Source organism: Dendrobates tinctorius, unplaced genomic scaffold, assembly GCF_039654945.1.
Source record: "Dendrobates tinctorius isolate UK_male_01 unplaced genomic scaffold, ASM3965494v1 ptg000134l, whole genome shotgun sequence".
Classification (NCBI taxonomy): Eukaryota; Metazoa; Chordata; class Amphibia; order Anura; family Dendrobatidae; genus Dendrobates; species Dendrobates tinctorius.
The window spans coordinates 15,679,628-15,823,806 of record NW_027361802.1 but is presented as its reverse complement, the minus strand read 5'-3'; the positions used below and the strand labels follow the sequence as shown (position 1 = coordinate 15,823,806).

The 144,179-nt window shown below is 44.9% G+C and overlaps 1 protein-coding gene across 2 annotated transcripts; it reads left to right on the top strand.

Annotated features, from left to right (window-relative positions):
• Window positions 1-76,385: 76,385 nt before the first annotated feature.
• On the top strand, window positions 76,386-124,425 carry LOC141048293 (uncharacterized). Of its 2 annotated transcripts, XM_073543745.1 has the most exons (8): window positions 76,391-76,617; window positions 82,219-82,332; window positions 89,636-89,751; window positions 100,318-100,398; window positions 103,202-103,324; window positions 115,297-115,389; window positions 118,116-118,161; window positions 123,804-124,425. In XM_073543745.1, the coding sequence occupies exons 1-8, from the start codon at window positions 76,524-76,526 to the stop codon at window positions 123,893-123,895; spliced, it is 759 nt and encodes a 252-aa protein (XP_073399846.1). In that variant the 5' UTR covers window positions 76,391-76,523; the 3' UTR covers window positions 123,896-124,425. The 2 variants fall into 2 exon arrangements, with proteins under 2 accessions (XP_073399847.1, XP_073399846.1); XM_073543746.1 differs by lacking the exon at window positions 103,202-103,324 and having other exon boundaries at window positions 76,386-76,617.
• The last annotated feature ends 19,754 nt before the right edge of the window (window positions 124,426-144,179 follow it).

Here is a 144,179-nt window from a genome sequence, read left to right as displayed (position 1 = left end):
GTATATATACAGGACAGGAGAAGTGGTACTGTGCAGTGTATATATACAGGACAGGAGGAGTGGTTCTGTGCAGTGCATATATACAGGAGGAGTGGTTCTGTGCAGTGCATATATACAGGAGGAGTGGTACTGTGCAGTGTATATATACAGGACAGGAGGAGTGGTACTGTGCAGTGTATATATAGAGGTCAGAAGAAGTGGTACTCTGCAGTGTATATACACAGGACAGAAGAAGTGGTACTGTGCAGTGTATATATACAGGACAGGAGGAGTGGTACTGTACAGTGTATATATACAGGACAGGAGGAGTGGTACTGTACAGTGTATATATACAGGACAGGAGGAGTGGTACTGTGCAGTGTATATATACAGGACAGGAGAAGTGGTACTGTGCAGTGTATATATACAGGACAAGAGAAGTGGTACTGTGCAGTGTGTATATACAGGACAGGAGGAGTGGTACTGTGCAGTGTATATATACAGGACAGGAGGAGTGGTACTGTGCAGTGTATATATACAGGACAGGAGGAGTGGTACTGTGCAGTGTATATATACAGGACAGGAGGAGTGGTACTGTGCAGTGTATATATAAAGGAGGAGTGGAACTGTGCAGTGTATATATACAGGACAGGAGGAGTGGTACTGTACAGTGTATATATACAGGACAGGAGGAGTGGTACTGTGCAGTGTATATATATACAGGAGGAGTGGTACTGTGCAGTGTATATATACAGGACAGGAGAAGTTGTACTGTGCAGTGTATATATACAGGACAGGAGAAGTGGTACTGTGCAGTGTATATATACAGGACAGGAGGAGTGGTTCTGTGCAGTGTATATATACAGGACAGGAGGAGTGGTACTGTGCAGTGTATATATACAGGAGGAGTGGTACTGTGCAGTGTATATATACAGGACAGGAGAAGTGGTACTGTGCAGTATATATATACAGGACAGGAGGAGTGGTACTGTGCAGTGTATATATACAGGACAGGAGGAGTGGTACTGTGCAGTGTATATATACAGGACAGGAGAAGTGGTACTGTGCAGTGTATATATACAGGACAGGAGGAGTGGTACTGTGCAGTGTATATATACAGGACAGGAGGAGTGGTACTGTGCAGTGTATATATACAGGAGGAGTGGTACTGTGCAGTGTATATATACAGGACAGGAGAAGTGGTACTGTGCAGTGTATATATACAGGACAGGAGAAGTGGTACTGTGCAGTGTATATATACAGGACAGGAGGAGTGGTACTGTGCAGTGTATATATATACAGGAGGAGTGGTACTGTGCAGTGTATATATACAGGACAGGAGGAGTGGTACTGTGCAGTGTATATATACAGGAGGAGTGGTTCTGTGCAGTGTATATATACAGGAGGAGTGGTACTGTGCAGTGTATATATACAGGACAGGAGGAGTGGTACTGTGCAATGTATATATACAGGACAGGAGGAGTGGTACTGTGCAGTGTATATATACAGGAGGAGTGGTACTGTGCAGTGTATATATACAGGACAGGAGAAGTGGTACTGTGCAGTGTATATATACAGGACAGGAGAAGTTGTACTGTGCAGTGTATATATACAGGACAGGAGAATTGGTACTGTGCAGTGTATATATACAGGACAGGAGGAGTGGTACTGTGCAGTGTATATATACAGGACAGGAGGAGTGGTACTGTGCAGTGTATATATACAGGAGGAGTGGTACTGTGCAGTGTATATATACATGACAGGAGAAGTGGTACTGTGCAGTGTATATATACATGACAGGAGAAGTGGTACTGTGCAGTGTATATATACAGGACAGGAGGAGTGGTACTGTGCAGTGTATATATACAGGACAGGAGGAGTGGTACTGTGCAGTGTATATATACAGGAGGAGTGGTACTGTGCAGTGTATATATACAGGACAGGAGAAGTGGTACTGTGCAGTGTATATATACAGGACAGGAGGAGTGGTTCTGTGCAGTGCATATATACAGGAGGAGTGGTTCTGTGCAGTGCATATATACAGGAGGAGTGGTACTGTGCAGTGTATATATACAGGACAGGAGGAGTGGTACTGTGCAGTGTATATGTACAGGACAGGAGGAGTGGTACTGTGCAGTGTATATGTACAGGACAGGAGGAGTGGTACTGTGCAGTGTATATGTACAGGACAGGAGGAGTGGTACTGTGCAGTGTATATATACAGGACAGGAGGAGTGGTACTGTGCAGTGTATATATACAGGACAGGAGGAGTGGTACTGTGCAGTGTATATATACAGGACAGGCGGAGTGGTACTGTGCAGTGTATATATACAGGACAGGAGGAGTGTAACTGTGCAGTGTATATATACAGGACAGGAGGAGTGGTACTGTGCAGTGTATATATACAGGAGGCGTGGTACTGTGCAGTGTATATATACAGGACAGGACGAGTGGTACTGTGCAGTGTATATATACAGGACAGGAGGAGTGGTACTGTGCAATGTATATATACAGGACAGGAGGAGTGGTACTGTGCAGTGTATATATACAGGACAGGAGGAGTGGTACTGTGCAGTGTATATATACAGGAGGCGTGGTACTGTGCAGTGTATATATACAGGACAGGAGGAGTGGTACTGTGCAGTGTATATATACAGGAGGAGTGGTACTGTGCAGTGTATATATACAGGACAGGAGAAGTGGTACTGTGCAGTGTATATATACAAGACAGGAGAAGTGGTACTGTGCAGTGTATATATACAGGACAGGAGGAGTGGTACTGTGCAGTGTATATATACAGGACAGGAGGAGTGGTACTGTGCAGTGTATATATACAGGACAGGAGGAGTGGTACTGTGCAGTGTGTATATATATACAGGAGGAGTGGTACTGTGCAGTGTATATATACAGGACAGGAGGAGTGTTACTGTGCAGTGTATATATACAGGACAGGAGGAGTGGTACTGTGCAGTGTATATATACAGGACAGGAGGAGTGGTACTGTACAGTGTATATATACAGGACAGGAGAAGTGGTACTGTGCAGTGTATATATACAGGACAGGAGGAGTGGTACTGTGCAGTGTATATATACAGGACAGGAGGAGTGGCACTGTGCAGTGTATATATACAGGACAGGAGGAGTGGCACTGTGCAGTGTATATATACAGGACAGGAGGAGTGGCACTGTGCAGTGTATATATACAGGAGGAGTGGTACTGTGCAGTGTATATATAGAGGACAGGAGGAGTGGTACTGTGCAGTGTATATATACAGGACAGGAGGAGTGGTACTGTGCAGTGTATATATACAGGACAGGAGGAGTGGTACTGTGCAATGTATATATACAGGACAGGAGGAGTGGTACTGTGCAGTGTATATATACAGGACAGGAGGAGTGGTACTGTGCAGTGTATATATACAGGAGGAGTGGTACTTTGCAGTGTATATATACAGGAGGAGTGGTACTGTGCAGTGTATATATACAGGACAGGAGAAGTGGTACTGTGCAGTGTATATATACAAGACAGGAGAAGTGGTACTGTGCAGTGTATATATACAGGACAGGAGGAGTGGTACTGTGCAGTGTATATTTACAGGACAGGAGGAGTGGTACTGTGCAGTGTGTATATATATATACAGGAGGAGTGGTACTGTGCAGTGTATATACACAGTACAGGAGAAGTGGTACTGTGCAGTGTATATATACAGGACAGGAGGAGTGTTACTGTGCAGTGTATATATACAGGACAGGAGGAGTGGTACTGTGCAGTGTATATATACAGGACAGGAGGAGTGGTACTGTACAGTGTATATAGACAGGACAGGAGAAGTGGTACTGTGCAGTGTATATATACAGGACAGGAGGAGTGGCACTGTGCAGTGTATATATACAGGACAGGAGGAGTGGTACTGTGCAGTGTATATATACAGGACAGGAGGAGTGGCACTGTGCAGTGTATATATACAGGACAGGAGGAGTGGCACTGTGCAGTGTATATATACAGGACAGGAGGAGTGGCACTGTGCAGTGTATATATACAGGAGGAGTGGTACTGTGCAGTGTATATATAGAGGACAGGAGGAGTGGTACTGTGCAGTGTATATATACAGGACAGGAGGAGTGGTACTGTGCAGTGTATATATACAGGACAGGAGGAGTGGTACTGTGCAGTGTATATATACAGGACAGGAGGAGTGGCACTGTGCAGTGTATATATACAGGAGGAGTGGTACTGTACAGTGTATATACACAGTACAGGAGAAGTGGTACTGTGCAGTGTATATATACAGGACATGAGGAGTGGTACTGTGCAGTGTATATATACAGGAGGAGTGGTACTGTGCAGTGTATATATACAGGACAGGAGAAGTGGTACTGTGCAGTGTATTTATACAGGACAGGAGAAGTGGTACTGTGCAGTGTATATATACAGGACAGGAGGAGTGGTACTGTGCAGTGTATATATACAGGAGGAGTGGTACTGTGCAGTGTATATATATACAGGAGGAGTGGTACTGTGCAGTGTATATATACAGGAGGATTGGTATTATGCAGTGTATATTTACAGGACATGAAAAGTGGTACTGTGCAGTGTATATATACAGGAGGAGTGGTACTATGCAGTGTATATATACAGGACAGGGGAAGTGGTACTGTGCAGTGTATATATACAGGACAGGAGAAGTGGTACTGTGCAGTGTATATACACAGTACAGGAGAAGTGGTACTGTGCAGTGTATATATACAGGACAGGAGGAATGGTACTGTGCAGTGTATATATACAGTACAGGAGGAGTGGTACTGTGCAGTGTATATATACAGGAGGAGTGGTACTGTGCAGTGTATATATACAGGACAGGAGGAGTGGTACTGTGCAGTGTATATGTACAGGACAGGAGGAGTGGTACTGTGCAGTGTATATATACAGGACAGGAGGAGTGGTACTGTGCAGTGTATATATACAGGACAGGAGGAGTGGTACTGTACAGTGTATATAGACAGGACAGGAGAAGTGGTACTGTGCAGTGTATATATACAGGACAGGAGGAGTGGTACTGTGCAGTGTATATATACAGGACAGGAGGAGTGGCACTGTGCAGTGTATATATACAGGACAGGAGGAGTGGTACTGTGCAGTGTATATATACAGGACAGGAGGAGTGGCACTGTGCAGTGTATATATACAGGACAGGAGGAGTGGCACTGTGCAGTGTATATATACAGGACAGGAGGAGTGGCACTGTGCAGTGTATATATACAGGAGGAGTGGTACTGTGCAGTGTATATATAGAGGACAGGAGGAGTGGTACTGTGCAGTGTATATATACAGGACAGGAGGAGTGGTACTGTGCAGTGTATATATACAGGACAGGAGGAGTGGTACTGTGCAGTGTATATATACAGTACAGGAGGAGTGGCACTGTGCAGTGTATATATACAGGAGGAGTGGTACTGTACAGTGTATATACACAGTACAGGAGAAGTGGTACTGTGCAGTGTATATATACAGGACATGAGGAGTGGTACTGTGCAGTGTATATATACAGGACAGGAGAAGTGGTACTGTGCAGTGTATATATACAGGACAGGAGGAGTGGTACTGTGCAGTGTATATATATACAGGAGGAGTGGTACTGTGCAGTGTATATATACAGGACAGGAGGAGTGGTACTGTGCAGTGTATATATACAGGAGGAGTGGTTCTGTGCAGTGTATATATACAGGAGGAGTGGTACTGTGCAGTGTATATATACAGGACAGGAGGAGTGGTACTGTGCAATGTATATATACAGGACAGGAGGAGTGGTACTGTGCAGTGTATATATACAGGAGGAGTGGTACTGTGCAGTGTATATATACAGGACAGGAGAAGTGGTACTGTGCAGTGTATATATACAGGACAGGAGAAGTTGTACTGTGCAGTGTATATATACAGGACAGGAGGAGTGGTACTGTGCAGTATATATACAGGACAGGAGGAGTGGTACTGTGCAGTGTATATATACAGGAGGAGTGGTACTGTGCAGTGTATATATACAGGACAGGAGAATTGGTACTGTGCAGTGTATATATACAGGACAGGAGGAGTGGTACTGTGCAGTGTATATATACAGGACAGGAGGAGTGGTACTGTGCAGTGTATATATACAGGAGGAGTGGTACTGTGCAGTGTATATATACATGACAGGAGAAGTGGTACTGTGCAGTGTATATATACATGACAGGAGAAGTGGTACTGTGCAGTGTATATATACAGGACAGGAGGAGTGGTACTGTGCAGTGTATATATACAGGACAGGAGGAGTGGTACTGTGCAGTGTATATATACAGGAGGAGTGGTACTGTGCAGTGTATATATACAGGACAGGAGAAGTGGTACTGTGCAGTGTATATATACAGGACAGGAGGAGTGGTTCTGTGCAGTGCATATATACAGGAGGAGTGGTTCTGTGCAGTGCATATATACAGGAGGAGTGGTACTGTGCAGTGTATATATACAGGACAGGAGGAGTGGTACTGTGCAGTGTATATGTACAGGACAGGAGGAGTGGTACTGTGCAGTGTATATGTACAGGACAGGAGGAGTGGTACTGTGCAGTGTATATGTACAGGACAGGAGGAGTGGTACTGTGCAGTGTATATATACAGGACAGGAGGAGTGGTACTGTGCAGTGTATATATACAGGACAGGAGGAGTGGTACTGTGCAGTGTATATATACAGGACAGGCGGAGTGGTACTGTGCAGTGTATATATACAGGACAGGAGGAGTGTAACTGTGCAGTGTATATATACAGGACAGGAGGAGTGGTACTGTGCAGTGTATATATACAGGAGGCGTGGTACTGTGCAGTGTATATATACAGGACAGGACGAGTGGTACTGTGCAGTGTATATATACAGGACAGGAGGAGTGGTACTGTGCAATGTATATATACAGGACAGGAGGAGTGGTACTGTGCAGTGTATATATACAGGACAGGAGGAGTGGTACTGTGCAGTGTATATATACAGGAGGCGTGGTACTGTGCAGTGTATATATACAGGACAGGAGGAGTGGTACTGTGCAGTGTATATATACAGGAGGAGTGGTACTGTGCAGTGTATATATACAGGACAGGAGAAGTGGTACTGTGCAGTGTATATATACAAGACAGGAGAAGTGGTACTGTGCAGTGTATATATACAGGACAGGAGGAGTGGTACTGTGCAGTGTATATATACAGGACAGGAGGAGTGGTACTGTGCAGTGTGTATATATATACAGGAGGAGTGGTACTGTGCAGTGTATATACACAGTACAGGAGAAGTGGTACTGTGCAGTGTATATATACAGGACAGGAGGAGTGTTACTGTGCAGTGTATATATACAGGACAGGAGGAGTGTTACTGTGCAGTGTATATATACAGGACAGGAGGAGTGGTACTGTACAGTGTATATATACAGGACAGGAGAAGTGGTACTGTGCAGTGTATATATACAGGACAGGAGGAGTGGTACTGTGCAGTGTATATATACAGGACAGGAGGAGTGGCACTGTGCAGTGTATATATACAGGACAGGAGGAGTGGCACTGTGCAGTGTATATATACAGGACAGGAGGAGTGGCACTGTGCAGTGTATATATACAGGAGGAGTGGTACTGTGCAGTGTATATATAGAGGACAGGAGGAGTGGTACTGTGCAGTGTATATATATACAGGACAGGAGGAGTGGTACTGTGCAGTGTATATATACAGGACAGGAGGAGTGGTACTGTGCAATGTATATATACAGGACAGGAGGAGTGGTACTGTGCAGTGTATATATACAGGACAGGAGGAGTGGTACTGTGCAGTGTATATATACAGGAGGCGTGGTACTGTGCAGTGTATATATACAGGACAGGAGGAGTGGTACTTTGCAGTGTATATATACAGGAGGAGTGGTACTGTGCAGTGTATATATACAGGACAGGAGAAGTGGTACTGTGCAGTGTATATATACAAGACAGGAGAAGTGGTACTGTGCAGTGTATATATACAGGACAGGAGGAGTGGTACTGTGCAGTGTATATTTACAGGACAGGAGGAGTGGTACTGTGCAGTGTGTATATATATATACAGGAGGAGTGGTACTGTGCAGTGTATATACACAGTACAGGAGAAGTGGTACTGTGCAGTGTATATATACAGGACAGGAGGAGTGTTACTGTGCAGTGTATATATACAGGACAGGAGGAGTGGTACTGTGCAGTGTATATATACAGGACAGGAGGAGTGGTACTGTACAGTGTATATAGACAGGACAGGAGAAGTGGTACTGTGCAGTGTATATATACAGGACAGGAGGAGTGGTACTGTGCAGTGTATATATACAGGACAGGAGGAGTGGCACTGTGCAGTGTATATATACAGGACAGGAGGAGTGGTACTGTGCAGTGTATATATACAGGACAGGAGGAGTGGCACTGTGCAGTGTATATATACAGGACAGGAGGAGTGGCACTGTGCAGTGTATATATACAGGACAGGAGGAGTGGCACTGTGCAGTGTATATATACAGGAGGAGTGGTACTGTGCAGTGTATATATAGAGGACAGGAGGAGTGGTACTGTGCAGTGTATATATACAGGACAGGAGGAGTGGTACTGTGCAGTGTATATATACAGGACAGGAGGAGTGGTACTGTGCAGTGTATATATACAGGACAGGAGGAGTGGCACTGTGCAGTGTATATATACAGGAGGAGTGGTACTGTACAGTGTATATACACAGTACAGGAGAAGTGGTACTGTGCAGTGTATATATACAGGACATGAGGAGTGGTACTGTGCAGTGTATATATACAGGAGGAGTGGTACTGTGCAGTGTATATATACAGGACAGGAGAAGTGGTACTGTGCAGTGTATTTATACAGGACAGGAGAAGTGGTACTGTGCAGTGTATATATACAGGACAGGAGGAGTGGTACTGTGCAGTGTATATATACAGGAGGAGTGGTACTGTGCAGTGTATATATATACAGGAGGAGTGGTACTGTGCAGTGTATATATACAGGAGGATTGGTATTATGCAGTGTATATTTACAGGACATGAAAAGTGGTACTGTGCAGTGTATATATACAGGAGGAGTGGTACTATGCAGTGTATATATACAGGACAGGGGAAGTGGTACTGTGCAGTGTATATATACAGGACAGGAGAAGTGGTACTGTGCAGTGTATATACACAGTACAGGAGAAGTGGTACTGTGCAGTGTATATATACAGGACAGGAGGAATGGTACTGTGCAGTGTATATATACAGTACAGGAGGAGTGGTACTGTGCAGTGTATATATACAGGAGGAGTGGTACTGTGCAGTGTATATATACAGGACAGGAGGAGTGGTACTGTGCAGTGTATATGTACAGGACAGGAGGAGTGGTACTGTGCAGTGTATATATACAGGACAGGAGGAGTGGTACTGTGCAGTGTATATATACAGGACAGGAGGAGTGGTACTGTACAGTGTATATAGACAGGACAGGAGAAGTGGTACTGTGCAGTGTATATATACAGGACAGGAGGAGTGGTACTGTGCAGTGTATATATACAGGACAGGAGGAGTGGCACTGTGCAGTGTATATATACAGGACAGGAGGAGTGGTACTGTGCAGTGTATATATACAGGACAGGAGGAGTGGCACTGTGCAGTGTATATATACAGGACAGGAGGAGTGGCACTGTGCAGTGTATATATACAGGACAGGAGGAGTGGCACTGTGCAGTGTATATATACAGGAGGAGTGGTACTGTGCAGTGTATATATAGAGGACAGGAGGAGTGGTACTGTGCAGTGTATATATACAGGACAGGAGGAGTGGTACTGTGCAGTGTATATATACAGGACAGGAGGAGTGGTACTGTGCAGTGTATATATACAGTACAGGAGGAGTGGCACTGTGCAGTGTATATATACAGGAGGAGTGGTACTGTACAGTGTATATACACAGTACAGGAGAAGTGGTACTGTGCAGTGTATATATACAGGACATGAGGAGTGGTACTGTGCAGTGTATATATACAGGAGGAGTGGTACTGTGCAGTGTATATATACAGGACAGGAGAAGTGGTACTGTGCAGTGTATTTATACAGGACAGGAGAAGTGGTACTGTGCAGTGTATATATACAGGACAGGAGGAGTGGTACTGTGCAGTGTATATATACAGGAGGAGTGGTACTGTGCAGTGTATATATATACAGGAGGAGTGGTACTGTGCAGTGTATATATACAGGAGGATTGGTATTATGCAGTGTATATTTACAGGACATGAAAAGTGGTACTGTGCAGTGTATATATACAGGAGGAGTGGTACTATGCAGTGTATATATACAGGACAGGGGAAGTGGTACTGTGCAGTGTATATATACAGGACAGGAGAAGTGGTACTGTGCAGTGTATATACACAGTACAGGAGAAGTGGTACTGTGCAGTGTATATATACAGGACAGGAGGAATGGTACTGTGCAGTGTATATATACAGTACAGGAGGAGTGGTACTGTGCAGTGTATATATACAGGAGGAGTGGTACTGTGCAGTGTATATATACAGGACAGGAGGAGTGGTACTGTGCAGTGTATATGTACAGGACAGGAGGAGTGGTACTGTGCAGTGTATATATACAGGACAGGAGGAGTGGTACTGTGCAGTGTATATAAACAGGACAGGAGGAGTGGTACTGTGCAGTGTATATATACAGGACAGGAGGAGTGGTACTGTGCAGTGTATATATACAGGACAGGAGGAGTGGCATTGTGCAGTGTATATATACAGGAGGAGTGGTACTGTGCAGTGTATATATACAGGACAGGAGAAGTGGTACTGTGCAGTGTATATACACAGTACAGGAGAAGTGGTACTGTGCAGTGTATATATACAGGACAGGAGGAATGGTACTGTGCAGTGTATATATACATGACAGGAGAAGTGGTACTGTGCAGTGTATATACACAGTACAGGAGGAGTGGTACTGTGCAGTGTATATATACAGGACAGGAGGAGTGGTACTGTGCAGTGTATATATACAGGACTGGAGGAGTGGTACTGTGCAGTGTATATATACAGGACAGGAGGAGTGGTACTGTCCAGTGTATATATACAGGACAGGAGGAGTGGTACTGTGCAGTGTATATATACAGGACAGGAGGAGTGGTACTGTGCAGTGTATATATACAGGACAGGAGGAGTGGCATTGTGCAGTGTATATATACAGGAGGAGTGGTACTGTGCAGTGTATATATACAGGACAGGAGAAGTGGTACTGTGCAGTGTATATACACAGTACAGGAGAAGTGGTACTGTGCAGTGTATATATACAGGACAGGAGGAATGGTACTGTGCAGTGTATATATACATGACAGGAGAAGTGGTACTGTGCAGTGTATATACACAGTACAGGAGAAGTGGTACTGTGCAGTGTATATATACAGGACAGGAGGAGTGGTACTGTGCAGTGTATATATACAGGACAGGAGGAGTGGTACTGTGCAGTGTATATATACAGGACAGGAGGAGTGGTACTGTGCAGTGTATATATACAGGACAGGAGGAGTGGTACTGTGCAGTGTATATATACAGGACAGGAGGAGTGGTACTGTGCAGTGTATATATACAGGACAGGAGGAGTGGTACTGTGCAGTGTATATATACAGGAGGAGTGGTACTGTGCAGTGTATATATACAGGACAGGAGGAGTGGTACTGTGCAGTGTATATATACAGGACAGGAGGAGTGGTACTGTGCAGTGTATATATACAGGACAGGAGGAGTGGTACTGTGCAGTGTATATATACAGGAGGAGTGGTACTGTGCAGTGTATATATACAGGACAGGAGGAGTGGTACTGTGCAGTGTATATATACAGGACAGGAGGAGTGGTACTGTTCAGTATATATATACAGGACAGGAGGAGTGGTACTGTGCAGTGTATATATACAGGAGGAGTGGTACTGTGCAGTGTATATATACAGGACAGGAGAAGTGGTACTGTGCAGTGTATATACACAGTACAGGAGAAGTGGTACTGTGCAGTGTATATATACAGGACAGGATAAGTGGTACTGTGCAGTGTATATATACAGGACAGGAGGAGTGGCACTGTGCAGTGTATATATACAGGAGGAGTGGTACTGTGCAGTGTATATATACAGGACAGGAGGAGTGGTACTGTGCAGTGTATATATACAGGACAGGATAAGTGGTACTGTGCAGTGTATATATACAGGACAGGAGGAGTGGCACTGTGCAGTGTATATATACAGGAGGAGTGGTACTGTGCAGTGTATATATACAGGACAGGAGGAGTGGTACTGTGCAGTGTATATATACAGGACAGGATAAGTGGTACTGTGCAGTGTATATATACAGGACAGGAGGAGTGGCACTGTGCAGTGTATATATACAGGAGGAGTGGCACTGTGCAGTGTATATATACAGGACAGGAGGAGTGGCACTGTGCAGTGTATATATACAGGACAGGAGGAGTGGCACTGTGAAGTGTATATATACAGGAGGAGTGGTACTGTGCAGTGTATATATACAGGACAGGAGGAGTGGTACTGTGCAGTGTATATATACAGGACAGGAGGAGTGGTACTGTGCAGTGTATATACAGGACAGGAGGAGTGGCACTGTGCAGTGTATATATACAGGACAGGAGGAGTGGCACTGTGCAGTGTATATATATACAGGACAGGAGGAGTGGTACTGTGCAGTGTATATATACAGGACAGGAGGAGTGGTACTGTGCAGTGTATATATACAGGAGGAGTGGTACTGTGCAGTGTATATATACAGGACAGGAGGAGTGGTACTGTGCAGTGTATATATACAGGACAGGAGGAGTGGTACTGTGCAGTGTATATATACAGGAGGAGTGGTACTGTGCAGTGTATATATATATACAGGACAGGAGGAGTGGTACTGTGCAGTGTATATATACAGGACAGGAGGAGTGGTACTGTGCAGTGTATATATACAGGAGGAGTGGTACTGTGCAGTGTATATACAGGAGGAGTGGTACTGTGCAGTGTATATATACAGGAGGAGTGGTACTGTGCAGTGTATATATACAGGACAGGAGGAGTGGTACTGTGCAGTGTATATATACAGGACAGGAGGAGTGGTACTGTGCAGTGTATATATACAGGAGGAGTGGTACTGTGCAGTGTATATATACTGGACAGGAGAAGTGGTACTGTGCAGTGTATATATACAGGACAGGAGAAGTGGTACTGTGCAGTGTATATATACAGGACAGGAAGAGTGGTACTGTGCAGTGTATATATACAGGAGGATTGGTATTATGCAGTGTATGTATACAGGACATGAAAAGTGGTACTGTGCAGTGTATATATACAGGAGGAGTGGTACTATGCAGTGTATATATACAGGACAGGGGAAGTGGTACTGTGCAGTGTATATACACAGGACAGGAGAATTGGTACTGTGCAGTGTATATTCAGGACATGAGAAGTGGTACTGTGCAGTGTATATATACAGGACAGGAGGAGTGGTACTGTGCAGTGTATATATACAGGACAGGAGGAGTGGTACTGTGCAGTGTATATATACAGGAGGAGTGGTACTGTGCAGTGTATATATACAGGAGGAGTGGTACTGTGCAGTGTATATATACAGGAGGAGTGGTACTGTGCAGTTTATATATATACAGGACAGGAGGAGTGGTACTGTGCAGTGTATATATACAGGAGGAGTGGTACTGTTCAGTGTATATATACAGGAGGAGTGGTACTGTGCAGTGTATATATACAGGACAGGAGAAGTGGTACTCTGCAGTGTATATATACAGGACAGGAGGAGTGGTACTGTGCAGTGTATATATACAGGACATGAGGAGTGGTACTGTGCAGTGTATATATACAGGAGGAGTGGTACTGTGCAGTGTATATATACAGGAGGATTGGTATTATGCAGTGTATATATACAGGACATGAAAAGTTGTACTGTGCAGTGTATATATACAGGAGGAGTGGTACTATGCAGTGTATATATACAGGACAGTGGAAGTGGTACTGTGCAGTGTATATATACAGGAGGAGTGGTACTGTGCAGTGTATATATACAGGACAGGAGGAGTGGTACTGTGCAGTGTATATATACAGGACAGGAGGAGTGGTACTGTGCAGTGTGTATATACAGGACAGGAGGAGTGGTACTGTGCAGTGTATATATACAGGAGGAGTGTTACTGTGCAGTGTATATATACATGACAGGAGAAGTGGTACTGTGCAGTGTATGTACACAGTACAGGAGAAGTGGTACTGTGCAGTGTATATATACAGGACAGGAGAAGTGGTACTGTGCAGTGTATATATAGAGGACAGAAGAAGTGGTACTGTGCAGTGTATATATACAGGAGGATTGGTATTGTGCAGTGTATATATACAGGACATGAAAAGTGGTACTGTGCAGTGTATATACACAGGACAGGAGAAGTGGTACTGTGCAGTGTATATACAGGACAGTGGAAGTGGTACTGTGCAGTGTATATATACAGGAGGAGTGGTACTGTGCAGTGTATATATACAGGACAGGAGGAGTGGTACTGTGCAGTGTATTTATACAGGACAGGAGGAGTGGTACTGTGCAGTGTATATATACAGGACAGGAGGAGTGGTACTGTGCAGTGTATATATACAGGACAGGAGAATTGGTACTGTGCAGTGTATATACACAGAACAGGAGAAGTGGTACTGTGCAGTGTATATATACAGGACATGAGAAGTGGTACAGTGCATTGAATATATAGAGGACATAAGAAGTGGTACTGTGCAGTGTATATATAGAGGTCAGAAGAAGTGGTACTCTGCAGTGTATATACACAGGACAGAAGAAGTGGTACTGTGCAGTGTATATACACAGGACAGGAGAAGTGGTACTGTGCATTGTATATACACAGGACAGGAGAAGTGGCACTGTGCAGTGTATATACACAGGACAGGAGAAGTGGTACTGTGCAGTGTATATATACAGGAGGATTGGTATTATGCAGTGTATATATACAGGACATGAAAAGTGGTACTGTGCAGTGTATATATACAGGAGGAGTGGTACTGTGCAGTGTATATATACAGGACAGGAGAAGTGGTACTGTGCAGTGTATATGCACAGTACAGGAGAAGTGGTACAGTGCAGTGTATATATACAGGACAGGAGGAGTGGTACTGTGCAGTGTATATATACAGGACAGGAGGAGTGGTACTGTGCAGTGTATATATACAGGAGGAGTGGTACTGTGCAGTGTATATACACAGGACAGGAGGAGTGGTACTGTGCAGTGTATATATATATACAGGACAGGAGGAGTGGTACTGTGCAGTGTATATATACAGAACAGGAGGAGTTGTACTGTGCAGTGTATATATACAGGACAGGAGTGGTACTGTGCAGTGTATATATACAGGACAGGAGGAGTGGTACTGTGCAGTGTATATATACAGGACAGGAGGAGTGGCATTGTGCAGTGTATATATACAGAACAGGAGAAGTGGTACTGTGCAGTGTATATACACAGTACAGGAGAAGTGGTACTGTGCAGTGTATATATACAGGACAGGAGGAGTGGTACTGTGCAGTGTATATATACAGGACAGGAGAAGTGGTACTGTGCAGTGTATATACACAGTATAGGAGAAGTGGTACTGTGCAGTGTATATATACAGGACAGGAGGAGTGGTACTGTGCAGTGTATATACACAGTACAGGAGAAGTGGTACTGTGCAGTGTATATATACAGGACAGGATAAGTGGTACTCTGCAGTGTATATACACAGTACAGGAGAAGTGGTACTGTGCAGTGTATATATACAGGACAGGATAAGTGGTACTCTGCAGTGTATATACACAGGACAGAAGAAGTGGTACTGTGCAGTGTATATATACAGGAGGATTGGTATTGTGCAGTGTATATATACAGGACATGATAAGTGGTACTGTGCAGTGTATATACACATGAGAGGAGAAGTGGTACTGTGCAGTGTATATTCAGGACATGAGAAGTGGTACTGTGCAGTGTATATACACAGGACAGGAGGAGTGGTACTGTGCAGTGTATATATACAGGAGGAGTGGTACTGTGCAGTGTATATATACAGGACAGGAGGAGTGGTACTGTGCAGTGTATATATACAGGACAGGAGGAGTGGTACTGTGCAGTGTATATATACAGGACAGGAGGAGTGGTACTGTGCAGTGTATATATACAGGACAGGAGGAGTGGTACTGTGCAGTGTATAGATACAGGAGAAGTGGTACTGTGCAGTGTATGTATAGAGGACAGAAGAAGTGGTACTGTGCAGTGTATATATAGAGGTCAGAAGAAGTGGTACTCTGCAGTGTATATACACAGGACAGAAGAAGTGGTACTGTGCAGTGTATATACACAGGACAGGAGAAGTGGTACTGTGCAGTGTATATGCACAGGACAGGAGAAGTGGTACTGTGCAGTGTATATACACAGGACAGGAGAAGTGGTACTGTGCAGTGTATATATACAGGAGGATTGGTATTGTGCAGTGTATACATACAGGACAGGAGAAGTGGTACTGTGCAGTGTATATACACAGTACTGGAGAAGTGGTACTGTGCAGTGTATATATACAGGACTGGAGGAGTGGTACTGTGCAGTGTATATATACAGGACAGGAGGAGTGGTACTGTGCAGTGTATATATACAGGACAGGAGGAGTGGCACTGTGCAGTGTATATATACAGGAGGAGTGGTACTGTGCAGTGTATATATACAGGACATGAGAAGTGGTACTGTGTAGTGTATATACACAGTACAGGAGAAGTGGTACTGTGCAGTGTATATATACAGGACAGGAGGAGTGGTACTGTGCAGTGTATATATACAGGACAGGAGGAGTGGTACTGTGCAGTGTATATATACAGGACAGGAGGAGTGATACTGTGCAGTGTATATATACAGGACAGGAGGAGTGGTACTGTGCAGTGTATATATACAGGACAGGAGGAGTGGTACTGTGCAGTGTATATATACAGGACAGAAGTGGTACTGTGCAGTGTATATACACAGTACAGGAGAAGTGGTACTGTGCAGTGTATATATACAGGACAGGAGGAGTGGTACTGTGCAGTGTATATATACACGACAGGAGGAGTGGTACTGTGCAGTGTATATATACAGGACAGGAGGAGTGGTACTGTGCAGTGTATATATACAGGACAGGAGGAGTGGTACTGTGCAGTGTATATATACAGGAGGAGTGGTACTGTGCAGTGTATATATACAGGACAGGAGAAGTGGTACTGTGCAGTGTATATACACAGTACAGAAGAAGTGGTACTGTGCAGTGTATATATACAGGACAGGAGGAGTGGTACTGTGCAGTGTATATATACAGGACAGGAGGAGTGGTACTGTGCAGTGTATATATACAGGAGGAGTGGTACTGTGCAGTGTATATATACAGGACAGGAGGAGAGGTACTGTGCAGTGTATATATACAGGACAGGAGGACTGGTACTGTGCAGTGTATATATACAGGACAGGAGGAGTGGTACTGTGCAGTGTATATATACAGGACAGGAGGAGTGGTACTTGTGACGAACAGCCCACCGCCGTTCGTCTACTTACGGGCGACACTAACGGGAGTCCCGCTGCCACCAAAACGCGACGGACAGCGGACCCTGTGTCACCACTATGTCACAGTCCCACCACTGACACGGGTGTATCAGCGGACGGAGGGGCGTGACACAATGCCGGCACACGGCTATCACAGGCGCAGTGGGGCTTATCTTAGTTATCCCAACACTGGCACCATGTGACAAAAATATCCAGCAAGCTAATCTCGCTCTACAATTTGCCGCAGGGGGAGTTTAATTTGGATGCCCCACCACTGCTATCAATCTTCCAAGTACTGCGGGGATTTATGTATATCCCACTTTCTCAGTTCCACCTTGGAACTCGCAGCTCTCCGGCGCCCCCCTTACCCTCAGGTCAGTCAGGGAACTGCACCTAGGATAATTGGTCGCCGGACGGGCTGCCTGTTGTGAACCGGCAATTAGGCTTCTGCAGTAAGGGAATTATCAATGCTGTGGCCGCAGACCCTTATTCAGCAATATAAGACCCTTCTGTACTGCCAGCAAGCCGTAATAGCCGTACACAACGCGCTGCCACCAGTCACGGTTACTTAATTCACAGTGTTAAATTAAGAGGGTCCGTGGCAAACCCCTTGAATTAGTAGCGATTATCTATCAAGGGCGTATAGTTCGATTCTTAGAGCATGGAGACAGATCTAAATAATTTCATTTATTTTCCGAAAGAGGACAGTGATTACAGATAAAAGTTGCTATAAAATTGAGACATAAAATATGTACAGTACAGGTATAAAATAAAAGTGGAGAAAACAAAGAGATTGCACTCACAGTTCCATATTGTTCCTTAGGCGGACCATGCGGCTAAGGTGGGTGGAGGCGGAGCTGCACTTCTCCGCTCATCTGAGTTCTTGTCAGCACGGACTCTGCAGCTGTTCTGAGCTGGTTCTGCCAGGGAATGCCTTATAGACTTTCCTATGTGACATCACAGAGAGGTGCATTCTGGGTTGATCCCACCCCTCTTATCCAAGTTATGTTTTGGCTACAAAACTTAGATTAGCTATAACTTTATGGGAGAATCTGGTATGGACTCATCAGTGGTATCATGTTTCCCAGCGTAATGAGCCTATCAAGAAAACATCAAACATCTATGCGATATGACCATCCATTTGGGCGCAAATCCTATCTCCTGTTCTGGACAGGGTAGAACTTCGAAACATACGCGGTCTCGAAGCTGGGACCGCTCAGGTTACAAAAATATGATTTTCATATCTCTACTTGGTACGGTTTTCGCAGGGCAGGCTCTTAAAGTTTTATTTCAAACAAAGACCTTTTTCCCGCATTTTCTCTTTCAGCTGAGAGAAGCCAAATGGTGTGAGGAAGATGGTCTAGCTAATTAACATTCCTGCTCTTCCAGAGGAAGTGGCAGGGTTGATAAAACCTGGGGGGAAGGAATTCCTACTACTGACAGTTTACAATGTCCTAGGATGGAGGATTTGTTAGCACATTGCAACAGAAAACATATCTTCGGGCATTGTACATCACACCTCCCCCCTTAAGAGGACGCTAAGGAGGCATTACCTCTCGGTAATCTGCCATGCGCACCTCAGCGGGTTCGCCCCGGCGGGACAACCCATCGGCATTGCCGTTTTCACTGCCCTTCCTGTGTTTTACAGTAAAATCGTACTGTTGAAGGGCAAGGCTCCAGCGGAGCAATCTTCCATTGGTTCCGGACACTGTGTGCAACCAGCTCAGAGGGTTGTGGTCAGTTACCACCGTGAAGGCGCGCCCGTACAGGTAGGGCTGCAAACGCTGCAGTGCCCACACCATGGCCAGACACTCCTTCTCGATGGTCGAGTATGCCACTTCCCTCGGCAAAAGTTTCCGGCTCAGGTACAACACGGGGTGCTCTTGGTCCCCCGAGTCGACCTGGCTAAGCACAGCACCGAGGCCAAACTCGCTGGCGTCGGTCTGTACCAGAAACGGGCGACTGCTGTCGACTGCTCTCAACACTGGAGAGTTGCACAGGGCTGCTTTCAAAGCTTGGAAAGCCGCCTCACAGTCATCTGTCCAGTTGACTGTTTGGGGTAGCCTCTGCTTGGTGAGGTCAGTCAAGGGTTTGGCAAGGGCGCTATAGTCCTGTACGAACCGCCTATAGTACCCTGCAGTGCCCAAGAAGGACTTCACCTGTTTCTTGGTCCTGGGGGTAGGCCAGGACACGATTGCGTCCACTTTTCCTGGCACCGGACTCATGGAACCCCCGCCTACCCGGTGCCCCAGGTAGTGGACCTTGTGCATGCCTATCTGGCACTTCCCCGGCTTGATGGTCAGGCCTGCCTGGTGAAGACGCTTGAGCACCTCCTGGAGGTGCTGAAGGTGTTCCTCCCAGGTGGAACTGAAGACGGCAATATCGTCTAAGTACGCCACCGCGTACTCCTCCAGTCCCCGAAGCAGGTGGTTGACCATCCGCTGGAAAGTGGCAGGGGCATTCTTCATGCCGAAGGGCATGACCGTGGACTCGTACAGTCCAAAGGGGGTGATAAAGGCGGATTTCTCCTGCGCCTCAGGGCTCAGGGGAATCTGCCAGTATCCCCGACTCAAATCCATGATGGATATGTAGTTGGCGTTTGTCAACCGCTCGAGCAGATCCTCGATGCGCGGCATCGGGTGGGCATCAGAGGTTGTGATGGCGTTGAGCCCCCTGTAGTCCACGCAGAACCTGGTGGTTCGATCCTTTTTAGGCACGAGGACTACAGGTGAAGCCCACGCGCTTTTTGACCGTCGAATCACCCCCAGCCTTAACATCTCATCGATCTCTTGGCGCATGACTTGTTGCACCGTTTCAGAGATCCGATAAGGTGTTCGCCGTAATGGGGCGTGATTCCCGGTGTCCACCTCATGAACCGCTAACTCCGTCCTCCCAGGACGGTTGGTGAACACGGGCCGGAAGAGTTCCAGGGTGGCCATCAACTGCAACCGCTGGGACACGGTGAGCGAACCACTTATCTCCATGTCCTCAATGGACCCATCGGCCTTGGCCTGGGCCAGCATGTCCAGGAGGGGATCTTCCTCCCCATCCTCTGGCAGATTGCAGACCGGTAGGACGCAAGCTTCACGTTCATAGTGCGCCTTCAGCATGTTGACGTGAAAGGCCTTGCGCCTACCCCGAGCATGGTCAAGCGTGACCACGTAGGTGACCGGGTTGAGCTGTTGGTGGACGACGTACGGGCCTTCCCAGGCTGCCTGAAGCTTATCCGTTGGTACAGGGACCAACACCCATACCTTTTGACCCACCTGATAGGTCCGCTCCCGGGCGTTCTGGTCGTACCAGTGCTTCTGGTCAGCCTGAGCCTGCGTCATGTTGTCATGCACCAACTGCGTCAAGGTCTGCATCTTGTCACGGAAGCGCATGACATAATCCACGATGGACACTTCTGTGGGGTTTGGCTCATCTTCCCAGGATTCTCTTATCAACCCAAGGGGTCCCCGGACTCGCCTGCCATACAGGAGCTCGAAGGGGGAGAACCTGGTCGAGGCCTGCGGAACTTCTCTGTAAGCGAACAGCAGGTGTGGGAGGTACCGCTCCCAGTCGCGCCCTTGGGTCTCAACCAGTATGCGGAGCATCTGTTTGAGGGTACCGTTGAAACGTTCACACAAACCGTTAGTCTGTGGGTGATACGGACTCGATACCAGCTGCGTCACCTGCATTTTCTCACAGAGAGCCTCCATTAGGCGAGACATGAATTGGGGCCCTTGATCGGTAAGCATCTCCCTGGGAAATCCTACTCTTGAAAAGATGGTCACCAGTGCGTCAGCCACCTTATCTGCCCTGGTTGAAGACAGAGCTACTGCCTCCGGGTACCGGGTAGCGTAGTCTACCACGGTGAGAATGTATCGCTTTCCGGAGCTGCTGGGGACGGACAGCGGTCCTACAATGTCCACCGCGATTCTCTGGAAAGGCTCCTCTATCACCGGCAAAGGAATAAGGGGAACCTTAAGAGCAGGCCCCGCCTTACCCACTTTTTGACAGGTGGCGCAGGAGCGGCAGTAGTGTGTTACATCTGTCCCCATCTTGGGCCAATAGAAGTGTTGAGACAGCCGTGCCTTTGTTTTGCTGATCCCCAAGTGTCCAGCGAGTGGAATCTCATGGGCAATCTGCAACAACTCAGTTCTGAACTGATAGGGGACGACCAGCTGTCTTTCCCTCAACCACTCCTTTTTAGGATCTCCGGGTACTGTCTCCCGGTACAACCTTCCTCGTTCCCAGAACACCCTCTCCTTATCAGACTTGGAGGTGGGCGTCTCGGCGAGACCTCTCAATTTCTCCAGGCTGGCATCTGAGTGCAGAGCAGCCTGGAACTCCATGCTGGAGGCTGCCAGAAGTGACGTCAGGGTACCTCCTTTACTGGGACCCTCTGGAAACGGCTCTGGGTTCACCTCTGGTTCAGTCTCTCCTGTAGCAGCAGAGGGTCCAGAAGACAGTGCGTTACCTGCGATCTGGGCACTCTGACTGCGTGTGACAGCTGCTATGTATGCTGTCTCCCTGGGGATTTCTACAGACCCACCAGCCGGTGCTGCCCTGGGCTCTACCTCCCCATCCACCCCCAACACTTTAGGAGCAGTGCTACTTATGGGCCAGTTACCTTCCTCGGTGGCACTGGTCAGCTGCATGGCATTACCTTCCTCATGGTCCCCATGCACCTCCCCATTCTCTTGAGCACCGTTGCTTGCTCCTGCCAGGGGTTCCTCAGCCGTCTCACTCCGCAGAGTGACGGGGCTGAGCACCTCGGTACCTGTGGACACATCTACCGTTTCAAAGAAAGGGTTAACGGGTTCAGTCGGCACAGATACATCAACATCATCATTCCTAGGAAAAGAATGGTTATCAGTTTGCTTTGGTACATTCACATCAGCATCAGCATCATACCTTGGGAAAGAATGGTTGTTAGTTGCATCATTACTCATCAAGGCATTAGCAGGTAACACATTCAGTTTCCCATCATCAACATCATCAGGGTTAACGTTACCCTTATTATCAGTTTGGGGAAGGGTGTCAGGGACATAGTATGCAACCATCCTCCCCAAGTCAGTCCCCAATAAAACATCAGTGGGCAAATTTTCAGACACTCCCACCTCCCTCAACCCGCTCCCGGCACCCCAATCAAGAAAAACTCGTGCCACTGGCAAGGGACAACGGGTGCCTCCAATCCCGGTGACAGTCAGGGTTTTCCCCTCAACAAACTCTTCAGGGGCCGCCAGTCCAGGACGGATGAGGGTTCGTTCAGCCCCGGTGTCCTTGAGGCCTGTAGCAAGACGGGCCCCCACCTGAACAGGTTGAACGTTGTCGTCAGCCCTCCCAACCACACCTCCCACCAAAAGAACAGAGGCGTTGGGCCCGGGGGCCTTGGCTGGGGGGTTCTTCGGCCTATTCGGACAGGTGTAAAAGAAGTGACCAGGCCGCTGGCAGTGGTGACACAGGCGACTGTCAGTAGCCGGCCTGTTGTTGGCAACAGGGACAGGGCCTCCGGAGGGACGGCTAGCTGGGGCATTGGGGTTGGTTGCTGGCTTACCCCCTTTCCAGCTGGTGGCGACTGGCCTCCGCGTCTCGGGCTTCCGGTTGGCCTCGTGGTTGTCGGCGATCTGCGCCGCTTTGTCCGCGTTCGTTGGTTCGCGGTCCAGGATGAACTGTCGGACCTCAGCTGGGCAGAGATGCAGGAACTGGTCTTTGATCATCAGGTCCCGTAGCTGCTCAAAGGTTTCAACGAACAGTCCATGGATCCACTGGTCAAAGTGGGTCCTGAGTCCTTGCACCACATCACTGTAGCTATCATGTGGGCCACGTTGGAGGTGCCGGAACTTCTTTCGGTATACCTCAGGTGTCAGCCGGTATTTGGCGATCAGCGCCTGCTTTATGGCGTCATAGTCGTCATCGGCTTCTGGCGGAAGAGAAGCAAATGCCTCCAGGGCTTTGCCTTTTAGCCCTGGGGTCAAGTACCTTGCCCATTGGTCTCTAGGCAGCTGGTACTGTCTGCAGGCTTTCTCAAAGGCTCGCAAAAATGTGTCCAAGTCCCCATCCTTTTCCATCACGGGAAAATGCTCTGGCCGGGGTTTAGGAGTCTGGACGCTGCTGGGCTCACTGCTTCGGGCTGTGGGGGCATTCCCACCCCGCTGGAGTACCTCCAGTTCATGGGCCCTCTGCGCCTGGCGCTCGGCTCTCTCAGCCTCAGCTTGGCGCTCACGTTCGGCTTGGGCCTCCTGCCGATATTGCTGGATCAGCCTCACCCGCCCATCCCTGTCTTCGGCGGGGAGTTCGTCCAAGGCCATTTGCAGATAGGGGTCCACCCCGTTCTGGTTGAATGTGGGGCCAGCGCTCAGGAGTGGAGCCTCTGCTGCAGCCCCATGGCAACTTGGGCCAACTTCTGCGCTCGCTGGATTCTGGTCGTTGTCCAGCTGCACTAGAGCCGCGATCATTTGATCTTTGGTTCCGCCTGCGGCGTCTATGCCTCGGTACGTGCATAACCCAGCAAGGGTGTCCTTTTTCTGCTTCTGATACCACTCCACTGTCATCGCCGCCATGGTTGCCAAATAAAAGATAGAAAAAGAAAAACGAAGAAACGGGAGGGGGATACTTGCAAGTACACACTAATGTCTCAGGACTAGTAACCACTGAGTCTGTTCTCCAAAACCTATGATGCAGGATTCCCGCAGGAACCGTGCAGGTCTTTAGTGAGAGGAATGATTGCTCAAACCAAATCACTAATGCTCTAGGATTATCCCACTGCTCTGCCACCAATATGTGACGAACAGCCCACCGCCGTTCGTCTACTTACGGGCGACACTAACGGGAGTCCCGCTGCCACCAAAATGCGACGGACAGCGGACCCTGTGTCACCACTATGTCACAGTCCCACCACTGACACGGGTGTATCAGCGGACGGAGGGGCGTGACACAATGCCGGCACACGGCTATCACAGGCGCAGTGGGGCTTATCTTAGTTATCCCAACACTGGCACCATGTGACAAAAATATCCAGCAAGCTAATCTCGCTCTACAATTTGCCGCAGGGGGAGTTTAATTTGGATGCCCCACCACTGCTATCAATCTTCCAAGTACTGCGGGGATTTATGTATATCCCACTTTCTCAGTTCCACCTTGGAACTCGCAGCTCTCCGGCGCCCCCCTTACCCTCAGGTCAGTCAGGGAACTGCACCTAGGATAATTGGTCGCCGGACGGGCTGCCTGTTGTGAACCGGCAATTAGGCTTCTGCAGTAAGGGAATTATCAATGCTGTGGCCGCAGACCCTTATTCAGCAATATAAGACCCTTCTGTACTGCCAGCAAGCCGTAATAGCCGTACACAACGCGCTGCCACCAGTCACGGTTACTTAATTCACAGTGTTAAATTAAGAGGGTCCGTGGCAAACCCCTTGAATTAGTAGCGATTATCTATCAAGGGCGTATAGTTCGATTCTTAGAGCATGGAGACAGATCTAAATAATTTCATTTATTTTCCGAAAGAGGACAGTGATTACAGATAAAAGTTGCTATAAAATTGAGACATAAAATATGTACAGTACAGGTATAAAATAAAAGTGGAGAAAACAAAGAGATTGCACTCACAGTTCCATATTGTTCCTTAGGCGGACCATGCGGCTAAGGTGGGTGGAGGCGGAGCTGCACTTCTCCGCTCATCTGAGTTCTTGTCAGCACGGACTCTGCAGCTGTTCTGAGCTGGTTCTGCCAGGGAATGCCTTATAGACTTTCCTATGTGACATCACAGAGAGGTGCATTCTGGGTTGATCCCACCCCTCTTATCCAAGTTATGTTTTGGCTACAAAACTTAGATTAGCTATAACTTTATGGGAGAATCTGGTATGGACTCATCAGTGGTATCATGTTTCCCAGCGTAATGAGCCTATCAAGAAAACATCAAACATCTATGCGATATGACCATCCATTTGGGCGCAAATCCTATCTCCTGTTCTGGACAGGGTAGAACTTCGAAACATACGCGGTCTCGAAGCTGGGACCGCTCAGGTTACAAAAATATGATTTTCATATCTCTACTTGGTACGGTTTTCGCAGGGCAGGCTCTTAAAGTTTTATTTCAAACAAAGACCTTCTTCCCGCATTTTCTCTTTCAGCTGAGAGAAGCCAAATGGTGTGAGGAAGATGGTCTAGCTAATTAACATTCCTGCTCTTCCAGAGGAAGTGGCAGGGTTGATAAAACCTGGGGGGAAGGAATTCCTACTACTGACAGTTTACAATGTCCTAGGATGGAGGATTTGTTAGCACATTGCAACAGAAAACATATCTTCGGGCATTGTACATCACAGTACTGTGCAGTGTATATATACAGGACAGGAGGAGTGGCACTGTGCAGTGTATATATACAGTACAGAAGAAGTGGTATTGTGCAGTGTATATATACAGGACAGGAGGAGTGGTACTGTGCAGTGTATATATAGAGGACAGAAGAAGTGGTACTCTGCAGTGTATATACACAGGACAGGAGAAGTGGTACTGTGCAGTGTATATACACAGGACAGGAGAAGTGGTACTGTGCAGTGTATATATACAGGACAGGAGGAGTGGTACTGTGCAGTGTATATATACAGGAGGAGTGGCACTGTGCAGTGTATATATACAGGACAGGAGGAGTGGTACTGTGCAGTGTATATATACAGGACAGGAGGAGTGGTACTGTGCAGTGTATATATACAGGAGGAGTGGTACTGTGCAGTGTATATATACAGGACAGGAGGAGTGGTACTGTGCAGTGTATATATACAGGACAGGAGGAGTGGTACTGTGCAGTGTATATATACAGGACAGGAGGAGTGGTACTGTGCAGTGTATATATACAGGACAGGAGGAGTGGTACTGTGCAGTGTATATATACAGGACAGGAGAAGTGGTACTGTGCAGTGTATATACACAGTACAGAAGAAGTGGTATTGTGCAGTGTATATATACAGGACAGGAGGAGTGGTACTGTGCAGTGTATATATAGAGGACAGAAGAAGTGGTACTCTGCAGTGTATATACACAGGACAGGAGAAGTGGTACTGTGCAGTGTATATACACAGGACAGGAGAAGTGGTACTGTGCAGTGTATATACACAGGACAGGAGAAGTTGTACTGTGCAGTGTATATATACAGGAGGATTGGTATTGTGCATTGTATATATACAGGACATGAAAAGTGGTACTGTGCAGTGTATATATACAGGAGGAGTGGTACTGTGCAGTGTATATATACAGGAGGAGTGGTACTGTGCAGTGTATATACAGTACAGGAGGAGTGGTACTGTGCAGTGTATATATACAGGACAGGAGGAGTGGTACTGTGCAGTGTATATATACAGGACAGGATAAGTGGTACTGTGCAGTGTATATATAGAGGACAGGAGAAGTGGTACTGTGCAGTGTATATATAGAGGACAGGAGAAGTGGTACTGTGCAGTGTATATATACAGGACAGGAGGAGTGGTACTGTGCAGTGTATATATACAGGACAGGAGGAGTGGTACTGTGCAGTGTATATATACAGGACAGGAGGAGTGGTACTGTGCAGTGTATATATACAGGACAGGAGGAGTGGTACTGTGCAGTGTATATTCAGGACATGAGAAGTGGTACTGTGCAGTGTATATATACAGGACAGGAATGATACTGTGCAATGTATATATACAGGGGAAGTGGTACTGTGCAGTGTCTATATACAGGACAGAAGAAGTGGTACTGTGTAGTGTATATATACAGGAGTAGTGGTACTATGCAGTGTATATATACAGGACAGAAGGAGTGGTACTGTGCAGTGTATATGCACTGGACAGGAGAAGTGGAACTGTGCAGTGTATATATAGGACAAGAGGAGTGGTACTGTGCAGTGTATATATACAGGACAGGAGTGATACTGTGCAATGTATATATACAGGAGAAGTGGTACTGTGCAGTGTCTATATACAGGACAGGAGTGGCACTGTGTAGTGTATATATACAGGAGTAGTGGTACTATGCAGTGTATATATACAGGACAGAAGAAGTGGTACTGTGCAGTGTATATGCACAGGACAGGAGAAGTGGAACTGTGCAGTGTATATATAGGACAAGAGGAGTGGTACTGTGCAGTGTATATGTAGGGAAGGTGACCTGATGGACGGACGGACTAGTCAGAGTGAGGAAGGGAAGGTTTGCACAGTATAGGTAGGTGTCAGTTATTACAGTGGGAAAACAGCTAGGAAAGTGTAGTGGACGTGCAGTACCTTGGGTTGACCATTAGATGGCAGGGAGGAGTGTGAGCAAAGGACTTGACAACAGCTTAGGGCTTTAGAAACCGTTGGTCATGGGGGGCGTGGTGACAGTGACAGTTTCAAGGAACCGGGAGAGCTATAAATACTGAGGGAGGGTTCCAGAAGGTTCTAGTCCCCAGGGGGAGCTCCAGTGACAGGAGGACTGCGACAGTCTGTGCGCTGTGAGGAGAATCTAAGCCAGGGGGACTGAGGAGAGAGAACGTCAGGGGGGTGGTCCTGACAGGAAGGACCGCAGAAGGGACGAGGCACTGGGTGTGAGACACCGTATTTGACACGACGACTGATCAGTGGAAGCGCTGTTGGTTTACGGGCCTAAGGCGGCCACAGTGACGGACCTGTCAGGAGCGTCGACGAGTGAAGAGGGGACGGTGTGTGCAGACACGTCCCTAGTATAAAGTACGGTGTGAGAAGTGGCTCTGGAAACGGAGGGCCGACAAGGGAAGGTGAATAAAGTGTATTGCTTTGAAGTGTGTTATACTGTAGAGGCTGTCAAGTGGACGGCCAGAGAGTAAAGCTTGGACCTGTTGCACCCAGAATCTGCCTCCATCGTGTCTCTGTTTTTATCTCTGCGCGGTAAGAAGAGGGACCACCCCCCCAGCACGGCCCACCCACCCCTACATTTGGCGTAGTCGGCAGGATAGCCGTCGCTAATACATCATCTTCTACGGCAGGCCTGCCTTAAAGGATGCAGAAGGACTTGGACTGTGCTGCTTTGATAATAAATACCTGTGGATTACAATTGGCTTACCTGTGGATTACAAATTGGGAGCGCTGTGGTGACTCCGTGGTGCTGACAGAAGATCCGGGGCAGTATCAGAAGCTGCGCAAGATGGCGGCATTACTACAGCGCAGGGGAGAGGTCCGGGTGTTTGCAGTTGTTCAGAATGGACTGGGACCCCCTCCAACGTACCCCCGTGGACAGCAGTATGTGCCCGGAGGCCGGCGCTCCCATGTACTGGACCCTAGCAGATGGGTGGAAAGGCCTGCTGACGCCCCACCCAGCAGGAGGAGTGGCACAGAAGAAAAGCTTGGCTGTAGCTGTCTGGCGCCATTCGATTGCTGCCCAACGGACGGTATGAGACGCTGCGGGTGCCGGGGTATCGGCAGCCTGGAGTGGCAATGGAGGCAAGAGATGGAGCAGAAGTTGCCCTCAGAGCCACGGGTGAACCGCGGAATACTGAGCTGGGGAGCGGAGCCTGAGCGGAGTCATCAAGAGCGGCCGCCACCAATACCAGCAGAGGACTTCACAGCAGAGCCCCCGAGTCCGGAGGAACGGCCCGCCGGACAGTGGAGCAAGGAACGGAGGCTGTGGGGGCCACCGCGTGATGATGGGACGGAGGCTGCAGCGCCGTGGAAGGTGAGAGAACCCCCGGCCCTATCAGCGCCTCCGCAGGCGGCCCCCACCATTCTGCTGCAGCACGCGACCCCCTGCGCACCGGAAGGCCTAGTCACCACGGGCCCCGTGGTGTATGCGGAACTGAGCGAGACCCCCGCTCAGGTCCCTGAGATACCCTGCCCGGAGCTACCAGTGCGGCGTTCAGCCGAAGCAGACGCTGCTGCGCTCCCCTTGCCAAGAGCTGTGGATGCGGCCTATCCTGCGGCCGCGGTATTGCCAGCGTTAGAACCGGCTGCGGCCTGTTTGACAGGCCCTGTTACTCCAGCCCTCAAGGACCTGGCTGTCCTCACCCGCCACCCGGCCCCATCAGCTGCAGGGCCGCAGATTTCATCGGCCGCCTCTGCCCCACGCGCTTTTACAGCGAAGTCCCGCCCACCGGACTCTGGGACTGGCACGGCACCCTCCGTTTGGGTCGCAGAGGTGATCAAACAAAAGAAAGTTCGGGAGCAGAAGGTATGGAGCCTGCTCCACTCAAAGGGGGAGGCTGGCATGGCGGTGGAAAGATCCCGGGGACGGCTGGTATACACCAACATTGATAGAGGATACGGTTTTATCCGGGATGAGACTGGACAAAAGGTTTATATTAATGTGGCATCTATTCGTCACGGCCGGGCTCTACATGAAGGGGACTGGGTGTCATACTACAAGGAGTACTGCCCCCGTGGCTACTACGCAGTAGCTGTGGTTGCTGAGCCAGAGGACTGTGAACCCCCATAGTAAGGACTCCTAGGACACTCCCTATACCCCAGGTGCTCCACGGCTGCGGGGCCTCTCGCTGCCAGCCATCTGGGAGTGGTTTGAACTCTCGAAATTTCGTTGCACCGTTGTGACAGTTGATGTACAGTATATGATAATTATAAGAGGTTAAGTTGTTGGTTGCATAAAACCTGGCAGAGTGGGGTGTCAAGAAGCGAGGGAGTGCATATGTCCAAGGAAGGGGGAGGAGAAAGAAGACTTGCAAAGTTTTTTTCTGTTATATGTTGGTTTTAGGAGCAAAAGAAAACGAAAAAAAATATATAAAAATGGGTACTTGTGCTATTATAAAGTTGTTTTATGTATAATATGCCAAAGTAAAATGCAACAGGTCCGGGTAAGGGAAGGTTTGCGGGACCAAAGGAAAGTGTGAGATCCGGTAGGGATCTAAGAGTTGAGGCGGTCTGGGAGACCGGGACGCCGACCATGACATGTTATTGAAAGAAAGGAAAATGAGTTGGAAGATGTGAGAGAGACAGCCGTCCTAGGTCAGGTCCCCAACACCACGGACACACCTGAAGGAGGAAGGCGGGCACTGGTAATGATCTGGAAGGTATGAGACCTCGATCATGGCGTACCGAATAGTGGAAGGTGACAGTAGGGGAGAGTAGGGGAAGGTACATGCCATAGAGAGAATATGGGTGTACCTAGCCCAATTTGAAAGACGTTGTCATGTGGCGTGCGCGCTGGTGAGTAGCAGTAGGCTGCTCAGAGCATAGTGCTCCCAGTATGGTTCGGCCCCCGCAGATAGTGGGGTTGGCTCAACAGCTGGTCCGACAACAGAATGTAGGTGTAGCTTCAGAACGACGAAGGCAGGGATGACGATTGTCGAGGACGACAATGGACAAAGGAAGGAGGAGTGTAGGGAAGGTGACCTGATGGACGGACGGACTAGTCAGAGTGAGGAAGGAAAGGTTTGCACAGTATAGGTAGGTGTCAGTTATTACAGTGGGAAAACAGCTAGGAAAGTGTAGTGGACGTGCAGTAGCTTGGGTTGACCATTAGATGGCAGGGAGGAGTGTGAGCAAAGGACTTGACAACAGCTTAGGGCTTTAGAAACCGTTGGTCATGGGGGGCGTGGTGACAGTGACAGTTTCAAGGAACCGGGAGAGCTATAAATACTGAGGGAGGGTTCCAGAAGGTTCCAGTCCCCAGGGGGAGCTCCAGTGACAGGAGGACTGTGACAGTCTGTGCGCTGTGAGGAGAATCTAAACCAGGGGGACTGAGGAGAGAGAACGTCAGGGGGGTGGTCCTGACAGGAAGGACCGCAGAAGGGACGAGGCACTGGGTGTGAGACACCGTATTTGACACGACGACTGATCAGTGGAAGCGCTGTTGGTTTACGGGCCTAAGGCAGCCACAGTGACGGACCTGTCAGGAGCGTCGACGAGTGAAGAGGGGACGGTGTGTGCAGACACGTCCCTAGTATAAAGTACGGTGTGAGAAGTGGCTCTGGAAACGGAGGGCCGACAAGGGAAGCTGAGTAAAGTGTATTGCTTTGAAGTGCGTTATACTGTAGAGGCTGTCAAGTGGATGGCCAGAGAGTAAAGCTTGGACCTGTTGCACCCAGAATCTGCCTCCATCGTGTCTCTGTTTTTATCTCTGCGCGGTAAGAAGAGGGACCACCCCCCCAGCACGGCCCACCCACCCCTACATATATATACAGGACAGGAGTGATACTGTGCAATGTATATATACAGGAGAAGTGGTACTGTGCAGTGTCTATATACACTGAGAAACACTGGTGACAGAAATGCGAATGACCACATAGTTACTGAGATAAGCAAACTGAAATGTGAATACAGGTCATCCCTACAGCAAATACGAGCCGCAATGTGTGAACTGCAGGAAGAAAATGCCATGCTGAGACAGGAGATAGAAAAGCTGAAAGCACCAACACCTGGACATCTGAGCCAGGAGGGGGCCATGGAAACGAGGAGTGGAGAGGACATGACCTCCACTGGCCAGGAGGCTGAGAGGCCAAATAACCCCAATATGGAGGAACCGGAGTCTAATCAAAGTGAGCCAGAAACAAGACCCATAGAGGAGAGAAGAGAACCTGCTACCAGCATAATCTCCAGCAAAGACCCCCATCAGCAGCCACATCCCCCACCAACAACATCACAAAGTCCTGACACCGTCCCCATAATGGACTCAAATGGGAAATACCTGAATACAAGGCGGCTATTCCCAAGAAAAAGGGTCAAAAAAATCCGCTGTGCAACTATTGAGCAGGTGACAGCGGTCATCAATAATCCACGGTTTTCCAACCCAAACCATATCATTATACACACCGGCACAAACAATCTGCCAGACCAGCACCAGCAGATCTCAGGAGAACTGGCCCAACTAGCAAAGACGGCACAACTAAGATTCCCAGACAGCAAAATCATCCTGTCATCTCTGCTCCCAAGAAAGGACATATCCAACCACACCATCCAGAACATCAATATGGACCTAACAGAAAGAATGAAATCTGTGCCAGGAGTGATTCTGGCCCAACACCCCTCCATAAATCACCATTACCTCTATGACAGTAAGCACCTGAACAAATCAGGGGTCAGCCTTCTGGCCAAAGAGCTGAAGGACATTGTACTAAACAGAGACCACCCTAGGCCTGGAGCCAACACCAACCAGAATCCCATGAAAAGACCCCCGACAATAAGAAGGAAAGAAACAACAATTATATCAAAGGAAGCTGAAAACATACACCCTCACCCAAAATTGGACCATCAGAGGAGGAGACCACCATGGAGGAGTTCACCGACCTCACACAGACATGCGAAACAGAGGCATACAGAGCAGAGATATACAGAGCAGAGATATGGAGGAGATAAAGACTCTACTCAACACAGTGTGCAGGAAACTAATGTGACTGGACGGAAACAACACCATTAATAAACCAGTCAGAGATCCGGTGTGTCCTACACAGCCATACTCATTACAAGGTATATACACCCAAGATATATAGAAAAAAAAAAATGACCTCACTTACAATCAGCAGCTGGAATATTCAGGGTCTCAACACCTCGGCCTTTGGATGTAAAACAAATGACCCTGACTTTATACAAAGACTGAGAAATATAGACATTCAGATCCTCCTGGAAACATGGACCAGAGCCGAAGACGAATCTCTGGTGCCCATCGGATACAGGGAAATCTCTGTCCCTGCCCTGAAAAATAAAAACATCAAACAGGGTCGGAGCTCAGGAGGAATACTGATCTGGCATAAAGAGGAGCTCCACCAGTACATCAAACCGGTGAAGAGAGGAGGCAGCCACATATGGATCAGGATCAGCAGCTCCATCCTCACCTCTCAGTCTGATGTCTATCTCTGCGCCACCTATATACCACCGCCAGAGTCACCCTACTTCAATCCAGACTGCTTTGAGATCTTACAAAGAGAAGCCGCCCACTATCAGGGCCTGGGCAAAGTTCTCATCTTTGGAGACCTCAATGCAAGAACAGGGAGAGAAAACGACTTCCTGACCACGGATGGGAACATCTACATATTTGGAGCAGAGAAAAACGGCCAAGAATCAGTAGTCACAGAGAGAAACAGCTATGACAGTACAGTCAACAAAAGTGGTAAAAAGCTCCTGAACGTATGCAGAAGTTTAGGACTTCATATTCTTAACGGACGAACCAAAGGAGACTCCTTAGGGAGGTGCACACTAAACTCCCATGTAGGGAGGAGTGTAGTAGATTATGCCATTACAGATATGAACCTGGCAAATATCAGCGCCTTCATAGTCTCCCCACAAACGCACCTGTCAGACCACAACCAACTTCTTCTGTACCTGAAATCTACAGAGAAACCATCCACTCAAAAGCCACAGCAGAGCGGCCTCTTCACCCGGCCTCCATCCTATAAATGGCACAAAACGTCGGCATTAAAGTATAAAGAGGTTCCCAGCAGACCTGAAATACAGCGGAGGCTCCACCACTTCTACAACTACGAGTACCAGCCTAACCCAAAGGGAGTGAGTCAAGCTGCAAAAGACCTCAACAATATATTCTATGCAATGGCCAGACTGTCCGACCTTAAAAAAGTCAACTACAAGAGACCAAAAGAAAAACAGATCAATGGATGGTTTGACAGAGAATGTAAAGCCGTACGGAAGACCCTGAGAACAGCCTCAAACAAGAAACACAGAGACCCCAACCACCCGGGTCTGAGGGAAGCCTATGAAACCATACAAAGGCAGTACAAAACCATCCTCAGGAGGAAGAAGCAGAGTTACATCTCCACCAAACTTAACCAACTCCAAGGCGCCCTCCAAGACAACTCCTTCTGGGAACTATGAAACCACATGGGCACAAAAGACAAGAAAAACAACATCCATATCCAAAATGGCAACATCTGGCTCCAGTACTTCAGAGACCTCTATAAAGACATTCCAAAGGAAGAACTAAGCCAAGAACAGGAAAACATAATGGCAAAACTAAAAGCAATGGAGGAAAAAGTAAAAAATTTCCAAAACCCTGTGGATGCACCTATTACATTACAGGAAGTAGCAGAGAGAATCTCTTCCATAAGATGTAGAAAAGACGGTGGCCTGGATGGAATCCTACCAGAAATGCTGAAGTACAGCCCACCAGAAATACAGGCCGCAATGGTTAAACTCTTCAATATTGTGCTAAGTGCCGGCTACTTCCCTCCTACCTGGAATCAAGGCCTCATCACACCCATCCACAAGAATGGGGACAGGTATGACCCAGCCAACTACAGAGGAATATGTGTCAGCAGCAACCTGGGAAAACTGTTCAACAGCATCCTGAATAGGGGATCCTCAGTTTCCTCACCGAGCACAACGTCCTCAGCAAGAGCCAAGCAGGGTTCATGCCAAACTACCGCACTACTGACCACATCTACACCCTGCACAGCCTCATTCAGAGCCACGTCCACAATACAAAGAACGGGAAGATATACGCCTGTTTCGTGGACTTTAAAAAGGCCTTTGATTCGGTGTGGCACCCAGGCTTATTCCTGAAACTGCTGGAGAGCGGAATAGGAGGAAAGACCTATGATGTTATCAAAAGCTCCTACACCGAGAACCTCTGCAGTGTGAGTGTGAACGGCAGAAGAACGGCTTATTTCCAGCAGAGCCGGGGAGTCAGACAAGGCTGCAGCCTAAGCCCAACGCTCTTCAACATTTACATCAATGAGCTGGCTACCGCTCTGGAATCTTCCACAGCACCAGGTCTCACCCTCCACGACGTGCAGGTGAAATTCCTGCTGTATGTAGATGACTTGCTGCTTCTGTCACCAACCGAGAAAGGCCTCCAAGACAACCTGAAAATCTTAGAGAAATTCAGCTCCACCTGGGCTCTACCGGTCAACCTAAAGAAAACCAACATCATGGTGTTCCAGAAGAGAAAGAGAAAATCAGACCAGCACCCTTCATTTATCCTCAACAACTGCACCCTTACAGGAACGGACAAATATACCTATCTGGGCCTAGAGATTCACCGATCAGGGAGCTTCAAACAAGCCATAGAGACCCTGAAAGACAAGGCATGCAAAACCTTCTATGCCATCCGAAGGAAACTCTACCATCTAAAGCCACCAGTGAGGGTCTGGTTAAAAATCTTCGATTCTATCATCGCCCCAATCCTCCTGTATGGCAGCGAAGTCTGGGGTCCTCACACCTACCCAGACTGGTCAAGGTGGGATTCAAGCCCAACAGAAATATTCCACCTGGAATTCTGCAAGCACCTTCTCCAAGTCCATCGGAGCACCTCCAACAGTGCTTGCCGGGCCGAGCTGGGCAGATTCCCTCTACACCTGACGGTTCTAAAGAGGGCACTGTCATTCCGGGCTCACCTACGTAGGAGCAATCCAAGCTCCCATCACCATAAAGCCCTGACACATGTAGGGGAAACAGAAAAACCAGGACCCTCGGAACAGCTCACCCAAACCCAACCTGACCAGAAAACCAATCACAACAACCTGACAAAAGCCGGAATCAGGAAGATGGTAGACGAAGGCCAGGAGAGGTACGTAAGTGACTGGAAGAACGACATCATCAGCTCACAGAAACTGACCATGTACCAGAGTCTACAGAGAGACTACAGACTGGCTCCATACCTGGAGAAACTCCAGGACCCCAAAGACCGCAAGATCCTGAGCCGGTATAGACTCAGTGCCCACAGTCTGGCCATCGAATCCGGCCGACACAGGCAGAGCTACAAGCCCAGGGAGGAAAGACTGTGCCAACACTGTGACCAGGAGGCCCTGGAGGATGAGACCCACTTCCTGCTACACTGCTCCAAGTACTCAGCAGTGAGGGACACTCACTTCAGGAGACTCTCACATCTCTTCCTGGATTTCACCACCATGAAGGAGGAAGAGAAAACATACATCCTGCTGGGGGAAGAAGAGAGAGCAGTGGAGATAGCAGCGCAATATGTGAACGAATGCCATAGACTGCGAGAAAGAGAACTCTGATATGCCATGGACTTCTATGGCACCCACCCTGGATATGCCCCAATCCCCCATCCACCTTCCCTATGCCATGGACTTCTATAGCCTCATCCTGGATCTGCCCCCATGCCGCCATCCACCTTCCCTATGCCATGGACTTCTATAGCCCCAACCTGGATCTGCCCCATCCACCTTTCCTACAGCCCCTTCCCAACATCCCTACAGTCCCTATCCCTATTCCCTTCTGTACACCTGCTTTGGCAAAACTAATGTGTATTTAGTCCTGCCAATAAAGCTTCTTTGAATCTTGAATCTTGAATCTACAGGACAGGAGTGGTACTGTGTAGTGTATATATACAGGAGTAGTGGTACTATGCAGTGTATATATACAGGACAGGAGGAGTGGTACTGTGCAGTGTATATACACAGGACAGGAGGAGTGGTACTGTGCAGTGTATATACACAGGACAGGAGAAGTGGTACTGTGCAGTGTATATACACAGGACAGGAGGTGGTACTGTACAGTGTATATACACAGGACAGGAGGAGTGGTACTGTGCAGTGTATATACACAGGACAGGAGGAGTGGTACTATGCAGTGTATATATACAGGACAGAAGAAGTGGTACCGTGCAGTGTATATACACAGGACAGGAGAAGTGGTACTGTGCAGTGTATATACACAGGACAGGAGAAGTGGTACTGTGCACTGTATATTCAGGACATGAGAAGTGGTACTGTGCAGTGTATATACACAGGACAGGAGGAGTGGTACTGTGCTGCAGTGTATATATATACAGGAGGAGTGGTACTGTGCAGTGTATATACACAGGACAGGAGAAGTGGTACTGTGCAGTGTATATACACAGGACAGGAGGAGTGGTACTGTGCAGTGTATATACAGGACAGGAGGAGTGGTACTGTGCAGTGTATATACACAGGACAGGAGGAGTGGTACTATGCAGTGTATATATACAGGACAGAAGAAGTGGTACCGTGCAGTGTATATATAGAGGACAGAAGAAGTGGTACTGTGCAGTGTATATATAGATGTCAGAAGAAGTGGTACTCTGCAGTGTATATACACAGGACAGGAGGAGTGGTACTGTGCAGTGTGTATATACAGGACAGAAGAAGTGGTACTGTGCAGTGTATATATAGATGTAAAATAATGCATATCCTGTAAAATACTCAGGACTAGTTACCAGATAAAAATATAGTGGTTTATTTGCTTACTTCCATCAAAGAAAGGTTATTACAGAAAAACAGGTGAATAAAAATAGGTGAAAGAGAAATTGTCCATTAGATCATGTTCTGAGATCCCACATGGCAAAAGCAACATGTATTCTTCTTCTCTCCGAGATCCTGAATAGCAAATGGCTGCTGTGTCTCAGTTCGGCTTCTCACATCGCCGTCCAGCTGTTATGTCATGTCATCTTGCGTCTGTCTCTCATGATGGTGAGGGAAGAAGACAGCCCCCTCTACAGTTAGCCATGAATTATATACGTCTCCTAAAGCACGTGGTCTCTACATATATGGAGTTGTCTTTCTACCATGAGCCAAGCTTAAAAATAGCCTATGTCATGTAAGCTAAAGCATTCTACAGAACTGGGTCTATAAGAAATTAACGGATTATTAATATTTAACAATTCCCCCTTTTGAGGGAGACAGACATTAATTGGAACCCTCAAATATAACGATCTTTTTTCTTCTTTTCTTCTTCTTTGACAAAATAATTTAATATCAATAATAATAATAATAATAATAATAATATTAGATTACCGTTATAAGTACTCAATGACATAATTGATGTGAATTCATGTTATGGTAAGCCGTGAACAATATTCATATAAAATATGTATAATTATACTTCCCTAAGTCTAAATTGAAGCATCTCAGGTCCAGTCATCATCATCTGGTGTCATCTGGTCTTCATTTTGATGTCTTCTGTCTTCTTCTTGGTTCTTTTAAAAATACAGTTTTCTTATAGCATATAGATGTGTTGTGTATCAAATCAAAGTCCATAATTTCAAATGTTAATACGAAAACAAAGTCTATGCAGCTTTAATATCTGTGCAGTGTTATCTTTAAAAACCTGGGCTTATATTGGCTCGCCTTGGATATTCTGGAATCCTCCATCGGTACTGGTCTTTGAACAGGTGTGACGTCTTTGGTCAGCAAAGCAAGGGTTAAAATGACTCTTCCTTGCTAAACATAGCACCATAACCAGTCCTTGTCCTAATGCACAGGACATATGTCAGGGTTGTAGCTTCCTGACAATTACCTTCATTGTTCACCAGCTTTCATCGAAGCTTTTCAGGTGATTGAAAACCTCTGGAACTTGATAAGAACGTGATAACACCGTTCATCTCAGCATCATAGGATCATCGTCCTCTGGTTGTCAGGTTAGACACTTTAATTGTGACTGTCGGTGGTGGATACTGCACTTGTGACTGTCAGTGGTGGATACTGCACTTGTGACTGTCAGTGGTGGATACTGCATTTGTAATTAACACAGTCTATTACTCAGTAATCACAGCTTTGTTACCTTCTGGGATTTCTGGATCGCGGCATTCTTCTTCTTGCAACTGATAAAAATCAATGAAGTTTAGAAATGTGAAAAGTCTTTATTAACATAATTTCAGTATCTTGCTTGAAGTCTTCATTCCCTATTCTATACCAAATCTGGTAATTTCCCTATCCCATAATATCACAGCGTACCATAGCAATCAGTAATATCCATATAATTATTATCAGAATTTGTACTGTATATGGATTTCAATATTTGAAATAATAAACCAATAATAAGTGATAATACATTATTATCCATTTTTTTCATGTGATAGAACATTTTTATGTCATAGGTGTAATTACCTTTTTCAACCCATAGGTGTCACTGTGTTTTATGTAACCAGTGTTTTCATCTTTATTAATAAGGAATATATTTATTATACTAATAATATGTAGGAATGTATAGCCATGAACCAAAATAAGAATATATGAGTGAGCGAATGAATGAATAAAAGAATTGTTGCATATAACTCAGAAGTGAAACATTTTCTTAGTAATAGAACCATATAATTGCTATATTTAATGAAGCAATATTCTCAGTAGATATTACTTTACTAAATATTGGTGAAAGAATTAAAAATAATGAAAAATAAGAATAAAAATAAAAATAAGAATAAGGCCTTTATGTTGATGCAGAGTAGTTATGTCTTCAGTAACATATACCCTTAATATTTCCATGATCTGGATTATTTCATAATTGTCATAAACTTGTGTTATCAAAATATTCAAATCATGCAACTTTGCATGTAATTCCTCTTAGTGTAAAGAAATGACTCTTTATAATACTTATTATTATACCCAATACTTATACCATTGTACCTTATTAATATTTTTTTTTCCTATTAAAATGTGTGAAGAAGAGGTATTAATCAAATGTGATTATGTAGTCAGGATAAAAAACATATTTCCCCCTTAATACCAAAAAATATTGTTTCATGAAATAATTCATTTATCAAAACCAAAATTAAAAATAATTAATGTATAAATTATGTGAATTTATACTTGCTTATACCATTATTTGTCTGAAGATGTGTAACCATCAAAATTAATTTGAATATCATAAAATTATCCTTTGGAAAAATTAATTCAAATGTAGTTTAAGATTAACACACTTGGACAGAGAAGGAAGGTCCACTATTCCCAGATGCAGCTGGTGAATACCAGGCTCTGTGCTGGTGCCTGTTTAAAAGAGCTAAAGCTGATAAGGAAAGAATAGATTTTCTTCCTAAACTATTTTCTATTTTGTTGTGCGATTGCACTTATCCACAATTAACTAAATCAAGAAATAATAATTACTATAGAAATATAGAAATATATGTTTGTATAGATAATATTTCATTATGTATCTTAATATTCTAATAATTTCCTAAAGATAAAAGCTTTGGGGGTTTTTTTTTTTCTTCTCTCATGCATTCAGGATCCTGAGGTCTCACAAACGTATCACATTACTCGCTCAGCAGCTGCTCATACACTCAGTCACTGTCACTCAGACTGTGTCACATATTAACTTTAATACACGTATTTTAACCCAAATTATCCTAATTATCAATGCATTGTAAACTATTTCAATTTAATCTCTTAATATTTCTTTGAATATTCCCCAAATACACATGACATAAATATATGTATAGCTATACTTGACATTTAGGCCTGGAAAAAAAATTCCATTGCTTTGCAAAAGTTGAGACCCCCTTTAAAATTCTTTTCCTAAGGAACAGGGACATAGTATACTGGTATACTTGTATTATTAGAACAAGGTTCAAATTCCCCTGCTGTGGTTGTCATTCAAACCATGCAGTAAAAAAACACACACCCAGAACATTTTAAAAAGCAATTGGTTATTTCCTTTTAAGGGTTAGATATATAAAATCATGCAATTATTGCAACTTCCTGTGTAAATAAAGGCATAAATCCTTGGAAGAGAATTTTTCTCGATTAAGTCCTGCTTTGAAATGAAAATTCTAAGGAAACATAAAAAATAAGGTTAATATCATATTCATATTCTAAATATTATTACTGATGTAGATTTTAATTTTCATTAAAAAACACAGTTCTACTATTTCTACTTCTACAAACACTCTATATATATATACTGTATGACTATGTATATATCCACAAACCATAAAACTACAGGATTATACTCTATAAAATAATTACATATAACTCACTAATTGTATAACACTGTTACACAATATATATATATATAATTACTTTTTCTAGCCAATTCCTACACCCATACTTATTTCTCTGCAAAAAATATCCTGAAAAGTTCTTGCCATTTTAAAGCTGATAGATTCTTGGAGCAGAGTATTCAGTTTACAGGCCATGATGTCACTCACCACCTGTTTCTGTCTGTTAAATTCGGCCATCTTTGTTACAGAAAGAAAATCAGAACTCATCATTTTTCTTAATTCAATTTGTGTCTTTTCGGTGTTCTTTTGCATCATTCCATATGGTTTATAACAAACATGTGATTTTCTTTTTCTTTCTTCGTAGATTTGATTTTGGGGAAAACTCATTTTAGAAGGCTTTGCTAATACAGGCTTCTGATAAGATTTTACTCTGCCTGTCTTCCCAAAATTAGCACAATTTACTTTCCTCTCACGATTCTCGTGTTTCCTGGCAAAATCAAGAAATTGCGCACATTCAAACAAAGAATCTTTTTGTGACGCAATAACACGAGATGCAGGATTTAGAAACCAAAATTTGCTTACAAAACTCCTTATGAGGGACGGTGTTTTGACATTCTCACTCAGCATTTTGTACAAACGTTCATATATGGACATGAACGTAAAAATACATTCCTTCCGACCAATCCTTAATTTTTGAAGAATATCAATATCTGGATGATTTTCATTTGATGAACAAAAAATGAGAATTTTTAATCTGTCCTTATCAGTTAAATTCTCATGTGTTTCACCAGATAACTTTAAAGACAATCTCCTTGCAAAATTTACAGGGATCCACATTTTGAACAACTGATTCTTCTCCTCGTTAGATAAATCAAAGTTATCAGAACAACTTTCAAAGATCTCAGAGTTTCTATAAACATCTATTTTGTTGTCATAAGCAGGAATTATTTGGCATATTTTTATCAAATTCTTCCTCACGCTACTTCGGGTTTGGGCCTGTGAGTCTTCTATTTTTAGTGGTACGTCTTTCCCTTGTACGTCCTCTACGTCAGTTCTGAAGTCTCCTCCTACTTCTCCATCTTGTTCCACGTCTGCAAGGTCACCTTCAATGACTGCTACTTGTAACTGTTTCTCCACATTACAGTGAATCTCGGGAATATCACTATCCTCTACACAATCATTTTTAGATTTCTCTGACACAGATCTATGAAATATATCTACCATCTGTAGAATATTTTTTAATCTCTCTCTTTCTCTATTGAAAAACTTAGAATCTAACCTCTGATTCTCGAGTTCACACTCGGCATATAAACTTAACCATAAAACTTCTGAATTAGAATTGTCTACAGACTTAAATTTCAATTTACTCTGCTTAGCAAGACAATTAATGACATCCATTTTATCTTACCTTGAAATGTCTCAGCTCCTTTGATGGACAACGCTGGGTTCCTGTCTTCACACGTCTGGCTTACGTCTGGTACTTTTGGCACTTGTAGTACTTCTCAATCTATCTGGTACTTCTTACTTCTAGGTTCTATGTGATTCTTGTAAGTAGTGGAATTCCCGATAACTTGCACATATGATTTGACGTTAGCAAAGTCCAATCCCCCGTGTGTGCAAGTTGAGGGAAATCCGCAAAAAAGTACAAAAATTCAGATCTGGCTGGCTCTCCAATGTAAAATAATGCATATCCTGTAAAATACTCAGGACTAGTTACCAGATAAAAATATAGTGGTTTATTTGCTTACTTCCATCAAAGAAAGGTTATTACAGAAAAACAGGTGAATAAAAATAGGTGAAAGAGAAATTGTCCATTAGATCATGTTCTGAGATCCCACATGGCAAAAGCAACATGTATTCTTCTTCTCTCCGAGATCCTGAATAGCAAATGGCTGCTGTGTCTCAGTTCGGCTTCTCACATCGCCGTCCAGCTGTTATGTCATGTCATCTTGCGTCTGTCTCTCATGATGGTGAGGGAAGAAGACAGCCCCCTCTACAGTTAGCCATGAATTATATACGTCTCCTAAAGCACGTGGTCTCTACATATATGGAGTTGTCTTTCTACCATGAGCCAAGCTTAAAAATAGCCTATGTCATGTAAGCTAAAGCATTCTACAGAACTGGGTCTATAAGAAATTAACGGATTATTAATATTTAACAATAGATGACAGAAGTGGTACTGTGCTGTGTATATATATATAGGTCAGAATAAGTGGTACTATGCAGTGTATATACACAGGACAGGAGAAGTGGTACTGCGCAGTGTATATACACAGGACAGGAGGAGTGGTACTGTGCAGTGTGTATATACAGGACAGAAGAAGTGGTACTGTGCAGTGTATATATACAGGACAGAAGAAGTGGTATTGTGCAGTGTATATATAGAGGTCAGAAGAAGTGGTACTCTGCAGTGTATATACACAGGACAGGAGAAGTGGTACTGTGCAGTGTATATGCAGGACAGAGGTGGTACTGTGCAGTGCATATATAGAGCACAGGAGAAGTGGTACTATGCAGTGTATATATACAGGACAGATGGAGTGGTACTCTGCAGTGTATATATACAGGACAGGAGGAGTGGTACTCTGCAGTGTATATGTACAGGACAGGAGAAGTGGTACTGTGCAGTGTATATATATACAGGACAGAAAGAGTGGTACTGTGCAGTGTACATATAGAGGACAGAAGAAGTGGTATTGTGCAGTGTATATACACAGGACAGGAGAAGTGGTACTGTGCAGTGTATATAAACAGGACAGGAGAAGTGGTATTGTGCAATGCATATATAGGACAGGAGGACTGGTACTGTACAGTGTATATATACAGGACAGGAGAAGTGGTGCTGTGCAGTGTTTATATACAGGACAGGAGAAGTGGTATTGTGCAGTGCAGTGGCGTAACTACAAAGTTATGGGCCCAGGTGCAAACTTGCAAATAGCCCCCCCCATGCCAAAATATCGCACATCTCTGCTCCGTACACCTCATACATGCGCGGCTCCACTCCGCACACCTCGCACACGCGTGGTTCCGCACACCTTGTACACACATGGATCCGCTCCGTACACCTCGTACACTCTCCTCTCCATACACTTCGTGCACGCTACGCTCCATACACCTCAAACACGTGCAGCTCCGCTCCGTAGACCTTGTTCACGCTCCGCTCCCTACCCCTCGTACACGCGCGGCTCCGCTCCATACACCTCGTACATGCTCCGCTCCATACACCTCGTTCACTCGCAGCTCCGCTCTGTACACACTGCTCCTCTCTGTCCACCTCGTGCACATGCGGCTCCGCGCCGTACACTTCGTACGCATGCGGCTCCGCTCTGTACACTTCGTACACATGCAGCTTCTCTCCGTACACATGTGGCTCCGCTTCGTACACATGTAGGGAAGGTGACCTGACGGACGGACGGACTAGTCAGAGTGAAGAAAGATAGGTTTGCACAGTGTAGGTAGGAGTCAGTGATTACAGTGGGGAAACAACTAGGAAAGTGTAGTGGACGTGCAGTACCTTGGGATGACCATTAGATGGCAGGGTGGAGTGTGAGCAAAGGACTTTACAGCAGCTTAGGGCTTTAGAAACCGTTGGTCATGGGGGGCGTGGTGACAGAGTGACAGTTTCAAGGAACCGGGGGAGTTATAAATACTGAGGGAGGGTTCCAGAAAGTTCCAGTCCCCAGGGGGAGCTCCAGTGACAAGAGGACTACGACAGTCTGTGCACTCTGAGGAGACTCCAGACCAGGGGGACTGAGGAGAGAGGACGTCAGGGGGGTGGTCCTGACAGGAAAGGACCGCAGTTGAGACGAGGTACTGGGTGTAAGACACCGTATGTGACACGACGACTGAGCAGTAGAAGCGCTGTTGATTAATGGGCCTAAGGCGGCCACAGTGACGGAACTGTCAGGAGCGTCGACAGTAAAGGAGGGGACGGTGTGTGCAGACACGTCTCCAGTGTACGGTGTGAGAAGCGGCTCTGGAAATGGAGGGCCGCGAGGTGTGCCGTCAGTCGGACGGCAAGTGAAGAAATAAACTTGGACCTGTTGCACCCAGAATCTGCCTCCATCGTGTCTCTGTTGTCATCTCTGCGCGGTACAAAAGTAGGACCACCCCCCCCCAGCTCGGCACCCCACCACCGACTCTACATTTGGCGTAGTCGGCAGGATCGCCGCCGCTAATACGCTATCTTCTGCGGCAGGCCTGCAACTGAAGGACTGAGGAAAACTTGGACTGCTCTATTTCGGATTATAAACACCTGTGGACTAAAAATTACTGACCTGTGGATTACAAATTGGGACGCTGTGTCGGATCTGTGTTGCTTGCAGAGGATCCAAGGCAGTAGCTGATTCTGCCCAAGATGGCGGTATTACTTCAGCGCAGAGGAGAGGTCCGGGTGTTTGCAGTTGTTCAGAATGGACTGGGACCCCCTCCAACGTACCCCAAAAGGAAGCAATATATGCCCGGAGACCGACGTTTCCATATATTGGACCCTGGCAGATGGATGGAAAGGTCTGCCAACGCCCCACCCAGCAGGAGGAGTGGCACAGAAGAAAAACTTGGCTGCGGCTGTCTGACGCCATTCGAGTGCTGCCCAACGGACGGTATGAGATGCTGCGGGTGTCGGGGCATCGGCCGCCTAGAGTGGCAATGGCGGCGAGAGATGGAGCTGCATCAGAAGTCATCTTCAGATTTACGGGCAGGCAGCGGGATGCTGAGCCGGGGAGCGGAGCCTGAGCGGAGTCAGCGAAAACGGCCGCCACCAATACCAGCAGAGGACTTCTCAGCGGAGCCCCCGAGTTTAGGGGAAAAACCCGCGGGACAGTGGAGCGAGGGACGGAGGCTGCGGGTGAAGCCACGTATTGATGTGATGGAGGCCGCAGCGCCGGGGAAGGTGAGAGTACCCCCGGCACCACCAGTGCCTCCGCCAGCGGCCCTCATCATTCCGCCGCAGCACGCTGCCCCCTGCGCACCGGAAGGCCTGGGTACATCGGGCCCAGTGGTGTATGCAGAGTTGTGCGAGGCCCCTGCTCAAGTCCCTGAGGTACCCCGCCTGGAGCCGCCAGTGTGGAAGTCATCCAAAGAAGACGCTGCTGCGTTCCCCCTGCTGATAGCAGCTGCGTCGTTGGAACCGGCCGTTACTCCGGCTCCATTGGAAGTAGTGGATGCTGCCTGTCCTGAGGCTGCGGTTATGCCGCTGCTGAAGTCGACTGCGGCCGACTTAGTGGGCCTTGTGATTCCAGCCTCCAAGGACCCGGTTGTCCCCATTTGCCACCTGGCCCCAGCGGCTGTTGAGCCGCAGGAATCATCGGCCGCCTCTGATCCACGTCCTTCCTCGGTTAAGTCCCGCCCACCGGACTCCAGGGCTCATGCCGGACCCTCTGTTTGGGTCGCAGGAGTTATAGAGAAGAAGAGGGCCAGGGGGCAGGAAGTCTGGAACCTGCTCCATGAGAGGGGAGAGGCTGGCATGGCGGCTGCACGACCCCCGGGACGGCTCGTTTATACTATCTTGCAGAAAGGGACACTTCTTGCATCCTGGGAGCTCCACGGTTGTGGGGTCCCATACTACTGACCACCGAAAGGAGGATTGAACTGTCAGGAGTTCGTTGCACCGTTGTGCAGGTCAAAAGGACAGTTCGCGGTCAGCTTTTAAAAAAAAAAAAAGAAATGTTTATCTGTGATTTTTATGTCTGTTTTTCTATGTTCCTCTTACAGGATAGTTTGTGTTTACTTGTTAGACTGACAGAGCGGGGATACTTAGAAGAGAGGGAGTGTCCATGTCCAAGGAAGGGGGGAGAAAGAAGACATGCAATGTTATGTTGTTATATGTTGGTTTTAAAATGAGCAAAAGAAAACGGAAAAAAAAAAATTTATAAAACATGGGGTACTTGTGCTATTATAAAGTTGTATGATGTATAATATGCAAAGTAAAATGCAACAGGTCCGGGTTAAGGGAAGGTCTGCGGGACCAAAGGAAAGTGTGAGATCCGGTAGGGATCTAAGAGTTGAGGTCTGGGAGACCGGGACGCCGACCATGACATGTAATTGAAAGAAGGAAAATGAGTGGGAAGACGTGAGAAAGACAGCCATCCTAGGTCAGGTCCCCAACACCACGGACACCCCTGAAGAAGGAAAGGCGGGCGCCGGCAATGATCTGGTAGGTGAGTGGCCTCGATCATGGCGTACCGGATAGTGAAAGGTAACAGTAGGGGAGAGTAGGGGAAAGATACACGCCGTAGAGAGAATACGGGTGTACCTTGCCCAATTTGAAAGACGTTGTCATGTGGCGTGCGCGCTGGTGAGTAGCAGTAGGCTGCTCAGAGCATAGTGCTCCCAGTATGGTTCGGCCCCCGCAGATAGTGGGTTTGGCTCAACTGCTGGTCCGACAACAGAATGTAGGTGTAGATTCAGAATGACGAAGGCAGGGATGACGATTGTCGAGGACGACAATGGACAAAGGAAGGGGGAGTGTAGGGAAGGTGACCTGACGGACGGACGGACTAGTCAGAGTGAAGAAAGATAGGTTTGCACAGTGTAGGTAGGAGTCAGTGATTACAGTGGGGAAACAACTAGGAAAGTGTAGTGGACGTGCAGTACCTTGGGATGACCATTAGATGGCAGGGTGGAGTGTGAGCAAAGGACTTTACAGCAGCTTAGGGCTTTAGAAACCGTTGGTCATGGGGGGCGTGGTGACAGTTAGAGTGACAGTTTCAAGGAACCGGGGGAGTTATAAATACTGAGGGAGGGTTCCAGAAAGTTCCAGTCCCCAGGGGGAGCTCCAGTGACAAGAGGACTACGACAGTCTGTGCACTCTGAGGAGACTCCAGACCAGGGGGACTGAGGAGAGAGGATGTCAGGGGGGTGGTCCTGACAGGAAAGGACCGCAGTTGAGACGAGGTACTGGGTGTAAGACACCGTATGTGACACGACGACTGAGCAGTAGAAGCGCTGTTGGTTAATGGGCCTAAGGCGGCCACAGTGACGGAACTGTCAGGAGCGTCGACAGTAAAGGAGGGGACGGTGTGTGCAGACACGTCTCCAGTGTACGGTGTGAGAAGCGGCTCTGGAAATGGAGGGCCGCGAGGTGTGCCGTCAGTCGGACGGCAAGTGAAGAAATAAACTTGGACCTGTTGCACCCAGAATCTGCCTCCATCGTGTCTCTGTTGTCATCTCTGCGCGGTATAAAAGTAGGACCACCCCCCCAGCTCGGCACCCCACCACCGACACTACACACACACGGCTCCACTCACCTCATACACACACGGCAACGCTCCATACACTTCGTACACATGGCTCTGCTCCGTACACCTCATACACACGGCTCTGCTCCGTACACCTCATACACACACGGCTTCACTCCATACACCTCATACACATGGCACTGCTCCGTACACCTCGTACACAAACATCTCCTCTCCGTACACCTTGTACACACACGGCTCTGCTCCGTACACCTCTGAGGCTAGTTTCACACTAGCGTTTATTCGACGCAGCGCACGGCGCCGCTAAGCCCCGCCCCCTGCCAGCTCCCTGCCCGCCTCATCTGGTCTTCGCCGCCTACTATTGCACATGGATGCTTGCGATCTGAGCACCCTATCTTTAGCATAGGGTGCGCAGATCGTGTGCTGGCCGTGCGCTAGTAGGATTTTGGCGTGTGCTGCGCATTTTTGAAGGTGCACCGAGCGCGCCGAAATGCAACATGCTGCGTTCAAAAGTGCGCAGCGCACGCCAAAATCCTACTAGCGCACAGCCAGCGCACGATCTGCGCACCCTATGCTAAAGATAGGGTGCGCAGATCGCAAGCGTCCATATGCGATAGTAGGCGGCGATGACCGGATGGGGCGGGCAGGGAGCCGCAGGGGGCGGGGCTTAGCGGCGCCATGCGCTGTGTCGAATAAACGCTAGTGTGAAACTAGCCTTACACTCACAGCTCTGCTCCATACATACACCTTGTACACATATGGCTCTTCTACATCCACCCTGTAAACCCCTCCTGACTCCACACATAAACCTACCCTCATCCGCACCATGACAACCAACACGGCAGAGTCCTGCATACATTGAGGCCCCTGATCATGTGACCCCTGATTCCTCCCCTCCTGTGACCTTATCACAGGTCCTGTTTGCACAGAGCAACCATCCTGTCAGGCCAATTGAGCCTGGCAGCCAATCAAAGAATGGAGCTGCACAGCCAATGAGCGGCTGCAGCTCCGTGATTGGGCCCCTAAGGACTCCGGGCACACATTTGTCATAGTGGTATCTCCATGTCAGCTCATATCTGTGTGTGCTCAAAGTTTTGCAAGTTTATGGCGGTTTTTCTTTTTTTGGGCTGGGTGAAACTGTGCTTATATACAGCACTAATTAGCACAAAAATTTAAAAAAATTAATACAGTCTGTTATCTCAGGCTGAGGCCTGGTGTGTCTGTGGTGGAAAAATTTTTGCTCGCAGGCATAAGTTGGATAGTTCTGTCTGCTAGCCTTGTTCTACTCATTATTTTGTGTTTTCAAAAGTTAGCACAAAACCTAAATTAAAAATAACACAGTCTGTTATTTCAGGCTGAGGCTTGGTGCATCTGTGGTGGAAAAATTTTTGCTTCGCAGGCATAAGTTGCATCGTTCTGTCTGCTAGCTTTGTTCTATTCATAATTTTGTGTTTTCAAAAGTGAACAGAACAAAAAACCTCCAAAAAAATTAATAGTCTTTTATCTCGGGCTGAGGCCTGGTGTTCTGTGGTGAAAAATCTTCGCTTTGCAGGCATACTGATCACATATAATTTTTCTCCTAATAAATCCATTTGTATTGAGCTTTTAAAATATTTCAGTAGTCCATTTAAAATGGGCAAGGCAAGGGGCAAGGGATGGGGAAGTGGACGTTATGCTGATGGTGCATGCAGAGGACGGGGCCATGACCAAGCTGAAAGTGGGTCACAGCAAAGACCCACATCTTCGCGCTCGACCTTACTGTCCCAGTTTCTAGGGGACCGCAGCACACCACTATTGAAGCCAGAGCAGTGTGAAACGGTTGTTGGTTGGATAGCGGATAATGCTTCCAGTCACTTAGCCATCACCACCATGTCTTCCACACGGTCAAGTCTGAGTAGCCGGAAGTGTGGACCGGATATAACTCAGCCTGATCCTCCTTCCTCCCACCATGCCGAGTGCCCTGAGACAACTGATCCCACACTCGGACACTCCGAAGAGCTGGTCAGTTTTCCATTTGGAGATTCGTGCCTCTCGCCCGCTCCACTTGAAGCAGGGCAAGATGATATTCCATGTAGCGATGCACAAATCTTTGAGCAGCTACGGTCACAAGAGGTGGAAGATGATAAGACACAATTGCTAGAAAGTCAGGAGGAGGAGCAGGGTGTGAATGTGGAAGACGAGGTGGTGGATGACATAGTGACTGACCCAACTTGGCAGGAGGACATGCAGAGCGAGGACAGCAGCACACATGGGGAAGGAGGCATATCACCCAAACAGGCAGGAAGAAGCAGTGTGGTGGCCACAGACAGAAGGCGTGCATCTGTTCCCCGTAACACCAACAGGACGGAAGTCGCCATTCCAACTGTTAGATCTTGTCGAGTCTGGTTATTTTTTAAAGACTGTGCCGATAACTCCAGACAGGCCATTTGCAGCACTTGCCATGCAAGGGGTAGTAAAACTACCAGTCTGACCACCACCAGCATGTTTAGGCACATGGCAGCAAAGCACCCGACTTTGTGGGCCGAACCCCAGGCTCCAGGAACACTGTCTGCAGGTGACAACACTGCTTCTTCCACTATTTTGCGTACAAGCCAACCCCCAGTTCACCGTGCCTGTGAAGATGCTTCGGGCCCTGCACCTGTTGTTGTCCACAGTCAACTAGCACCATCATCAAGCCCGTTCACATCCTTGTCCCAGCCCAGCCTTCAGTTGTCTATACCCCAGTCATTGGAACACAAGCAGAACTACGCAGCCAATGCCCCACAGGCCACAGTACTTAATTCGCACATTTCTCGTCTGCTTGCGCTCGAAATGTTGCCTTTTAGGCTCATTGAGATAGAAGCTTTCTGCAACCTGATGGCGGCGGCTGTCCCAAGGTACTCGGTCCCCAGTCGCCACTATTTCTTCCGTTGTGCCGTATCGGCATTACACCAGCATGTGTCCCACAACATTATCTGTGCCCTCAACAATGCTGTTACTGGGAAAGTCCACCTAACCACGGACATGTGGACAAGTACTTGTGGGCAGGGATGGTACATCTCACTGACGGCACACTGGATTAACATAGTGGAAGCCGGGACCCAGTCGGACCTTGGCATGGAACACCTTCTCCCCACGCCGAGGATTGCTGGCGCTGCATCAATCAGGGTTGCACCCACAGTCTACAGCTCCTGCACCTCATCTTCCTCCTATTCAGCCTCCATCTCTGAAATGAACACATCAGTCAGAAGCTGGAAGCACTGCAGCACTGCCTCAGCCAAGTGGCAACAGGCTGTGCTGATGATAATCTGCACAGATGACAAATCGCATAATGCAGAAGAGTTGTGGACAGCGCTGAAAGAGCAGTCAGATATTTGGATGACACTGCTGAACCTACAGCCAGGCATGGTTGTGTGTGACAATGGCCGGAACCTGGTGGTGGCTCTGAGGCAAGGTGAGCTCACACAAGTACCTTGCCTGGCCATGTGCTTAACCTTGTGGTTCAACACTTTCTCAAAAGTTACCCTTATGTCGTCTTATTCTCCACCATTCTGAACCAGGGTTAATGGGTTCTGGGCTGCTACAGCCAGTCCAATTTTTGTAAGGGTGTCTAGGATGCCCAAAAAATATTTTTAACAATTTTACTCTCCCAGGGGGAAATGTTTGTCAGCCCATGCACTTAGTGTATGGGCATTCCAAGTCTAGGAGACCCACATCATTAAATTGGGCATAGTTTTTAATCAGGCCTTCCTCCTCGTCTCATCATCCACCGCCACTAGATCACCAACGTTAGCATGTTCCATGCTCCTACAGCCATTGTCAAAATTCTAACAAGGGTGGGTGATTTTGCTGGGCGTTAATTACTTGTAATGGAAAAGGTTGAGGTCTACCCCACAGGGGAACATGTTTGCCAGTCAACACACTTAGTATATGGGCATTACAAGTCTAGGAGACCCGCTCCTTTTTAATGGGACATTTTTTGTTAGGAGGCCTCCTCCATGTTTCTTCCAAGGGGGGACTGGGGTTATTGGGGTGCATGTGACTTAGTAGCAGGGCAGGCCTTGCAGTCAATGCATAAGAGAACAGAATGGAAGTAAAAAATCAATAATGTGAAGTGGATTTTCCTGTGCCCATCCACTATGAGGGTTCAAAGGCTTATTGGGGTGCATATGATTTGGCAGCAGGGCAGGCCTTGCAGTCAATCCATAAGAAAACAGAATGGGAGTTAAAAAATGAATTATGTGAAGTGCATTTTCCTGTGCCCATCCACTATGTGGGTTCAATGGCTTATTAGGGTGCATATGACTTGGTAGCAGGGCAAGCCTTGCATTCAATGCAACATTTTTTACGGAAGCCATACTGGATATCTCGTGAAAGGGGTATTGGGGTGCGTCGTAATTCTTGGCAGCCCATACACTCACTGCATAGGCTATAACAGCTTAGGAGACCCACTGTTTAATGATGGCTGTTATGAAAGGGTCACCGAGGAGGATGGCAGGCCCAGGCTAAGCCACAGAAGACCAGAGAGGTTGGTAACTAAGTGGATTGCAGACCCCTGATCCTATCCACACAACTAGCAGTACCTACCATGATCCTAGATGCCTCGGCACAGCCGGAGAGCTAACAGCCTAAAGCAAGAAAGGGGAAATCTAAACTGCCCCAGAGCGAACCCCAAAGGAATAGATAGCCCCCAAACATATATTGTCAGTGAGACAAGATGAAAACACAAATGCAGGCAGGAAAATAGACTGAACAAATAATGGGGCCCACACTGACTAGACAGAACAGGAAAGGAAAGACACTGTCTGCAATCACGCAAAAAGCCCAGTAAAAAGTCCAACTCGTCTGATGCACAAAAACACTGAAGTCGCACGACTTCGCCCCAACTATATCAGTACTCTGATATATTCTGAAAGCAAAGCAAAAAGAGACCAATATTACAGGGGACAAAATAAACTGGCATAAGCAGTAACATATGGGCGGTGATTCAGCACAGCCCCAGCTGGAGCTGGCTGACCCGCACAAAGTAGATATAGACAAAACCAGATCAAATGCAAACAGAATAGCAAATGAACCACTTAGCTGAACCATGCAGGGACAGAGCAGGAGACATCAGACCTCAGAAGGCACAGGAAGAAAATCACCAGCAGGGATAGAGTGAGTCAGCTGTCTTAAATCCCAATCTGAAACCCTAGATCTCCAATCGTCATCCTCATTATCAGGTGGCCAGCCTCTGTCAATCAGATCAGCTCCACTACCTCCAGTAACCACCAGAGGGATCCCAGAAAGAGAACTCACAACCCCTCTGTCAATCTGACCAGCTCCACTACCTTCAGTAATAACCAGAGGGAGTCCAGAAAGAGAAATCACAACAGTTCCCCCCTTGAGGAGGGGTCACCGAACCCTCATCCACCCCACCAGGCCGGTCAGAATGGGCCTGGTGAAACCAATCTTTCGGCATGAATGTCAGAAGCAGAGACCCAAGAATTATCCTCCTGGCCATAACACTTCCATTTGATTAAGTTCTGGAGTCTCCATCTAGCCAAGCGAGAATCCAATATTTTCTCTACCTCATACTGTACTCCAAATTACCTTTAACCAATAAAAGGTTAGGAGGCGCCACCATGGGAACTACTGGCTCCACAAACCTCTTCAACATAGATATATGAAACACGTTATGAATCTTAAACATAACTGGAAGAGCCAAACAGAAAGGAACGGGATTAAGGATTTCCAAAATTTTATAAGGTCCAATGAATCTTGGCTTGAATTTTGGAGATGCAACCTTCATAGGAATATTCTGTGAAGACAACTAAACCATATCACCCACTTTAAACCGGGGACCAATGGACCTATGCCGGTTGGAAAACCGTTGGACTTTTTCCTGAGATTGGGACAACTTATCCACCACTTGTTCCCAAATCTGCTGCATTCTCTCTACCACAGAATCAACACTTGGGCAGGCCAAAGATTCCACCTGCCCTGAAGAAAAGCGAGGATGAAACCCAAAGTTACAGAAAAAGGGCTACATCAAAGTGGCAGAACTAGCCCTATTGTTTAGCGCGAATTCGGCCAAGGGCAAAAATGAGACCCAGTCATCCTGATCAGCAGATTTAAAACATCTCAAATAGGACTCCAAAGTCTGGTTTGTTCTCTCAGTCTGCCCATTGGTCTGAGGATGAAAAGCAGAAGAGAAAGATAACTGAATTCCCAGTTTGGAACAAAAAGCTCTCCAAAATCTGGAAACAAACTGGACTCCTCTGTCCGACACAATGTTCTCAGGAATCCCATGCAACCGAACCACCTGTTATAAAAACAAGGGCACCAACTCAGAAGAAGATGGCATATTTGGGAGTGGTACAAGATGGACCATCTTCGAAAATCTATCACAGATCACCCAGATAACAGTCATTCTCTGAGAGACAAGAAGATCAGAAATAAAATCCATTGAAATATGGGTCCATGGCCTCCTGGGCACCGGCAGGGGCATCAACAACCCACTAGAATGAGAACAGGGCTTGGACAGAGACCAAATCCCACAGGACTGCACAAAATTCCTGACATCACATGATAAGGCAGGCCATCAAAAAGGCTGACTCACCAAATCTCTGGTACCAAAAATACCTGGATGACCAGCCAACGCAGAGCAATGAATTTCAGACGTTACTCTTTTCCTCCACTGGTCAGGTACATACAATTTTCCCATAGGGCAACGTTCAGGTTTGTCCTCCTGAAATTCCTCCAGGGCACGTCTCAAATCGGGTGAGATGGCAGAAAGAACTACACCCTCACCTAGAATGGTAGTAGGCTCGGTCACATCAAGAGAATCCGCAAAGAAACTCCTAGAAAGGGCGTCCACCTTAACATTCTTAGTGTCCGGAAGAAAAGAGACCACAAAATTAAAACACGTGAAAAACAAGGCCCACCTAGCTTGTCTAGGATTCAAGCATTTGGCTTATTCAAGATAAATCAAATTCTTGTGGTCAGTGAGGACCACAACTTGATGTCTAGCTCCCTCCAACCAATGTCTCCACTCTTCAAATGCCCATTTCATGGCCAACAATTCCCGATTCTCCATGTCATAGTTACGTTCAGATGGGGAGAATTTTCGAGAAAAGAAGGCACAGGGATTCATCTTAGAAGTCACCGGATCTCTTTGGGACAAAACGGCTCCTGCACTAATCTCAGAAGCATCTACCTCCACCTGAAATAGGAGTGAGACATCAGGCTGCCGTAGAACTGGAGCATAAGTGAATCTCCGCTTAAGTTCCTTAAATGCAGAAACTGCCTCTGGAGACCAATTCACCACATCAGCGCCCTTTTTGGTCAAATCAGTAAGTGGTTTAACAATACCAGAAAAATTACTTAGAAATTTAAGAAATTTACGGTAGAAATTAGCAAAACCCAAAAACTTCTGGAGAGCCTTCAAAGAAGTGGGCTGAACCCTATCACAAGTGGCCTGTATCTTGGCCGGATCCATTTCAATAGCAGACGGGGACAAAATGAATCCCAAAAATGAAATCCTCTGTACACCAAAAAGGCACTTCGATCCCTTAACATACAGAGAATTTTCCCTCAAAATCCGGAACACAGTCCATACATGTTCCACATGAGAATCCCAATCACTGGAAAAAATCAAAATAGCATCCAGATAAATGATCAAAAACTTATCCACAAAGTCTCGGAAAATATCCTTCATAAAAGATTGGAAGACAGAAGGGTATTTAGTGAGCCCAAAAGGCATCATCAGGTACTCAAAATGTCCCTCTGGAGTATAAACGCCGTCTTCCATTCATCCCCATGCTTGATGCGAATAAGATTATACGCCCCCCTGAGGTCAAGCTTGGTAAACCAACAGGCACTTTTAACTCTGGAAAATAAATCAGAAATCAGGGGTAACGGGTACTTATATTTAACAGTGATTTTGTTGATGGAATGATAGTCAATATATGGCCTGAACCATCTTTCTTGGCCACAAAAAAAAAGCACCTAAAGGTGAAGAAGATGGTCTAATATGACCCTTCTCCAATGACTCCTTGATATAAGATCCATAGCATCATGTTCAGGTACAGATAAGTTGAAAAGCCGACCCTTGGGAAATTTACACCCGGGTATTAACTCAATTTCACAGTCATAACTCCTATGAGGAGGCAAAGACGCAGAATTACTCTCACTAAATACATCAGAAAAATCAGCCAAATAGTCAGGAATATAATGAGACTGGGGAGAGGTGGAGAAAACAGGAGTGTCACTAAGAACACATTGACAACCCCAACTCACCACAGACACAGATTTCCAATACAAAACAGGATTATGAGTTTGCAACCAAGGAATACCCAGAATAATAGTATCATGCAAATTGTGCAACACCAAAAATTTACAATTTTCTTGGTGGTCCGGGGCGACCCGCATTATCTCCTGGGTCCAAAACTGGGGTTTATTCTCCTCCAAAGGAGTAGCATCAATACCCCTCAACTGGATAGGAGTCCGCAGGGGGTATCATGGGAAAACCACAATGTTTAGCAAAGTCCAAATCCATCAGATTCAAAGCTGCTCCTGAATCAACAAAAGCCTTAGCGGAAAATTTAGACAAGGAGCAGATAAGGGTAATCGCCAAAAGGAACTTAGGCTGTACACTGCCCACCGCAAATGTGTGAGCAAAACGCTTTTCTCATTTAGGGCAGACAGAAATAGTATGAGAGGCGTCCCCACAGAAAAAACACAACTTATTACGCCTTCTAAACTCCTGACGCTGCGCCCTAGACAAAACCCTATCGCATTGCATGGTTTTAGAAGTTTGTTTGAAAGGCGGCAACGCCTTTCATGTATTTTTATGTTCACGTAAATGCCGATCAATTTGAATGGCCAATGAGATAGGGTCATCAAGACCAGAGGGAACAGGAAATCCCATCATAACATCTTTTACGGTTTCTGCCAAATCCTTCCGAAAGAGAGCTGCTAGGGCATCGTCATTCCATTTAGTAAGGACCACCCACTTTTGGAATTTTTGACAGTATAACTCTGCAGAATCCTGACCCTCGTTCAATGCTAATAAGGGTTTCTCAGCTTGATCAATAGTATTAGGTTCATCATACAACAACCCCAAGGCTTGAAAAAACACATCCACATTAGCCAGAATAGAAAAGGCCCAATCCTGGGGATCGCAGCGCCGCAGGGAGATGACAATTTTAACCTGCTGCACAGAGCTCTCCGATGAGTTAGGTTTCAAAGCAAGAAATAGTTTACAATTATTCTTAAAATTCAAAAATTTAGACCGATCCCCAGAAAACACATCAGGAGTAGGGATTTTTGGTTCAACAGCAGGTGATTGAGCGAGATAGGCAGAAATTCCCCGCACTTCAGCAGCGAGCTGCTCAACATGATCAGACAATTGCTTAGTCTCCATTTAGACAAAAAATATCCTCCTACAGCCCCAGAGAAAAAAAAGAGGAAAAAATATATATATAAAAAAAAATTCTGACACTTTTTTTTTCTTTTTTAAAATTCCTTCCTTTTTTAGAATACCCTAGAGTCTACAGTAAGGCTGGTGATTCTATTATGAAAGGGTCACCGAAGAGGATAGTAGGCCCAGGCTAATCCACAGAAAACCAGAGAGGTTGGTAATTAAGTGGATTGCAGACCCCTGATCTTATCCACACAACTAGCAGTAGCCGTGGAGCGTACCTACGATGATCCTAGTTGCCTCGGCACAGCCGGAGAGCTAACCAAACCTAAAACAAGAAAGGGGAAATCTAAACTGCCCCGGAGCAGACCTCAAAGGAATAGATAGCCCCCAAACATATATTGTCAATGAGACAAGATGAAAACACAAACGCAGGCAGGAAAATAGACTGAGCAAATGATGGGGCCCACACTGACTAGACAGGACAGGAAAAGAAAGACACTGCAATCACGCAAAAAACCCTGCAAAAAGTCCAACACCTCTGATGCACAAAAAACACTGAAGTCGCACGACTTCGTCCCCACTATATCAGCACTCTAGTATATTCTGAAAGCAAAGCAAAAAGAGACCAATATAACAGGGGACAAAACACACTGGCACAAGCAGTAACATATGGGCGGTGTTTCAACACAGCCCCAGCCGAAGCTGGCTGATCTGCACAAAGCAGAGAAAGACAAAACCAGATCAAATGCAAACAGAATAGCAAATGAACCACTTAGCTGAACTGTGCAGGGACAGAGCAGGAGACATCAGACCTCAGAAGACACAGGAAGAAAACCACCAGCAGGGATAGAGTGAGTCAGCTGTCTTAAATCCCAATCTGAAACCCCAGATCTCCAATCGTCATCCTCATTATCAGGTGGCCAGCCTCTGTCAATCAGATCAGCTCCACTACCTCCAGTAACCACCAGAGGGAGCCCAGAAAGAGAACTCCCAACCCCTCTGTCAATCTGACCAGCTCCACTACCTTCAGTAATAACCAGAGGGAGGCCATAAAGAGAATTCACAACAGATGGCCCTTTAAACAGATTAATGCTGCCTGATGCTCCTGTAAAAATAGGCTCTGTGACTTTAAGAGTCCCTCCTTCATAAATGAAACAAGACATGTCTGCTTATGTGTCACACACCACATGGCCAGCTAGGGTTGGTAAATATTACAATGACTTTTCCCAGTGAATGCATTTGTTTTGGTTGAAAGCATTGATAAAGTTGAAAAACGCTTAAAAAATGCTGCGTCTGAACATAGACCAAGTGGTGGAGCAATATTTTGGTCTGGGGTTAATTACTTTGCCTTATATACAAGTCATTAACCTGAAAAGGATGTACCTTAACATATTTCCCAGCAAAATCCGCTTTGGTTTTGTTTTGGTATGTTTTTTGGTGCACCGGTAAAAATGGCAAGAAACTCTGACCACATTGGTTAAAGCTGTGAACTAGGAGTCAGGAATGCTTCCAGGGGCGATCCCCATGATGTTCCTCTGTCATTTGAGCAGTGTTTCCATCATTTTCAGACGTTTTTAGACCTTAAAACGACCCCCGGGGGGGATCGCGGTAAAAATGCTCGGGTCTCCTATAGACTTTCATTGAGCTTGTTGTTCTGTCCCAGTACCCGAGTATTCCAATTTGCTCGACCCGAACAACGAGCACCCGAGCATTTTAGTGCCCACCCATCACTAATCTGCAGCAGATAAAACGCAGATTTTATCCAAACTGCAAAAAGAAGCTCAGAAAGAGATGAACCTCATATGGGGGTAATAAAAACTTGGGGACAGATTGTATTTAAATCTGTGTATTCTTAAAATATTAATTGTAAAATAACAACTGTGTAAATTAGTATATATATATTTGAACATTTCTGTCCATCTTTTATAGAAACATGGGGAAAGGATGCAATACCATCTACTTCACAGACATCTGGAATATCATTCAGAAGTGACAGTGAACCCTGTTTATCCACAGTAATGTTACATTCTGATCTGCCTGGGAGTGCCACCAATTTATTTAATGATCTGAAAGCTCACCCATCGTGTATAATCAAGAGTATTACTATAGATAATGATTCAGTTGAAAGTAAGTGTCTTGTATAAAGCTTTTATCTGTTTCTGTTTTATGATAGATTTTTGCATTCTCTTTCCTGCACATAATGTGGGCAGCTGTCTGGCCTGAGCTTTTATTTTGCTGAGTTCAGATATGGTTTAAAGAAGCCACATGGACCACAGATAATGAGATGACTGCTAAGAAGTTGCTTAATATGTTTTTCATGTACTGTATTATCTACTATATAATCATCTAATTCTATCTGTCTGTCTGTCTATAATGGAAATCCCACGTCGCTGATTGGTCGCTGATTTGTTTCATGAAACCCGATCCGACCAAAGTCGCTCAACTCTACTCCCGACAGTTGCCTCGGGTCATCTCCTACCGCATGGAGGTCAGCGATGACGCAGCAGGGAGATGACCAGCGCAGCGCTCAATGTGCGGATGGTACCCAGGGTCTGGATGAGAGGAGACTCCTCCAGGCCCTGGGTACTATAAACCTGTAAAAAATAGAATTAAAATAAAAAATACTGATGTACTCACCTTCCGACGGCCCCCGGACCCTTTCCCTCCTCTCACCACGCGCCCGGCATCTTCCAGTTCCAGCAATGTTTTGCGCGAAAGACCACTGATGGCGTCTCGCTCTCGCGAGAGTGACATCATCTCCGGTCGTTCGCGCTAAGCATTACTGGGACCGGATGATGCCAGGAGCGTGGAGAGGAGATAGGGGGCCGTCGGAAGGTGAGAGTAACCTTTTTTGAAAAAATTTTTATGTTTCACATGCTATCTTTTACTATTGATGCGCATAGGCAGCATCAGTAGTAAAAAGTTGATCACAATTGTCAAACACTATGCTTGACAAATGTGACCAACCTGTCAATCACATTCCAAGCGATGCTTCAAATAACTTGGAATGCGCTTGAATTCCAAATGTTAAAATCGCGTGAAAAACGCATGTTTTCCACGGTAAAACGCATGCGAATTCGCATGCATTTTACCCGAGACGGGAGTTGCGGAAATGCTGCAGAAATTTCCGCAGCATTACTGCAATGGGGTACTTAGCCCCAGTGTGACACGCAGCAGCGACCAGGCCCCCGCTGTGAGACCGCCGATTGTGGTGGATTGTCCTGGACCATCTTTTGAACGTCGGTCTCCAGCTAGCCATATTCTAGAATACCCGATGCGTTAGAATCGGGCCTCCATCTAGTTTTATGATATGTACCAGTCTGGGCTGTGTTCTGTGACATCCACAAATCTGTCACACCACTTCTCTGAAGTAAACAATGCTCAGAGTTGTGAACAGACCCATAGACTATTTTGGTGATTTTTTTTTTCAACTCATTTTATTGTAAGTGAAAACCAGGTATGGAAAATTCAGAGGAAAAGTATAAGGGCTCGCTCACACTGGCATGTAATACAGAGGAGTGCAGTGCGAGAAAACATCACATTACACTCTGACCAATGCTAGTAAATGAGTCAGTGCTCATCTGTGGGTGTTTTCTCAGCTCTAGTTGGAATGAGGAAAAAATTGCAGCATGCTGCGATTGGATGTGAGATTAGATCGCATCGGATCACACTCACCTATGCAAGTCAATGGGTGCGAAAAAAATTGCACAGCACACGGACCGTGTGTATTCAGCCCAATTTTTACTCACACATCTCAAAAAAACCCGACATTTTATCAGTCAAGCCCAGTAAATTCATTGCCCGAACCATCAGCATAGAATAAATATATAGAATAGATTGATAGAATACAGATATAGAATAGATAGAATAGATAGATGTTCTGTAGATATTTAATGTCACAAGTAGAGTTGAGCAAATATCTTCAGTTGCCCGCTTATTCAGCAAGCTATAGCGGCTTCCTGGATCGCGCCGACTGATCAGCTGATCGCTGCCACAGCTGCATGTGTCGCGGCTGTGACACAGTCACAGCACATGCATGGAGAGCCTAAAAAACAGGCTCTCCATGCATGTGCTGTGACAGTGACATAGCAGTGACACATGCAGCTGCGTCGGCGACCAGCTGTTTTGCTCGCGCATTCCAGGAAGTCGGTTTCCTGCTGTAGCTTATTCGGCAAACGCTATAGCTTGCTGAATAAGCGGGCAGCTGAAGATATTCGCTTAACTCTAGTCACAAGCAACCTACATATAATAAACTAGCACCCTATAGTGCCTTTCATGTGGCATTAACGGTGTTTAACCTTATTTAGCCTATTAAATAAATTTTTTTAAAAATGACGTGGGGTCCCCCCTATTATGGATATAGATATGTAAAGCAGACAGCTGCAGGCTTATATTAACTGCTGAGATGGTCCCTGATTATTGCCCCTTCCCAGCCTAAAAATATAAGCCCGCAGCTGCCCCAGAATTGGGGTATCACATTAGATGCACCAATACTGGCACTTCACCCTGTCTCTTCCCAACTGGTCTGGTGTGGTGGTAATAGGGGAATTGATTTATGGGGTTGATGTACGCTTTGCAATGTTACCTGGCATCAAGCCCTGGTGTAAGTAATGCAGAAGCGTCTACCATTTACCCCCATTACTAACCCAGTAAGTAAAAAGAAAAAAACCCACACACAAATATTTTATTTCAAAAAACACCCCCCGACTCTGGCCCTGTTTCCCCAATTTATTAAAAATAAAAAAATCCCTATCCAGTCCAGGGATTCTGATGTAGTCCACTGAATCCGAAGTAGTCCACAAATGGGAACTTGAAAGACATAAAAAGAGAGAGGTAAAGAAACAAAAGCAAGAAACAGTCCCTCATTCACCAATTTATTATTAGAAAATAATCTCAGCAGCTCTGACGTAATCCATGATATTTCTACGACGTCCAACAATTCTGTACAGGAACCTAAGGAGTGTCGTTCTTAGAATGACACTTCATAGACCACTCACAGTCATGTCTCAAGAGCAATGACATCAGAAATTCAGTAACGTCATCACTCGTGAGACATGACCGGGAGAGACCTATGAAGCGCTCCATAGGTTGCAGTACAGAATCAAAGTTGCCGACTCCCGCGAGACGGGGCGCCTCTGAACAGAGGTGATGTCAGTAACTACACCACTCATCAGAGTCGCCAAAGCATGCTACAGATGTCACAGCTGTTTAGTGCCGCCGAGTCTCATGGTAACTGGCAACTTTGATTCTATATTTGTTGAGTATTTTACCTTAGTGTTTGTAAGCCATAACCAGGAGTGGGTGATAAATCCAGAAGTGGTGACGTTTTTCTATTATACTTTCTTCTCATAGTTCCACTACTGGTTTTGGCTTACAAATATTGAGGTAAAAAACTCACCAAATTCTCAACGTGTGCACACGGCCTAAGACTTGGATCAAAAACAAAGGTCATCTTGATTTTTTGTAGTGCACAAAAAACATGGGAAAGGGAACAGCATCATAGTCTATAATGAGTATGTTTTCTGTTTGTCAAAAACACAGAAAAAACACATTTGTGACTTACAGATGTCTGTGTAAGGCTAGGTTAACATTAGCATTTGAGTCCGCAGCGTATCATCTGCATGCACAAACGCATGCAAAATGCATGTTTACGCAGCGTTTTTATACGCATCATCTTACGCATGATGGCAAAAAAAGCTGCGTGTGCATGCATTTGTATGCTTTTTTGCAAGCGTTTGTGTTGTTTCTGCACATACGTTCGATATTTACAATGCTTTTCCAGTAGAGTTTCCTTGACACCGGACAACCAATGGGCGTGTTTCATGGGATTTCTATGTATAGACACACTGCACAGATGAAATCCTCGTCTTTTGCTGCTGTATCCAGCTGCAAGATGGATCTTAGCATGGAGAGCTTCCTTATTAATCTTGATTTGCAATTGAAATTGGCTGTTACCTTTGCTGTGGCTTGTGAAGAAGAAAGAAGAAGAGAAAGATGGAGAAGACATCGTCGTCGCTATTGGAAACACCGATTGGAAACTTAGTCCGAGAGAGCCGTGGAGCCTACCACTCGTTGTACACAGAGCTGCGTGAAAACCCTGAGAAGTTTTTTAAGTACACAAGAATGTCGAAACAGAGCTTCAATGACTTGCTGCAACGTGTCTGAGGATCTGTCATCAGGCAGGACACACAACTGCATCGAGCAATTCCTGCGGAGGAACGTCTGTTGGTGACCCTGAGATACGTAATTTTGAAAAACAAACACGTCGTTAGTATTATTATTTGAAAAGCCATGTACTTATTTTTTTCCCATTTTCTGTTCAGCAGATTCACCGGAGAGACTTTATCATCTCTGCATTTTCAATTTCAGATTAGAGTGTCCACCCTTTCTGTGATTATTGGAGACACCTGCTATGCTTTATGTGACATTCTGCATGAAGAATTCCTCCCCCAACCCACAACTGAACTCTGGCTGGAAAATGCTGCAAATTCCAGGACATTTGTAATTTTCCAAACTGTTTGGGGGCTGTGGATGGCAAACACATTCTGATTAGGAAACCTGCTGGAAGTGGATCCAAGTATTTCCATTACAAAAATTATTTTTCTATTGTTCTCATGGCGATTGCAGATACTGACTGTCGATTTCTCGCCATGGAGTTTGGCTCATTTGGATGAGGAAATGACTCACAGACTATCAAAAACTCCGACATGGGCCAACATTTGTATCAGAATAATTTCAGTTTTCCACAGCCATGACCTCTTCCGAACACTGAAGGACCACCAATGCCATTTGTTGTGGTTGGGGATGAGGCGTTTCAAATGTGTGCCAACCTCATAAAACCGTACTCAAGTTGGGACTTGAATCACACCAAAAGGATTTACAACTACCGACTGACAAGGGCACGAAGAACTGTGGAGTGTGCCTTTGTATTGCTGGTATCTAAATGGCGCATTTTGGGAACAGCTATCAATCTAAAAACTGAGACAATTGATGAGGTTGTGAAAGCGTGTGTTGTTCTGCACAATTACATCCTAGTGAAAGAGCGACAACAATTAGAACTTGAAGAACCTATTCACACCACATTGCAAGATTACCAAGATCACTCTCTGAGGACTACAGTGGAAGTTGCTTAAATGAGGGATAAATTTGCTGCCTACTTTGTTTAGGATATTGGATGTGTAGCATGTCAAGATGAAATGGTTTAAGCTGCTAAGTTAAATGGACCTGTATTGATATGGACCTGTAATATTATGTACCGGTAATGTTATGTACCGGTAATGTTATGTACCGGTAATGTTATGTACCGGTAATGTTTACTGACTTTAATACTAACACCTTGACTGTAACTTTAATAATAAACAGCTTTACTGTAACACCCGTTAATACTTCTCTCAACAATACACACATGTTTAAATAAAGAGATAAAGAAACAGGTATTGTGAACCAAAATAATTTTAATTAACAAATATAAAAACAAATTTGACAAATAAATAACAAAAATTAGATAAAACGGCTTTACTTTTGAGATCTGGGGGTGTTGGGCTGTGATGGTAGGCTAGTAGTGGTTGGGGAAGTTGTTACAGGGGAAGTGGCAGTCAATTGAAGGGTTGCTCAGTCTGAAATATGCATGCATATAACCAAATTGCAAATAGATATGAAGAATATTTTCAATATCTATATGATTCGCAACTGAATCATACTGTAGAAGAAATTGACGAATACTTAGACCATAAAGTATTCCCCACACTGTCGGAGGAGGATCGAATGTTTTTGGATAGAGATATCACGCTGTAGGAGATTCAGGAAGCCACTATGTCTCTCTCTAATGGGAAAACCCCAGGCCCTGATGGAATGCCCATAGAACTCTATAAAAGATATATTGATCAGATGGGTCAGGTTTTATTGCAGACCTTTTCCGAGGCATTGGCTGGACACTCGCTCCCCCCAATCTTTTTATGATGCCACTATAGTGGTAATACCAAAGCCATATAAACCTGCTGAGGAGTGTGATTCTTATCGTCCCATATCTCTACTCAATACAGATTATAAAATACTCACCAAACTTATCGCCAATTATCTTAAAGCAGTAATTCTTAACATAATACATGAATATCAATCCGGCTTTATGCCAGGAAGATCCACATCCTCTAATATCAAAAGGGTACAGGTTTTAACGCAAATAGGACATAAATATAAGAAACCTTGGGCGATAGTCTCTTTAGACACTGCAAAGGCTTTTGATTCAATGGAGTGGGTTTTCCTGCAGCGGGTGCTTCGGAGATTTGGTTTTTCGGATAAATTTCGTAAGTGGATCAAATTACTCTATCATAGGCCCAGAGCTAATATCCTTGTTAATGTCTTATTATCGGATTATTTTGATCTAGGCAGGGGAACTAGACTGGGCTGCCCTCTATCCCCAATGCTCTTTGCTCTTGCGATTGAGCCGATTGCACTGAGGATTAGACAAGATACTGTGGTGGAGGGAATCAATATAGATGCCAGGATGGATCAGGTGGGATTATATGCTGATGATCTGGCACTTTTTCTGGATAAAATAGATCGATCTTTGCCAAGGGCAATTGACCTCATTAATCGATTTGGGGAATTATCCAGTCTTAAAATAAACTGGTTCAAATCTGTGATCATGCCACTAGTGGATAACATAACTGTGCCTATGATATGTGGCTTACAAGTAGTACAAAAATTTAAATACTTAGGTATCATAATAAATCAAAACCCGATTGATGACCTTAAAGATAATATATACCCCCTAGGAGATATGATGTGGAAAACATTTGAGATATGGTCCTGGCTTCCCCTATCTGTTGCGGGCAGAATTGGATTAATAAAAATGATAACCCTTCCCAAATGTTTATATATACTGGAGCACATATCAATAAGGGTCCCTAAGGGTTTCTTTAAAAAAAATATATAGCATGATAGCAACGTTTGTATGGGGATCATCCAGATCTAGATTGAGTATTGGATCCCTGCAGAGGCCCAAAAAGCAGGGTGGCTATGCTCTCCCTGACTTGTATTTATATTATTTAGCTGGTGAGTTGCGTCATTTAAAACACTGGTTAATTGGAGTTAGGCCCAATAATGCAGAGGCACATCTCATGCACTTTTTGGATGGACATACTGTACACGGTGGGCAATATTGGAAGGTTCATATAGACCACCCCATGGATTGTTATTTGCACATAAATTAGCGATACAAATTTGGCAAGAAAGTAAACGTATTATAAAATTCACTGATCAGATTGGAGATGTTCAGATATGGGATAATCCTGAGTACCCACACCTTCAGAATTTACAAGATCCAAGTTTTTGGAAACAGAATGGAATAATAACAGTCAGATTTTTGAAAATGAAATTTTATTATCCTTTGAACAAACTCATGTAAGATTTGGAGTTTCTTATAGAGAATTTTATAGATACCTGCAGCTGAGGCATGCCATAATGTATCAATTCCCGTTTCCTAGAATGAGAATATCTAAATACCCATTGATAGGAATATTATCAACCCAGGGACCTACAGGGGTGATTTCCTCTCTTTATACCTTTTTATTGAATTCTAAAATTGCATCCACTCAGCTCGTTGTAGAAAGTAAGTGGTGCCACTTGATACCTTCTATCTGTTACACCGCTCCGCCATACTCACCCGGCCTCCGCTCCCACGCCGCAGTCTCTCTCCACCCGACGGCCGCGGCGGTCACCTGAGACAGACCCGCGACCGATGCCTTCCCTGCATGCTATGCGCATGCGCCATAGGCCGCGGCCGCGCCTCCTTCCTGCTTCTTATGCTCCGGCTGTGCCCTGACCCGGAAGCACATTTGGACCAATGGCTGACCAGACGGGGCCATATCAGGCCGCTTCCCCCTGAGGGAGGCGCCTGATCGTTGTGTTTCCTGACACTCTGGCCTCGCTCCATCGTGCACACTCTGCTCCTGCAGTTCCTGTCTCGGCTGCTCCTCACAGCAGCTTCTCAGTCCTGCTACCCGTGTTCCTGTCGTCCTACTCCAGTCCTGCCTTGTGTTCCTGCCGTCCTACTCCAGTCCTGCCTTGTGTTCCTGTCATCCTACTCCAGTCCTGCCTTGTGTTCCTGCCGTCCTACTCCAGTCCTGCCTTCACTGTTCCTGCCGTCCTACTCCAGTCCTGCCTTGTGTTCCTGCCGTCCTACTCCAGTCCTTCCTTCACTGTTCCTGCCGTCCTACTCCAGTCCTGCCTTGTGTTCCTGCCGTCCTACTCCAGTCCTGTCTTCAGTGCTCCTGCCGTCCTACTCCAGTCTCAGTCTTACTCCGGTCCATCCTGAGCCGCCCCTCTCGGTACCGGCTACCGTGGTACTCGAACCCCTGGGCCTGCTCCTAACGGTGCCTGTATAGGGGTCGGTTCCACCTGGCAGCTCGCCCGGGGTCCCTCGGTGCCACGGTCCAGAGGGTCCACTCTCGGAGCTCCCGCTCCTGACCACCCACGCTAACAGTACGATCAGGCCATGGACTCCGCCGGTACTACGGCTGCTACCCAGAAAGAGTTGCTATTCCTACGGGAGAATCAGGGGCGCATTATGTCAATCATGAAGTCGATGGACACCCGTTTGTCTGCCTTACAGGTGGCCGATCCTGGAAATGCCACTCAGCTGGCCAGTCTCCAACAGGAGCTGGGCCAGCAGCAAGATACTCAAACCCACATTTTGTCCTACATGGCCTCCTTTGATAGTCGCTTGTCGGCCCTCCAGGCTGCCGCTGCAGTGCCGACTCCTCCCCCTGCGTCTGCTGCTCATCCGACGCCCCGCCTCGCCAAGCCGCCTCGTTTCACCGGGGATCCCAAGCTCTGTAGGGGGTTCTTAAATCAGTGTAGTCTCCACTTTGAATGGCTGCCGCAGCAATATCCCTCGGACCGGGCCAAAGTGGCCTTCATCATGTCCCATCTGGAGGGAGAGGCCCTTTCTTGGGTAAACCCGCTCTGGGAACGTGACGACCCGGTCGTTTCGAGTCTCCCGGTTTTCCTGGATACGTTTCGTAAGGTTTTCGATGAGCCGGGCCGGTTAGCCTCTCTCACTGAGTCACTCTTTAACTTACACCAGGGCTCTCTCACGGTCGGACAGTACGCTATTCGCTTTCGCACTATTTCCTCTGAGCTCGGCTGGAATAATGCAGCTTTGGTGGGGGCATTCTGGCGCGGTCTTTCTAGTAAAATAAAGGATGAACTCGCTGGTCGAGATACCCCGTCCACCTTAGAGGACCTTATCTCGCTGGCTACCCGCATTGACCTGCGCTTCCTGGAGCGCGCTCGGGAGTCAGTGAGAGACAGGCGCTCCTCCAGGTCAGTTCCTCCTTTCGCTCAGTCGGCCAGCTCACGTTCAGTCGGATCTTCTTCCCTCTCTTCGGGTGAGCCCATGCAGATAGATCATCTCAGGTTGGCCGAGTTACGTCAGAGAGAGAGACGGGCACAAGGTCTGTGCCTCTATTGCTGTCATTCGTCACACTATATCCGCACCTGTCCTAAGAGACAGGGAAACGACTCCACCTAGGTCAGGTAAGAGAGGCCTTCCTAGGTGATGATGATGATTCCTCTCAACCCCTTACGATTTCTGTGCTTTTGGTTTCAGGAGGGAGGCGTGGTTCCGAGGTGGCCTACGTGGATTCGGGCTCAGCGGGTAACTTCATTCGGCCGGAAGAGGTAGACAAATACCAAATTCCTGTAGTCACTCTATCTAACCCAATTCAGATTGCCACCGTGGATGGCAAACCGCTACAGGTGACCGTCACCTTGGTCACTGAAGAGGTGGAATTGCAAATCGGAGCCTTACATCGAGAGAAGATAGCCTTTTACGTTTTACCTAAGCTCTCTCACGCCATTCTACTCGGTCTTCCATGGTTAAGGACTCATCAGCCTGTTCTCGACTGGTCTTCTGGGGAGATACTCCGCTGGGGGCACCCGTGCCAAGCTCGCTGTCTGACTCCTGTCCGCCTGGCGGCCGCTCCACGGTCACCTCCAGACCTCCCGGGTCTTCCTCCAGCTTACAGCTCCTACGCCGATGTTTTTGATAAGAAGGAAGCAGAGGTCCTCCCTCCACACCGGCCGTTTGACTGCCCAATTGAACTTGTTTCTGGTTCAACCCACCCAAGGGGCAGAATCTACCCTCTGTCTCCCGTGGAGACCACCGCCATGTCCGAGTACGTCCAAGAGAACCTCGCCAAAGGCTTTATACGGAAATCCTCTTCGCCCGCGGGAGCCGGGTTCTTCTTCGTCAAAAAGAAGGACGGGACTCTACGGCCATGCATTGACTATAGGGGCTTGAATGAGATTACCATCAAGAACAGGTACCCTCTTCCACTCATTCCGGAACTGTTTGACCGTCTCAGAGGGGCTCGGGTCTTTACCAAGCTGGACCTCAGAGGAGCCTACAATCTGGTCCGTATCCGTGCAGGTGACGAGTGGAAGACCGCTTTCAACACTCGAGATGGCCATTACGAGTACCTGGTCATGCCCTTCGGTCTTTGCAATGCTCCTGCAGTCTTTCAAGAGTTCGTCAACGAGATCTTCCGGGATCTCTTGTACTCCTGTGTGGTCGTGTACTTAGACGACATCCTCGTCTTCTCGCCGGACCTCTCGTCCCACAGAAAGAGTGTCCGCCTGGTGCTTCAGCGTCTTCGGGAGAACCGTCTGTATGCAAAGATCGAGAAATGTCTCTTCGAACAGACCTCTCTGCCATTTCTGGGATACATTATCTCCGACGCTGGTCTAAGGATGGATCCCGAGAAGTTGTCTGCCATCCTCAAATGGCCTCGCCCCGTCGGATTAAAGGCGATACAACGATTCCTCGGGTTCGCCAACTATTACCGGCAATTTGTCTCCCACTTCTCCGCGATCACAAGACCCATTTCTGTGCTTACCCGTAAAGGGTCTACTTCCAAGGATTGGTCTCCTGAGGCAGAGGAGGCCTTTCTGTCCCTAAAACGGGCTTTCTCCACGGCTCCGGTCCTGCATCGCCCTGAGAGCGATCGACCTTTTGTACTCGAGGTGGACGCTTCCTCGACTGGTGCCGGGGCGGTGCTGTCCCAGAGAACCGCCTCCGGTCGCCTGCACCCTTGTGGCTTCTTCTCGAAGGCCTTTTCTCCATCCGAGTGTAACTACTCGATCGGTGACCGGGAACTTTTGGCCATCAAGTTGGCCTTGGAGGAATGGCGCCACCTCCTGGAAGGAGCTGTCCATCCTTTTGTCATCTTCTCGGACCACAAGAATCTGGCCTATCTCCAGTCTGCCCAGAGACTAAACCCTCGCCAGGCCAGATGGTCTTTATTTTTTGCCCGATTTGATTTCGAGCTCCGATTCCGTCCCGGCAGCAAGAATTCCAAAGCCGACGCCCTGTCCAGGGTCTTCCAACCACACGAATCCACGGAGGAACCGTCACATATCATTGATCCCACTAGGATCATCACCGTGGCTCCAGTGAACTGGCTTACTCCTCCACCTGGCAAGACGCTTGTGCCAGAGAATCTCAAGCAAAAGGTTCTTCTATGGGGGCACTCCTCCAAACTGGCCGGCCATGCCGGAACTAAGAAGACCCTTGATCTTATCAAACGTCACTACTGGTGGCCCTCACTTCGCCAAGATGTACTCGATTTTGTGGCTTCTTGTCCATCCTGTGCAAAGAACAAGGTACCACGGAGATCTCCGTCTGGCTTGTTGCTTCCGTTGCCTGTCCCTACGGTTCCTTGGGAGAACATCGCCATGGATTTCATCACCGACCTACCCTGCTCTGCGGGCTGCTCAGTCATTCTGGTGGTGGTGGATCGTTTTTCCAAGATGGCTCACTTCATCCCTCTGCCCGGTCTTCCCTCAGCGCCGGAGCTGGCCGAGATCTTCATTCATCAAGTCTTCAGGCTTCATGGACTACCTCGACGCATTGTGTCTGACCGAGGGGTTCAGTTTACCTCCAAGTTCTGGCGTTCGCTTTGTAAGCTTATGAACGTTTCCCTCGACTTCTCCTCGGCCTACCATCCACAGTCCAACGGACAAGTAGAGCGTACCAACCAGACGCTTACGGGATACTTACGCCACTTCTCTAACGCCCACCAGAACGATTGGGTCAGCTTACTCCCCTGGGCAGAGTTCGCTTATAACAACCATGCTGGTGAGTCTTCGGCCAAGTCTCCGTTTTTCATTGTTTTTGGCAGACATCCTGGTGTCCCTCTTCCGATAACCCCTGCCTCTGAGGTACCCGCGGCCAATGCCTTGTCCTCGGAATTTTCTAAGATTTGGGCTGAGACCAACACATCACTCAAGAGATCCGCTGATCAGATGAAGAACTATGCAGACAAAAAGAGGTTGGATTCTCCTCAGTATCGTGTTGGCGACAAGGTCTGGCTCTCCTCCAAATTCGTCCAACTAAAACTGCCCTCCTACAAGTTGGGTCCACGCTACATCGGTCCGTTTGAAATTCTGGGACGTATTAACGAAGTTGCCTACAAATTGAGGTTGCCTGCTTCGCTCCGGATCCCAAACACCTTTCACGTCTCTCTCCTGAAGCCTGTGGTGCTGAATCGTTTCCATTCCTCGCTTGATCTTGGTCCTCAGCCGGTGGGTGCCGACAACGTTTTTGAAGTGCAGGACATCCTCGCTGTGAAAAGGGTTAGAGGTAGGACTTTCTTTCTCGTTGATTGGAAGGGCTTTGGTCCTGAGGAGAGATCCTGGGAGCCTCGGGAGAATATTAATGCTCCCCGTATCCTCAAGAGGTTTCTTGTTAATCTCCAGGGGGGGCGGCTTAGGGGAGGGGGTACTGTTACACCGCTCCGCCATACTCACCCGGCCTCCGCTCCCACGCCGCAGCCTCTCTCCACCCGACGGCCGCGGCGGTCACCTGAGACAGACCCGCGACCGATGCCTTCCCTGCATGCTATGCGCATGCGCCATAGGCCGCGGCCGCGCCTCCTTCCTGCTTCTTATGCTCCGGCTGTGCCCTGACCCGGAAGCACATTTGGACCAATGGCTGACCAGACGGGGCCATATCAGGCCGCTTCCCCCTGAGGGAGGCGCCTGATCGTTGTGTTTCCTGACACTCTGGCCTCGCTCCATCGTGCACACTCTGCTCCTGCAGTTCCTGTCTCGGCTGCTCCTCACAGCAGCTTCTCAGTCCTGCTACCCGTGTTCCTGTCGTCCTACTCCAGTCCTGCCTTGTGTTCCTGCCGTCCTACTCCAGTCCTGCCTTGTGTTCCTGTCGTCCTACTCCAGTCCTGCCTTGTGTTCCTGCCGTCCTACTCCAGTCCTGCCTTCACTGTTCCTGCCGTCCTACTCCAGTCCTGCCTTGTGTTCCTGCCGTCCTACTCCAGTCCTGCCTTCACTGTTCCTGCCGTCCTACTCCAGTCCTGCCTTGTGTTCCTGCCGTCCTACTCCAGTCCTGCCTTCACTGTTCCTGCCGTCCTACTCCAGTCCTGCCTTGTGTTCCTGCCGTCCTACTCCAGTCCTGTCTTCAGTGCTCCTGCCGTCCTACTCCAGTCTCCGTCTTACTCCGGTCCATCCTGAGCCGCCCCTCTCGGTACCGGCTACCGTGGTACTCGAACCCCTGGGCCTGCTCCTAACGGTCCCTGTATAGGGGTCGGTTCCACCTGGCAGCTCGCCCGGGGTCCCTCGGTGCCACGGTCCAGAGGGTCCACTCTCGGAGCTCCCGCTCCTGACCACCCACGCTAACACTATCACTGATGAACAGTGGAATGACGCCCTAGAGGCACATACGATGGTGTCGCCAGGTGCAAACAACAAGTTAATCAATTGTATATTCTTCACCAGTCTTATTTGACCCCAAGCAGACTTCATAAATTCGGTAGAAGGGCAACCTGAAGATTTCATCCATTATAAGTTTATGCTTAAAACATACAACATTGCCCTTCACCTCTCAAAACAAACCTATTTCAACACCCTCATCACCTCACTATCCAAAAACCCGAAACGTCTCTTTGACACTTTTCATTCCCTACTTAACCCAAGAGTGCAGGCCCCAACCACGGATCTCCATGCTGACGATCTGGCTAATTATTTCAAAGAAAAAATTGACCATATCTGACAGGAAATTATCTCCCAATCACCTCATACCATGCACTGTCCTCCCTCCCCCACTGCATCTAGCTCACTCTCTGATTTTGAACCAGTCACAGAACATGAAGTAATCAGGCTCCTTGCATCTTCTCGCCCTACCACTTGCACCAGTGACCCAATCCCATCACATCTCCTCCAGTCCCTTTCCCCTGCTGTCACCACTCACCTAACAAAAATATTCAACCTCTCACTCTCTTCTGTAACTTTCCTTCCTCATTTAAGCATGCCATCATACAGCCATTGCTTAAAAAAAATCCCTTGACCAAAACTGTGCCGAGAACTATAGACCTGTCTCTAATCTTCCCTTCATCTCTAAACTCCTGAAATGCCTGGTCCACACCCGTCTTATCCGCTATCTCTCAGATAACTCTCTCCTCGACCCTCTCCAATCTGGTTTCCGCTCTTTACACTCTACTGAAACTGCCCTCCCTAAAGTCTCTAATGATCTTCTAACAGCTAAAGCTAATGGTCACTTCTCCATGCTAATTCTCTTGGATCTCTCTGCAGCATTCGTCACTGTGGATCATCAGCTCCTCCTCACTATGCTCCGTTCCATTTGCCTCAAGGACACCGTTCTCTCTTGGTTCTCCTCCTATCTCTCTGACCGCTCCTTTACTGTATCTTTCGCTGGCACCTCCTCCTCTCATCTTCCCCTTACTGTTGGGGTTCCTCAAGGATCGGTTCTAAGCCCCCTCCTCTTCTCTTTGTATACTGCCCCTTTTGGTCAAGCAATCAGTAGATTTGAGTTCCAGTACCATCTCTATGCCGATGACACCCAATTATACACTTCTTCTCCTGATGTCACGCCTGCCTTTTTGGAAAACACCAGTGATTGTCTTACTGCTGTCTCTAACATCATGTCCTCCCTCTATCTGAAACTGAACCTGTCAAAAACTGAACTCCTTGTGTTTCCTACCTCTATTATCCTACCTATGCCCGACATTGCCATTTCCGTGTGTGGGTCCACCATTACTCCCCTGCAACATGCCCGCTGTCTTGGGGTCATACTTGATTCAGAGCTTTCATTCACCCCCCATATCCGATCATTGGCTCGCTCTTGTTATCTGCACCTCAAAAACATTTCTAGAATTCGACCCTTTCTTACTTTTGACTCTGCAAAAACTCTTACTGTTTCTCTTATTCGTTCTTGTCTGGACTATTGTATCTCTCTACTAATCGGTCTCCCTCTTAACAAACTCTCCCCTCTCCAATCCGTCCTGAATGCAGCAGCTAGGATCATATTCCTCACCAATCGTTATACTGATGCCTCTACCTTGTGCCAGTCCTTACACTGGCTACCCATCCACTCCAGAATTCAGTACAAACTTATTACCCTCACCCACAAAGCCCTCCATGGCTCAGCACCACCCTACATCTCCTCCCTCGTCTCAGCCTATCACCCTACCCGTGCCCTCCATTCTGCTAATGACCTGAGGTTAACATCCTCATAATCAGAACCTCCCACTCCCATCTCCAAGACTTTTCACGAGCCGCGCCAATTCTTTGGAATGCACTACCCAGGCAAGTACGATTAATCCCTAAACCCCACAGTTTTAAGCGTGCCTTAAAAACTCATTTGTTCAGACTGGCCTATCACCTCAACGCATTAACGTAAATATCCCTGTGTGGCTCATTTCTAAATTTTTTACCATAACCAGGTTCCTCGCATCATGTTCTCACATGCTTTTTGCATTTAATAGCCCTCTGTGTCTGTACTGTTACATATTTAGACTGTTAACTGGTTCATGCAGCAACAGGAACACCCGATTCTTACACTAGGGAAGGTCCAAACCATAAAAACAATAAAAGCAATTGTTACCATCCACCTTTCATGTCTCCCCTTTTCCCTTATAGATTGTAAGCTTGCGAGCAGGGCCCTCATTCCTCTTGGTATCTGTTTTGATCTATGTGTTTATTGCTATGCTATGCTGTAATGTCTATTGTCTGTACAAGTCCCCTCTATAATGTAAAGTGCTGCGGAATATGCTGGCACTATAGAAATAAAATTATTATTATTATTATTAACGGATGAATGCCATAGATGTGGGGAATCGGGGGCGGATTTTTGGCACCTTATCTGGAGCTGTGGCAGTATACGAGGGTATTGGAGTGATGTCATGTATACATTAGAAAGAATATTGGGAATACCGATTGAATGCACTCCTGAATTATGTCTCCTGGGTGTTGTGGAAGAAGAGATGTGGGTTCAATATGATAGAAAAATTCTTAAAGAGGTTCTATTTATGGCTAGGAAAGCAGTGGTGTTGAGGTGGATGGGAGCAGCGTCGGACTGGCCCACCGGAGAACCGGTGGATTCTCCGGTGGGCCCTGGCATCTGGTGGGCCCTGGCACCTGCTGGCATACAGGGCCAGCAGTTGCCTAGGGCCCCCGCTGCTCCAGGGGCCCCCAGCCAGTGGTGTGTCGCACACCATGCAGCTGCTATGGGGGCCCCTGCCAGCGGAGCAGCAGCGGGTGTCAGGAGGCAGGAGCCCCTGTCCCCGCTACTAAAGAGAAATGAATATTCACTGCGAAGCAGTGCATATCATTTCAGGTCTCCACACCCCCAGAGGCCCCGCCCCCAGCCCAGTAAGCCGCTCTGCATCAGGGCCGGCGCCGCCCTCAGTCCTCTCTGCTCCTGACTCACAGCCAGTGCGCGATGACGTCACTACATCGCGCACCCGCTGTGTGTCTGGCAGATGGGACAGCTCCTGACACTGAAGCCGGGATCAGCGTGGGAGCGAGGAGGAGAGGTGAGTATTGTGTTTTGTTTTGTTTTTTATATCTCTCTCACTCTCTCTGTCTGTCTCTATCTATCTATCTATCTATCTATCTATCTATCTATATCTCTATATATATCTCTCTCTAGCTCTCTTATATCTATCTTTCTATCTCTATCTATTATCTATATCTATCTATCTCTATATCTATCTCTATCTATTATCTATATCTATCTATTTCTATATCTATCTCTATCTATCGCTCTATCTTTATATCTATCTTTCTATCTCTACATCTATCTCTATATCTATCTATCTCTATATCTTTCTATATATATCTCTCTATATCTATCTATTATGTCTATCTATCTATCTCTATGTCTATTTACTCTATCTCTATATCTATTATCTCTATATTTATTATCTATCTAGCTACCATCTATATCTATCTATCTTTATCTATATATCTCTATCTAATATCTATATCTATCTATCTCTATACCTATCTATCTATCCGTTATCTATCTCTATATCTTTTCTCTGTATCTATCTATCTCTATATCTATATCTCTCGCTATCTATCGCTCTATATCTATCTCTATATCTATATCTATATATCTATCTCTATCTATCTCTATATCTATTTCTCTCTATATCTATCTCTATATCTCTCTCTATAGCTATCTATCTATATATCTCTATCTATCTCTATATCTATCTCTCTGTATATCTATCTTTCTATCTCTATATCTATATATCTATCTTTCTCTATCTATTTATCTCTATATCTTTTCTCTGTATCTATCTCTCTCTATATCTATCTATCTATCTCTATATATATCTATTATCGCTATATCTATTTCTCTCTATATCTCTCTATATCTATCTATCTCTATCTCTATATCTATCTCTCTGTATATCTATCTATCTTTCTATCTCTATATCTATCTCTATATCTATCTATCTTTATCTATCTATTTATCTCTATCTATTATCTATATCTATCTCTATCTATCTATCGCGCTATCTCTATATCTATCTTTCTATCTCTACATCTATCTCTATATCTATCTCTATATCTATCTATTATGTCTATCTATCTAGCTATCTCTATTATCTATATCTACCTATCTCTATATCTTTCTATCTTACTCTATCTCTATATCTATCTGTTATCTCTATATTTATTATCTATCTTTATCTATCTATCTATATCTATTATCGATATCTATCTCTCTATCTATTTATCGATCTCTGTATCTATCTCTCTCCATATCTATCTCTCTCTCTATCTACCGCTCTCTCTCTATCTTTATATCTATATCTATCTATCTATCTATCTCTATATCTATCTATTATCTCTATATCTATCTACCTATCTCTATATTTATCTCTATATCTGTTTCTCTCTATATCTATCTCTATATCTCTCTCTATAGCTATCTATATATTATCTCTATATCTATCTATCTCTATATCTATCTGTTATCTCTATATCTATCTGTTAACTCTATATCCATATCTATCTCTATATCTATCTATCTCTATCTATATATCTCTATATCTATCTTTCTATCTAACACTATATCTCTATATCTATCTCTATATCTCATTATCTATCTATCTATCTATCTCTATCTCTCTCTCTCTCTCTTTATCTATCTATTGATCTATCCATCTATCTCTATATCTATCTATTATATCTATCTATTATCTATATCTATCTATCCATCTATCTATCTATCTATCTCTATATCTCTCTCTATATCTTTCTAACTCTATATCAATCTATCTCTATACATATCTCTATATCTAGCTATTATCTCTATATCTATCTCTATATCTATCTTTCTATATCTATCTGTCTCTATATCTATCTATCTATCTATCTCTATATCTATTATCTCTATATCTATCTATCTATCTCTATATATATATCTCTATATCTATTTTTATTTATAGCCATCTATCTATATATATTTATCTATATATCTATCTATATATGTCTATATTATTATTATTATTATTATATCTGTATATCTCTATTATCTATCTCTATCTATATATCTATCTATCTCTATATCTTTCTATCTATAGCTATCTATCTCTATATCTATCTATCCATTATCTATTTTCTATCTATCTCTATATCTATCTACCTATTGATCTATCTATATTTCTTTCTATATCTATCTTTATATCTATCTCTATCTATCTCTATGAATCTTTCTATCTATATCTATCCATTATCTACTTTCTATCCATTATCTACTATCTATCTCTATATCTATCTATTTCTACATCTATCTTTCTATCTATATCTATCTAACTCTATATCTATATATCTATATAGCATTATACCCTATGAGGGGGTGCATTATTCCCTATGAAGGGGGCAGTATTATACCCTATGAGGGGGCAGCATTATACCCTATGAGGAGGCAGCATTATACCCTATGAGGAGGCAGCATTATACCCTATGAGGAGGCAGCATTATACCCTATGAGGAGGGCAGCATTATTCCCTATGAGGGGGGCAGTATTAAACCCTATGAGGGGGGCAGTATTATACCCTATGAGGGGGCAGCATTATACCCTATGAGGGGGTGCATTATACCCTATGAGGGGGGCAGTATTATACCCTATGAGGGGGGCAGTATTATACCCTATGAGGGGGCAGCATTATACCCTATGAGGGGGTGCATTATACCCTATGAGGGGGGCAGTATTATACCCTATGAGGGGGGCAGTATTATACCCTATGAGGGGGCAGCATTATACCCTATGAGGGGGGCAGTATTATACCCTATGAGGGGGGCAGTATTATACCCTATGAGGGGGGCAGTATTATACCCTATGAGGGGGTGCATTATTCCCTATGAGGGGGGCAGTATTATACCCTATGAGGGGGGCAGTATTATATTCTATGAGATGGCAGCATTATACCCTATGAGGGGGGCAGTATTATACCCTATGAGGGGGTGCATTATACCCTATGAGGGGGGCAGTATTATACCCTATGAGGGGGGCAGTATTATACCCTATGAGGGGGCAGCATTATACCCTATGAGGGGGGCAGTATTATTCCCTATGAGGGGGGCAGTATTATACCCTATGAGGGGGGCAGTATTATACCCTATGAGGGGGTGCATTATTCCCTATGAGGGGGTGCATTATTCCCTATGAGGGGGGCAGTATTATATTCTATGAGATGGCTGCATTATACTATGTGAGGGGGCTGCTTTATATTCTATGAGGGGGCTACCCCAACTCCTGCTACATAATTAAGACATGTACAACCTTATACCCGGATATTAGCGTGTTTTACCGCATAATTGGTGGTCTGGTATTTAACTCTATGCAGCTACATAGTGGGCCCCAAGAATGATTTTCTCTGGTGGGCCCAAGGTGTTCCAGTCCGACGCTGGATGGGAGGGAAATCCCCTTCGATTAATCAAGGGAAGAAATTAGTGAATGACATAATCCCTTATGAGAACATATTGTATAAAAACAGAAAATGTCCCCAGAAGTTTCATAAGATTTGGGAAAGTTGGTATAATTCCCCTTTGACACACTTGGCTCCTAATGCTATGGTCTCTTCGATTTCGAGATATAATCCCTGATGTATATCACTTCAAGACCATGCAAGTTTTTTTTTGGGTGAATTTAAAAGATGTGTCTTGTATAATCGGATCTGGTATGAACTTACAGATCATAAAACGGACCCAGTTAGCAAGAAGATGCAATGAATGGTATAATGTATCGTGTAGAATACTGTGTTGCACTTGTTTTGTTTGTTTCTTATTATTGAAAGTTTGATATCATAGTTAAGTCACTATGAGTGATTCTGACTTTATACTGCAATGTTATATGTTTGAAATACTATGTTGTGGAATCCTTCAATAAAAAGAGTTTAAAAAAAAGTATGCATACATATGGAACGCATGTGTACGCATGTCCTTGCGTATCAATGCGCTCCCATAGACAGCAATGCGTTTTTTTGACACACTTATCTGCGCATGATTGACAGATTTTTGATACCTCAAAAAATGCAACATGTTGCATTCACTGCGCTCCGCCGCACACCACAAAATGACGCATGCGCACACATGAAAACGCATGTCCCTGCGTACACCATGTTAAAGATATGTACACATGATGCATGCGGATCTATGCGGATCAAAGGCTGCGCGCACGTGCACAAATGTGAAACAAGCCTTAGGCTTTATTCAAATAAGTATGGCTGTACTGCTGCTCCATGCATAGCAGGTGGCTTGGAGTACTGTTTGCTGTACAGTGAAAACTGATAAGGTGGTGCAACACTTAAAGGAATTATCTAGGACTTTGGTTATTTTTTGCTAAGGAGCTAAGAACTTGTACACAAGTAGTTGCTAATGCCTGCCTGTTCTGCCTCATGAAGATATCTGCTAGCTCAGAGCAGTTAGTAGAAAAAGGGGAAAAGGGAGAGGGTGATACCACTCACCAAGTGTGGGGATGTAGCCTCCATCACGATGTGCAATGGGCGGACTCCAGTCCAGCAGCTGGCCAACAGACAAAGAAGAAAACGGGTTCCAGCATCCACCTTGTATTATGAGATTAAAACATGACTTTTAATAGTAACATTAAAATGAAAAAATCATTGTTAATTTATTTAAACAAAGGGGGAGGGGTGGTTGAAGATAAGGGAGGGGAAAGGGGGGAAATACGACTTCTGTCAATGTGTTTCGAGCTGAGTGCTCTTAGTCCTAAGAGCACTCAGCTCGAAACATGTTGACATGTGTCATAATCCCCCCTTCCCCCATCTTATCCTTGTCCCCCATCCCCCTTTTTTAAACAAATTTACAATGATTATTTCATTTGAATGCTACTATTAAGTCATGTTTTAATCTCATAATAGAAGGCAGATTCTGGGACCCTTTTTCTTTTTTGGCTAAGAGCAGTCACAGTGATTCCAGGGCAACTATTTCTCTTCCACTCTGCAGAGTTGAAAGGACATCACTGCTGATGTCACTCCGATTGCCTAAGTGCTGGGAGTCGGCTGTCAATCAGCATGACATCAACAGTTACGCCATGTCAACAGTGCATACCTGAAAAGAAGGAGCTGCTCTGTTGACGTGAGGTGAAATGAAGCAGGACAGTCACCAACAGAGATCAGCATCAAGCACAACAGGCCAGGAGTAGACATACCAATGGTGCAACATGTACAGAGCTCAAGGAGTTAGGGTCCCACTACCACCTTCAAAACATGTGGAATTGTGTGTTATCATGAGCTATTGGACTGCAAAGGGCCAATATAATGTTCTGTTCTCTGGCTTACACTGAAACAGGCAGATAGTTAGCAAGTACCTGCATGTAAGTTCTTAGCCCAATATGAAAAAATAACCAAAGTCCCGGATAACTTCTTCAACTAATATTGCTGCGCCTTCCTTTTCAGGATAGATTGAGTTCCCAGTGATCAGACCCCTACAGATTATAAAGTGATGGCATATCCTAGAGACACTTTTACTTATATATTTTTGTTATATGCTACATTCTACTCATTATCGCTGACTGTACAGTGGACCTCACATAGTGACTGAAGGTTTGCCTTCAAGTTTCGTTTACTTCTAGTAGCTAACTGTGAATATAATTACAGGTCCAGGGAAACAAGATGAATCTTTCTTCAACAAGATTGGAATTTATACAAGCAAGTTAACCTCTTTGAATTGCTGGAAAGGCATGAAAGAAGAAACAAGGCAACTTGACAAAGGTTAAGTTTCCTGAAAACAAAGGATTGAGATTTGAAACAAAATACATGTCAAATTATATTCACATTTTTGTAATGATTGCATGGTCATTGCATGATAATTCTCAGAACTAGGACTCATACTCATTTGCAAAAAAAAAACGGACGAGTGCAATCCGAGACAAAATCGGATTGCACTCTGACCAATGTTGTTCAATAGGTGGCATCTCATCTGCGATTTTTTTCTCAACTGAAATCAGACTGAGAAAAAAATCTCAGCATGCTGCGATTTGCTGCGTATCACGGACGAAACTCACCAATGCAAGTCAATGGGTGCAAGAAAAAAAATCGCACGGCATACGGGACCATCCGTATGCTGTCCATTTTTTACAGATACCTTACCATTCTGTTGCATAGAACACTGTAAATGGTCCTGTAAATGATTGTAGAAAAATAGTTGTAGAGAAAAAAATGCATTGCATACGCATGTCATACAGATGCTATGTGAGAAAAATCGCATTGTACTCGCATGACACTCGCATGATATGCGTCTGTTTTTTCGGTCCTGATATTGGAACGTATTTTTTCACACATATGGGTATAAGCCCTTAGGACTTAAACCCATCTGCGTATAAATCGAATGAGTGAAATCTGATAAAAATCAGATTTCAAGCTGACTAATGTTATTAGACTTGTGTTCATCTGTGATTGCAGCATGTTGTGAGTGGCAGGGATTTATGTATATCCCACTTTCCAGTTGTGGTTTAGAACTTGCAGCTCTCTGGCACCCCTCTTACCCTCAGGTCAGTCAGGGAACTGCACCTAGGATAAGTAGTCGCCAGAAAAGCTTCCTTGCTGCGTACTGGCTATTGGACATGCTGCAGTGAGGGCAAAAAGACTATTCCCGGCCCCAGGCAGGATTTACACTTTTCAAGCTCTATCCGTCACTGCCAGGGTCTCCCCAATACCCCAGAATGCACTTCACTGTCACCAGCCCCTGATTTGACTTAATATGTGGTCAGGAGCCAAACCAAATCAGTAGTGTTGACCTAGTCGGAGGACGTGACTGTAAGTTATTAGAGCAAAAAAATCAAAGCTAGTAAAGTTTTATATTTTATTCCAAAAAGAATAGGCAGTGTTTACAAAAGTATAAAAAGATGTTACAAAATGAGACAATTATATTATGTACAGACAATTACAAATAAAAAGGGATTAAAGATGAAAAACACTTACAGTTATCTCAGACAATGGTAAGCCATGTTGTGGGGGGAGGGGAGATGTCCCAATGCATCAGGTCAGGCTGCACAACCTCTGGTAGCTAACTTCCTGTGCAAAAGCTCGCCCCTTGTCTGGGCCTCTGCGTTTTATACCCTTGCCCAAAACTAAGGGTCTCCCCCCTGAATGACCTCATGGGGTGGGCGGAGCTATGGAATGCACTCCCCTTTACACAAGGACTGAAAACTTGAGGGGGGAGGAGTATAGGATTACACAGGCAGAGAGAGAAGGAGGGGTGAGGGGGGTCACAGCTGCAGTTTGGGTGCATGACATTTGCAAACCCAAAAGATGTAGCAGAGATAGGTGTGCGAGTAAAGCCATGGAAAGTTCTAGAAGGGTACGTTGAATATGAGCATATTTGTAATATCATTACAGTGAAAAAAAAAATAAACGGCACATGGACCATCTGTATGCTGTCCCACTTTTATGGATACATTTCCATTCTGTAGCATAGAACACTGTAAATCCTCATGTAAATGATTATGGAATAATGGTTGCAGAGAAAAAATGCATTGCTTACTCATGTCATACAGATGCTATGTAAGAAAAATCACATTGAACTCGCAAGACACTGGTCCTACTTTTCTGGATCATCATCGGAACAATGTTTTAAATGCAGATGAGTGCAAGTCCTTGCAATAAGGCTACGTTCACACGTAGCAGAACTCTCGCGGAAATTACCACGAGAATTCCGAATTCCATTCTGCAGGAAAATCGCATTTTAAATTCCCGCAATTTTCCCGCGGAAAAACTAGCATTTTGCAAGCGTTATTAGCTTGCAGAATTGCTAGTGTTTTCCAAGCGATCATAGTGTTTGACGAGTGTGACCAACTTTTTACTATTGAGGCTGCCTATGCGGCATCAATAGTAAAAGATAGGATGTAAAAAATAATTTAAAAAAATATTGTTATTCTTCCCTTCCGGCATCCCGTGCAGACTTCCTGCCTCTCTCCATGCTCCTGATCCCAGTAATCCTTTGCGAGGATTACCGCGATGACGTCCATTCTCGCGGATCGCGACGTCTCATCGTCATTTGCGATGACATCACGCGAATGACCGCGAGACTTCGCGATCCCGCGAGAACAGACGTCATCGCTCACAAAGGATTACTGGGACCGGGAGCATGGAGAGAGGTGGGAAGGCTGCGCGAGATGTCGGAAGGTGAGAATAACAATATTTTTTATTTTAAATTCTATTTTTTACAGGGATATGGTACCCAAAGCCCGGACGACAGTCTCCTCTCCTCCGGACCGTGGGTACCATCCGCAAATGTTCTGCTTACTTTTCGCATGGTGTGCACAGCCACATGCGGAAAGTAAGCAGAACAATGCATACCTATGGGTGCGGGATCGCCGCGATTCCACTTAATTAATGAGCATGCTGCGTTTTTTACCGCAAAGTGATTCCGCCGCAGTAAAAATCGCAGCATTAGCACAGCATTGCGGAATCCCATAGGAATGCATGGGATGCTTATTTTTCGCGTTTTCGCGGCAAAATCGCGCGGTTAAAAAAAAAACCGCCACGTGTGAACATAGCCTAAGAATTGCTTGTCATACTGTATGTTTAGGTTTACTACATATATAACTTTTCAAAGCACCGCTGTCTTGAAAAAGGGCATGCAGTTTTTATATTTTGTGTTTTCTATTAATAAACTCAAAAAGGCTACCACAAGACATACTTAACACAAGCCACTCTGCTTAGCAGGTGCTTAGCAGGTTATAAGGTCTCCCTGATATTCATTCTTTAATCAATCTACTAGGATTTAGCCTTCGCTGCACAGGCCCTTGGGTTGCATTCAGAGTGTATTCTGGCCAGTGTAATGAGATGAGTGATGTCAACAACCTTGGCCAGGAGCAGACAGACATGACAATGACAAAATTATATCTACAGGGCTGCCACTAGAAATTTCGGGGCCTCATACTGGCAAAATTTTGAGTGCCCCCTTGAAACTCCACCCTAGCCCCGCCTCCATCCCTCGAACCTTCTACAGTCCCACCACCCTCTCTTGGAACAACTCCACTTCTGCACCACATCCTCACCAATCACACTTTTACAGTTCCCATCACCACATACATAGCCAGCAGCTTTTTGTTTTGGTAAAAAGATTTCTTAATCCACCACCACAACAAGGTGTTAGGCATCGAGTTCCTGTCGCTACACAGCAGGAATCCCAAGCCTTCCATCTGGCAGTCTCCCATTCCTCTTCGGCTGCAGAGGATCCTGCTCAGCAGACTCATATATCCTGACGCTCTGCTCAAACCAGCTCTGTGGGTTTGGTTGATGCTGCCACCTCTGGTCCAGCTATAGCAATGCTTGCTGGTCAGCAGCGAGCTACTCCAGGGACTAATTCCTCCATTCGGTCCACTGAGCATGCCCGTGGGACGATCTCCCATTGGAGATCGGAGGTCACATGCTCAGGTCCTTCTCCGGCTCGGACTGGACCATCAGAAAGGTCAGGAAGGTCCCAGAAGGACGCGGCTATAAAAGGTTCGCATGGCCGCTCGGCCATGCGCTAGTATAGACTGCATTATCAGACTATGAGGAGTGAGTGTTGTATGCAGGTATGAATGCCTCTGGTGAATGACTCATTAAGAAACCCCTAGCCTTGGTACGCATGTGTTGTGCAGCCTAGCCTGTTAAGTGCCCAGGCTTAGGTGTAGGTAGGACAGAGTCTGAGACAGGCATCAGTGTCCACCTGTGGCTCGGCACGCCACGGTCGCATGATCAACCACTCCATTGTCAGCGTCTATAGTGGCATCTGCAGGTGCAACGCCGCGCGCTCAGGAGGTCTGGAGGGACTCTGACCCTGTGTCCTTGGGGCAGAGTTCTGTGACCGCTTTCTGTGCTCTCCGTGGCCGGGCTCTGTAATCTAAACAGGCACTGGCATTTATGTTCTGTGGTAGAGCGGCTCTGTGAGTTAACAGAGTTCGCTTCTGTTCACACTGGGTGACGTTAACCCACGTGTGACCTTTTGTACACCACTTTATACTTCCTCCATTACTAAGCAGCAGTTTACCACCCCTGCACGGTTGACCACGGGCTGCGAATGCACCTTACTATTATTTTATTATTTGGTGCATTCTGCCAGCCCTAACACAAGGTAGACTCTTTTGGCCCGACCCTACTCTACTGTAACTTACTAAACATTTGTTAAAATATCCAATACAATTTATGTTCATTGTTATTTATTTTTCAATTTTTAGAATGACCAATAATATCACAAGGGTTGTGCCATCGCACCATGACCAGACCATTTATTACCACCATACAGTGATCAAATATTACCGCAAGCAAGTAACAAAAACTGCCACACCATGACCAGACCACATATTACCACCACACGGTGAACAATAATACCACATACAAGGAACAAGTACCATCACGCCATGACCAGACCACATATTACCACCACATGGTGAACAATAATACCACATACAAGGAACAAATACCATCACACCATGACCAGATCACATATTACCACCACATAGTGACAGAAAAATACCACATACAAGGAACAAATACTGCCACACCATTAATAGACCACATATTACCAGCACAGTGACCGAATTATAGCACATACAAGGAACAAATACCGCCACACCATGACCAGATCACATATTACCACCACATAGTGACCGAATACTACAATACTGATCATTAATAAAAAAAAACCCACAATACTAATGCCATTATACACAGGAGATCTGTACTTAGTATACAGTGTCCGTGTGCAGGTAATACAGTGATCACCGGTGACATTATACACACGAGCTCTGTATACAGTAAATAGTGTATGTGAACAGGTAACACACTGACTCACCGGTGACATCTCTAGTTGAAGTTCTTCATCTTCGCTTTTCTTCTTCATCTAGTTCAGACCGCCATCACTTCTTCCAGCCAGGACTCGTCTCTGCAGAAAAGAACACAGTTATCTAGAGCACATTCCCCATTTTTTCCTCAACCTCTATACTACGCCAGATGAAGATAAAAGCAACCGTGTTTCTCTGCACAGTAGCAGGACCTCTCCTCCCCACACTGAAAACTGTATCCTCAAAAATAATATCCTTTAATTAGCCCCTACAGTAATAATATCCCACATTCTGGATCCCATGTGTCCACCCATTCTGCCTCATAGTATAATGCAACCCCATAGTGGTATACTGCACCCTCATAGTATATTGCACCCCCATAGTATACTGCACCCCCACAGTATAATGCAGCCCCATAGTATTATAATGCACTCCCATAGCAGTATAATGTACCCAATAATATAATGCACCCCATAGTATAATCCACCCTTGTAGCAGTATAATGCAGCCCCATAGCAGTATAATGCAGTCCATAGTATAGTGCACCCACATAGTATAATGCACTCCGTAGCAGTATAATGCACCTCAAAATATAATGCACCCCATAATATAACTCACCACCATAGTATAATGCAGCCTTATAGTATTATGGTGCACCCCCATAGTACAGGGTGGGCCATTTATATGGTTACACCTTGGTGGGACATTTATATGGATATCCCTAAATAAAATGGGAATGGTTGGTGATATAAACTTCCTGTTTGTGGCACATTTGTATATAGGAGGGGGAAAACTTTTCAAGATGGATGGTGACCATGGTGGCCATTTTATAAATGGCCCACCCAGGTGTATCCATATAAATGGCCCACCAAGGTGTATCCATATAAATGGCCCACCCTGTATACTGCAGCCCCATAGTATTATAATGCAGCCCCATAGTATAATGCACTCAATAGCAGTATAATACTCCAAATAATATAATGTAGCTCCCTAATATAATGCACCCCCATGCCAGTATAACGCACCCCCATGCCAGCATAACACACCCCCATGCCAATATAATGCACCCCATACCGCGGCTTTACAACTAAAAAAAAAAGTTTCTCCTCACCTGGCTGAGCTCCAGTGGTCTCCTCTTGTCAATGCATCTGAGGCATCAGCGTCGTTTCTGCAGGCAGTTACTGAGCCATCAGAATCCTGCCGCTGGGGCCCAATGAGCAGAACAGAGGGGGCCCGTTGCAGACCCCCTCTGCTCATCGGGCCCCATATGCCAGTGAGGGCGGCCCTGACAGAGGGTAGAGACATGAGGCAAAGATCCTCCAAAAGGCATGAAAAACTTAAATAGCAGAGTAATTGTATGACAAAAATCAGGTCAGTAAATAAAGGATCAATCCAATATATGAAATCTGAGCACTATTGGTAGTACAATAACTGGCCAGGTAAAGATATGATATGGAATTTGGAATAGAACACTGTGAGCTCTTCACTGGTTGCCAAATCAGTCCTAATATTGGTCTTATAATTGGTTCCTGTGACATGCCGGCTAACAGGACAGACCAAGTACACTATGCTAATTTAGGTTGGGCAGCACACTCATATCACCTAGCTGACACCCAGCATCGGGGATCTAACATACCCTCTCCTCCTTTCCTGTCAATGCTGGCCACAAGAACAGAGTGATTTCTGACAGTGGTGGAAGTTGGCAGAGGAGTATGTAATTATTTGTGAGTGCTACTGACCATATATACATGATATCTCATATAACAAACACTCTATATAGTGCTTTTTCACATTGCATATACAGACAACAGGAAAGCAAAATGGTAATTTATTTATTTTAGTCACATTTATCACACAGCATGTTACAGACATTATCATCAGCATCCCCAGTGGAACTCACAATCTACATTACCTATCAGAAGTCTTTGGAATGTGTGAGGAAACTCACACAAACACAGGGAGAACATACAAACTCCTTGCAGATGTTGTCCTTGGTGGGATTTGAACCCCGGACCCCAGTGCTGCAATTCTAACTACTGAGCTACCGTGCTCTTATAAACCAGCTCTGCAGTCTCTGACTTTCCAAAATGTCAGTGCATTGTCATATGAAGAACACACCAATGTTTTAAGACATTGGGCACTCTGCAAAAAAGTTAAAATTACAACAGTAAAACAATTCTGCTTTATTATTCCAATTTACAATAACAATAATTAATGTTTATATATTTTTGCTGTTTATGCAGATATTCACAATTTTACAAATTCTTGTTTGAATGGAAACCATGAACTGTCTGAGTGTCAGACTAACGAAGGGCAAGCATATATTCCATATGAATTTGCAAAAATGTATATCACCAAGGTAGGTATTGAAGAAGGAAAAACTAAAATGAAATCTGTGTATTTAATACCTAACACCACCCAAAATTTGAGAGCTAATGTGCCATTTGTTTACCTTAGGCCGGGGTCAGACTAAAAATATGGGTCGCCCTCCCAGGGCTGTGGGGTACTCGGTACCGAGCCGGTCCTTCAGAGGGGAATGTCACAGCAGCGGTGACCCGGTCCGTGGCCCTGGGCACCCATGTAAAAGGGGTTTGAGTGGTGGAATAAAGTCTATGAGTGATTCGTGACGCCACCTGTGGTGCTTGGCAAGGGAGGTGTTAAGCCGACGCTGCAGACACATCCTCTGGGACAGATGGTGGGGTGCAGCAGTGATATTATAGCCCTCCACAGGCAGGGCTATAGTCCCAGGGCAGAGTAGATGAAGAGGATATGTGTTGAGGAAGAGGGTGCAGTGTTTGGCACAGAGATGTAGCAGTGCTGAAGAATTTGCAGGAAGAATGCAAGGACACAGCAAAGTGAAGTTTCTTTACCTTTACTTTGGCTTTTCAAATGCAGTCCAGGGTCCAGATTACAGATGGCACAGGAGATGATTAGCCTGGAAGCAACTTAGGAATCTCTCTCTCAGATGGGTTGTGCAGTCTCCTCTCTAGCGCTTACTTGAGGTACATGCAGTACTGTGTTACACTGACGTTCCTCCTTCTTCCCTTTTAGATCTACCTCGTATGGCCGACAACTGTAGCCCTCTATTTCTCTTGGCTCACCCGTCGCTGTTGTGCCTCCGAGTCTTAGGTGTGAATAGAGCATTTACAGCTTCCTATTCCTCTGGTTTCTGTTGCAGGACCTTCAGTATCCATACAACCGTGGAGACCAGGCTCCAGATCATGCACTATCTCTGGGAGGGAGCTCTCTATCCTCAGCTTAACCTCCAGCTTCTCTCGACATGTCTACTCTCTCCACCCTCCTCACACTAACTGACCAATTACCCCTCCTGACCCCCAGAGAGAAGCTCTTCCCCTTAGTATTGATTCAGAGCTCCCTCTGCTGGCCTGGAGTGGAAACCGTGTTGCATGACATGGTTAACTGCTAGAGAGACCCTTCATTGCTTCCAAGCCTGACATCACCCTCCCTGGAGGAAGGCAATGCCAGTGTGGCGACCATACTCCTGGGGGCGCCACATTCCTCCCTAGTGCAATTCAGCACTCCTGGGCTGATGAAAAACATACAGGAACACATATAAACAAATAAACAAGTATACATTTACAAGATTTAGATAAATGAAAAATTACAAAAACCAAAGGCTCCAAAAAACGTCCTATGATGGTAAGTCCATGCATCAACGGCCATGGTCTATTTCTGGGCAAATGGTGAACTATGCACAACTTTAGTGACCACACCTAGTCCAGTGGCCAAAATGTCCATAACACAAATGGGAAAACTCAAAAAGGAAATTTCTTACAGAATATCTGTAGGCACAAAACTTGAACAGTTACATATATACATGTTAACACTTACATTGCTTTAACTTATTCATATGTAGAATCTGAGGGGTGGTATACCTTGAGTAGTACGGGTAGATCTATGTAACACTGGCGTGGTTGAGGATCTCACTGGTTGCCTGATGCTAACTACTGGTGTAGTGTGTGATGTACTGGATACACTACTGATGATTCTGCGTAGCACAGGGATACTAGATTCCCTACGACCACTTCTACTCACTGTGAGCATGACAGATTCACCACTGGCAGGGCGAGGGTTCTCTGGCTCCACTGCTGGTGTAGCATCTGCTGCTTGTACTTGCTGGTTTTCAGGGTGGTCTTGAGTCACTTCTTCTTGTACTACCAGTTGGGGAAATGTCAACACTGGCACCACTATGGCATCATTTACTTTAGTCCAATTTGCAGGGAATTCTCCAAGTATAGTGCTGACCTTGTCTTCTTCTATGGGTTGGATGTTATTTTGTTCTTCCATTCTTTCTTTTAACTGGTCAGGGCATAATTTCAAATGATCCCTTGATATTGCTGCTGAGGTTTCTCCTCCATCTTTACTAATAAGGCACACCTTGGTATTGTCAAAGTTTGATGGTAGAATGGTGTAGGGTTCAGCTTCCCATTGGTCATCCAATTTATGCATCCTCCTTTTCCTCTTTAGGACTTGTTCTCCTGGTGACAAGGGAACTGCGGGTGCATGTTGATTGTAGTGCCTTTCTTGTTTTAGTCTTGCCTGAGCTAGACTCTTTTTCACACACTCTTGTACTCTACGGTACTGTTGCTGCCATTCTGTATCCCAGTCAGCATCTGGGGATGTCACCTCAGGTGTAAGGACTCCCATATCCAAATCAATAGGCAACTTGCCAGGCCTCGCTCTCATTAGGTAGGCTGAAGTGCAGTTGGTGGAATTCACAGGAATGTGATTGAAGAGGTCAACCAGATCTGGCAACTTTTCTGGCCACAGATTCCTCTCTTCCAGCGGCAAGGTATTCAGTAGATCAATCACCACCTGGTTCATCTTTTCACACATGCCATTGGTCTGTGTATGGTACGGTGTTGTCCAGATCTTCTTGCAACCGTATAAGTTACAGAATTCCTGGAACACTTCTGCCTCAAAAGCTGGACCTTGATCTGCAAGCACTCGCTCAGGATACCCGTGTGGTCGACAAAACTGCTGTTTGAATGCTCTGGCTGCTGTCCTGACTGTTTGATCCTTGACAGGCACAACTACCAGGAACCTTGAGTAGTGGTCAACGATGGTAAGAGCATAAATGTAGCCTGTACGGCTTGGAACGAGCTTCACATGGTCCAGGGCTACCAACTCGAGTGGTTGTTGGTTATTATTGGCTGCAAAGGAGCTCGCTGGCTGTTACTGTCCTTTCTGCGCAGGTTGCATTGTCCACACTCCCGCCACCAATTTTCAATGGCTTTCCTCATACCAGCCCAGTAGAATCTCTCCCGGAGCAAGGCCTCTAACTTCTTCCATCCAAAGTGTCCAGCTCCATTATGGTATGCTTCCAAGACCATTGATGCTTCTCTCTTTGGGACTACCACCTGCCAGACCAACTCGTGGGTGCGGGCATTAATAATCCTCCGACACAGCTTTCCTTCATAGATGAACAGCCGGCTTCTTTCCTTCCACAACTGCTGGGTTTCTTCAGGAGCATCCGACTCTGGGCGTGAGTCAGCTTGTAACAGTAGCTCCTTCACCAGGTGGACTGCGGGGTCGCTATCTTGCATTTCTGCCCAGTCATGATGAGGCAATGGATTTAGGATGGCCTCTTTCAAGCCAGACCATCTGTTTCTCACTCCTTGGGCACGTTGGGCCGCAATTGGCCGGTGGAAGGGAGGTAACTCTATTTCCTCAAGAGCCTCAGGGTCTTCTCCTGCATCTGGCAGATTAGGCATTCTGGACAGTGCATCAGCATTGGCGTTCTTGTGCCCCGCTCGGTACTTGATGGTGAATTCATAGTTAGACAGCCGAGCCATCCATCGCTGCTCCAGTGCACCTAGTTTTGCTGTTTCCGAGTGAGTCAACGGGTTGTTGTCCGTGAAGATAGTAAACTCGGCTGAAGCTAGGTAATGCTTGAATCGTTCAGTCACAGCCCAGACTATGGCGAGGAACTCCAGCTTGAAGGAACTGTTTTTGTCAGGGTTCCTTTCAGTGGGACGAAGCTTCCTGCTGGCGTAGGAGATCACTCTTTCTTTGCCATTCTGTACCTGTGACAGTACTGCTCCCAGTCCCACGTTGCTGGCATCAGTATACAACACAAAGGGCTAGTCATAATCTGGGTAGGCCAGAACTTCATCTCCTGTGAGAGCCATCTTCAGTCAGGTGAAGGACCTCTCCAACTCCTCACTCCATTCAAATGTGGAACTTTTCTGTTTATCCTTATGGATAAAATATTTTTCGGACTTGCTGTGCGCTGCTTGACAAAGTTCAGTGATACACCATGAAGGGTTTAAACTGTTTATTTCCCAACACGTTTCGAAGTTTCTAATACTTCTTCCTCAGGGGATGACATGAAGTGAACAGATACAGCCATCTCCAGTTATATACATACAATATTTGAAATTGGGCGCCAAAAGCGCATGTGATAGTGGGACAAATGTCAGAGTTCAAGGGTTAGAACAGCGCAAAGTATATAAATTCATTTGCAATCATATTAAATGCTTTTTCTTTTGTTTCTTATTGCAGAAAAGACATTATTTAAAAAGAAAAAGAAAAAGGAAAAAAAGAGAGAAAAAAATGTAGAAAAAAGTGGGAAGGCTGGAAAAACACCGAACCCATTAAAAAAGAAAGAAAGACTCCAAGTCAGAAGTCGGAACCACTATACTGGAGGAGGACACGCTTGGAAAGGAAGAGATTTTAAAATTTTGTTTATTAAAAAATTAATTTAAAAATATATGAATATATAAAAATTGTATAAAATGAAATAAAAACTGTGAGAATAAAAATATAAGAATAAAAATTGTGAGAATAAATATATATATAATGACTGTGAGAATGAATGTGACCTAAAAAGAGAATAACTATGGTTAAAATTCTAACCAGATATCAAAGGATCCATTAGTACCAAGTATAGGGAAAGGACTCTCACCAGAAAGCAACACATGGGAAACAGATCACAACCCAGATGGGTTGAAAAAAGAAAAGCTATATTATAATTATTGTTTTTGTGTATAAAAATACATATATAAAAATGTTTCTTTCTGGTGAGAAAACAATAATTATAATATGGCTTTTCTTTTTTCAACCCATCCGGGTTGCGATCCGTCTCATAGTTATTCTCTTTTTAGGTCACATTCATTCTCACAGTCATTATATATATATTTATTCTCACAATTTTTATTCTTATATTTTTATTCTCACAGTTTTTATTTCATTTTATACAATTTTTATATATTCATATATTTTTAAATTCATTTTTTAATAAACAAAATTTTAAAATCTCTTCCTTACCAAGCGTGTCCTCCTCCAGTATAGTGGTTCCGACTTCTGACTTGGAGTCTTTCTTTCTTTTTTAATGGGTTCGGTGTTTTTCCAGCCTTCCCACTTTTTTCTACATTTTTTTCTCTCTTTTTTCCTTTTTCTTTTTCTTTTTAAATAATGTCTTTTCTGCAATAAGAAACAAAAGAAAAAGCATTTAATATGATTGCAAATGAATTTATATACTTTGCGCTGTTCTAACCCTTGAACTTTGACATTTGTCCCACTATCACATGCGCTTTTGGCGCCCAATTTCAAATATTGTATGTATATAACTGGAGATGGCTGTATCTGTTCACTTCATGGCATCCCCTGAGGAAGAAGTATTAGAAACTTCGAAACGCGTTGGGAAATAAACAGTTTAAACCCTTCATGGTGTATCACTGAACTTTGTCAAGCAGCGCACAGCAAGTCCGAAAAATATTTTATCCATAAGGATTCACATTGGCGGTCACGGAGTGGACCTTCGGGCGTGCAGCAGCTGACAGTCGACTTATGTGCTTTTATCTCTCCTGGAATAGGTGAGTAAATTTATTATCATTTATTCCTAACACCACCCGGATAAGACCCTATTGTGCTTTTTTATTTCCTCAGTCTCTTATATATTGAACTTTTCTGTTTGGCTTTCTTGGACTGCCCCACCAGAAGATTTTGCATAGGGGTGGCTATTTCAGTGAAGCCTATGATGAACCTTCGGTAGTAGCCTACCAACCCGAGGAATTGGTGTACTTCATGGAGGTTGCTGGGCTTCGGCCAGTCCTGGATGACTGTGACTTTGTCAGGATCTGGTGCCACACCTTCTGCACTCACCACATGACCGAGGTACTGTACCTTGGGCTTCAGGAGGTGGCATTTGGAAGGCTTCACCTTTAGGCCAAAGTTGGACAAGGCTTCAAACACCTCACCAAGGTGCTCCAGATAGTCTTCATAAGTCTTGGAGAAAACAATGACATCATCCAGGTACAACAGGACTGTCTCGAAGTTCTTGTGTCCCAGGCAGCACTCCATCAGCCGTTGAAATGTTCCTGGGGCTGTGCAGAGCCCGAATGGCATATAGTTGAACTTGCAGAGTCCCATTGGGGTGGTAAATGCTGCTTTCTCCTTGTCTGCCTCTGCCACGGGAACCTGCCAATACCCACTAGTGAGATCCAAGGTGGAAAAATAGTTAGCAGTTTTAAGTGCAGCTAATGACTCTTCAATTCTGGGTAATGGGTAGGCATCCTTATGTGTAATGCTGTTAATTTTTCTGTAATCAACACACATTCTCTTGGTACCATCCTTTTTCTTTACAAAAACTATTGGAGCTGCCAGGGGCTACAACTGTCTCTGATCACCCCAGCCTCCTTCATTTCTTTCAACATACTTTTAGCACATTGGTATTGTGTTGGAGTTATAGGCCGGTACCTTTCTTTAATGGGTGGATCATCTCCAGTGGGGATATGATGTTGAACCCCTTTTGCCTTCCCAAAATCTAGAGGATGTTTACTGAATACCCGCTCATACTCCTGGGTCACCCGGTAAACCCCATTCTTTTGGTATGAAGGGGTGGAGTCAGTCCCCACCTGCAGTTGCTGGCACCACTCCAGCTGCTTTACAGAGCCATTGTCGTCCACCTGGTCGGATGAAACCAAGGGCTCTGCTGCCTGCATTGCATTATTACTGACAGTGAGCAGCTTAGCAACTGTGGCATACCGAGGTATTGTGGCCTCCTCCTCCCCACAATTCAAAAGGCATACAGGTACTCTCCCTTTACGTACATCAACTACCCCTCTGGCTGTCAGAACAGTGGGCCTGCTATCAGAGTATACTGGCTCTACCAATGCCTGGTAATCTTTTCCTCGGAGGCCTATGGCTGCCCGACACCAAATCAACATTTCATATCTGGGGGGTATTGCAATGGGGAAAGAATCACTCACTCTGACGCTGCCAATTTCTTCGCCAGAGAGTTCTACCTGATGTCTTTGCATCAGGGCCTTGATCTCCTTCTGCAGGACTCGTTGTTCACTAGAACCAGCAGTCTCAGCCACCTGTTGCAACAAGACAATAACCTCGGAAAGACAATTTTCAATTACATTTGTACCAAGAGTCATCATTGGATTACATTCTCGTCGATCAATATCCACAACTATCAGACCTTGAGATTTTAACTCTACTCTACCCACTTTAACAGTAATTTCTTTACATCCCACTTGCGGTAAAAACTGACCATTACTGGCAACTACTGTCAGTTCATCACTTGGGCCATGGGTAAGTTCAGAGTCAGCCCAATACCGCTTGTAGAGGATATAAGGCATAGTGGTCACCTTGTAGCCAGTGTCCGGCAAAGCATTCATGGGGATGCCGTCTATCACCACTGGAAGGATCGGTCTCGCACCAACATAATTGGCTCGCCAGTTCTTTGGGCCTTGTGGTCCTACTCCTGGGGGTTGGCCCTCTGCCCAAGGGGTTGCTCGTTTAAATAACAGAATCTTGCAAGGTGGCCTGCCTTGTGGCAGTGATGACAGATGGGACGTCCGTCCTGGTCATAGCGATTGTTGTTTCTCCCTCGGAGTGGCAGGGTCCTCTTCTTCCGGAACCACGGGACATCCTCTGGACTGGAAGCAAGCTGGATCTTCTCCTTGGAGGACACCTGCAGGGACTGCACGGTTTTAGTAAGTGCAGCCATCCCTTTGGTCAACTCCTGGACCTGAAGACGCAGCTCTTCCGTTGGATCTTTATCCAGAGTCTGTGCATCAGCCTCCACAGGGATGGAAGGGAAAGATGTTGCTTCCTGGTGGTAGGTGATCACTTGGCTCCTAGGGGGCGCTGGACAGATGACAGTCGGTTCCTGCATCACCCAGATAGCCCTGTCCTTGAAATCAGCAAAGTCTAGGTCAGGGTTCTGTAGGGCTATGATGCGCATCTGTGCTCTGTGGGTGCTGGATCGGAGTCCCTCAATGAATTGCTCTTTTAACAGTCCGTCTCCATCTTTCACACTATCTTGATCAATCTGCTTGACGGCTCACAGCGCCTCCTGTAGGTTAAGAGCATAGTCCCGTATACTGTCCTGCGCTTTCTGTTTACATCCAAAGAACCTCATCTTGATTTCAGCTGCAGTACAGGTGTCAAAGGTGCTTCTTAGCTTGGCCAAAATCTTTATAACAGTCTCTTTATCAGTGTCCTGCCAGGCTTTGACTTCCCTCTGTGCTGCACCTGTTAGCTGCCCAAAAAGGATGTTCACCTTCTGGCTTTCAGACAGAGGATACACCTCAAACACACTGCACAGTCTCTCTTTGAAGTCACTCAAGGTATGTGACTCCCCTGAATGCTGCGATAGTCAGGTTGCTCCCGGTATGTAAGACATAGACAGCGGCATCATGGGGACCACTGCGGTGGGTGCTGTTTCTTGCGGTGCCCTGGAAGCAACACTGACTGCTGGATTCAGCGGCACTACTGGAGCCGCAGCCGCATTGAGCCCTGCATCTTGCGGCACTGAGCGGTCTGCGGGGGCGTCCGCTGCTGCATCAGCGCTTGCCTCAGACATTCTCCTTTCCCCCTAGTTAACGATTGCCAGGCCCCGGGGTTGAGCAGCTTACCGGCTGTAGGCTTCAGCTCCTCCCTTCTCACGCGCTGTCCTCTCTTCCCGCGCAGCACTTCACTTCCTTGAGCTCTTTGGCAGGCTCCGCCCACGAAGGCCCGCCTCTTTGGTTTCCCGCGTGCGCCAAGCAGCGGGAAAATGGTGGCAATGGCGCCAACAGTTCACTGTACACAAAACAGTCTCTGGCACACAGGACCCGGGGATACTGGGCTCCGTAATCCTGTTTGTGACGCCAAAATGGGGTACTCGGTACCGGGCCGGCCCTTCAGAGGGGAATGTCTCAGCAGCGGTGACCCGGTCTGTGGCCCTGGGCACCCATGTAAAGGGGGTTTGAGTGGTGGAATAAAGTCTATGAGTGATTTGTGACGCCACCTGTGGTGTTCGGCAAGGGAGGTGTTAAGCCGACGCTGCAGACACATCCTCTGGGACAGATAGTGGGGTGCAGCAGTGATGTTATAGCCCTCCACAGGCAGGGCTGTAGTCCTAGGGCAGAGTAGATGAAGAGGATAGGTGTTGAGGAAGAGGGTGCAGTGTTTGGCACAGAGATGTAGCAGTGCTGAAGAAGTTGCAGGAAGAAGGTAAGGACACAGCAAAGTGAAGTTTCTTTACCTTTACTCTGGCTTGGCAAATGCAGTCCAGGGTCCAGATTACAGATGGCACAGGAGATGATTAGCCTGGAAGCAACTTAGGAATCTCTCTCTCAGATGGGTTGTGTAGTCTCCTCTCTAGCGCTTACTTGAGGTACATGCAGTACTGTGTTACACTGACGTTCCTCCTTCTTCTTCCCTTTTAGATCTACCTCGTATGGCAGACAGCTGTAGCCCTCTATTTCTCTTGGCTCACCCGTCGCTGTTGTGCCTCCGAGTCTTAGGTGGGAATAGAGCATTTACAGCTTCCTATTCCTCTGGTTTCTGTGCAGGACCTTCACTATCCATACAACTGTGGAGACCAGGCTCCAGATCATGCACTATCACTGGGAAGGAGCTCTCTATCCTCAACTCAACCTCCAGCTTCTCTCCACATGTCTACACTCTCCGCCCTCCTCACACTAACTGACCAATTTCCCCTCCTGGCCCCCAGAGAGAAGCTCTTCCCCTTAGCATTGGTTCAGAGCTCCCTCTGCTGGCCTGGAGTAGAAACCGTGTTGCATGACATGTTAACTGCTAGAGAGACCCTTCATTGCTTCCAAGCCTGACATCACCCTCCCTGGAGGAAGGCAATGCCAGTGTGGCGACCATACTCCTGGGGCCGCCACAAATACATGCAGCCTCACACTCCAGTCGGAGTGGCGGCGGCAGTGTCGGGCATTGATGCGAGAGACTAGCGCGAGTTGCTTGCATCACACTCGCAAGTGTGACCCCGGCCTTAATGGTCAGCTATATCCACCTTATTTCATCTACCACTCCCCGAGGTCTATGAAATGACAAAGATATGGAAAACCTTGATGGAAATTTGTGTTTAACTTTAGCCGCACTTGAATTTTTAGATTTTGAGTTGACATATTGGTCAGGTGTAGTGTTTCCAAGAACAGATTTGTTAGTTGAACTGATTCAAAATTCTTTGATTAACACAATGCCTGAGATAATCAGCTGTACAGACCAACTACTGGGTGCCAATAGAAAGTATTGGGGCAGAATGTGTTTCTTGCCATGGGTATTGTTAAAACAAGAGTCTGCTCTGCCCCCAATTATTAACTGGCACAATATACTTGATAATGGCTGTAATGGAAAGTGATTGTAAGACATAGTGCTATACATGTTACTGGTGGGGACACATCTGATTACTACAGAGCACTGGATCTCTTTGATCTCTTACATCAAAAAGGGTATGTCAGAAGATGTCTGAAAGAGTATAATTTCTTGACGTTCATCTGCTCTGTCCTTTCCTTGCGTGTTGATTTCTGGATTCATTCTGAAGTTACATATAAGACACTTGGACAGAATGTTGGCTATTATTGTCTTGTATATTTAAAGTGTTTGCTGCAGTGTTTCTTAAACTACATATCAGTATGCAATTTCACTTTTATTTCAGATAGCAGTTGATATGCAGAAAATGAAATTAAAATACATGGATTTTCTAAAAAAAATGGATATCAATGGAAAGAAGCAACAGGTAAAAATTGCTCACTCTTAGAGTATAATATTTATATATATAGTACTGTAAAGTATATACAAACATGGCTCCCAACCATCCCTGATTCAGCGGACTGTCATGATTTGAGGAGTCAGTTCCCCTGTCCCAGCAGGTCAGGGGTTTGTCCCGGCTTTCTCTCAATCTCTTTTCTCTGTGCGAAATCATCGCTCCATAGCTATCCCTGGCAGCTCACAGGCAGCACGTGATCCAGCACTGGTGTCACAACAAGTGAGGCGTGACTCAGCGCTGGGTTCCCGCGGTGGCTGCTGGGTTGTGGGTGGGGTTACCTCCCCCGCATCACACCCAGCATCCACCGCGTGCTTTCTCAATGAATGGGCATGAGGTGGATGCCAGGTGTGACACGGGGGGATAACCCCACCCACAGCCTGGCAGCCAGCACAGAAGGAGGAAGAGGGACCCCCGGCTGCTGCCAGCACTTGACGGGATGTCAGGGGAAGCAAGAGCCAGCTGCAGTCAGGGGCACGGGCAGCCTGTGAGTGGCCAGCGATAGCGCTGCTCACAGGCAGTATAGGCAACATGAGGTATTTACAAAATTCATTAGGGGACCCGGGGGGATAATTTTAAGTAGTGGACCACCCCTTTAAATAACAGTTCTCGTCTTCTCTTGTGATCTAACTCAAAACCTCTACCTTTGCAGGCAATAGCGAAAGCTATGAGCCACATGCTTCACTGACAAATAGGGGAGGATTGCTAAAAAATAATGAAAAACAATTACGGTAAAATAATGTTATTTTAAATGCACTTTTTTTAAAAAAAAATAACATCTCAAATCAGCTTTTAGATGATAATCTTTTGGTGCATTTTTGATGTTGAAGAATTTCTGCACCTATTATTTAACTTAGTGTACTTGTGTTTTTTCATGGTGTTTTTATGTGCATTTTTTTAACATAAAATTCTATCATGTTTTTGACGCTGCATTTTTTGTCTATTTGGTGTGTAATGCTTTAAATAAAGTTGCCTTGTTTTTGGTACTGCTTGTTTTGTTGATTTGACAAAGCTTTCTTGCTATACGTAGGTGCGGATTTTTCTCTTTCCGCGGCAGAAATGCACTAAAAACACAAGTGAGTCTTTTTGCTGCAGGTTTTCCGCATTTAATGTAAGTCTATGGTGAAATTCTGCAAAGAAAACTTAGCAGACTCGCAAGAGAAATTGACACACTGCGGATTTCTAAAACGCGCCGCAGGTCAGTTTGCACAGTGTTAAAAAGAAGCACAGTGGGCGCGAGATTTCTATAAAGCCCAACCATTTTGTTAGGAACCGTAAGACACTGCATTTATGACACAGTGAAAACACGCCTACAAAACACGCTTACAAATACTGATGTAAAAAACTCACCAAATACTTAATGTGTGCACGTGACCTTTATATTCTTCAAAAATTGGGAGAATGCATATACTGTAAATTACATTATTTCGATATTATAATGATTTTCCTATGTATTTATATGTACACTGAAGACCATTTATATGGATACACCTGGGTAGGCCATTTACAAAGTTGGATCCAAAATGGCTGACTTCAAAATAGCCACCATGGTCACCATCCATCTGGTAAAGTTTTTCCCCTCCCATATACTAATATGCCACAAACAGGAAGTTGCTATCACCAACCATTCCCATTTTATTTAGGTGTATCCATAGAAATGGCCCACCCTGTAGTTATAACCTTAGCACATCATGTTGCATAAAACATTGGGACACCCTTTACTCAGTACTTTTATCTTATCTATCAGCCCAGCTTAAATTTGATTGTACTGTATATAAGGAGTAAATTTATGACAATGGTGTAAATTTTTCTAGCTTTACATTGTATATTCTAGGGGATATCCGGGACATTATAAAAAAAGTTGCTAAGCCCTAACAGGCTGGTTGTGCCAGGCACTATTCCCCTCCAGAACAGAGTGGTCACTGAATACTCCTGTGGGTGATTCAGCTTCTACTTATCACGTCTTCCTTTGGGCTGTTCTGCTGACACAGCGGGTATGCTGAAGTCATGCCTATTGACAGCTGGCTCCCCCAGTTAGGCAGATGGGATTCGGCTGTCAATTAGCATGACGACGGCAGTCCCCCTCTGTCAACAGAGCAGAGCTGAAAAGAATCCACCAGTCTGTCGACGTGACATCAGCAGAAGCTGCTGAATCGCGGGCAGGAGCAGTCAATGACTGCTCTGCGCCCCTGGAGAATGGTACCAGGCACAACAGGCAGGTAGGTCACAACTACCTGCCTGTTAGTTCTTAGGCAACATTTTTATTTTAGTTTTTTGCAAAGTCCCGGATATACCCTTTAAACAGTTCATGTTATTTCAGCAACTAGGTTTTCAGCCACTTAGAAACAAGACGTCAACTGGGCAATATTCTTCTTTGTCACCTTAAGGATTTTTAGCTATCTTGCCTATCACCTTTAGTCAGCCAACAGGACTGCAAGGGGAGGAAGCTTCACCTGTGTACTTGTGGCCAGTTATCTTTAGGTCAGTTGATGGTCTCAGCGCCCCAGACTCCCCAAAATATCAGCAATGAAAGAGAACTGTAAACCGACATCCATTCATCTGAATGTTGGATATATAGAATTGGCTGGGGGTCTCTAAAGTCAAACTTGCAAGGATCAGATGGCTATCACAGTAATGGTTTTCAAACATCAAACTATATTGTGCTCACTGACTAAATTATTAATTTTAAATTTTCATTATTTAATTTGTACACATGAAGATATCTGCAACATGCGATATGTACAAGCAGTTAAAACAACATGAAATTTAATTTTAGGAACAGATCTCCCATATAATTAGAAATCATTACCATGACAAAATGAAAATCGTGAAAACAAGAATACAAGCTTATCATGATATAATGGACAAAAAATCACAACACTTTCAAGATAAAATTAAGGTGAGCTGCTATATGCCATCCTTATTCTATGGACTGGAATTTCTTGTAATATTTTTGATTTTATATGTCACACACTATTTTGACTGCTAATAAGGGTACTTTCACACATCAGTTTTTTGCCAGCAGGCGTGTCGCCGGCGCGCCGGATCCGGCTCAAATTATGTAAAAACGAATGAAACAGATCCGGTTTTCTGCCAGATCCGCTAGACAGGCCAAGGAAATCAAATTAAGGTTTTTGTTACACATGCAGATGAGGACCAAATGTTCTATTAGAGATCTGAAGACCTTCTTGTGGAGGTGTGAACTGTGTTCATGTAATGAGTCATGAACCCAGGTGTCAAATTCAGTCCTATTGTTAGTGATTGGAACATATTTATAAACTTATACTCCCAAATCTTCCTTTCTCTGTCACTATTAAAATGACCTTTCAATATTAGGACTTTTAGATCTGCCAAGCTGTGACCTGGACAGAGCTAGGCAGATCTAAAAGTCCTAATATTGAAAGGTCATTTTAATAGTGACAGAGAAAGGAAGATTTGGGAGTATAAATTTATAAATATGTTCCAATCGCTAACAATAGGACTGAATTTGACACCTGGGTTCATGACTCATTACATGAACACAGTTCACACCTCCACAAGAAGGTCTTCAGATCTCTAATAGAACATTTGGTCCTCATCTGCATGTGTAACAAAAACCTTAATTTGATTTCCTTGGCCTGTCTATAGCTAGCATCATCTCATGTCCTGTTGTAATTCCTATTTAAATGTTGCCATCTTTTCTCAGTAATTCACTTGTAATCTAGCCTGATGAAGGGGCCTTTTGAGCCCTGAAAGCTTGCTTGCAAATATAATTTCTCTGGTTAGCCAATAAAAGTATCACACCTTGAATACTTTTCTCAATATTTTGGGGGGACATAAGTATTTACAACCCTTTTAAAAACAAAGTTGTGTACCTTGTTGTTACCTACAGGATTTTACCTTTTTACATGGTTGTGTATTTTACCCCAATATTTTAACCTTTTGGCCAAAGTTGTGTACCCGATTGTGCATTACCCAAAGTATTTCACCTTTTAACCAAAGTTGTACAACTTGTTGTGGATTACCAAAACACTCTAGGTAATATACAACCAAGTACACAACTTTGGGTAAAAGTTGAAATACTTTGGGTAATACACAAACAGGCACACAACTTTGGCCAAAAGGTAAATTTTTTTTTACCTTTTACCCAAAGTTATGTATCTGGTTGTGGATACCCAATAAAATGTAACCCTATTGAACCTAACTATTTTACCTTTGTGTTCAACATATTTAAACTTATAAATAAATGACAGACAACTTTTTGAACAAACCAATTTTGTTTTTATTTTAGGATTATTCTAATTCTTTTTTGAAATTTTTTTTTTATTAATGGAAATTTTTTTAATTTTTTTAATGCAAACAAATTATAAATTTGCATAGTGTTGGGTGGAGATAATGTTGGAGGGGTTGTCAGTTTGGGACACTTCAACATTGGGAGGGAGGAGAGAGGACTGGGATGGTGTTGGGGAAGGATAAGTTGATAAAAGAGGTCAAGGGGTTGAAAAAGAATAAGAATGGGTGTACATGTGGGAGGGAGAGGAGGTGTTGGGTGGTGGAGAGGAGGGTTGGGCAAGGACTGGAGGCACATAAGATGTGGTTGGGAACTGGTACGGGGAAGGATGTTGGTATGTGGCAGGTTGATGGTAGGTGGCAGTTTGCTGGTACTGGGGAGGTTGTTGGTACGGGGAAGTTTGATGGTACTGGGTAGGTTGCTGGTACTGGGGACGTTACTGTTGCCGTTTTTTCCAGACGCTGGAATGCAAAGTTTAGCCTGATCCGGCAAAAAACGGATGAAACACAAGACCATGCGGCGCAATCCAGGGCTAATACAAGTCAATGTGAAAAAAAAATGGATCCGGTGTTACATTGCGCCGGTTCCGGGTTTTCAAAAAATAGCTGGATCGCGCCTGATGGCAAAAAACTGATGTGTGAAAGAAGCCTAAGGCATCTGTGCAGACTTGTCAAGGTCCATTTATAGTGGCCAGTTATTATTATCAGCGATCTCAGATCTCCCATATCAATGTATCATTTTATTCAACTTTATATGATCTGCATGTCATTGCCGACATAGACAGCTTAGGAGGGTTGAAACTACTGTGAGATTCCCTTTAAATGAGATATGTTGAATTACTTAGAGTGTTCCCCTCTACAGGCTCTAGCCATTAAAAGTTACAACACCTTCTTCTTGTGTATTCTGCTCCATCTAGTGCAGTATTTCTTCCTGCACTTTCCATAGACTGTCCTTAATCTGATACTTTAGTGAAGAAATAACAGAAAATAGATTTGAGTAGTTTTTAAGAGGTACCCTTTAATGACCAGAGATTTCTTTCGGTTTTGCGTTTTCATTTTTCGCTCCCCTTCTTCCCAGAGCCATAACTTTTTTATTTTTCTGTGAATGTGAGGGCTTAATTTTTGCAGGATGAGTTCTACTTTTGAATGATACCATTGGTTTTACCATGTCGTGCAACAGAAAACTGGAAAAAAGTTCCAAGTGCTGTAAAATTGCAAAAAAAGTGCAATCCCACACTTGTTTTTTGTTTGGCTTTTTTGCTATGTTCACTAAATGCTAAAACTGACCTGCCGTTATGATTCTCCAGGTCATTACGAGTTCATAGACACCAAACATGTCTAGGTTATTTTTTATCTAAGAGGTGAAAAAAATTCCAAAGTTTGCTAAAAAAAAAAAAAATTGTGCCATTTTCCGAGACCCGTAGCGTCTCCATTTTTCATGATCTTGAGATGGGTGAGGGCTTATTTTTTTGCGTGCCGAGCTGACATTTTTAATGATACCATTTTTGTGCAGATGCAATTTATTGATCACCCATTTTTGAATTTTAATGCAATGTCATGGCGACCAAAAAAATGTAATTCTGGCGTTTTGATTTTTTTTTCTCGCTACGCCGTTTAGCGATCAGGTTAATCCTTTTTCTATTGATACAATGGGCGATTCTGAATGCGGCAATAACAAATTTGTCTATGTTTGTTTTTTTATTGTTTTATTTTGAATGGGGCGAATGGGGGGGTGATTTGAACTTTTATTTTTTTTTATTTTTTTTCCATATTTTTAAAAACTTTTTTATTACTTTTGGCATGCTTCAATAGCCTCCATGGGAGGCTAGATACTGCCACAATTCGATCGCCTCTGCTATATAGAGGCGATGCTCATATTGCCTCTATGTAGCAGATTTACTGCATTGCTATTATTATTATTATTATTATTATTTATTAATATAGCACCATTGATTCCATGGTGCTGTACATGAGAAGGGATTACATACAAATTACAGATATCACTTACAGTAAACAAGCTAACAATCACAGACTGATAGAGAGTGGAGAGAGGACCCTGCCCTTTCGGGCTTACATGCTACAGGATGGTGTGGAAGGAGACAGTAGGTTGGTGGGTTGCAGCAGTTCCGGTGTTGGTTGAGGTGATATCACTGGTAGTGGTGAGAGAGAAGGAGGTAGCGGGGTCATTGCAGGCTGTAGGCTTTCTTGAAGAGATGGGTTTTCAGGTTCCATCTGAAGGATCCAAATGTGGTTGATTGTCGGACTTGTTGGGGCAAAGAATTCCAGAGAATAGGGGCTATTCGGGAGAAGTCTTGGAGGCGGTTGGGTGAGGAGCAAATAAGTGTGGAGGAGAGAAGGAGGTCTTGGGAGGACCGGAGATTACGTGAGGAAAGGTATCGGGAGATTACATCAGAGACATATGGGGGAGACAGGTTATAGATGGTCTTGTAGGTCAGAATTAGTAATTTGAACTGGATACGCTGAGGGAATGGGAGCCAGTGAAGAGATTTCCAGAGGGGAGAAGTGGAGGAGTAGCGAGGAGAGAGATGAATTAGTCGGGCGGCAGAGTTAAGGATGGACTGGAGAGGTGCGAGGGTGTTAACAGGGAGACCACAGAAAAGGATGTTGCAGTAGTCGAGGCGGGAGATGATGAGGGCATGCACGAGCATTTTAGTAGATTGAGGGTTGAGGAAAGGACGGATTCTGGAAATATTTTTGAGCTGGAGGCGACAGGAGGTTGAAAGAGCTTGGATGTGCGGTATGAAGGACAGGGCAGAGTCAAAGGTTACTCCGAGGCAGCGGACTTCTGGTACTGGGAAAGTGTGATGTCATTAATTGTTATAGCTAGGTCGGGTAAAGAAGATCTGTGAGATGGCGGAAAGATGATGAGTTCAGATTTGTCTACATTGAGTTTGAGGAAGCGAGAGGAGAAGAAGAAGGATATGGCTGATAGACACTCTGGGATTCTGGACAGCAGAGAGGTGATGTCTGGGCCAGAGAGGTAGATCTGAGTGTCATCAGCATAAAGGTGGTAGTGGAATCCGTGGGACTTTATGAGTTGCCCCAGACTGAGTGTATAGATTGAGAAGAGTAGGGGTCCTAAAACAGAGCCTTGGGGGAATCCAACAGAGAGAGGGTGGGATGAGGAGGTGTGGGAGTGGGAGACACTGAATGTGCGGTTGGAAAGGTATGAGGAGATCCAGGATAGGGCAAGGCCTTTGATGCCGAAGGAGGAGAGGATCTGTAGTAGGAGGCAGTGGTCAACTGTGTCAAATGCAGCGGACAGGTCTAGAAGCAGGAGTATAGAGTATTGTCCATTTGATTTGGCTGTAAGTAGGTCGTTAGTAATTTTGGTCAGGGCTGTCTCAGTGGAGTGATGAGGGCGGAAACCAGATTGCAGATTGTCAAAGAGCAAGTTGGATGATAGGTGGGAGGAAAGTTCAGCGTGGACATGCTGTTCCAGGAGTGGAACCACCGGGTGGTACTCATAGCAATCCGGCATTAACAACCATAGAGGTCTCAAGGAGACCTCTGGTTATCATGCCGACAAACCAATGACCCCCGATCATGTGACGGGGTCACCGGCGAGCGCATTTCCGGCCGGACGGCAGCGCTTGTTAAATGCCGCTGTCATGCTGGAGTCACACACAACCATTAAAAAATTGGTCCGATTTTAACGGTACGAAATCGCACAAAGATTTCTTGTCCAGGGATCCGTCTGTCATCCCATTTTCCGGCGATGAACCGATTTTATTCGCATCTAAGCATCAAATTGACATCCAATGCCAATGCCTGATGCTCTTTCTTGTTGACCTGGAGAAGTCTTGCGATTTAATGGCAAGTCACACGTGTGGTGCGTTTTCAATGCGATTTTTAATCGCATCCATAGACTTGCATTGTCGAATCCGATCCGAAAATCGGTGAAAATCACAGCATGCTGCGATTGTCTCGGTCCGAGGAACGGATCCGATAAAAAAACACATGATGGGAGCAGCACCATAGAATAACATTGGGACGAATGCAATGCGATTTTTTTTATCGCATTGCGTTCATCCGATTTAATCGCTAGTGTGACTCCGGCCTCAGAGTTTGACAGCTGCATTTAACTAGTTAATAGCCACTGGCAGATTGCCCACGGCTATTGTGGGCACATGTCAGCTGTTCAAAACAGCTGACATGTCACGGCTTTGATGCAGGCTCACTGCCGGAGCTCACATCAAAGCGGGGGTGCTGCCATCGGACGTACTATTCCGTCTGATGGAGTAAGGGGATAGAGAAATATTATTGATCTTTTACCATATATTAATGTGTATATATCATTTCTGTCCAGGCCTATTTCATGAGTTTTATTTTTTTTTAAATTCTGTGGAAGCATGGTTGAAAAGTAATGTCTGACTTTCACTTGTTCATTTTCATATATTTTGTATTCATTATTACTTTTGTCAGATTCAGGTTATTTCTGTGACCAATGTGGGTTTTTCTGTCATTAAACGAGGGGTACCAACAATTTTGACCACGTGTGTATATAATGATACTGTGACTGTTTTTATGTCAGTGATAAATTTAGGTCGATATGTTTTGTGTTTATTTGTGAAAATATCGGAGTTTTGGTAAATATTTAGAAAAATTTTCAAACATTCAATTTTTATAACCTTAAACCAGTTAGTCGTGCTGTACAAAATTACTAATAATATTTCCCATATGTCTACATCTGTATCATTTTTCAAATGTCAATTTATTCTATTAGGATTTTAGAAAGGTTAAAAGTTTAGTAGCAGTTTCTCATTTTTTCAAGAAATGTAGAAAACCTTTTTCTTTAGGCACCTATTTAGATTTTAATGGACTTTGGGGAACCTATGTGTTAGAAACTCCCCAAATGTGATACCATTTTCAAAATTGCACCCCTCTAATACTTCAAAACTGATGTCAGGAATTTTTTTAACCCTTTGCAATTTTTACTCTAAAATGTTGTTTTAGCCCCAGCTTTTTCACATTTACATGGAATTGCAAAAGAAAATTAACCCCACAATTTGAAACCCAGTTTCTTCTGAGCACGCTGATTCCCCACATGTGGCCAGAAACCTCTGTTTGTACAAACATCAAGGCTTGGAAAGGCATTTGAATTTTGGAACAAAAATTTGGCTGAAATAGATTGCAGGCACCATATTGCATTTGCACGCTCCTAAACTGCCCAAACAGCAACAAACCCCACAAGTGACCCAATTTTGGAAACTATATGACTCAATGATTTTATCAGTGGGTATAGAGAGTATTTAGATCTTACAGGTACTTCACAAAATTTGATAACATTAGGTAGTTATTTTGAAAATTTCATTTTTTTTCCTGAAAATGTTGCTTAAGCCCCAAATTTTTCACTTTTGCAAAAGGTAACATGAAAAACTGAACTGCACAGTTTGTTACTCCCTCTCTTCTGGGCATGGTGATATCCCACATGTAGTCAAAAAGTTCTGTTTGGAAACATATGGCAGGACTTGAAAGGGAAGAAGTGACAATTGGTATTTGGAATGTAAATTTGACTGGAATAGATTGCAGACACCATGTCTCATTTGCAGAGCCTGTGAGGTACCAAAACAGCAGAAACCACCACAAGTGACCATAATTTGTAAACTAAATCCATCAAGGAAGTAATCTAGGGGTGTGTTGAGCTTTTCGAAACAGTAGGTGCTTCCCAAAACTTTTTAAAATCTGGATGTAAAAACGAAAATTATGGTTTTATGCTAAAATGTTGTTTTGGCCTCAAATCTGTAATTTTCACAATGGATAATAGGAATAATTGTATTATATTTATTATTTTAATATATTATACAACTTCTTCAGAGCACGGCGATATGTGGTCAAAAACTGCTGTTTGTGCACATGACAGGAAAGAACGCTATTTGATGTTTGGAGGATAAATTTTTCTGCAATATATTGTGAATGCCATGTCACATTTGCAGAGCCGCTGACATGCGAAAACAGAAAAACTCCCCACAAGTAATTCCATTTCAGAAACTAAGCCCCATAAGGAATTCATCTAGAGTTCTACTGAAAATTTTTTACCTAAAGGTGATACACAAAAAATTAAAAACTTTGTGAAAACAAACAAAATTATTTTTTAATCTAAAATACTGTTTTAGCACCAAATTTACAATTTCCATGTGGCATAATAGGAGAAAATGGATGCCATAATTTGTTATAATTGTAATGCGATTTTTTTTCTGAATGTGGTAGTACCCTATATGTGGTTGTACGCTACTGTTTAAGCACATGGCAGGGAATGGATGGGAAAGAGTGATGATTAGCTTTTAGAACCCAGATTTCATTTGAACAGGCTGTGGGATCCATTAGCCCAGCCTCTGAGTAGCCAGAACAGCAGAAGCCACCCACAAGTGACCCCATATTCAAAACTTCACTACACCTAAGAATTGCTTTTGTGGTTGAGTATTTTGAATGCACAGATAATTTTATTACATTCGGAGGTGAAATATAACATTTTAGTAGTAAAAATGTAATTTATTTATTTGTTGCAAATTTGTCACTTACACAAGGTTAATAGGTGGCACTGAACTTTACAATTTATTGTGCAATTCCTCTCAAATGATGTAATGTTGTACGAAACTACTGTTTTGCCATATGTCAGGGCTGAGATGGACGAAGCTCCGTTTGGCTTTTGGAGCCCTAGAATAGTTTGTGAACAACATTTGCGGAGCCCCTAAGGTTCCAGAACAGCAGAAAAAAGATCAAAAGTGACCCCATTGTACAAATTGCACCTCTCAATTAATTTATCTACGGCTGCAGTGACTATTTCGTAACATCTACGCTAGGCTTTTTTTCTGGAGAATTGCAAATACGCCAATTTAGTGCCCATACATTGTGTCCTCATACAGTGTAGAGCCCCCAAATATTGTAACATCTCAATACATTGTGCCCAGTTTGTGCTTCTGGAGATATGTACCCCGAAAATTGTTAATTGGGCTCTCCAAACTACAAGAATGCCTAACATGTGACCACTTACTGGGATTTAGCCATAGTGGGGCTCAGAAAGAGGTGGACATTTTGATTCGGGGTGCAGATTTCACTGCATTTTGTTGATGAAAAAAAGAGACTTTTTTGGTGTGTTTTTTATTTTTTTTTACATTGTTCGCTGTACAAAATAAATAACATAACATTTTTATAGATCAAGTCGTTCTGAACATGTCGATACCAATTACGTATACTTTCATTTGTTTATGTTTTATCACAAAAGCTGCGTTTGTCATGGAAATCGGGTTTTTGTGGATTTTGTGACCTTTTTTGGGTATTTTTTAATTTTCTTAAACATTTTATGTAAATTTTTCCCTAATCCCCATGGTGGGAAGTGTATAATTATTACCTTGATTGCTGGTCTCAAGCACTGCAATACTCGTGTACTACATTGCCTGAAACCTATTAGTGACTGACTGACAGAACCTGTTAGACTCTGCCTATAGCTCGATCTAACAGGCCACTTTATCCTGAGGACATCAGATAACTTCAGAGTACGAGTGATAATCCTTCCAAAGAGAGTCTTTTAACCCCCTTCTAACCATTTTGATGCCTCTGTCAATTGTGACAGTGGTATTTAAATTGTTAATCAGTCCTGATTGGTTCCAAAACTGGCTGGAGCCGATACCAATACCGCAAGGTGTTAGCTCTCATGTACAGCTGTCACCCGCAGGAATATCGGCTATGAGGCAGTGTTATTCTCTTATTCCTGATCGCCATTTTAAAATGGCAATTTCACGGGTTTACCATAACAGAAAGGAGCCAGAAGACCACAGCATCTGGTTTCTCCTTCTCTTGCACTGTTAAGAAGCACTTCACTTTCATATTAAATGGTGCAGGCTTCGTTTAACAGTGCAGGGTTAATCTTCTCAGTTGAGAGCTCTTGGAAGCTTTCATTCATTAATGCTCTCAGCTGTTCACTGATGGCCACGCCTCTCTCTTATATATTCTGGGCTCTGGCAAGCACTCATTGCCAGAGAAAGCTTCATGTTGCATGATTGTATTTTCCTTTATCCCTGTTTGTATTATCTTGTTAGTCTGGTTGGTGTATTATGGTACACTACTACTCTCCTCTTCCCTGGGTGGGGTAAGGGTACAGACTCAGTGTGGATTCAGGAGCTAAGGCAGGGTATATGGCCCCAGCATTTTCACCATCAGAAGTAATATAGAGAACATCATGAGCAAGAGCGCCCCTAGTGTTATGGACAGGGAATCAGCCACTGGTCCCGAGACAACTAACAACAGAACCATGATATTAGATCTGGCCGAAACCGTTTTTTGATCCATTATGGATCCCATAACTGCTTAGACAGAGCAACTGCAGTAACTCAGCCTGGAGGTGGCAAATCTATGCACTGTCATTTTGCAGGAACCTAACACAAGTTTGGGGACCGTGACCCCCAGGCAACCCTTAGTGAAGCCCAAGATCGCTTGTCTGAGTTTCTCTGAGGGCTGTGACAAGTTATTTTAAGGAAGGCCTGTAAGCTATAGTTCAGGTTATGTCCTTGTTCCTCAAGAACCGAGGAGCAATGGGTGGGGATAATAATCTGTCTCCTTCAGGATGACTCCCAAGCATCGGCATCCTCTCTCCCCAGACTGCCAGTCGCTCCGGATGGTGGAAATTTTTTTTTCTGGCATTGGACCATATATATGTCGATTCTGACTGAGTCTCGCTAGCTGAGTCCACACTATGTCAGATTCAGCAGGGAGACCGGCTGGCAGAGGAGTATTGCTCTGAGTTTCAGATGTGGTCCACTGACACCAAGTGGAATGACGCCGCAGTTCACAGCCTGTTCTGTCAAGGGCTATCGGTAAAAGTGAAGGATACCTTAGCCTTGTATGAGACTCCAGTTTTCCTTAAGGCAGCAATGTCTCTGGCTGTCCAGGTGGATTGCTGTCTTCATCATAGACATAAAGAGACACCTCAATGTGTGGGAGGTCCGGGGCCAAGGTCTGAGTCATCTGAAAAAGCCATCAGTTTGGTGGCACTACTGGATCTGGGAGTCAAACTGTAGTTTGGCATAAAAGGGGAGTGTATTTTTACTGTAGGAGAAAGGGCCATTCATAGGTGCTTGTCCTTCCTTACCTCACTTTAAAGCGCTAGAGAACTAAGGAGCCCTGGTTGTGGGTAGGTTAGCAACCTGGGTGTGCATATCTACTCCTTTGGTAGGAGATCATTTTTTTTCTACCTGCTGAAATCCATCTTTGCAGGAATAAGGTGGTTATCTCAGCCTTTCTGGACAGTGGGGCGGGGTTTAATTTGTCAGATTCTAGGTTCGTCCAGGTCCGGCATCTCAAACCACATACACTGTCCAGACCTATATCCAAAATAGCCATCGACTACGCACTTTTGAGACAAGGGTAATTTATTCAAGTCATCCGAGGGTTACATCTACAGGTAAGGGCCATGCATTGAGAATGTATTGACTGTTATGTGCAAGAGGATCTGTGGTTCTTGGACTATCTTGTATAAAGCAGCACAACCCTGTGGTAGATTGGCAGACTCGGTAGGTGGTAAAGTGGAGCGAGTATTGTCAAAGACACTGTTTGGGAACCCAGCTAGCAAGGGTGGATACCCAGTTTGTGCCTAAATACCTGTCTGACTTTGGTGCTGTGTTTTTGGGGCAGGGGTGCCAAGAACTTCCTCCCCATCATCCTTATAACTGCGCTGTTAATCTTTTCCCTGGGGTAAAGGTGTCCAAGAGAAGAATATATAATATGTCTGGTGCAGAGAGGCAGGCCATGAAGGACTATATTGCAGAAAGTTTGGCAAAGGGTCGTATCAGTCCATTATCATCCCTCATTACTGCAGGTTTTTTCTTTGTAAAGATGAGGGATGGGGGTTACGCCTCTGCCTAGACTTCCAGATTACAGTCCGAGATCCATATCCGCTCGCTCTCTGGATTGGGATCATCCTGAGGATTCGAAGGCGTTACAAAGGTTTTTGCCAACTACTAACGTAAGTTAATCAAAAACTTTCTGACGATATGACCAGGAAAGTAACAGAATTTTCGAAATGGTCCAGTCCAGCCAGGGAGTCCAGGAAATACCTTGAAGGAGTGTTTTGCTTCTGTGCCGATTTTTAAATATTTATTGTGGAAGTTGATGTATCTGAAGTGAGGATGGGGGCTGTATTGTCGCAGGGGGCGTTTCCTGGTAAATTGCATCTATGTGCATACTTTTCTGAAAAACGGTTATCTGCAGAGAAAAATTATAACATTGGTAACAGGAAACTCTTAACAATCAAGTGGGCCTTTGAAGGGTGGCATCATTTTCTGAAGTGGGCAGTTCATCTGGTTATGGTATTCATAGATTATAAGAATCTTGCATATTTAGAGTCAGCAAAATGTCTAACACCTAGACAGGCAAGATGGCCATTGTTCTTCAGCAGATTTAACTTTTTCGTTACATATAGGCCAGAGAAATGAGGGAATGATGGCAACTTAACGGACGCCATGTAAATGTTTATTGCTTGTCGTCATTGGGTTAATAAGATGTTTTACAGTGGTTCTTATAATAAAATTATATTGTTGATGTATGAAACAAATATAAAAAGCGTAGTTACTATTTAAATTTTAGGGTTTGGAAATGGAAAAAGAAGAGTGGAAACAGGAGAAAATGTCTCTTGTTCTTGAAATAAAAGAACTGAAGGAAAGAGTAGAATATAAGAAGGTAATTTTTGATTTTGCAGCTATATATTATTGTGAAACTGAGACAAATGTTCAGTATTAGGGTGTGACAACATCTGCTTTTAAACTCAGCTTGTGAAATGTGAGAAAACCATGCATTCTACTCGCTATAATGCTATTCATTGAGGCAGGGTTCATCTGTGAGTTTTTCCTCACCTGGAATTTGAGTGAGGAAAAATTCACAGCATGCTGCATATGGCCGTGTTAAATGGCCAAGTCTCATCAACGAAAGTCAATGGGTGCGAAAAAAAAATGAAGGGCACACGGACATGCGTGTGCCGTGCAATTTTTAAGCACTCAACTCATAGGAAATCTGACATTTCAACAGTCAAGTACAGTAAATTCACTGTTTGAACTGTCAGAATATAATAGAAGAGCTCTATGGATAGAATACAGTGGGTATGGAAAGTATTCAGACCCCTTTACAATTTTCACTCTTTGTTTCATTGCAGCCATTTGGTAAATTCAAAAAAGTTCATTTTCTTCTCATTAATGTACACTCTTCACCCCATCTTGACTGAAAAAAACAGAAATGTAGAAACTTTTGCAAATTTATTAAAAAAGAAAAACTGAAATATCACATAGTCATAAGTATTCAGACGCTTTGCTCAGATACTCATATTTAAGTCACATGCTGTCTTTTTCCTAGTGATCCTCCTTGATATGGTTCTACTCCTTCATTGGCATCCAGCCGTGTTTAATTAAACTGATAGGACTTGATTTGTAAAGGCACACAGCTGTCTATATAAGACCTCACAGCTCACAGTGCATGTCAGACCAAGTGAGAATCATGAGGTCAAAGGAACTAGCCTAGGAGCTCAGAGACAGAATTGTGACAATGCACAGATATGCCGTGGTTACAAAAGAATTTCTGCAGTACTCAAGCTTCCTAATAGCACTGTGGCCTCTATAATCCTTAAATGGAAGAAGTTTGGGCCCACCAGAAGTCTTCCTAGACTTGGCTGTCCAGCCAAACTGAGCACTAGTGGCAGAAATGCCTTGATGAGAGAGGTAAAGAAGAACTCCAAGATCACTGTAGCTGAGCTCCACAGATGCAGTAGGGAGATGGGAGAAAGTTCCATAAAGTCAACTATCACTGCAGCCCTTCACCAGTTGGGCCTTTATAGCAGAGTGTCTCGACTTAGGCCTCCCCTCAGTGCAAGACATATGAAAGCCCGCATAGAGTTTGCTAAAAAAAACACATAAAGGACTCCCAGACTATGAGAAATAAGAATCTCTAGTCTGATGAGACAAAGATAAAACTTTTTGGTGATAGTGAAAAGCGGTTTGTGTAAAGAACATCAGCCACTGCTCATCATCTGCCCAATACAATCCCAATAGTGAAACATGGCCATGGCAGCATCATGCTATAGTGGTGTTTTTAAGCTGCAAGGACAGGGCGACTGGTTGCAACTGAGGGAAACATGAATGTGGTCAAGTACAGAGATATCCTGGATGAAAATCTCTTCCATAGTGCTCTGGACCTCAGACTTAGCTGAAGGTTTACCTTCCAGCAAGACAATGACCCTAAGCATACAGCTAAAATAACAAAGGAGTGGCTTCAGAACAACTCTATGAACATTCTTGACTGACCCAGCCAGAGACCTGACCTAAACCCAATTGAGCATCTCTGGAGAGACCTGAAAATGGCTGTCCACCAACATTCACCATCCAACCTGACAGCACTAGAAAGGATCTTCAAAGAAGAATGGCAGAGGATCCCCAAATCCAGGTGTGAAAAACTTGTTGCATCATTCCCAGGAAGACTCGTGGCTGTACTAGCTCAAAAGGGTGCTTCTACTCAATACTGAGCAAATGATCTGAATACTTCTGACTATGTGATATTTCAGTATTTTCTTTTTTAATAAATTTTCAAAAAATTCTACATCATTGGTCTTTTTCAGTCAAAATGGGGTGCAGAGTGTACATTATTGAGAAAAAAAGACCTTTTTTGAATTTACCAAATGGCTGCAATGAAGCAAAGAATGAAAAATTTAAAGGTGTCTGAATACTTTCTGTACCCAATGTAAAAGAAAAAAAAATTGCGTGGAGTTCTCCATATCATTCTTAACCAGCTGAGGGAAAGCCAACAATTGGGGGCGAATGTTTACAGTCTGGGAAGGGGGCAATAAGCATGGAGGTTCCCAGGTTATTAATATCAGCTAACAGCTGTATATTTAGCCTTTACTGATCATTAACAAGTGTGATCCCTCCAAAAAAAGATGTAAGGTCCCAACTGTCAGCTTTCCCTTATCTGGATAAGAAAATTGAGGGGCACCACATGCCATTTTTTTCTTTAATTGATTTAATTATTAGCTAAATACTTGTACATTAAGCTACACATACTACACTAAATGTATTTCTCACTGGCATATTTCTATCAACCTAAATCTGTATATTACATAGTTACATAGGTTAAAAAAAAAGATCTAGGTCCAACAAATTTAACCTTTCTCCACCAATTGTGCATTTTATGACTAAATTAACTATAATTCGCAATGGTAAGTGTATTGAGGAAATCATCCAGCCCTTTTTGAAAAGCTGTTATAGTGTGTGCGATTACTACCTCTTGTGGTAGGGCCTTCACCATTCTGACTGCTCTAACTGTAAAGAACCCTTTCTTATTTATCTGTCGGAATCACCTTTCTTCCACCTGAAATGAGTGACCCCTGGTAGGAACTAATAACTGCTAATCATTCATCTTTACAGTGCAGAGCTCCAGAAGAGGAAAACATGGAATTGGAGCCTGTCAAGTGTAAGTAGCATTACTTACTAATAATTTACTTTTTATGGCATTACAAAGTTTATTTTATTAGGTTATTTTTATCATATTCTGTCATATTTCCCATTTATGAGTATTATATATTTGTTTCTTAGTTGAGTTGTTTCTACTCTACAAGTGCAATCTTTAAGTGCTTCTTAGATATTGAGAGGCAGAATAAAAACGACTCTACTGTGTATTCAAGGAGAAATGCCTGATAATATATAAAAGGCCATGTAGAGAACAGGAGGATCCATCACAGTGCCTTCATTTTTGCAATGCCGGTACAGACCTAGGGACTGTTCATACAGCTGTAACTTAAACCCGTAAGCTTGGATCCTAAGCAAAAATTGATGCTGCTCCCTTGCTTTATCCTATGTTTAGCAAAGCAATGCCTTTATTACTATATTGCAATAATATCAGCCAGAATATCAAAACATGCATATTTCTAATAGTTGGCCAGGAGTCTGTGAAAACCCACTCTAACTCCCCTTTAATATATGGACATAAGAATAAATGTGGAGTACTCCCAATAACATGCAAGCAAAAAGAACAAGTGGAGTAGCCATAAACCACAACAAAAGATGAAGTAGGTTATATAGAAAACACATCTTTATTAAAGTTAAAAATATCAAACACTTATAATGTAGGAGGTATATAGAAGGTGCAATCCAGAAACAACAGACAGTGAGGAGTTACCATGGTATGAATAATAAACAGCGGCAAAAAAATATTACAAGTATGGGTCCCAATGTACAAAATACAGGGTATTAAAGTAGGCCTAGATGGCAGTGCAGCAATCTCATATCAAATTATAGACATGATCAATCATTAGCAGCCTATTACCACATGCACCCCATGCAGGTCAGATCAGAGTGAATTCACAGGAATATATATCCATCTCTTCCACATAAAGCGCATAGTCACTCACCCATATTGCCACAGTACCCAGGTCAGCGCCTCACTTCTACCCCCAACGCGCGTTTCGCCACTTCCTTTTCAAGGGGAGATGTCTGCCCATATTGCAAATCCACCTTATATGCCCAAACTCCCAGGTGCCATTGATTAAAGCGGCGCATGCCCCGTGAAGCCAGGCGGCGCTAGTCACAAGAGTCGCCCGCATGCGTGGTACAACAACCACCCGTGTGACATCATTATAATGGGCGAGACTCATAATAGATGGCTGGAACATATAGCGATACCGGTCGCACTGCGCACGTGCTCCAAATCGCGGCCATTTTCTTGTGGATCAAGTGCCAGTCGCCATAATGGGAGAGTCTCATTTTAACAACGCATTTACTTGTATATGTTATATCCTGACTACAATCATACTACGCAAGTATCGAAACCACCTTCACCAGCCTGTTAATCTGGTGTAAGCAGCCACAAAACAAGGTATTTCGTTACAGTACAATCAAAGTGTATCTAGACACTAAGTACATAATGTATATACACATAGGGTGTAAACTCAAAAAAAAGGAGACATATCCCATATGTTGATAACCATCACTCCAGGTGGCTCCATTATATGTCTTAATTTGATTGTCCATCCAAAATCGTAATCAATTGTTGAAGTGTAGATGGGTTAAGATCATTAGAAAAAATGTCCACGGCAGACCGACACGGCAGACCGACAGACCCGGTCAATCCTCCAGGGCGCCCATTTGTCTCTGGCATAGGGGGGCCGTGTGATATGGTATGTAAATTTATTGACCATTATTTAAAACCTATTGTGGAAACCCTGCCCTCCTATGTCAGGGACACGACAGACTTGTTGAATAAGATCAATGGGATCACACTCGAGGATGATATGGTTCTTGTGGCTATTGATATTGAGTCATTGTACACATCGATTAATCATAGGGATGGATTAGCGGCAGTACAATTTTATTTGGAGATGATGCACCGGGATGGTCGCTGGTGCGAATTTATATTAGAACTACTGGAGTTTGTATTGTATCACTATTTTTTTGTTTTCAAGGGCCGTTTTTTCTTACAAAAATGCGGCACTGCCATGGGTGCGGCGTGCGCCCCGTCATATGCAAACCTGTTTCTTGGTTTTTGGGAGAGGCAGGTTTTCCTTGGTGGCGGGGCCCACGCCGCAGACCATGTGCAGTGCTGGCACCATTATATAGATGACGTGCTAGTCATCTGGCAGGGTTCTATATCTGAACTTAGAGAATTTATGCAACATCTCAATTTGAACGATGTGAACCTTCGATTCACTTACAAATGGCACAAATCAAACCGCGAGTTTTTGGACGTCCTACTGTGTGTGGATGCAGATGGAGTAATCCAAACTGATCTGTTTCGCAAGGAGACAGCAATAAATTCCCTCTTACATGCATCTTCTGCGCATGTCCCACCTGTCATTCGTGCTATTCCCACTGGACCGTACTTACGGATTCGGCGCATTTGCTCTACGGAGGAAAAATTTGAGCAGCAGGCAAAAGATCTAGGAAAACGATTTAGATCGAGAGGGTATAGTAATCGCTGCATTAGACAGGGATATAGGAGAGCTAAACAGACCCCACGTAATGAATTATTAACCAATTCCTTTAATCCACGGCAACAAGGGAATGAGAATACCATTTGTTTCGTATCTACTTCTAATTACCATTGGGATCAGATGAGAGATATTGTGGAAAAATGCTGGCCGGTCTTACAGACCGATGCAACTTTAATGGCTTGTTTGCCATCGAAACCAAGAATAATTCCTAGACGAAGTATGAATCTAAAGGACTATTTAGTTAAAAGCCACTATGTACCGACAACTATAACACCCTTTACCAATTCAAGACGAACACAAGGATGCTTCCCATGTGGCAGATGTGTCGCATGCCCAAATGTCTGTAGAACCTCGACATTTACATCATCTGATGGGAAGAAAACCTTTCTTATAAGGGACTTTATCACATGCAATACAATCAATGTGGTATATTATGCCACCTGCCCTTGTGGTAAAATTTATGTCGGACTCACATCACGAGAACTTAAAATTCGCTTACGCGAACATGTGAGGGACATCATAGCGGCTAGGGAGATTCAAGATATCTCTAGTTTGAAAACTCTTCCAAAGCATTTTAAACTCTTTCATGATGCTAATCCCAAGGGCCTGTTGGTCCGTGGTATTGATAAAATTGAGTGCGGTGTCCGGGGTGGCAATGTTAAGAAGATCCTTGCACAGCACGAGTGCAGATGGATCGTCACATTGGACACATTGGCACCAAAGGGATTAAATGAAACTAATAGTTTTGGGTCTTTTCTCTAACTATCTCCCCCTTTTTTATCCATCTCGATCTCGTTTTGCTCCGGTTCTATTCCCTTCCCTCTTTTTGCCCTTTGCTCCCCATTCCTCTATTGGCTTTAAACCTTTTTTCTGTATTTCCTTGGTATCTGTATTTTAGTATTCTTTTGTTTTAATACGATTTTTGTGTGTTTGCTTTTTAGTTATCTATCATGCATTTATAATTCAATTCCGTACTGATGTACCTATGCCTGCTCCCAGAAATCTGATTATACTCTATGGGATCAATGATGTCGGTCTGCCGTGGACATTTTTTCTAATGATCTTAACCCATCTACACTTCAACAATTGATTACGATTTTGGATGGACAATCAAATTAAGAGATATAATGGAGCCACCTGGAGTGATGGTTATCAACATATGGGATATGTCTCCTTTTTTTTGAGTTTACACCCTATGTGTATATACATTATGTACTTAGTGTCTAGATATACTTTGATTGTACTGTAACGAAATACCTTGTTTTGTGGCTGCTTACACCAGATTAACAGGCTGGTGAAGGTGGTTTCGATACTTGCGTAGTATGATTGTAATCAGGATATAACATATACAAAGTAATTGCGTTGTTAAAATGAGACTCTCCCATTATGGCGACTGGCACTTGATCCACAAGAAAATGGCCGCGATTTGGAGCGCGTGCGCTGTGCGACCGGTATCGGCGTTACATGTTCCGGCCATCTATTATGAGTCGCACGCATTATAATGACGTCACATGGGTGGTTGTTGTACCACGCATGCGCGCGACTCTTGTAACGGTGGCGGTTCATTGTACTAGCGCCGCCCGGCCTCACGGGGCATGCGCCGCTTTAATCAATGGCACCTGGGAGTTTGGGCATATAAGGTGGATTTGCAATATGGGCAGACATCTCCCCTTGAAAAAGAAGTGGCGAAACGCGTGTCGGGGGTAGCAGTGAGGCGCTGACCTGGGTACTGTGGCAATATGGGTGAGTGACTATGCACTTTATGTGGAAGAGATAGATATATATTCCTGTGAATTCACTCTGATCTGACCTGCATGGGGTGCATGTGGTAATAGGCTGCTAATGATTGCTCATGTCTGTAATTTGATGAGATTGCTGCACTGCCATCTAGGCCTATTTTAATACCCTGTATTTTGTACATTGGGACCCATACTTGTAATATTTTTTTGCCGCTGTTTATTATTTATACCATGGTAACTCCTCACTGTCTGTTGTTTCTGGATTGCACCTTCTATATACCTCCTACATTATAAGTGTTTGATATTTTTAACTTTAATAAAGATGTGTTTTCTATATAACCTACCTCATCTTTTGTTGTGGTTTATGGCTACTCCACTTGTTCTTTTTGCTTGTATATTGCAATAATGTACAGTGTACCTGCCTAACAACCATGTAAGCCATACAACATCAAATGTGCCAGTTAGCCACTGAATGTAAGCATATCTTGAAATTTGCAAGAGAACTTAAAGGGGTTGTCCGGTCTAAATCTTCTAGTCTACAGCCTGTCTATGTGACTGCAGCCTTGTGAATCTTCACATCATGTCCACTGCTAATTGTAAGAATTCCTAGGAGCCTGGAGCGGAGGTCAAATAACCGCAAGTATATGATATGCATACTCCCAGGCCACATTCCAACTAGAGTATACACATTGAGCAAAGCTGCACCAATCTAGTCAGAATGTGGCTGGGAGTATGCACCAGAGAATTTTCACAGCACACAGTTCACGCTATGTGAGGATTCACAAGTCTGCAGTCACATGTGACTGCAGACTTGTAGCTTTACACTGGACAATCCCTTTAAAGAGGTGCTACAGGCTTAGTATATTGATGATCTATCCTTAGGATAAGTTATTAATACCAAATTTAGCTTTTTTTCATCTCGGGCAGTAAAGAGTGCCAGGAGCCAAACGGCACAGCTCTTGGACATTTTCAGGTACTATAGTTGAGCTCTTATTGAGGTGAACAGGAGCTTAGCTGCAGTACCCCGGAATGACCACTACACAGTGTATGGAGCTGAGTTTTTCAGCTGCTAGTGAAGTTGTAATCAGCTAATTGGTGGAGGTGCCGGCTGTTGGACCTCAACCGATCAGATATTCATGATCTATCCTAAGGTCATCAATATATTAATATTGGAAAACCCCCTTAACATAAAGTATACTAGATTTTTGTCTGCATTCTCATTATACAATAATCAAACTTAATTTATATAAGAGTAAACAACTCAATGTGCTTAAAGAAGGTAGAATTTTATCTAAGGTTTTTAACCCATATCCTTTTTCCCATCCAGTATTATGAGTGGTATATATATATTGAATATAAGCATGTAACTTTTTTATTTTATTCCACAGGTCCACTGTGCAAAGGGGACTATTGGAGACACTTTTCAGCTGCAAGAATGGACAAAGCAAAAGAAATGGAAGCAGTCTCATATATAAATTAAAAATACTAAAATATTGCATGCAGCTTTCTCTACACTTATCTTTTCTTCATTACATGCAAGGTGTCGTAGCTGTTTTCGTTCTGACCAATGTCAGGTCTGCCAGATCACCAGTGAGGCCGGATTAGGAGTTTTACGCCCTTCATTTACAAGCGCTTGGAGACAAAAGAGACTGCACACGGGCCGTGGGCAAATCACTTTATCTGATGTAATGAAACACAAGGCAATCTTTTATACCATTTACAACAATATGTAATTCTATGGAGCTCATGTGGCCCCCACCATCACTTCAGGGTTAAACATTGTTTATAATGTACCCAGAACACATGGTGGCTGACTATTGAGAACATACATGATAAGAAGCGTATTTCCCTTGAAGAGGAGACAGCCAAAACTGCAGTGTCATAAGAATAAGAAAACATAGCAATGAAAGGCAAAAGGCAATTGAAGTATTAAAGGGAGTTAAAGGGATATAAAGGCAAACCATTAACCATTCTATAGCAAAGGTGATATTGCTTGCACACAAGCCACAAATAGACCCCAGTTAAGAGCCCAGTTAATGGTAGTTGAAAGGTTTCTTAATAGTGATATAGTGATCTCAGGCATGATAGCTGGCATTTTTAATATTTGAATGTTATGAGCATCATGAGATACATGTATGTGTATATGTATTAGTGATTTACTTGCTTTTAGGCAGCTGCTGGCATTCACAGAGGTACGTAGTTTCTGGACCAAACAGAGAGGTTTATTTAAGTGCATAAACTTACAGTAGAATGAAAAACAAACAGCCTGTCTCCAGCATAAAGAAACAAAATAAACCGTCCATATGCAGACAGATGCAGGCTCTCCTCCCAGACAAAGACCACAGTCTTCCACCCATGCAACAAACGTGGCACTTCACTTGGCACAGTTTAGACTGCAACAACTGGTCCTCTGCAGCTCCCAGCAGAATCCACACAATGCTCAGTTCTCCAGCACACTGCAAACCAAGTGAATGTATTTCCTGCTTCTAGTAAATAGCTATGCAAGGGCCACTAATCAAACCCTGCAGAGTTAGGATTTAATCCTGTTCTACTTGGCTTTGCTACATACCCTCCCCCTCTGCCCAAAGCCGAGGGCTGGGCAGTATCTGCAAACCCACAGTGAACTCCATCCTGTTCACAGTAAACCCCATGTTGACCAAGCTGGTATGACATACCTGGTGAGGCTTCCCTTCCACTGGTTGGTAAACATAACAGTGACCCTCACCAACCCTTTCTATCATTTCATAGAGCCCTTGCAACTTAGTGACAAATTTATTTCTCACTGTGGGCACCAGGACCCACACCAGATCCCCAAGTCAAAATTATTTCACCCGAGTCAGTATTGACCCTGAGCAAGGCGCTCTTTTACCTGACCCCTCATTTTGGTGACTTGTTTTGTTGATATATATTGTGGTAGATCGGCTGCACACAGAGATAGACACAGGAACGCTGTCTGTTTAAATCTTCCACTGCTTTATTAAATGCACTGCATAAACCAATGAAGATTTAGCAAAATAAACACGGCCTTTCTGGCCTAATGTGAAAAGAAAACATAACATATGACACAGTCTGTGTTGCTGCAGGGATCAAACAAAGAAGGTTCAGCTTTGCTTTTCATGGGACACAGGTCTGGAGCTCTCATCTCTAGGCACACCCAACGCTGAATGAGCCAGAAAACTGTGTATTTACCTTTAGGACTCCTCCCTGGTGTTGATATATATTGAGCAGCCTCACATCCACTCTTCAACTGCTCATTATAACCTAGCCTTTAACAAGGTGGATTAACCTCTCTCAGCACATAGTGTGCGGGAGCATTTTCCTAGATTCATATCACTGAAGCTAACAAGCTCAGTGATACATATCTCCCCTCAAGTATTTTGCCAATGACTTTGTCATAATATATATATATATATATATATATATACACACAGTTGTGAGAAAAAGCATTTGCCCTCTTCCTGATTTCAAGGGTATGTGCACACGTTGCAGATTTTGATGTGTTTCCGTGTTTTTGGATGCACGGAGTTGCATCAAATCTGCAGTGTAGAGTAAACACAATGTTAATCAATGGGAAATCGAAAATTGATGTGCACATCAATTCTTTGTGCGGATTCTGCAGCGTTTTAACACCCATTCCATTATATCCGCAGGTGTAAAAACACATGCCAAATCCGCACAAAATCCGCAGGAAATCCGCATAAAAATGCGTGGATTTTGACCTGCGGATTCTGCAAGAGATGCAGATTCCGCGTAGAAAATTCCACACAGCAATCCGCAACATATGCACATACCCTTATTCTGATTTCTGATAATTGCCAGTTATCGCTAATGCTTGACTGCTGTTGTTGCTGTGGCCCAACCAGTTATTAGGTTTAGGGGGCAATCATTTTTTCACACCAGGCCCTGTAGGTTTGGATTTTTTTTCCATGATAATATAGACCTTCATTTTAAAAACTAAATGTTGTGTTTACTTGTATTATCTTTGTGTAATATTTAAATTTGTTTGGTGATCTGAAACATTTAAGTGTGACGAACACTTTTTCCCACAACTGTATATGAGAAATGTATTGACTAACAGAAGTGTAGTCTGTCCTCAACAAATATACAATAGTGTGTGTAAGGAGGTGACGAGGAACCTCACGTGCCTTCCTGCATACCAGGCATATGTAGCCCGTGCATATGCTTAATTGTGTTAATGTACCATATCATATATGCACTGTGTAATGTGAAGCGTTTTATGTCTGTCATGTCAATGTATATTGCCATTGCACTGAATTAGACATGAATAGTGCAGGGATAGAAAGAGTTAATGAAAGGGGCTGGACTAGCAACCTCAAGGAAGCAAGAAGCTCCTACTTCTGCAGCAGAGCCCAGGCAGCACAGCCTGAGGCAGGGTGTGTGTCCCCATCTGGGGCACAGGTGTATCCCTGCTTAGGACAGAAGGAGCCCCTATATGGGGCATATGTGCGTCCCTGTCTGGGACAGAAGAGACATCTGTCTGGGGCACAGGTGTATCCCTGCTTAGGACAGAAGGAGCCCCTATATGGGGCATATGTGCGTCCCTGTCTGGGACAGAAGAGACATCTGTCTGGGGCACAGGTGTATCCCTGCTTAGGACAGAAGGAGCCCCTATATGGGGCATATGTGCGTCCCTGTCTGGGACAGAAGAGACATCTGTCTGGGGCACAGGTGTATCCCTGCTTAGGACAGAAGGAGCCCCTATATGGGGCATATGTGCGTCCCTGTCTGGGACAGAAGAGACATCTGTCTGGGGCACAGGTGTATCCCTGCTTAGGACAGAAGGAGCCCCTATATGGGGCATATGTGCGTCCCTGTCTGGGACAGAAGAGACATCTGTCTGGGGCACAGGTGTATCCCTGCTTAGGACAGAAGGAGCCCCTATATGGGGCATATGTGCGTCCCTGTCTGGGACAGAAGAGACATCTGTCTGGGGCACAGGTGTATCCCTGCTTAGGACAGAAGGAGCCCCTATAGGGGGCATATGTGCGTCCCTGTCTGGGACAGAAGAGACATCTGTCTGGGGCACAGGTGTATCCCTGCTTAGGACAGAAGGAGCCCCTATATGGGGCATATGTGAGTCCCTGTCTGGGACAGAAGAGACATCTGTCTGGGGCACAGGTGTATCCCTGCTTAGGACAGAAGGAGCCCCTATATGGGGCATATGTGAGTCCCTGTCTGGGACAGAAGAGACATCTGTCTGGGGCACAGGTGTATCCCTGCTTAGGACAGAAGGAGCCCCTATATGGGGCATATGTGCGTCCCTGTCTGGGACAGAAGAGACATCTGTCTGGGGCACAGGTGTATCCCTGCTTAGGACAGAAGGAGCCCCTATATGGGGCATATGTGCGTCCCTGTCTGGGACAGAAGAGACATCTGTCTGGGGCACAGGTGTATCCCTGCTTAGGACAGAAGGAGCCCCTATATGGGGCATATGTGCGTCCCTGTCTGGGACAGAAGAGACATCTGTCTGGGGCACAGGTGTATCCCTGCTTAGGACAGAAGGAGCCACTATCTGGGGCATATGTGCGTCCCTGTCTGGGACAGAAGAGACATCTGTCTGGGGCATAAGTGTATCCCTGCTTAGGACAGAAGGAGCCCCTATATGGGGCATATGTGCGTCCCTGTCTGGGACCGAAGAGACATCTGTCTGGGGCACAGGTGTATCCCTGCTTAGGACAGAAGGAGCCCCTATATGGGGCATATGTGCGTCCCTGTCTGGGACCGAAGAGACATCTGTCTGGGGCACAGGTGTATCCCTGCTTAGGACAGAAGGAGCCACTATCTGGGGCATATGTGCGTCCCTGTCTGGGACAGAAGAGACATCTGTCTGGGGCACAGGTGTATCCCTGCTTAGGACAGAAGGAGCCCCTATATGGGGCATATGTGCGTCCCTGTCTGGGACCGAAGAGACATCTGTCTGGGGCATAGGTGTGTTACTGTCTGGAACAGTGAGGACCCCCATTTAGGGTATATGTGGATCCCTGACTGGGATAGGAGGGACCCCTGGCTGGGGACTTTAAGCTGCCAAGGACTGCCAGGCAGTGGAACAGGGCATGGAAACTGTTATAGTTCCTTCCAGGTGACTGTGAGCTTCCAGGAGCGGTTGAGAGCTAGCAGCATCATCTTTGAATTGGGACAGTTCAGGAATTGTTTTCTTCCTCCATTCTTTATCTTCATTAAACAAGTTGCCACTGTTTGGCCGTAAAGAGTGTGACGTGTTGTGTATCCAAAGGATGCCATGCCAGCGTGGAAAGCAGCCGTGATCCTGAGGTAACCCACTGTGACCTGGGTCTGGGAATGGAACTGTTTATTCATGTGCAAGGGGCTGGGGAGCTCACTGACTGTGACTTATTAGACTCAGTTATGACTACCACCCCGTGCCACCTTGTTACATGTGTGTCAGATTCTCTATACATCCTCATAACATTAGAAATAGACAATACATAAAAAGTATTGCATGTTAATTGGTCAGATACATATTCATATTATTGTTGGCAGCAAATTATTCAGGATACTCTCCAAGCGTGTGACAACTGAGCTTCTTTATTCAGGAACAAACAGGAACAATATATGATAAGCTTAACAGATCAGGAATAAATCATTTGTGTGTCTCTATTTCTGCAGTATCTGCAGTAGCCTGCTTCTCTCATGCACAGACACAGGGAAACAGGAAATACAGTCACATGCTCTCCCTGTGTGAGCCACTGGGAGTTTTTTTTTTACTTTATAAACAGCATACAAATCTAGCAACTGAACACTCAGACATGAATGAAGTTGTTACACCAAACATATTCCAACAATTATGGATGTTGGCAGTATACCCTCAGACTGCTGTCACCAATTGCCTTTAAATAATCCTCCATTAATCCATGAAGACAACGATGTATGAGTGGTGTACTCACCTTATTATAGGATCGATCCCCAAGAGCAGGGGTTGAGAACCTCTCATCTTCATTGGGCCCCTGGCATCATTTGCTCCAGCCTTTGGGCACCTTTCTGGTGGGCCCTAGTGCTTGGGCCATCGGCCTTCTAATTTTTCCCTTGGAGTTTGGGCACGCACATGCAACGTTCACCACTAAATGCAATGACACGCGTAGTGCTGGGTTACATTACATCTACAACAAATGTAATGATGCTGGAACTTGCCAGTGTCAGGATGTTCATCATAGGCAGAGTTAGCGTTAGCACACTCTGCACTTCCTACCTGCTCCTGTGGAATGTATGTATACCAACCTCAGTGTCTCCTATGTGATTTATGTTCACCAGCCCCAATGTCACCTGAACAATATATGTACAACAGCCCCAGGGTCTCCTATATGATGTATGTGCACCAGCCTCAGTGTCTCCTAAGTGATATATTCACCAGCCTCAGTGCCTACTATGGGATGTATGTATACCAGCCTCAGTGGCTCCTATATGATATATGCTATGTATACCAGTCTCACTGTTTCCTATGCAATGTATGTACACTTTCCTCAGTGTCTCCTATGTGATATACTGTATGTATATAACTAATATTTAAAGCTCAAAGTGTGTATGTATGTATGTATGTGTGTATGTATGTGTGTGTGTATGTCCGGGATAGGCATCCGCACCGTCACAGCTACAGCCACAAAATTTGGCACAGTCACACGTCTGGACCCCGAGGACGTCCTAAGCTATGTTGTGAGGTGAAATTTTAACCCCGCGCATTCCAATTCACCAATTTTGCCCCTATCTACATACTGGGGAAAAAGTGTGTGCGTGTCAAGCCCCGCCCCTCATTATGATGTCATAATGCCCCTATTTGCATACTGGGGAAACAGTGTGTGCGTATCAAGCCCCGCCCCTCATTATGATGTCATAATGGTTGCTATGGCGACGCTGATGTCATCATAGGTTGCAAGCCCCGCCGCTCATTATGATGTCATAATGGTTGACTATGGAATGGAGGATGTGTCATGGGTATATGGGCACTGGACTATCGGATGGTGGATATGCATGACGGGTATATGGGCACGAGACTATGGGATGGAGGATGTGTGATGGGTATATGGGCACTGGACTATGGGATGGAGGATATGTATCACGGGTATATGGGCACGGGACTATGGGATGGAGGATGTGTGATGGTTATATGGGCACTGGACTATGGGATGGAGGATATGTATCATGGGTATATGGGCATGGGACTATGGGATGGACGATATGTATGACCGGTATATTGGCACGGGACTATGGGATGGAGGATGTGTGATGGGTATAGGGGCACTGGACTATGGGATGGAGGATATGTATGATGGGTATATGGGCACTCGACTATGGGATGGGGAATATGTATGATGGATATATGGGCATGGGACTATGGGATGGAGGATGTGTGATGGGTATATGGGCATGGGACTATGGGATGGAGGATGTGTGATGGGTATATGGGCACTCGACTATGGGATGGAGGATATGTATGACGGGTATATGGGCACGGGACTATGGAATGGCGGATATCTGTGATGGGTATATGGGCACGGGACTATGGGATGGCGAATATGTATGATGGGTATATGGGCATTGGACTATGGGATGGAGGATGTGTGATGGGTATATGGGCATGGGACTATGGCATGGAGGATGTGTGATGGGTATATGGGCACTCGACTATGGGATGGAGGATATGTATGATGGGTATATGGGCACGGGCCTATGGGATGGAGGATAATTATAATTTGTTATAACTAACCACAGTTAGTTGCTATGCCCGGGCAGCGCCGGGCTCTTCAGCTAGTAGATATATATATATATATATATATCAGCTTCAGTGTCATATGTGATGTATGTATACCAGCCCCAGTTTCTCCTATGTGATGCATGTTCACCAGCCCCAGTGTATCCTATGTTTTGTATGTATACCAGTCCCAATGTCACCTATATGATGTACAGTCCTGGCCGAAAGTGTTGTCACCCTTGAATTGTTCCAGAAAATGAAGTATTTCTCTCATAAAATTATTACAATCACACATGTTTATTTCCTTTGTGTATATATTGGAACAACACAAAAAAATGAGAAAAAAAGGCAAACTGGACATACTTTCACACAGAAACTCAAAAATGGACAGGATAAAATTGATGTCACCTTTCCAAACTTGTCGGTAAACAGAAAGCCCAAACCATGCGAGACCCACCATTTAGCAATTCTTTTTTATAAACAAACCAATAATTAAATGTAGGAGAAGAAAAAAAAAGGTACAGCAGGACAGCCATAAAGCGTTTACCATAGAATGATATACCATCCAACAGCACTAGATGGAGACATTCCACTAGCTGAAAATGCAAAGTGACACAATTCTCTTGAACGCATAATATTTATTGTTATAGATAAGCATTTACATAAAGTGGATCAGGGCCATTTTCACTGCTACTTTTTAAGGAGCAAAAATACCATAAAGGGCCTAGATATTGTATTGCATTTATATCCTTCATTAGTTATCCAAACCATTTTGAATTACTTATTACTAATAAGACCATATGGTATGTCTGCAATAATATAAACTGAGTCTATGGGGCTGATTCATTAAGAGTGGCAATGTGCACTAGAATTGCTGTGGTCAGGAAACGTGCTGATTTCATTAAGGGGCGCATACCTCTTGATGAATTTGGCCCACTTTCAGTAGCATGAACTTCATCAGAAATGCTACTTCACTAGAAATTGGAGCAGCATTTGTGGCATAAGTTATGCCAAGAAAGTGGTGAAACTTCTGATAAATTTGGCAGGCAGTTCTGCCACGCCCGTCCCTCTCATGCTACGCCATTTCTGAAGAACTAGCTGGGATTGATGTGAAGATAGTGGCAAGGTTTTTGTGTAAATTTGCAATGTGAAAAACATTTTTGTGTCTTTTTTTAAAGTGTTTAACCCCATAAAACAAGCGTAAACACTTTGATGAACTCCCCCATGTGTCCTAGGTACATTAAAATGGAACTTTACCCCCCTAAATTGCAAATCATCCACAAACACCAATATTAACTAGGCTTAAAAATCATCAGTAGATTGTTGGACAGTCTGTCTAATGATGGTTGAGAAACATTTTCCTGACTCCCCGTTTGGCAACCAATCTAGTTCCTTGGATCAACATCCCATCACATAATTTAGTACATATAATCTTTAATATTATTTTTTTCAAGAAAGGCAACCAGGCCCTCCTAAATCTTTTGTACTGAATCAAACATCATGAGGCAGGGAGCTCCATAGTCTCACTGCTCATACAGTAAAGTATCGCCTTCCGTGATTATGACAAAATCTCTGTGCTAGCCATTCATATATTTTTTATGTGGTAATAAGATCATGCCTTCGTTTTTCCAAACATTGCTCCTGTTAATGGTAATAAGATAATCTCTTAGCCGATGGCACATAGCCTTCCTGAACTTTAGTGTTTTTGCAGCCATTCCACTATACATCTTATTAAAGAATAAGTCAAAAATTATTTTGTGGACACTAATGATGATTGAGCATGAAAATGCTCTAGTGCGCAGTAATCGAATCAAGCAGGTTGGACCAGAGACGTAGCTAAGGTTTTGGTTCGGGGGGGGCGAAACTTCTGAGTGGGCCCCTAAACAGAGAAACTCAGCAGATGATCACGCTGTTGCCAAAAATAATCTACATATAAAAAGACCATATAAAGACAAGAAATAGTCAAAAATAAGCATATATAAATTATAATAAATACTGAAGAAAATAACTTCAATCCAAAAAATAAGGCAAAGGCCTAACAATAATAAGAAAAGGAAATGCTCCCATTAAGAGTAAACACAGAAAAAACGGAGCAGAGAACAACATCCAATAAAAAACAATAATTTATTGATTCAAGTAAATGACAATACAAAAGTATACATATCAATAATGGCTTATATAGTAAAAAGGAAAAGGAGGAATACAAAGGCCAAAAACAAAGGTACACATAGTGATCCTGTGACCAAGGGTTATAGGATATATAGAGTGACAATATGATGTAACATGATAAATCCCAGGCCAAATACCCATACAGAGTGTAGTTAATATTGTCTAGAGCATTTAAGCAAGTCAAATGCCCCTCAGTATCTAAATAGTATCACTTACTCATGATCGCCAGTATGCCAAAGTGCACCTCTGTGACCCCCTGACGCGCGTTTCGCTTTGAATGCTTTCTCAAAAGGGGTAGATATGAATGCCATATCCTTAATACTTATATAGTGTCATCAATCAGTGCCGGAGTATCGGGCGCACGCGCCAATGACCTCACCCGCCAAGAACGTTACCTCCCACCCCCGTGGCCGTCAATAGACGGCGCGCATGTAGGTGGAAATCCACCTGCTGACGTCATGCACATGCGTGCCAAGCTAATACAGATAGCCACGGGGGAAGATGGGAGGGGCGTGAGACAAAGCGCGCGTGCGCACCACAACCGCCATTTTGCTGAAGACCAAGGCGGCGGCCATATTGGAGGAGATAAGGATCAGCCCAAATACACAGGAAAAAAGAAATTACGGTGATCCAATGCTGAAATAAAACGCAAAGGAATAATGCAAATAACAGCGCAACATTAGTTGTATTAAGAAGAGTAATATAAAGTGCAAATGTGCATCATCAAAGTGACAAAGTGCAAACCTATATTCACATCATAGAGTATTATAATACTGATGTATACAAAAGTCAGTGACAAAAATATAAAAGTAATACAAACAAAAAAGAATACAAAAAGAAATATAATCATAATTTATATATACATGGAAAATAATAATAAATATGTGTATATATGGGCAGAAAAAATAAAAAGAAAAAAATATATAATAAAAATAATAAAAATAATAAATCATCAGAAAATCTTCTCATCCAATTAAACGGAATCCCTTGGTTTTGTTCAGTATTCAATAGTGTCCCACATCCAGGAATTAACCCGACGTAGGATAATGGGGCATCATGACCAACATAGGTTCCGAAGAATCAAAATCCGGCAAGGCAAAAACTATAAAGGGAAAAACTAAAAGACATGACAAAATTAAAATACAGTATAAAAACGTGGGACGATGATGCAAATTCATTCTTAGGGCATATATTACATGCATACAAATGCATATACATATATATATATGTATATATACATAAACGGACGCTGCCACAGAGACTAAGACAGAGTTGGGTGGAGAGGCAGAAAAAGGGGAAGTTTATTTCTAAAGAAAAGGGACGAAAGTAAGTTTTTCATTAAGTCCCTTAGGTGTGATGGTGTCAAGGGTGACTATCCACCTACACTCGCGTTGTGCCAGAAGGCGGACCAAATTGCCACCCCTGACACCGCCATGGACCCTATCAATGCCCCTCACCCTAAGGCCACTGGGATCAGAACCATGACATAACAAAAAATGTCTCGGTAGGGTCTTGAGAAAAGTAGGGTCGGTAGCGTCCCTTGCGGCAGCGATATCATGGACATGTTCGCGCGTCCGTACTTTTAACTCCCTCGAAGTGAGACCTACATAAATCAGGGAGCAGGGGCATGTTGCATAATATATTACATGAGTTGTATTACATGAAATGTAATCACGTATTCTGTACTCCCTGCTCCCATCAGATGTACTGAAGGTCCCACTTCTAAGGATATTAGGGCACGCGACACATGCGCCGCAGGGGAAACACCCAACCCTAGGATTACTCATATTAAAAATAAACTGCGACTTAGTTGTATAGGGACTTTTGACCAAATGGTCTTTCAGGTTCCTCCCCCTACGTTGTACCATCAAAGGACGCTGCGGTAAGTTCCCGGCCAGAAACTTGTCCGTATGTAGGACTGGCCAGTGTTTAATTAATACATCACGGATCTGATCCCAACGACAGTTAGAAGTTGAGATAAATCTCACCTCCTTGGAATCAGTCAAAACCTTCCTAGGTGAAGATACAAGAAGTTCTTCCCTTTTGGTACGCTTAGCACGTCTGTAACCCTCTCTAATACAGCGATTACTATAACCTCTATCACGAAACCGTTCAGTGAGGCAAGCAGATTGCTGTTCAAAGCGGGCCATAGTCGAGCAGGTCCGCCTGTTTCTTAGAAATTGTCCAACTGGGATGGCTTTAATCACAGAAAAATTGTGTGCCGAGGAGGCATGTAAAAGAGAGTTCACTGCCGTTTCCTTACGATGTAAATCGGTCTCAATAGACCCATTATCTGCCACACACAATTTAATATCCAAAAAATCAATACATTTCGCATGATGATTAAATGTAAATCTAAGATTGAATGGATTCACACTAAGGGACTGCATAAATTTGGATTGGCTGGTCTCGTCACCCCTCCATATCATCAATACATCATCGATGTAACGAAACCAGCCCACCACCTGGTCCGCGGCATGTGCCCCGTCCCCACAAAAAACCTGCCTCTCCCAAAAAACAAGAAACAGGTTTGCATGGGCCTGGGAACACGCCGCGCCCATTGCAGTCCCCTGTAACTGTAAATAAAATTTGTCTTTAAAAACAAAAAAATTTTTTGTCAAAGCAAACTCCAATAAATCTAGAATAAAATCAGAAAAATGGCCATCCCAGTTGGCAGTCTCAAGAAAGAAGCGGACCGCCCGAAGGCCGTCGCTATGTCTAATAGAGGTATAAAGTGACTCTATGTCAATAGTTACTAAGAGCATATCTACCTCTAGAAACAACCCATCGACTTTGGTTAGAACATCAGTGGTATCCCTGACATAGGAGGGGAGCGTCTCAACTAAAGGTTTCAGATGGTGGTCAATAAATTTACAAATATTTTCGCTCAACCCCCCTATGCCAGAGACAATGGGTCTTCCGGGAGGATTTCGGATATCCTTGTGCACCTTTGGAAGTAAATAAAAGGTAGGTACCTTGGGATATTTGGGCACAAGGGCGTCTAACATCCGCCTCGGTACAATACCTGACTCATCAGCATGATCTAAAATAGCCCTCAATTCCAAAGAAAAAGGCACAGTGGGGTTGCTAGGCAAAATGCAATAGGTTTGTTTGTCCCTAAGTTGGCGAAATGCCTCCCTTTCGTACTTTTCTGTCTGCCAGATCACCACGTTCCCTCCCTTGTCAGCAGGCTTTATGACCACAGAATCAAGGGATGGCAGCTCTCTCAGAGCTTGTCTCTGCAACGCAGTAAGATTATCCCTACATACATTCCCTGATATCCTTCACAGGTCTTCAGTGACCAATTTACAAAAGATCTCCACCTGTGGGCATAGTGACAAGGGAGGAAACGTGAGTGAACGTGGCATGATTGAACGTGGTACAATACCAATACCTACACTGTCAGATTGTTGTTCTTTCAAAAGATCCTCCAAATCGGCAACTGCTTGTTGTTCCACTGCATTAAAATCACCCTCAGCACGGTGGTGTAATTTTCGTAGGATCAATTTGCGACAGAATAAGTGTAAGTCTTTCAAGACTGTAAAAAAATCAAAGCCATTATTAGGGACAAAATTCAAGCCCAATTGCAACACCTCCAACTGTGTCTCAGAAAGGATATGTGAAGACAAGTTTATTACCTGCAGTCTAGAGATTTTAACCTTACGTTCGTAAGTGGGCGATATATATTGCCTCCTTTTATTGGCATGACGCCCTCTAGTGACTCTAGTAGATATTGTTGTCCTAGGATTATCAGTCCCAGAAATCTTTGTCTGATCAGATTTAACACTAGCTTCATCAGCGGAAGTAAAAGATGATAATGAACCAGAACGTGATTGAGGAATGGATTTCGCCCTGGTTATCCTATTCTTCCATCTATATACTTTATTTTCCACAGAGTCTGAATAATCTCTCTGTAATTTTTTGGACTTGACGGCACATATTTCCTGTTCCCATTTTGTCAGGTCCTTCTCAAGATCTCCATTTAATATATCCAAAGCATCAACAGTTAGAGTATCTTTTAGAGAGATTTGAATAACATCAATCTCCTTTTCCAATTCTCCCAATTTTCTTTCGTCCAATCTAACCAACAGTTCCATAAAGCCCTGAGAGCACTTATTAGCAGTCTCCTCCCATTCTTTTTTAAAAGTGAGTTCCTCAACTGAAAATGCAGGAAAGATTTGCACCCGTAAACCTCTTGGAATTAGAGAGCGGGTGAGATATTGCCCCAAAGAAGCCTTGTTCCACCACAATCTCGCCCGTCTGTGCAGCAGCGTCCTAAGCTTAGAGATTTGTTCCTTTGCACCACCACCATTCGTATTAAAAGTACCAACAGTATCCTCCTTAAAAACCTCCTGAAGTTGAGACAACCACGTTTGGTCTCGAGCACGGTAATCCATTTGCTTATGACTAGTAGCTGTGAATACACAGAAATCACATATAAGGACAAGAAATAGTCAAAAATAAGCATATATAAATTATAATAAATACTGAAGAAAATAACTTCAATCCAAAAAATAAGGCAAAGGCCTAACAATAATAAGAAAAGGAAATGCTCCCATTAAGAGTAAACACAGAATAAACGGAGCAGAGAACAACATCCAATAAAAAACAATAATTTATTGATTCAAGTAAATGACAATACAAAAGTATACATATCAATAATGACTTATATAGTAAAAAGGAAAAGGAGGAATACAAAGGCCAAAAACAAAGGTACACATAGTGATCCTGTGACCAAGGGTTATAGGATATATAGAGCGACAATATGATGTAACATGATAAATCCCGGGCCAAATACCCATACAGAGTGTAGTTAATATTGTCTAGAGCATTTAAGCAAGTCAAATGCCCCTCAGTATCGAAATAGTATCACTTACTCATGATCGCCAGTATGCCAAAGTGCACCTCTGTGACCTCCTGACGTGCGTTTCGTGTTGAATGCTTTCTCAAAAGGGGTACATATGAATGCCATATCCTTAATACTTATATAGTGTCATCAATCAGTGCCGGAGTATCGGGCGCACGCGCCAATGACGTCACCCGCCAAGAACGTTACCTCCCACCCCCGTGGCCGTCAATAGACGGCGCGCATGTAGGTGGAAATCCACCTGCTGACGTCATGCACATGCGTGCCAAGCTAATACAGATAGCCAAGGGGGAAGATGGGAGGGGCGTGAGACAAAGCGCGCGTGCGCACCACAACCGCCATTTTGCTGAAGACCAAGGCGGCGGCCATATTGGAGGAGATAAGGATCAGCCCAAATACACAGGAAAAAAGAAATGAAGGTGATCCAATGCTGAAATAAAACGCAAAGGAATAATGCACATAACAGCGCAACATTAGTGGTATTAAGAAGAGTAATATAAAGTGCAAATGTGCATCATCAAAGTGACAAAGTGCAAACCTATATTCACATCATAGAGTATTATAATACTGATGTATACAAAAATCAGTGACAAAAATATAAAAGTAATACAAACAAAAAAGAATACAAAAAGAAATATAATTATAATTTATATATACATGGAAAATAATAATAAATATGTGTATACATGGGCAGAAAAAATAAAAAGAAAAAAATATATAATAAAAATAATAAATCATCAGAAAATCTTCTCATCCAATTAAACGGAATCCCTTGGTTTTGTTCAGTATTCAATAGTGTCCCACATCCAGGAATTAACCCGACGTAGGATAATGGGGCATCATGACTAGAGTTGAGCGATACCAGCCGATACTTGAAAATATCGGATCGGAATGGATCGGCCGATCTTTAAAAAAAGTATCGGTATCGCCGATTCCGATACCGGGAACCAATGCAAGTCAATGGGGCCAAAATATCGGAATTAAAAAAAACCCTTTCTTTCCTTGTAGGTTAATTCTACATGAAGAAAAACAACTAAGAATAATGTAGAATGTATTGTGGGAGGTGGAGGAGACATTAAAGCCATAGAGGTTTAGCCCAATCAAATGGAATAGCAGGAATTAAACTTTTTTTTTAAAGATGTTAGGAGTTACAAAGATATTGACTATGTTAGCCTCATTTATATTTTGCCAGACATGTATGTCTTCTTCTTCTACTTCCTTTTTTTACATTCTTCTTCTTCTTCTTCTACTTCCTTTTTTTACATTCTTCTTCTTCTTCTTCTACTTCCTTTTTTTACATTCTTCTTCTTATTCCTTTTTTTACATTCTTCTTCTTCTTCTACTTCCTTTTTTTTACCTTCTTCTTCTTCTTCTTCTTCTTCCTTTTTTTATCTTCTTCTTCTTCTTCTTCTTCTTCTTCTTCTTCTTCTTCTTCTTCTTCTTCTTCTTCTTCTTCTTCTTCTTCTTCTTCTTCCTTTTCTTACATTCTTCATATTCTTCTTATTCAACAATTATTATTCTACATATTCAGCTTCTTCATCTTCTTCCTATTCTTCTTCATCATATTCTTGTTTGTGTCAGGCATTCCTGTAGTTGTTATCTAGAAAAGTTAGAAGTTTACACCTTCCGTTCTGCCTGTCACAAAAGATTTACAACAGGATTTGTCCGCGTTCAGTTTGGCCTGCAGCAGCAGGCCTTTTCCAGGGGCACCACGAGGAGGAACGGACTCACCCCCATACACTGCTTAGTCTTCTTCTGCTTATAAATAAGATAATATCATTTGCTCAGAGTATTAGTCTTATGCTTAATGTTCTTCTGCTTTGTTTTTTTTATGCTTCTTTGTCTTCTCTCTCTTGTTGTTCTGCATCTTGGTGGTTGTCTTCCTGTTCTTTGTCCTCTTGAACCAGCTGACGGTACTGGCACCCGGAGGGGCAGCAGAAGGAACAAGAGCCAATGGCACTACCGAGGACCAGCTGACGGTGCTGGAACCCGGTTACTAAGCAGGAGGTACCTGTGCTACAAAGCACTACCAAGGACCAGCAGACGTTGCCGGAACTCGGATACCGAGATGGAGGCACCTAGGCCAAAGGCTCTGACGAGAACCAGCTGACGGTGCTGGAACCCGGAGGGGTAGCATAAGCTGCAAGAGCAAATGGAAATAGCGAGGACCAGCTGACAGTGCTGGCACCCGGAGGGGCAGCAGAAGGAATAAGAGCCAATGGCACAACCGAGGACCAGCTGACGGTGCTGGAACCCGGTTACTAAGCAGGAGGTACCTGTGCTACAAAGCACTACCAAGGACCAGCAGACGTTGCCGGAACTCGGATACCGAGATGGAGGCACCTAGGCCAAAGGCTCTGACGAGAACCAGCTGACGGTGCTGGAACCCGGAGGGGTAGCATAAGCTGCAAGAGCAAATGGAAATAGCGAGGACCAGCTGACAGTGCTGGCACCCGGAGGGGCAGCAGAAGGAATAAGAGCCAATGGCACAACCGAGGACCAGCTGACGGTGCTGGAACCCGGTTACTAAGCAGGAGGTACCTGTGCTACAAAGCACTACCAAGGACCAGCAGACGTTGCCGGAACTCGGATACCGAGATGGAGGCACCTAGGCCAAAGGCTCTGATGAGAACCAGCTGACGGTGCTGGAACCCGGAGGGGTATCAGAAGTTACCCCTGAAAAGCAAAGTTGGCATGCCGCAAGCTGGCCGCAGTTACCGAATCACACAGTCCTACAGGGGGTGCTTGTCCTACTGGCACTATGGAACAAACCTTTCTTACCAGAACCCGCAGTCCACATAGGAAGCACCTAAACTGCTGGCACCCTAGCCTCGGCTAACCCAACCGCAACACGACATGGCAACTTGGGGTGGCAAACTGACATTGACACTTCCCGGAAACAGCAGGCAGGGCTGGAACCAAGCTGGGCAGGAGGGAGTACCCGTGCCAAAGTCAGTTATGAGCAGCAACTGGCGATGTTGGAGCCCAGGACAAGCACTTAGCAGGCTGAGGCCTGATGTGCTGTCAATTGGGAGGCAGCAGGACAGATTGCCATCAAAACAGCAGGGGAACAGCTGACGTTACTGAACCCCACAAACACAGGAGCTAGTGTTTTACTCTGTGAAGACGGCACTTCCGAGCAACAACTGGCTGTGTTGAAGCCCAGGGACAAGCACGGAGCAGGCTTAGGCTGCATTGAAGAAATTTTAAGATCGGTTGTAGACTACTAATTTGAACCAAGCTCCACTTAGGCCTGTGGCTTCACTGATTTTCGTATTTCCCCTGTCCTCCAACCCCGCCAGTTACAGCTCCGAAGTGGCGTCTGCACAATCCACAATCCAATCGGAGCTGTAACTGGCAGGGTTGGAGGACAGGGGAAATACGAGAGACAGTGGAGCCACAGGCCTAATTGGAGCACGGTTAAAAATCAGTAGTGGTACGACTGTGTAGGCAGCAGGAGACTTTGCCATCCACACAGAAGGGGATCAGCTGACATTACTGAACCCCACTGAGACACGGGAGCAAGTATCTCTTTCCGTGTGGACGGCACTTCCGAACTACAACTGGCTGTGTTGAAGCCCAGGAAATAGGAGGGTGTAGGCAGAGGCCTACTGTATTTTGAATGAGGTGACAGCAGGAGAGACTGCCATCCACACAGCAGGGGATCAGCTGACGTTACTGAACCCCACTGAGACACGGGAGCAAGTATCTCTTTCCGTGTGGACGGCACTTCCGAACTACAACTGGCTGTGTTGAAGCCCAGGAAATAGGAGGGTGTAGGCAGAGGCCTACTGTATTTTGAATGAGGTGACAGCAGGAGAGACTGCCATCCACACAGCAGGGGATCAGCTGACATTACTGAACCCCACTGAGACACGGGAGCAAGTATCTCTTTCCGTGTGGACGGCACTTCCGAACTACAACTGGCTGTGTTGAAGCCCAGGAAATAGGAGGGTGTAGGCAGAGGCCTACTGTATTTTGAATGAGTTTACAGCAGGAGAGACTGCCATCCACACAGCAGGGGATCAGCTGACTTAACTGAACCCCACTGAGACACGGGAGCAAGTATCTCTTTCCGTGTGGACGGCACTTCCGAACTACAACTGGCTGTGTTGAAGCCCAGGAAATAGGAGGGTGTAGGCAGAGGCCTACTGTATTTTGAATGAGGTGACAGCAGGAGAGACTGCCATCCACACAGCAGGGGATCAGCTGACATTACTGAACCCCACTGAGACACGGGAGCAAGTATCTCTTTCCGTGTGGACGGCACTTCCGAACTACAACTGGCTGTGTTGAAGCCCAGGAAATAGGAGGGTGTAGGCAGAGGCCTACTGTATTTTGAATGAGGTGACAGCAGGAGAGACTGCCATCCACACAGCAGGGGATCAGCTGACGTTACTGAACCCCACTGAGACACGGGAGCAAGTATCTCTTTCCGTGTGGACGGCACTTCCGAACTACAACTGGCTGTGTTGAAGCCCAGGAAATAGGAGGGTGTAGGCAGAGGCCTACTGTATTTTGAATGAGGTGACAGCAGGAGAGACTGCCATCCACACAGCAGGGGATCAGCTGACATTACTGAACCCCACTGAGACACGGGAGCAAGTATCTCTTTCCGTGTGGACGGCACTTCCGAACTACAACTGGCTGTGTTGAAGCCCAGGAAATAGGAGGGTGTAGGCAGAGGCCTACTGTATTTTGAATGAGGTGACAGCAGGAGAGACTGCCATCCACACAGCAGGGGATCAGCTGACGTTACTGAACCCCACTGAGACACGGGAGCAAGTATCTCTTTCCGTGTGGGCGGCACTTCCGAACTACAACTGGCTGTGTTGAAGCCCAGGAAATAGGAGGGTGTAGGCAGAGGCCTACTGTATTTTGAATGAGGTGACAGCAGGAGAGACTGCCATCCACACAGCAGGGGATCAGCTGACATTACTGAACCCCACTGAGACACGGGAGCAAGTATCTCTTTCCGTGTGGACGGCACTTCCGAACTACAACTGGCTGTGTTGAAGCCCAGGAAATAGGAGGGTGTAGGCAGAGGCCTACTGTATTTTGAATGAGGTGACAGCAGGAGAGACTGCCATCCACACAGCAGGGGATCAGCTGACGTTACTGAACCCCACTGAGACACGGGAGCAAGTATCTCTTTCCGTGTGGACGGCACTTCCGAACTACAACTGGCTGTGTTGAAGCCCAGGAAATAGGAGGGTGTAGGCAGAGGCCTACTGTATTTTGAATGAGGTGACAGCAGGAGAGACTGCCATCCACACAGCAGGGGATCAGCTGACATTACTGAACCCCACTGAGACACGGGAGCAAGTATCTCTTTCCGTGTGGGCGGCACTTCCGAACTACAACTGGCTGTGTTGAAGCCCAGGAAATAGGAGGGTGTAGGCAGAGGCCTACTGTATTTTGAATGAGGTGACAGCAGGAGAGACTGCCATCCACACAGCAGGGGATCAGCTGACGTTACTGAACCCCACTGAGACACGGGAGCAAGTATCTCTTTCCGTGTGGACGGCACTTCCGAACTACAACTGGCTGTGTTGAAGCCCAGGAAATAGGAGGGTGTAGGCAGAGGCCTACTGTATTTTGAATGAGATGACAGCAGGAGAGACTGCCATCCACACAGCAGGGGATCAGCTGACATTACTGAACCCCACTGAGACACGGGAGCAAGTATCTCTTTCCGTGTGGACGGCACTTCCGAACTACAACTGGCTGTGTTGAAGCCCAGGAAATAGGAGGGTGTAGGCAGAGGCCTACTGTATTTTGAATGAGGTGACAGCAGGAGAGACTGCCATCCACACAGCAGGGGATCAGCTGACGTTACTGAACCCCACTGAGACACGGGAGCAAGTATCTCTTTCCGTGTGGACGGCACTTCCGAACTACAACTGGCTGTGTTGAAGCCCAGGAAATAGGAGGGTGTAGGCAGAGGCCTACTGTATTTTGAATGAGGTGACAGCAGGAGAGACTGCCATCCACACAGCAGGGGAT

What these genes read in the sequence shown, in the direction of transcription:
- LOC141048293 (XM_073543745.1), top strand. Translation starts at nt 76,524, where the DNA reads ATGACGTCACTACATCGCGCACCCGCTGTGTGTCTGGCAGATGGGACA. An exon ending in CGTGGGAGCGAGGAGGAGAG is followed by an intron (nt 76,618 to 82,218) that starts GTGAGTATTGTG and finishes ATATAATTACAG; the next exon opens with GTCCAGGGAAACAAGATGAA. An exon ending in TCAATGGAAAGAAGCAACAG is followed by an intron (nt 100,399 to 103,201) that starts GTAAAAATTGCT and finishes ATTTAATTTTAG; the next exon opens with GAACAGATCTCCCATATAAT.